General features: G+C 40.3%; 3 protein-coding genes and 2 long non-coding RNA genes across 9 annotated transcripts; 3 read left to right on the top strand and 2 right to left on the bottom strand.

Moving 5' to 3' along the window:
* Window positions 1-659: 659 nt before the first annotated feature.
* Window positions 660-2,833, top strand: LOC131244642 (disease resistance RPP13-like protein 4). Its single transcript, XM_058244143.1, has one exon. It carries the CDS (start codon window positions 683-685, stop codon window positions 2,831-2,833), a length of 2,151 nt encoding a protein of 716 aa, XP_058100126.1. The 5' UTR covers window positions 660-682.
* Window positions 2,834-4,471: 1,638 nt separating this feature from the next.
* LOC131242302 (uncharacterized) lies at window positions 4,472-8,390 on the top strand. The gene is made up of 2 exons (XR_009169584.1): window positions 4,472-5,210; window positions 8,047-8,390. It is a non-coding gene; the product is annotated as an uncharacterized LOC131242302 (long non-coding RNA).
* A 23,459-nt stretch (window positions 8,391-31,849) lies between these two features.
* On the bottom strand, window positions 31,850-51,438 carry LOC131244630 (uncharacterized). The gene is made up of 3 exons (XM_058244135.1): window positions 51,380-51,438; window positions 50,309-51,302; window positions 31,850-32,186 (listed from the first exon to the last, which is right to left on the bottom strand). Exons 1-3 carry the CDS (start codon window positions 51,426-51,428, stop codon window positions 31,856-31,858), a joined length of 1,374 nt encoding a protein of 457 aa, XP_058100118.1. The 5' UTR covers window positions 51,429-51,438; the 3' UTR covers window positions 31,850-31,855.
* LOC131242262 (disease resistance RPP13-like protein 4) lies at window positions 48,695-127,560 on the top strand. Of its 5 annotated transcripts, none has more exons than XM_058240803.1 (3): window positions 48,695-48,765; window positions 119,161-121,763; window positions 125,939-126,234. In XM_058240803.1, the coding sequence occupies exons 2-3, from the start codon at window positions 119,165-119,167 to the stop codon at window positions 126,103-126,105; spliced, it is 2,766 nt and encodes a 921-aa protein (XP_058096786.1). In that variant the 5' UTR covers window positions 48,695-48,765; window positions 119,161-119,164; the 3' UTR covers window positions 126,106-126,234. The 5 variants fall into 5 exon arrangements, with proteins under 5 accessions (XP_058096786.1, XP_058096792.1, XP_058096800.1 ...); XM_058240809.1 differs by lacking the exon at window positions 48,695-48,765 and adding an exon at window positions 91,777-91,816; XM_058240817.1 differs by lacking the exon at window positions 48,695-48,765 and adding an exon at window positions 127,083-127,560 and having other exon boundaries at window positions 119,019-121,763; window positions 125,939-126,040.
* LOC131242291 (uncharacterized) lies at window positions 56,661-58,457 on the bottom strand. Its single transcript, XR_009169581.1, has 2 exons — window positions 58,011-58,457; window positions 56,661-57,691 (listed from the first exon to the last, which is right to left on the bottom strand). It is a non-coding gene; the product is annotated as an uncharacterized LOC131242291 (long non-coding RNA).
* Window positions 127,561-144,179: the final 16,619 nt, after the last annotated feature.

Raw genomic sequence — 144,179 nt, 5'->3', positions numbered from 1 at the left:
GGGCCACTGTGATGTCTGGGTTTATCCACACGGTTCATCCATTTGGCCATTTCATTTAAAGTTATAAGCCCAAAAAATGAGCAGATCCAAGGCTCAAAAGAGATGCAATTACTTTCTTGTAGCCAATTTAATTGCAATATTTTCTTCCTAGTCTTTAGTTTTTCCTCATTTTGAATTCCATTTTCATAAAGGTATGATTCTATTTCACAGGAAAATGGCAGATCCTGTTGTCAGTGTTCTTCTGGATAATTTGTTGTCAATACTCATAAGTGAAGGTCGTCAGCTACTTGAGTTTGATGATCAGTTTGAGGAAACAAAGGAGGAGCTTCAATACATGCAGAGCTATCTCAAGGAAGCTGATCAGGTGAAGAGAAGAGATAGGAATGAGATACTCAAGAGGGTAACGAGCAATTTAAGAGAGTTGGTATACGATGCTGAAGATGTAATAGCAGATTGTCAACTTCTTTTCCAGAAAAAACATGAAGGGTGTGCACCAAATTTTACAAGTTATTGCTTTCCTACTCATTTGAAATCCCATCATCAGTTGGGAAAGCAGCTGAGGAATATAAATCAAGGGGTAAGGAAGGTGAAGGAGAATATGAAGTCCTACTTGCAAACAGCTCCTCGCCAACCTGGCAAAGATGAAGACGGCAGGAATATGCGAATTAACTATCCAATCCTAATGCATGAAGCTGAAATGGTAGGATTAGAGGATGAGTCAGCGAAGATTAGAAAGTGGATCTTAGAAGTAGATGGACCCTCAACGGTGATTGGAATAGTTGGAATGGGGGGAATCGGTAAAACCACACTTGCTCAAAAGATATGTCAAAGTGAGAGTGTGAAAAATTGTTTTAATCACTTGGTCTTCGTTACTGTTTCTCAAAGTTTCAAATTGAATGAATTGCTGAAGAAGATGCTTAAAAAGCTAGATGTAGAAGAGGAATCTCTGAGGGGAATGGATGTTGAGGAGCTATTGGAAAGTCTTAACAGGAAATTAGATGCAAAATACTTGGTAGTTTTGGACGATGTTTGGGAAACAAATGAAGCGATGTGGTGGGATAGCTTGAAGTCCGGTTTGCCCCGAGTGGAGGGTAGTTGTGTTATTGTTACAACTAGGAATGACAAGGTTGCTAAATCAATGGGAGCTGCCAGGAGATGCATACACTATCCCCAAACTCTTTCAAATGAAGATAGTTGGTCTTTATTCAGTAAAGTAGCTTTTGCAAGAACTGGAGGTAAGTGCACAAATCCAGACTTGGAGGGCTTGGGAAAGGAGATTGTTGTGAGGTGCGAGGGGCTACCATTAACAATCAAGGTTGTGGGTGGAATGATGTTGGGGAAGAGTGATTCTATCCATGAATGGAGGCGAATATCAGAGCACTTGAAGGAGGAGTTGGGAATCAATAAGAAAGATGAGCTGATCATTTCAAGACTAGAGTTAAGCTATGAAGAGCTCCCAACACACTTAAAACCTTGCTTCTTGTGCTTTGCCATGTTTCCAGAAGATTTTGAAATTTATGTTCCCGACATGGTTAACTGGTGGATTGGAGAGGGTTTTGTTCGGGGAAAAAATGGGAAAACAGCATTTGAGATGGGAGAAGAATGTTTTTCAGAATTATTCAATCGTTTTTTGATACTTGGAGTGCATAAAGATTTGTTTGAAAGAAGCTTTCATCTTTGCAAAATGCATGATATGGTTCGAGATATGGTTATAAGAATTGCAAGAGAAGAGAGCATTTTTGTGGGGTTGGACTGTGGAGGTAGTTCCGCATTCAGTGAGCAGTCTCGTCGTTTGGGAATTGTGGGGAATACAACTGTAGATAGCATCGCAAACAGTCCCACCAAGCTGCGGACGTTGGTTGGGATGGACATTCAGAGCATAGAGATGATTGTAAGTCTAAAAGCAAATTTATGTAAAGTAAGGTGGTTGAGGGTGTTATCTCTTTCATTGTCAGAAAGGAAACTCGATGCAGATGTGGTGTGCAGTGATTGGTTGAGTGGGATAGAGTCATTACATCACCTCCTTTATCTTAATATAGAGAGAAGTTCTGCCGTAAGATCACTGCCCGATTCAATTGGAAATCTTCGTAATCTCCGGATTCTATGTTTATTGTACAGCCCCAATTTGAAAAGTCTTCCCGTGTCAATCACAACATTAGAGAAGCTAACAGTTATCCAAATCTTTGACCCTCATTCTTTAGAATGCATGCCGGAAGGGCTTGGAAAGCTTTCAAATCTCGAAAGGTTAGGATGGTTTAGTCCTGTGAATAAAAATGGATCCGGTATTTCGGAGTTGAAGAGCTTAACAAAACTTAGAGAACTTTGGATGGACATTAAGTCAGTTGAAGAAATAGAAGAAGGGGAATGGAATGTGTTATCAATGCTCCAGCATTTGCAAATTTTAAAGTTAGCTTTTGGGAGAATTTCTGTTGAAAGAGATGGAGTTGTAAGGAAGATCGAAAGTGAGCTTTCTCCTCCTCTTAAATTCCTGAGAGAGTTGTTTATTTGGAACTGGCCAGGAGAAAGGACACCTGCGTGGCTCAGTCCTACTTCCCTTCCCAATCTTCAGTTTCTTTACATTAGTGGTCGGGAGGGAAGGATAAGGGAGATGGGTCCCAGATTTTGGGACAGCGAGAGTGGGGTATGGAAAGTGGAGGTCCTGGTGCTACAATTTTTGTACGAATTGGAAGAAGAGTGGCAGAGGATGCGAAGGGCGATGCCGTCTTTAAGACTCCTCGAGGTTTACAAGTGTCCGAAGCTCAAGTCATTCCCATTCGATGTTACAGATCGTTCGGAGGTGAAGATATGGAGGAGAGGAGAAGAAGGTAATTAAAGGGTAACCCAAACTTTATTACTTTCGTATATTCAAAACCATTTGTGAACCCTGCGTTCGAGGCATTGAAGAGGCGATTCGCGAGTACGGCAGTATGCCACGCCATACCCTTTTTCTTTCTCATACATGTGCCGTGCTGGATTGCGTCCAGAGTATAGCCTACCGAGTTAACTCTGTGGGGCCCACTGTGGATGTATGTCTTTTATCCACACCGTTCATCTGTTTTTCCAGATCACTTTAGTGCACGAGCCTAATATCCAAAGTTCAAGTGGACCACACCCCAGGAAACAATGTGATAGTGACGTTTATCTACTGTTGAAACCTTCCCAGGGCTCACAATGATGTTTGTTTCTCATCCAACCCACAAAATTTTCAATGGTAGGCATTCAATTCCCACTGTTTCCTGTGGTGTGGTTCCCTTGAGCTTTAGATAGCGTTCAGTTATAGGCTCATACCCTAAAATGAGCCGGTAATTAAACAGACGGATGGTGTGGATAAGACACTAACATCACAGTGGCCCCACGGAGTTATTTAGATTTTCTCTAAATCAGAGAAAATCACTCTTCAGGCCACGCAATACAAAGTAAATTGTTGGTTTTTTTTTTTTTCCTGACCATTCATTTGTATTTATATATTGGCCCATCGGGTTGGGAAAGCTGGCCTGACTTTTGTGTGACGCCATCTAGATCAAAACACAATATCACACCTGTGATACACGCCCACACGTGTAAATTAGCCGCACACCTCCATGGTCAGACTATCACTTTCGACAGACCTGACATATGACTGATATGCTACTGGTCAGGTTGTTTAATACTCTGGCCACATAGGACACTTGATACATAGGCATTTAGAAATGATACACATGGCATCAACTCAAATTAAACCAATTAACTTATGGAATCACTGTCTCTATGTCATAGCCCAGAAGATAAATTGGTCCAAGAATCCTAAACTCTAATTGGGGACACTTTTTTGTTGAAATAAAAACATTTTGAATATTTTTTAGTTTTAATCATCCAATAAATGTCCACCAATCCAATAGACAAATAATTAAATAAGTTAAGTGCTTGATTATCATTGTGACATTTAAAGAGTTCTAATTTTTATTTTTTTTTCAAATTATTGTCCTTTGAAATTAAAATTTTATTCTAGAGCTAATTTTCACTTTTGACAATTTGGAATTTGGCCAAAGTTTAATTTCTAATTTTAAGCCATTTACAATTCTTTCTAAAAAGCTACTTTTCATATTCTTAGAGATTATTTAAATTTCAAGGTGTTAAACACAACTTGACACACTGAAATTCTCAAGAATCCAATTACTATAGATGTAGATTCTTCAAATTTCAAGTGTCAAAACCAACTATAAATTCCTTTGAAGACATTTCTAACCTTCCATCTTTTTCTACCTTTTTTATACCTTTTTAGGCTTGCTTCTTAAAGGTGCCGTGGAAGAAAAAGAAGAAGAGGAAGAAAAAGAAGATGAAGCAGGTATGTATGTGTATGGACCCAGTAATGATTCGATAAATACCCCCATCAGTTGTGCTTTTAGTCATATAATAATTCTAATAGAAAGAAGAAATTATTGCAAAGCTGGTGGAACCGGTGTAGGATTACAGAGACCTTTCCATATTAATTGCCCCTGTTGTTGATGAAACATGATTAAAAATATATAAATTGGATGATCCTAGCCATCTGGTTGGCAGATTCCAAACCAACAGTCCAAAGAAATTTAGGCTAGTTTTACATAACCCAAAAAAAAATAAAAATGAAGGGAACATGATTTAAGATGGGTCCTACTAGATGGACGGTCTCAATTGACACATGACCATAACCCCATGTGCAGTAAAGGGATGGCTCTACTTTATTAACTTTCTTGTTTTATTGCCATTTCCTTTTGTAGTGGTATGCCCACAAGGACCTCCCTTGTTACAGATGATCAATCCATCTGATGCTTCTAAGCATAAATGATCATAACAAAAACAGGTAGGGCAACTCATCAAGTGGGCCACACATTTATAAAAAAATTAAAAATTAAAAATGATTTAGAAAAGTATAGCAATTGCTCGCATGCTCTACTTGTCGGCGGTTTCTTCTAGTTAATCGCTATCTTTGGAGTGTTCAAATTTGAGAAATGATCCATTTAGCTAAGTGTATAGAAACCAACACATGTACATTGTTGCATTTGGCATCCAAAGTCCCCCTATCTAGATAATTATTTGCTTCACTTTCGAGTTTCATCCAACTATTTTCTTTGTGAAGGACCATCGGAATGGGAGATTACTGAGGCATGACTTGAAGAAAGGCGATTTCTACCATCTAATGGCAACTCCAAATTCCTTGCACTTATCATCTAAGTCTTGTCATCCAACAATATGTACAGTTCATTGTGTGCTTTCTCACTTTTGACTTCCTTTCTCCTTTAAATATGTGAACTCTAGTTTAGCCAATAAACCTTTGGAATTTGTACTTTCTATATCTAGTAACAAGCTCTGTTTCCCTATTAGATACATTTCATTGATGATGTTAGTAGATTTTCTTGGGAAAGCACTTTTTCAATGGGAAAGCATTTCATTGATGATGTTAGTAGATTTACATGGTGTTTTTCCTTGGTATGCATTAGTGTTTTTTCAAATTAAGATTTAAATTGAACATTGAGAATATGTTTTGCATAATCAAATGTATTCAAACCAATGACGGCAGTTAATACATGAAATTGAAAACCTTTCTCAAAACATATGGCATTATTCTCTGTTTCTCTTGTCCATGTACCCCTAAGCAAACGGTCTCATTAATTCTCTATGGTGGCTAACGCCCCCATCCCAACTGTTATGCCATTCAATGCTGTTGTTTTTCTCTATAACCGGGTGTTTTCTCAAACACAGTAAATCTTTTCAATTCTCTTTTTTATTATCAATTTCTTAAGGTTTTGGCTATGAATGTTTTAATTCAATTATGGCTATGTACTGACTCATTTCACATGTGGCACTAATGGACATTTAGACTACCCAAATTGTGGGGTCCCATTATGGATGAAGCATATCTCTAAAATGACAATAATTACCAATTAATGGCTATTAAATGGATGGTTAAAAGTAAAATACCAAGTGGTCCAAATTCAAAGGGAAAAAGTAATGCAGGGGCATTTTTCGAGTGGGCCGAGTGACCTCTGAAATGCAGGAGCACACTCAGGGTGGGCAGCCCGTTTGAGGCAGGTGGCTTGTATGAGTCAGGCCCCACCCGTGTGAGGTGGGTGCCATATTACTATGCAATGCATACAATTGAAGATTCACCACCATTTGTTAAATGTAAGAACTAAGACTCATGAAACCCTCCCATTTGATCAGACTATAGATAATAATCGGATTCAGATTCAGGTCACCTATCTCTACCAACCAACATGAATGTGATGGGGATTGTTGCTTGGTGGACACACTCTCATAAAGGACTTAAAGGAGGAAGAGTTCTCAAATGGAATAAAAACCGGCAAGTGACTTTGGCTCCCTATGTTTTCTAGTATACATCCCTCTACTCCCATCAAGGTTTTTGGTTCCGATATAAATGAGCCTACATCCATTGTTGCCCAAAATTGATGGCACATTAGATCGGCCCACAGACAGGGCAAACAGGATTGTCCAATTGCTGTAAAAACAAGAGGTATTATACACCATACAATGTCCAGCTTATTGTCCATTTTACACTGAGCGTATCACTTGGGATTGAACTGGCTTATTTTGCTAGGCCATCTGATGGATGGATAATGATACAATATCTCATTAATCAGGCAACACGTCTAAGCTGAGTAGACAACCAATCTATAGTAAGGTCCAGTGTACAGGGATTTTCAATGACCATTGATGGACAACAGACATCAAACTTCGAATGGTCCACCAGTTTAAACTATCAAAGAATCTGACTCTCCTGACAGGAAAACCCTTTTGCCAAAGGAGATTTTATGGCTAACAACAGTGCTAGTTTTCTCTCCCATGCGTTACCACCACGCACGTTATCTGATGATCTAGATTGTATATGATCCTTGGAAAGAATAGTGCATGACAGCCTCAGTTTGTCAATTTGTACAAGTAGGGTCAATGGCAGGGTGATTCCAACTGTATTCAAACCTTCCATCTGCTTTTCTTTTAACATCCCACGCTGAAATTAATCTCTTTGATCAATCCGTTTGGCTATGAGCATCCACATTGAGGCTGCTGGAAAAGCTGTCTGGATCTGGTCATGTTTCCACCCGTCTCATAGAGGTGCATGTGACAATCATGCATGATATAAGAATTCCTTGGACCTAGATTCAATGGAAAGCAATTGCAAGGTGGCAAGTGAATTGTTATTGCATCATGCATGAACATGATTGAACTATGTCAAAAACATTCATGTACTTTAATTTGATGTGTGTTACGGATGCAGATGAAAAAATACAGGATCAAAGAATAACTGCGCTGAAGAGGGAGGTGAAACTTCATTTCCTTTTCTTAGGCTAGAAAAACATATGATTGAAATCTCAATTGGCTACATTTTCATAACATTCTCAAACCAGATCTCCTATTCATTCAAACAAAAAGGCAAACAATTTGATACTAGATGTGGCTGCTTGGCTTAACTTCTATTGATTGGTCAACGCAGGGGGCAGTTGGAACTTGTTTGATTGATTGCAACTCTCATTGACTCATGTGACTTCTATCATTCTCTCTGTGTGTGTGTGTAAAATGAACAAAATAAATGTTTCTTTTGGAACATGATCTGAGATGGGTCCTACTAGATGGACAATCTCAATTGATGGTCTCGGTTGACACATGATCATGGCCAATGAAAATACAGTAGAGGGATGGCGCTACCACATTCCAGTTCTAATGGCTCTACATTCCTTTGGTAGTGGTATGCCCACAAGGACCTCCTCACTTTATGTATGGTACAGATGAGTGATCCATCTGATGGTTCCACTGCATTCCTGACCATAACAAAAAGAAAAATAAAAAATAAATGATTTAGAAAAGCATAGCAATGGCTCACATGCCCTACTTGTCCGCGGTTTCTTCTAGTTGATCACTATCTCTGGAGTGTTCAAATTTGAGAAACGATCGAGGTGGCTAAGTGTATAGAAACCATCACAGGCACACATGCATTTGGCATCCAGGTCACCCTATCTAGCTAATTGGTATTTGCTTTACTTTGAGTTTCATCCAACTGTTTTCTTTGTGAAGGAACATCGGTAGGGGAGATTACTGCTGCATGACTCGAAGGAAGGTGATTTCTATCATCTAGAGGCAACCCCAAATTTCTTGCATTTATCATCAAAGTCTTGTCATCCAACAATGTGTACGGTTCATCATGTGCTGCCTCACTTTTAATTTCCTGTCTCCATTAAATCTATGGACTCTAGTTCCTTTTTATGTTATATTTGTACCCAATAAACCTTTGGAATTTGTACTTTCTATATCTAGTGACGAACTCTGTTTTACTATTGGATATAATGAATGATGTTAGTAGATTTTTATTGGGAAAGCTTGGAGCATTTCATTAATGATGTTAGTAAATTTACATGGTATTTTTCCTCGGTGTGCGCTTAGTTTTTTTTTTTCAAATATTTAAATTGAACATTGAGAATGTTTTAGTGCATAATCAAAAGTATTGAAACTAATTGTACATGATGGGGATTGTCGCTCCGTGAAAACACTCTCACATAAAGGAAGAGTTCTCAAATAGAATAAAAATAGGGAAGCGGCATTGGCTCCCTATGTTTTCTAAGCATTCTTTCCTCTACTTTTGGTCCAGGTTTTTGGTTCCAATGTAAACCAGCTTATATGTCGTTGGCCAAAACCGATGGCCCATTACATCAGATGACACATGGGCAAACAGGATTGTCCAACTGCTTTAGAAACAAGAGGGGATTGTTGCTCCGTCAAAACACTCTCATAAAAAATTGTAATTCATAAATCGTGCAGATAATCATACAATCAATGAGTTTTCAGTCACTTTATTTGTATTTCAAGTTTGTAATACTCACAAAAACATTCAAATTTTTGTTCAAGTTACTGAGTTTCAAGCTCCTGAGAATGTGAACCTTGGAACCCAACTAAAAACCCATCTCAGGGGTTGCTTGGCTACCTGGGCAAGTATCTATAAATGGAATCTGTAAGTAGGGGTAAATTTCTACTTTGGGACCATGGGAAAACTTAGAAACAGTTTCCAGTCAGAAACAGATTTTATCTTTTGTGTTTTGTTTCTTGTAGGATGTTGGCCTACAAATTCCAAGGAAATGGATTCCTTCCCAATAGTCACATTTTTTATTATAAATATTAACTAGTAGAATTCATACCAATTTTTTCCCAAAACACAAACAATTTCTAGATTCCAAAAAATTACATTCCCAATACTGAACCATGAGAAACAAAACACTTTCTCAAGAATTTTATTTCATAGAAACATATTATTTGGTGATCATTTGACAAACTGGAAAAGTACACTAGGAAGAAAAACAACGATTTAAGTTCCTAGCAAACCCAGACAATACTCCCTCCCTCCCTCCCTCCCTCCCATCGATCACATTCGAATCGTGATTTAGGCCCTCAGATCAAATGTCAGTCAGATTTGCAGCTTGGGAATAAGATAGTCCAAAATGAACCCAACCTGTAATTAGGTTCCTCCCACCAAGATGAAGGGACATACCAAATATTTTGATGATTGAAAACTTAGGTGGGCCACAACACTCAATTTTAAGTGGTTAACCCATGATTTTACATTATATTTTCTTATTGTATGGCCCAACTGAGTTTTTTAGTGAGTTAATATTTTGTTTGTAAAGTAATTATGAGGGGAGAATCCTGATGGACAAAGTGGATTCCACTCCGATAGCTTGATAGGTCCCACAGAGCTCCTAGTGTTTTCACGGAGAAAATAAGACCTAGAGATGCTTCAACAAACAACAAACAAGCTTGTTTTTGCTACAATAGATAGGTTCCAACAAACAGCATACCGGCCTGGCCAGACAAGACCAGGACAGGCCTGACTAGACGGCTATCCAGGCTTAACTTTTGGTGCAAATGGACCCTTTAGGGGCAAATTCCAATATTTAAGGCCCTAGCAAAAGGTTAGTTTGCAAATATCAGGGAAATCAATTCTCTGCCAACAGTCACTCTTTTAGCTTTTTTTAAAAAAACAAAAATTAAATTAAATTAAATGGACCACAGCCCACATTAATTCCCACTACACAAATGCAGTTTCTGAATTCCACATAATTACATTCCCAGTACCCAACCATGACTAACAGAATCTCTTTCTCAAAGTTGCCAAAGGACCACTTAGGCCCTTTTGATTCCAGGGAGACAAACAACCCTTTAAAATTTCGCAAAACCCAACTAAATAATCATCCAGATAGTCATGAAAATGTTGAGCTTCTACTCGAGTCATTTGCATTTCAACATTTCTTGAATCACATAAACAAGTTTCTTGTTCAAATTAGTCGAATTTAGGGCCCACACAAATATGCAAAAGAAAGTAGTCCCAGAAACCCACCTCAGCATCCGCATAAATAAACAAAAAATCACCAGAATTCATATAAATAATCCCTACAAAATCATCAAATTACCATCTTAATCACCACAATAAAATAATTCCAACAGAAACTCAAGATCCCGAAACAAACATATTCACAGAATTACCGATGATCTTGCACTTCCCAATATTAGGGAGGAAGCCCCCGTAGTGGGGGAACTTATATGCGTTGCTGATGAGCTTCATGTCGTCTGCATTCAAGCAAGCGTCGAGCACTTCCCAGTCCCTATTTGGCCACTGTAGCTGCGACAGACCGGCGCTGCTGCCGCCATCGAGAGAGGATTGGAGGGGAAGGGATTTGACGGATTTCAAGAAACGAAGTGTTTGGGCGAGGTCCTTGTCTTTAACGGCTTCTTTGTATTATTGACAGCCTGTGAGAGCTCTTGTGGTGGGACTCTTTCTTGTGGGGGATTGAGAGAGAGGACGATGGAGGTGTTGAAGAAGGGGGAGTTTTGGGGAGAGATGAATGGAGATGGAGATGAGGTGGTGCTAGAGGAAGAGATAATGGACGGCGGAGAGAATAGAAGGAGAGGAACATTTGAGGATATCGTCGTGATGAGAGGAATCTGCTGAGAATTAAGGGCCTGTTTGTAACTTTTCTACGATGTAACGAAATATAATGGCCTGTTTGGATGCTCGTAACTTCTTTAAGTTGCAAGAAAGTTATGTATAACTTACTTAATTAGGTAATCCTGTTTAGATATAAGTTGTAACTTACTTGTAATTAAGTTATTTTTTGTGTTTGGATAACTTGTAACTTTATTACAGGTAATAAGTTGCGTATTCACACTAAGTAGAGCTTAAAATAGAGAATCGTTGAAAAATCAGATTTACACATAAAAAAGATTGGATAAAATTATTCCATTTTATCAAGCCCATATAAATGAATAGTTTGGTTGATTCTTAGGCTAAATAAATCAACAAGTGGGCCATAAAAGTGAGCTCACATTTTCAAAATACTTGTAATATAGGAAAAAAAAAAAAAAAACCTTGAGAGAAGATATCCAAGCAAAAATTTCCCACATGAGTGACTCTTGTTGGCAAGGATCAGTTAAAGAGAAATCACAAGCACAAGAAGCTGCTTCCACCAAATTCTGCATTAGCAGTTAAAATCTCAAAGTGAGACATTATTAAAAAGGAACAATATCAAGGGATTGTTTAAAACTAGATATCTTAACACTTCGATGTACCCTCGATTTCTCACCATTTGACAACAAGCAAGAATCCAAATGCAAATGGAACTTGAGACTGTTTGAAAATGGATATGTTAACAATGCAGTGGGCACTCAATTTCAAAACACCTGAGGATGTGAGGAATCTCAATGCAAATAGAAATTGGGAGTGTTTAAAAAACCATATGTTAAAACAGATTTGGGACCTACACAGGGACAAGTTGCACTGACCAACAAGCCCCACTTATACAAAATGAATAATGGAATGTGGGCCCCACTATGATGTATTTGTTTTATCCACACCATCTATCCATTATTTTAGATCATTTTAAGAAATCAACCCAAAAATAAGGTACATCAAAATCCCAGGTGGACCAAATCACTAGAAACAATGTTGATTGAATGCCCACCATTAAATACTTTTGGTAGGCCACTAATGTTTTGGATCAAACTGATATTTGTTTTGTTCCCTTCATCTAGGTCTTTCTGACCTAATCAACAGGTTGGATGTGAAACAAACATTACAGTGGCCCAAGGAGTTTTAACGGTGGACTTTCAATCATTACTATTTTGTGTAGTGTGGTCCATCTGAGATTTAGATATGCCTCATTTTTGGAATCAAGCCCTAAAACCATCCAAAATAATGAATGGACAGCATGGATAAAACAAATACAGGATGGTGGACCCCACAGACCATCGGACGTTACCCACGCCTCTAGCCAAACTGCCTCTGTCAACCCCGATGAAAAAAAAAGAGGAAAGAAAGAAAGGGGTTTTCTAACCTTGCTGAAGCTGGATCGGAGAGGGAGAAGGAGACTGGGAGAGGGAGAATGAGACTGAGAGAGGGAAATGGAGGCCTTCACTCCGTTTGAGAAGGTAGGGATGCTTCTTCAATGCAGGTGCGATTCTTCCCAATGATTTTCATTTCAAAAATTTCAACCGGTACCTGTAACTTAGTTACAGGTAACTTGAAAAATGACTCCAGCGCCTATAAGATTTTCGGCTCTCTCCTGTAACTTAGTTACAGGTTGAGAGAAAGTCACCTGTGACTTTCCTCCCTCAAACGCCAACTGTAACAAAGTCACCTGTAACTTACTTACATTTTAGAAAAGTTACAGGCATCCAAACAGGCCCTAAAGGTGATTTTGTTATAATTGGTGTTTGGGGGAGGAAAGTCACTGGTAACTTTCTCTCAACCTATGCCTTTCTTACAGGAGAAAGAGGCAAAATCGATACAGGTACTTGAATTGTTTTTCAAGTTATCTGTATCTTTGATACAAGTAACAGTTGAAAATTTTGAAATAAAATTTTTTGGAAAGAATCACAATTTGCATTGAAGAGTCCTACCTACATTCAAATTTTTTGAAAATAATCACGGCTTCCCTCTCTAATGTCTCCATCTCCCTCTCTCAGCCTCTGTTTCCTTCTCTCAGTCTCTTTCTCTCTCTCCCTCTCTGATCTAGCTCTTAGATCCGACCCCCTTTTTTGTTTTGTTTTGTTCCATCAGGGTTGACGGAGGCAGTTTGGGTAAAGGTGTGGGTAATGTCCGATGGTATGTGGAGTCTAACATCAAGTATTTGTTTTATCCGTGCCGTCCATTCATTATTTTGGATCGTTTTAGGGCTTGATTTAAAAAATGAGGCATATCCAAATCTCAAGTGGACCACACCACACAAAATAGTAATGATTGAAAGTCCACCATTAAAAAACTCCTTGGGCCAATGTAATGTTTGTTTTACATCCAACCTGTTAATTAGGTCAGAAAGACCTGGATTAAGGGAGCAAAACAAATATCAGTTTGATCCAAAACATCAGTGGCCCACCAAAAGTGTTTAATGGTGGGCGTTCAATCAACATTATTTCTAGTGATTTGGTCCATCTGAGATTTTGATGTACATTTTTTTTAGGATGATGATTTAAAATGATCTAGAATAATGGATAGACGGTGTGGATAAAACAAATACATCATAGTGGGGCCCACATAACATGTAAGCAACCCCTGGACAGTAGTCAACTAAAAGCGACTACTACTGATGGTGCTATGTAGGGGTGTACACGAACTGAGCTAGCTCGGTTAGCTTGCTCAACTCGACTCGAAAAAGCTCTATTTGACTCGGTTCGAAGTTGAGTTCGAGCCGAGTCGAGCTGATTTTTTGAGCTCAAAAATGAGTTCGAGCAGGCCCCAGCTCGACTCGACTCGAATCGAATCCAACTCGAATCCAACTTGGATCGAACCAGTTTGGTGACTCGGTTACTTTGCCATTGATGTTGCTCACCAAGTGTTTAATAAAATGACTCAACAAAGTGTATCACCCATTGTCCAAGCCAGGGCGAGTTCCCGAGTTCAATGAAGTGGTGTGGTTCCGGGTTCCCCCCTCATTTACGATATCTGTCGAGCAACTTAGACCTCGTCCTAGGATGCAGGAGCTATTCATGAGTTGCCTTTGGTCAGAGACCAGTAAGCCCTTGACAACAAAACGACAAGTGGCACAGATAAGAGCAATATAGGTTGGGATCCCTCTCTTTGATAAGAGTGCTTGCGGCTTCTACTGGTGTCTTTTCTACCTAACCGTCGCCGTTGTTCTCGTATACTGCTCAAGTCGTAGATGGGACTGAACCAAAACATTACAGTAAACAGTAATGGTTTCCGAAGCCAAGGATGGTATGTACATGAAACAAATACCCTTTTTTTTCCGTGTTTTTCATGGTTTTTATGTTGTTTAGAAGGTGTTTAACAAAAATACCTGTAAAACATTGCTTTTGTTTCACATACTGAGGGATTTTGAAGGTGCAATACAGGTGTTTGTGAAAATGCCTCAATGGCAAACTTGGCTCGATCTTGGCTCAAACTCGGCTTGAGCTGGCCCGAGCTGAGCTAGCCAATCAGGCTCGAGGACTGAGCCAAGCTGAGTTCAAGCTGAGGTTAGCCAATGGCCGAGCCAAGTCGAGCTGAGGCCAGCTCGACTTGGTTCGACTCGATATACACCCCTAGCGCTATGTAGGCCCCAGTACCATGATTTATGTGTTATATCCATGACTTTTATCCATTTCTAATTATTATTTTAGGGAACATTCAACTCTCATGTGGACCATACCACGTGAAACAGTGGTGACATAATGTATAAAATTTATATCAATGCCATTCCATTGTTCATTTTGTATAAGTGGGGGTTGCCGGTTAGTGCAACTTGTCCACGTGTAGGTCCCAAATTTGTTTTAACATCTGGTATTTTAAACACTCCCAATTTCTATTTGCATTGAGATTCCTACACGTCCTCAGGTGCTTTGAAATTGAGTGCCCACTGCATTGTTAACATATCCATTTTCAAACAGTCCCAAGTTCCTTTTGCATCTGGATTCTTGCCTGTTGTCAAATGGTGAGAAATCGAGGGTACATCGAAGTGTTAAGATATCTAGTTTTAAACAGTCCCTTGATATTGGTTTAAAATGTCCCACTTTGAGATTTTAACTGCTAATGTAGAATTTGGTAGAAGCAGCTTCCTATGCTTGTGATTTCTCTTTAATTGATCCTTGCCAACAAGAGTCACTCCCGTGGGAATTTTTGCCTGGATATTATGAAAATCCAAACAACCTGCAACTGCAAAATGAGTGGGATTTATAAGCGGAGATGACAGACTAGGATTGCCTAGGTAGCACACAGCAGCACCTTTTTCAATCCTGTGTGCAACTGGAAAAGTTGTGGGCCCACCATGATGCATATATTTCATTCACGCCATCCATCGATCTTGAAAGCTCATGCCCAGAAATGAGGCAGATCCGAATTTCAAGTGTACCACGTCGATCACCACCATTTCCTCCCGTGTGGTTCACTTGATATTTGGATCTGTCTCATCTTTGGGCCCATGCCCTTAAAAGGAGCTAGCAAAATGGATGGACTGCGGAGTTAAAACACATGCATCATGGTGGGGCCATAGACCATTTCCAGTAGGTGTCGTCTGCTACACTAGGCAATCCGAGTCAATGCCAAATGGGCTGGACTTGGGTTTCTTTAAACCCATAATTTGCCTAGCTATAACTGTTGAAACAGCCCTAATCAAAATTTTAATTCAACACAGCCCATCCCATCATATTTTTCACATTTACCTAGATATATTATCTATATAGGGGTGCAAATGTATTGAATGGACTCAAGGGTCATTGGACCCAAGTGGGTCTATGTCAAAATTTGGACCCATGAGGTGGCTCTAGGTCTAAAAGTTTGATCCAAGTTACTTAATGAGCCTAGGCCTTCTCAAAATCAACTTGTTCCAACATGGTTGGTAAGCAGTTATTAAATCAACCTGATTTTGAGTTAAAAGACTAAACTAAACCTGACCAACCCCACCCAAATTCAAGGAAAAGCTATCAATGAGCATCTATGGCTTTTTTCTTTTGGACTAGACTACAACAATGGTCCACAAGCTTTTTCTAAATGAAGAATTCTAATTCACTAGTTGTGACAATATGAACTACAAATCATTGTCGATCCATCCAAAATACACGGAAATCATATTAATTGGACCGCCTCAATCACTAGAGTTATTAAAGGGCTTGGCTGGTCCATAAGCTTTTAGTGTGGCCAGGTATTTGGGCCATGTGCACTCTTGCCATATGTTCATAATAAACGTGTGTGATGGGGTGTAGAGCACATAGGAAGATCTAACCCAAGTTTCTTGAAATGAAATTTTGGCCTTTTTGGTCCATATGTATTAATGTATGTGATATAAGATGAGAATGAATAATATAAGTCCCCTGATTGACTTAAGTTGGAATTGCATCTTTAAAAAAAAAAATTGGGCTGAAAGAATTCGAGATTCTCATTTGAGTTCAGATTAGTTCAGCAATCCCAGCCCTCTGCTTTGGGACACTTGTTTATTGAAATAGAACCGATGTACGGCTGGATTATTTTTTTTTTTCCTGATGGGATGATCCCTCTAGTGGTTCCAATACTACCATAGGCTTATAGTGGTACGGGGCAGATGTGGGGCCATGTAGTGTATGTATTCCATCTCATTGATCCATTTGATGTATCCTCACATATTACCCACGAGCCTGAAAATTTACTCAATCGGAAACTCTGGTGGGCCAGAGCTCATTGAACAGTGGAGGAGGGATGCTTGCCCTTGATTCTAACCAGGGCCCGAGGCCCGTACAAATCAAGAATGGTTCAATAACTCAACCTCCTATATTTGTATATACATGACATTGTCTATGGGACCTGATCTAGTGCCATTGTTGTCCCCATGGCATACATGGACTAAATCACAATCGTCCATTTACTTGGTCAAGTACTTAATCTTCCATGGTCTAAAACTTACTTACATTTCTTGGGCAATCATAACCCTTCAGTTGTTGGATCAGGAAAGAACATTAATGGCCCATTTGGATGCAGTCAGATAAGTAGCTTCCAGCTCACTTTATGGTACCACCCAAAATTGTATTGACTCCCGTCTTAAGTGGAGCCGCACAATGAATGATCCACAACAAAGGTTGGCCCCACACGATGAACCAATGTAAGGAGTATCAAGCATACTTGAAGGATAAATACTTGTAATATTGTTGAAAACCAAACATACACTTTTATACATTTTTACTTTTCGGCCGATAAATATTTTGTTTACCAAACATATTTATCTACTTAATACATAAAAACCAAGATAAGTAGTTTATCTTATAAGTAACATATCTTAAGTAACTTACAATCCGAACAAGGCCTAGGAGACTAATGTCTAATGTCCCTGATGGCGGCATTAATCAAGAGAAGTTATTTTTAGATGGTTATTTTTTATTAGTAGCCAATCAATGGTAGAGCCCTCACGATGCCTATTTCAGATCACCATAAACATGTGCCACGTGTATGGTATTTGAGGCGCAAAAATGCCATGCACTCCATAGAGGCACGGAATCACATTCAAAATATTGTATGGTGAAAATTTAGATGTTGGTCCAAATTAAAATTTAAACTCAGACAAATTCTTTGGTCTTGAATGCTGACTTTTTTCTTCTTTTTTTTTTTTACACACGCTCACGCCTACACACACCACAATGGACACTTGAACCCATGACCTCAGTGATGAATCTCACAGAGACATTTAGGGAAAAAGTATACTAACAAGAAAAGTTGGAGCTTAGGGAAGACTTCGGGCTTGAGAGATATCATGGCTAGAATCCCCGAGAAAATCAGGGACAACTTGTATCTCTGTTTTAGAATTAGACAGGTCCTCCTTGTCTCTACGCGAGTAGTTTAGGTTCCTAGCAAACCCAGACAACATTCTCTCCCTTTCTTTATTTCTCTCCCTTTATCTGCCCATGTGTGGTGACATCTCAATCATCAATCACATTCAAATGATGATTTTAGGCCCTCGAATCAAATATCAGCCCGATTCACAACTTGAGAGGGTCACATGACATGCAACAATGGGCATGGAGATACACCAAACATTGTGCTTGGGGCCCATAAGATTGCCTAAAATGAACCAAACTCACGGTTAGGTTCTTCCCACCAAGATGAAGTGACATACCAAATATTTTGATGATTGAAAATTTAGGTGGGCCACAACACTCGATTTTAAGGGATTACCGTTTTTTAAAAGGTTGCAGCAATATTATTAGAGCCAAACAGCCAAAAAGAAAACAGAACAACAACAAAGAAAACAAAGAAAAAAGTGAGAAGTAAAAGGAAACAAATAGGAAATCAACCAAAACCCTGCACAAGTACCCAAAAATATGGACTCAACCTACCTATTTTGAAATACACAAAAGATCCTAATTGAGGACCCTGCCGAAAGAACACCCCCGGTTATGGAAGCAACGATTGTTTCTTTCCAACCAGACCACAATAGTGCAAGCAGAGCCAGCATCCATTTTCTACAGCCAAGTGAATATCCCCCTCCCTCATGCCAAGATCTAAAATGACAATTTGCTTTCCAACCAGACCACAATAGTGCAAGCAGAGCCAGCATCCATTTTCTACAGCCAAGTGAATATCTCCCTCCCTCATGCCAAGATCTAAAATGACAATTTATAGAACTAGGCATCACTCAACTAACTCCCGTCAATCGAAGAATACTGATTAAACCACTCTAGAGGAGCAGTGGATATAAAGATGATTGACAGATTCCTCAATACTCAAACATAATAAACACACATTAGGGAAAATCATTAAACGCTCTGAAGGTTGTTCGTAGTGAGAATTTTGTTTCTTCTTATGAGATAGGCAAACAATGAAACTTTAGGAGGAGACCCATATGGCCAGACATTCGAAGTGCAATGCTAGTGATCCCTTTGGATAGGATGAGAAAGAAGTTGATGCAGGGACCGGACGAAGAATCTACCAGAGCTTTCAGTGCAACAAACAAGCGAGTCTTCAGTAAGAGCACTTTATCCGTAACGGTAATGGTGGCCATACGGCCACCACCGTCACCTTTACGATACGAGTAGTACGGCTGTTATGGTCCACATAATGGTTGTTATGGTCTCCTATTTTTTTTTATTGAAAGAAAAAAAAGAAAACACCATAAACCTGTATTCGTCCCATAATATTGTAGTAAAAAAATAATAAATTAAAATACCCCATAATAAACCATCATGGGGCTGTTGCGATTTACAGGTCTTTATATATATATATATATATAGAGAGAGAGAGAGAGAGAGAGAGAGAGAGAGATGCTCATAGTTGGACCATTCAGATTGGCGCAACTAGATGGGTCATTAAATGAGTAGTTAATTTTAAAACTCTTTCCATGTAATTGACAAAAGGAAATGGGTTTTTTTTTTTTTTTTATATGTGGCTCATTGTAGAATTAATGTGAAAACCACCCAATCATTAGGTGCGTCACTATATGTTAGACCCCGTGCAAAAAGATCAGCCCCATCCCTGATTCACGTGAACCACACAATTAGAGAAAGTGTAGATAGAAAGCTTACCCTCCAAATTCTCTACCTTGGTGTGGGCCACTTGAATTAATTATGGGCCTGATTTTTGGGTCAAAGGACTAACATTTCGTGCAGAAGCTAATGTTGGAGTGAATCTTACATGCTCATCAAGGTGGGCCACGTGAAACTGAAGGTTGGACGTCTCTCCTAGCTGTTTTAATTGGCATGACCCACTTTAAATCATTGCATGGCCTGATTTTTTTGGATCTGAGCCCAACATAGCTTTACACATCCAATGATCCAAGTGGATCTCATGAACACATCATGGTGACCCTTTTAAAAAATTGAAAAGTGTATGTCCGTCCAACGATTGTTGGTTAAGTAAAATTTTTAATCACGAGCACATAGGAAGTAGATTAGGGGTTAACCGAGCAACATGGGCAGCTAGTGTTTCTCTAACCATAGGACCCAACATGATATATGTGCTGTATATCTAGGTCGTTTGTCAGTTTTTACAAATCATTCTAGTGCAACTTCCTAAATTGAGGCAGATCCAAATCTAAAGTGGACCACACCACAAGAAACAGTGGACAGTGAATGCCTACCATTGAAACAGCCCATAATGATGTTTATTTTCCATCCAACCTGTTCATAAGGTCACACAGACCTGGATGAAGGGAAGACAGAAATATAAGCTTGATCCAAAACTTCTATGGCCCTCGAGAAGCTTTCAATGGTAAGCACCTCCACACTAATTTCTATGGTGTGGTCTACTTGAGCATTGACTGTGTCTTATTTTTGGGTTCATAATTCAAAATTATCTGTAAAAATGGATGAACGGTGTGAATATATCACATACATCATGTTGGGGGCTACAAAAATGTCCCACGCTTCGTCAGTGGATTAGGTGCGGCTGGCCTCACCTTATATGGCACCGAGGGGCCCACGTTGATGCATGTATTGTATATCCACACCGTCCATCCGTTTTACCAGGTACTTTAGGCCATGAAGGAAAAAATCAATCAGATTAAATTCTCAGACTGGGCCCTAAGAGGGTTTAAACGGCGAGTGTCATTATCCCCACTGCTTCCATTGGCGTGTTCCACTTGAGCCTTGGATTTGGCATATTTTTTGGTATTTACCTCAAATTAATATGAAAAAAAATAAATGGACGGTGTGGATAAAAATCATAGATTACGGTGGGCCCTTAGAGCCCATGCCTGTTTCTAGCCAGGGATGGGTAGGGTTAGTACCTAATCCTCGTTCCTGGACAGCGATGGCCGATGGAGGCATCAGTAGCCAAAAGGCTACTGATGTGATGTGGCAAAACGCCATTGGTTAAATACCAATGGCATGCTCCCTGGGAATAAATGCTACTATCCGTTAACGGAATTTTCTCCGTTACCGCCGTGCACCCACTCGGCCAAGAAATCGGATTGTCACGTTGAGTAAATTCAGTTGAGCCAACTGTGAATTTATGTGATTTATCCAATGCCTTCCATCTGTTTTTCCATCTAATTTTAGATGTTGAGCCCAAAATTGAAGCTTATAAAAATCTCAAGTGGGCCATACCACGGGAAACAGTGGAAATAATGATTTCTACCGTTGAAACCTTTCCAGACCCCACAGTGATGTTTATTTTTCATCCAAACTGTTTAAAGGATCAAAAAACATTGATGAAGGTAAAAAAACAAATATAATCTTGATCCAAAACTTTTGTGGCCCCCAAGAATTTTTCAACGGTATAAATTCAATTCACACTGTGGCGTCTAAACTGTGCAGCAAATGACTGCTGCCAGGAAAATGGGACACGCACAAATTGCCTCGTCCATAAGTCGAAGTGAGGACACCACGAGGAGATCCTGACTGTGGGGCCCACCTTGATCACAAACTTACTGGGTTGAAGACCCTTCTACATTGCCACAAGGCTTCAGTGGGATCCTGACTGTGGGGCCCACCTTGATGTATATTCATTACACCCATGCCTTCTATCAGTTTTGAAAGGTCATTTTAGGTATTGATCCCAAAAATGAAGCAGATACAAATCTAGGGTGGACCCCCCAGAGTTTACTCAGTACGCAATCTGCTTCCCTTGGCCACATACCGGTAAACTCCATTTCAGGGTTTATTTTTGTTCTTCACTCTCTCTTGATATTCTTACCACCCACCTTGCATCCTAATCTCCATCCACGGATCACTGTATTGCTTTTATTTCTTTCGATTGAGGCTCTCGACGACAACCACCTACCATTTCGTGCGTGTGATACATGAGAGGGGACCCCATTTATGTTGATGATTCAACCCTTGCCAACCATTGATGGGACACATTATATTACATTACCTTGGCTATGCAATGTCTGCACGTAGACTAAAAAACATTGTTCCTCCTAAGTGGGATCCATTCATTTACAATGTGGTTTTTTCTTTTCTTTTCTTTTCTTTTCTTTTTTGGCCCTTTTCTTAATGTAGATATAGGTTAAAGGTAAGCCAATGGAAGCTTTGAAACTACCGAAATACCTGCGGTGCAACCTGCACAATAGAAAAGGGAGCAATTTCAGCCCTTTCAAACACGTCAATGGCACAAAAATACACCGCAAAATCTAAGTGCAACCTACACAATAGACAAGAGAGCAATTTCAGCCCTTCCGGCCTGCACAATAGAGAACGGAGCAATTTCAACACTTTCAAACACGTCAATGGCACAAGAACACATCGCAAAAGTGCAAATAAAAGCAGTTGTTCTTTCTTCTGTTAGACTTAGTTTTCTTTTAGCTTACATTAGTTATAAGCTATTGTTTATATTTAGGAAATAATGCCCCTAAATTGTTTTTACTAACTTTCATCGACAACCTCATGAAAAAATGTTCCTTATACTCTCTCTCTCTCTCTCTCTCTCTCTCTCTCTCTCCTGTTTAGGTATGTTGCAAGTGAAATTGTCTCATTTAAGCTATTCTCATCAAGTAAATGAGACTAGGATGACTCTATTTTCACTGCCCGAATAATCAAGACTGTCTATATTTTTTTCAGGGACTGTGATACCCAACATATAACAAGGCATAGACAAGGCCTATATGAGAAAAAACTTAATTGTGCGCTCAACTTTTGTTGATACCAATGAAAAATGAGAAATCAAAGATCAATGCAATCTGAGAGCTCTAATAGTATATTTTTCATGATGGCCTATGCAAAAGTAATTTTAATACCATCTGGATGGTTAATTTGATTGTCCACATTTTTCAAAGCACCAGAGTGGACAATCTCTCCATCTGCCTAATGGCTAGAGAGAAATCCACATGCAAGTAACTGCCATATGGGCTTATGGATACTTGTTTGTTCATGCCATTTTAACATGTGGACCCACCAAATAATATAATTGGACTGTCCATCAGGTTCGCCCTATTTGTAATAAACCTGGAAAAAAAAAGTGGAAAAAAGAGGCAAGGCGAAGGATGGAAGGATTGACTGTTAAAACAAGAAATGATCCATCTTGAATCAAATACCAAACTAGTGGCATTTTCATAAATATGCTGCTATCGAGAATCAAGATACCACCTGTTGATGCAAAAATCTGGTTCGTCCTCTTAGACCTTCGTATACCTGCACGGAAAGAGGACAAAGGAGACCCTGGCTTGAGCAGGGGACCCTCCGATGCCAAAGTCAGGCCTGGATTCTGGGTCTAAATGTATTGAGGGGTTTTGAGAAAGAATTTTTTGCCTCCCTCACAAGACGATGGAGGTTCCTCTTTTATAGCTGCTGGAGCATTTAATCATACGAGGATTCTCCTCCTGATATCGTGTGCGGGATCCTCTCCTGGTATCACGGAGATAGGATCGTGCCCATCTTCAGTCTTCATCCGATCCCGTGAGTTTCGGCGTCGGGGATCTTATCCCAAGATATTCGGGATGAGGCTTTATCTTGCGCTGGCCGATCTGATAAGAAGATCGGCCCGATGCATGCCCGGATCGCTGATGTGTCGTCCGAACCGACTTAACTTCTGTCTCGGTTTAGTGAACCATGCCTCGGATCTGACACATCCTTTGGCGACCCGAGGCATTAAGTCCGAGTCTCCGAACTCTGTATCTTTTGTCCCCAACAGTAAGCCCCCTTACTCCGTGTGTTTCATATGACATTTAGGAGTAGCGAGTTTTGAGTCGGTTCATAACTTAGTCCGAGACAATAAGTAGTCATTTAATGCATTCTGTGTCACCTTTGACGGGAGACTGTTCAATTTCTGACATCGCATGCGCCGACAGCCGTCAAATCGCTCACCCCGCCAATGAGGGTTGGACACGTAGCAAGGGTATTATTGTCGTCAGTCGATGTGCGCCACGTGTCGAGTGGGGGAGTCGATGCAGGCGTCGAATCATTTCCCCATTAATTACTTCCGCCACATGGCAATCTTATAAAATGGTGGGGGTCCCGCATTTCAAACTTCTACTGCCATTCCCACTTTGCATTTCCTTTGGAGCTTTTTCGGTCTTTCGTCTACTTCCTTTCCTCTTTCTTAACTGTCAGCGGCTCCTTTCGCCATTTCCGTTTTCCTTCCTCCCTCCGGTGAGTCTCCCCTTCCTCTTTATTTAGTGATAATGGCGGCTAGAGGTTCTCGAAGTCCCGAGGAGGGAGTTTCCGGAGATGAAGGCGAAGCGCAATGTTTTTGGAATATTGCGGAATCGCCTTCCTTACTGACAGAGATAACAGTTGATGTGAACGCTGCTTTTCTTTTTGAGAGGGTCACTGAAGCTCCGGCGGAGCGCCCTGCTTCCGTTGATCCTTCTCGTGGTGGGTCGTCTTTAATAACCCGCCCGGGAAGGCCTAATTTTCCAAGGGCCATGGAGGAAGAAGAGGAGGAGGAAGAGAAAATATTGATTGCCGAGGGAACCTCTAGGCCGGTTCCTGTTGATAAGTCGGCACACGCCGAGTCTGAAGGAGAAGGATCGGGGGATGATCTAAGCGGCCCGGTTCCTTCAGTTTTAACTGAGGCGGATTTAGACAGAATCCGAATCGGGTATCACATCCCCGAATCGGTTATCACTTATCTCCCCCGTCCGAATGACTTGCCGGATCATTCTCCTGCTGGGGCGGTCGCGATCTACCAAGTCTCGATGCAATGCGGCTTGCGTCTGCCCCTTCAGGCTATTGTCCGAGGAGTTTTATCTCGTATTCAGATTGCCCCGGGGCAAATAGTTCCGAATGGGTGGAGGAACTTATTCGGGTGTGCGATGTTGTGGGCTGAGATGGAACAGCCACCGCTAACAATCGACGAATTTCTCCACTTATACCAAGTGCGCGTGAACCCGAACTACCCCGGCTTTTATGTCTTCGCTGCTTGGCGGGGCGGAGGCGGCTCCCTAATAACTGACCCTCCCACTTCCAACAAACATTGGAGAGAACTTTGGTTTTGGGCCTGCGGTCGCTGGGAGACGGCTGAGTCCGGGTCCTACAAGGCTCGTGTTCCTCGGGCGTTCCAGAGAGCAGGTGACTTGGGTCTTCTCTCTTGTCCTTCTTTGGTGGCCTATCTATAATCATAAGCTCGGACTTAGGCTGACTAAGTTTTCTCGCATGATTCCTTCGAGCATTGTTTGAGTCGCCCCCACCTCGCGGACTGCCGATAATTGTCCGGATTTCTTCCATAGGCTGACTCTCGGTCGGACGTCCCTCAGCTACCCCAGCTTTAACCACATGTTCTTTGAGTCGGCCGTCCTTTATGAGTCGTTCGATCTCTTCCTTTAGGTGACGGCAATCACTTGTGTTATGCCCGTGATCACGGTGATAATGGCAGTATTTATCCTTGTCCCGCCAATTAGGATTACTCCTGAGCTTACTGGGCCAGTTGACAAAGCCTTCGCTTTTGATTTCCATCAATACCTGTTCCTGAGTCTTGTTCAGGGGGGTATATGTGGAAAATCTTCGATCTGGTCGTTTGACTGACCTTCGCACATCATGCGCTTGATCATCCTTGCGTTTCCTTCCTCCGGCCGAGTCGGCTTCCTTTTTGGCCGACTCTTTAACCAAAGTTTTAGTTTCACGCAGAATTCGCATTTCTTCGGCGTTTGCATACTTATCCGACCGTGCCATAAATTCTGCCAGAGTATCGGGCAGAGTTTTGTCTAGAGATGCCAAGAATGGCTTATCTCTAACTCCTTGCATGAGCGTATTGAGAGCCGTTTCTTCTGAATGTTTTCGAACCTAAAGGGATTCGAAATTGAAACGCTTGATATAATCTTTCAATAGCTCTCCCTGCTTTTGAACTATGTTGTTCAGATGTGCAGGGGGCTTCAATTTCTTTTTCCCACCGATGAAGTTGGTGAGGAAGGCGTCGCTCAGCTCAACGAATGAGCTGATGGACTTTGGTTTCAACTGTTTGAACCACAGTCGAGCTACATCGGTCAATGTAAGAGAAAAGGCCCGACACATTACTGCATCCGAGGCATTGTGGAGCTCCATATAGGTTCATAAGCATTCGATATACTCCGTCGGGTCGGTCTTGCCGGTGAAAGGAGTGATTTGAGGTAATCGAAACCTCTCGGGCAATCGAGCCTTCATTACCGAGTCCACAAAGGGGGACGCCTTTGCTTCGGATCTGGTCGAATACATATTCTGGCCATGCTTCATGTCCGCCATCTCTTTCGCCATTTCTTCCCGCACTTCTCTTTTAAAATTTTGAATATCGGCTTTCCAAGGTTCACTGCTCTCTGTCGTGCCTTCCATGGAAGGGCGGTTGCGCCTTCTTCGCTCTATCTCGTGTCGAAAATCGGTCGGGGGCAGGGAAGCGTTGGCCGACTGCGCTAGAGATGGTTCTGATTCGCCTTAGGGTTAGCTCGACCGAAAAGACTGCAGCGCGGAAGGTTGAGGATCAACCGCCGCAGTCGGTACGTGCGCTGTCTCCCCTTGAGGATGCGGGAGTGGCTGCATTTGCTGCTGATACATTCGTTCCAGCATCTGCTTCATCATATTCATATCAGACCGGATTTCTTGAACCTCCTGGTCCAACCGCCCATCGTTGCGACCCCGCTGATTGTTGCTTGTTTTGGTCGCTCCTCGTTGGCGGTTGTGGGGACCGCGACTGGACCCGCTGGCCCTGTAATCGCAATCTCATTCAAATCTTCTTCTGAGATCGTCCTTCTAGTCATCACCATGGAATTCAATATAGAAATATGAGATGGCTTTTTTGTACGGTTCCCACAGACGGCGCCAAACTGTTGGTGCAAAAATCTGGTTCGTCCTCTTAGACCTTCGTATACCTGCACGGAAAAAGGACAAAGGAGACCCTGACTTGAGCAAGGGACCCTCCGATGCCAAAGTCAGGCCTGGATTCTGGGTCTAAATGTATTGAGGGGTTTTCAGAAAGAATTTTTGCCTACCTTACAAGACGATGGAGGTTCCTCTTTTATAGCTGCTGGAGCATTTAATCGTACGAGGATTCTCCTCCTAATATCGTGTGTGGGATCCTCTCCTGGTATCATGGAGATAGGATCGTGCCCATCTTCAGTCTTCATTCGATCCCGTGAGCTTCGGGGTCGGGGATCTTATCCCAAGATATTCGGGATGAGGCTTTATCTTGCGCTGGCCGGTCTGATAAGAAGATCGGCCCGATGCATGCCCGGATCGCTGATGTGTCGTCCGAACCGACTTAACTTCTGTCTCGGTTTCTTCGCTCTATCTCGTGTCGAAGATTGGTCGGGGGCAGGGAAGCGTTGGCCGACTGCGCCGGAGATGGTTTTGATTCGCCTTGGGGTTGGCTCGGCCGGAAAGACTGCGGCGCGGAAGGTTGAGGATCAACCGCCACAGTTACGTGCGCTGTCTCCCCTTGAGGATGCGGGAGTGGCTGCATTTGCTGCTGATACATTCGTCCAGCATCTGCTTCATCATATTCATATCGAACGGATTTCTTGAACCTCCTGGTCCAACCGCCCATCGTTGCGACCCCGCTGATTGTGCTTGTTCTGGTCGCTCCTCGTTGGCGGTTGTTAGGTGGGTTCTGGGATGCGCTGGCCATGTAATCGCAATCTCATTCAAATCTTCTTCAGGACCATCCTTCTAGTCATCACCATGGAATTCAATATAGAAATATGAGATGGCTTTTGTGTACGGTAATGAAAGCTGTTGATGCAAAAATCTGGTTCGTCCTCTTAGACCTTCGTATACCTGCACAGAAAGAGGACAAAGGAGACCCTGGCTTGAGCAGGGGACCCTCCGATGCCAAAGTCAGGCCTGGATTCTGGGTCTAAATGTATTGAAGGGTTTTGAGAAAGAATTTTTTGCCTCCCTCACAAGACGATGGAGGTTCCTCTTTTATAGCTGTTGGAGCATTTAATCGTACGAGGATTCTCCTCCTGATATCGTATGCGGGATCCTCTCCTGGTATCACGGAGATAGGATCGTGCCCATCTTCAGTCTTCATCCGATCCCGTGAGCTTCGGGGTCGGGGATCTTATCCCAAGATATTCGGGATGAGGCTTTATCTTGCGCTGGCCGATCTGATAAGAAGATCGGCCCGATGCATGCCCGGATCGCTGATGTGTCGTCCGAACCGACTTAACTTCCGTCTCGGTTTAGTGAACCATGCCTCGGATCTGACACATCCTTTGGCGACCCGAGGCATTAAGTCTGAGTCTCCGAACTCTGTATCTTTTGTCCCCAACACCACCTACAAGGGTCATTTGGTAACTTATATTATAGTACCTTATTATAGAAAAAAAAGATTCTTTGTTGCATCCCACTCAGATACATAAATAATCTACATTCTTCTACATTAAATCCACATGTACAAAAAATTCACTTCCATTCCACAATTGACACATAGGAAAAAAAATTGAAGAATAATAGTAATAATAATCCATGTTCTTTCCACACTAGTCTATCTATATATAATAACAACCATTCGAGGCGGACATTAAAAAAAAAAAAAAAAAACCCCGAGGCCACGCCTTTTATCTAGCGAAAGAAAATGCAGAAAAAAAAAAGAACAATCTATCCAACCATTTAGACGGGTATAAAAAAGAAAAAAGGAGGAGGCATCATACCTATCATTTATATCCGATTGAAGAAATTACCAAAAAAAAAAAAAACAATCGGAGCCACACCTATCATATATATCCAACGAAAAAAACTGCACAAAAAGAGCCATCCATCCAACGATTTTGATGCGCGCCAATAAAAAAATTGGGGCCACGGAAGTTCCATATAAATATTGCTCATAAATTAATGTCATTGTCCTGCATAACAAATTCACACTTAAATGAATAAGATATCTTGCAATATCTAAATTGATAAGGTCTATTCAATATCACGGAAGTTAGAAATTTTCAATTTTACCTAGCTAACTATGATGTTTCCTTGAGATGAGTCTTGACATAAATGTAATAATTGCGGGTTGCTTGAGTAAATTTGTTGGTATAATTTGATGTTTGGTTGGTAGCCAGACGTAACCAAAGGAACATTCATAAATCCACTAGGGCCACTCTCAGGTATTTTGAATCCGGTAACATTTAAACTCTAGTAAAGTAAAAACATAACAATGGAAATTCCAATAAGCATAAGTGATATGAATGTTAAATGTAATATAGCAAGTCAACTACATTAAAACTCATATTTACTTGATTCCCAATTGTAAAAGGGTTATGTTGAAACATGCTAACATGAGGTAGTTAGTACCCACATTGAGTGTAGCCCACCACCGTATTATGACCATGTCCTACATGGGATCCACTTGGTAATTCAAAAGGACTCGCCATTGTAACATGTGATCCCTAAGAAAGAAAAAAAATAAGAAATTTAAACAATAATAACATATGATATAACAAGCTATAGTAAATATAATTTCTATAATACCTGATTGAAATAATGTAATTGAAGGATTGTAAATGTATAATGTGAAGGTTGAAATGAAAAATGGTGCATGATGTTTGGTGCTTGGGCCATTTCCCATCTCTCTCGATTTTCTCGTAGTTGCATAGATTCATGTCGGGATCTTTTTTTCTTTAATTTATCTAGCGGATTTTTATACACACGAGAGTTGCCCCCAACTTTAAGCTTTACTTTAATTCCACGTACGGTTTGTGAACTCAGACTATCAACAAAAGTAATCTCTTTTTCCATCGGCTCATGGCATGCATGCTTATTATGTAAAGATTCAGTCGGCTAAAGGCATGCACAATTCAGTATCTACACTTTCATCAATAAATTGAGATAACCTTAGTGGAGGTTCCTTGATTCCTTTCATACATTCTATCACTACATCATGAAATTTATCTGCATGTCTATCAGCCACTTTGAAAACCTCGTCATGTTCTCCAACTATTGCCGCAATTTTAAGAAGCTTGCGAGATAAATATTGATACCGCTTACCTAAAGTAACATTGGGCTCGACTTGTATTCTTGAACCATTATGATCTCTAGGAACACCTACTTTTGCATCTCTTTACCATCTCTTCAAAACATAACAAGGATGAAGCACCTTTATATTATAATAATCTAAAACTTTCAATACATAACTACACAAGATTTCCACGAACTCGAACTTCTTACAAGTACATGTTACTGAACTGTCTAATGAATCAAATCTAACAGTCCGTCCTACATCTCTGTTGTTATAAATAACTTGAAACTCTGTAACTGTGTCAAACTCACCACATTTAAAAATTGCAGCATTAAGAATTTTCTTATACTCATTTTGAAATATCTCAAATACTTCTGGGGTGTACACTTTTGTCGCTTCCTTTAACATATTTGCATCAACAAACATTACAAGGGTACTTTGCCTCATTCTGAAATCAACCATGGATTCCTAGTATCGTCAATCAGCCACCACCCGTTCATATTGAGTAAAGAAACGGAAGAGATTGTGTTTAGATTTCAAATATTTTTTTTAATAAACCATTTATACTCTCACTTCGTTGAGTGCTCTTCATATCAGTACAAAATGTATTCCGTCCATAAACCAAAGTCCATTTTTCTCTCACTTTAAACAAATCATGCAGCCACTTATTTTGCACTAAATCATACTTCTCAAGCATAGCATTCCATGTAGTCATAAAATCTTCCTCCCTTTCACAATCATATACACACTTACTGAAATCAATTTCAAAACCTTTTGAACCTTTAAATAGATGATTAAGGTGTTTGGCAGCATTTTGGTAAATATGTCATATACACAAATGATGATATGATTCTGGCATCATTGAAGCTATTGCATTAGCCATTGCAACATCTTGATCTGTTAGAATTGTTATTGGTTGTTTTCCAGACATCGCACTTAAAAATATTTGAAACAACCATTTGAAAGATTCAATCGTTTCATCGTATAGTAAGGCCGCGCCAAATATTATAGTTTACTTATGATAATTTATCCCAATAAATGGGGCAAATGGCCGTCTATAAGTATTTACTCTATATGTGGAATCAAAGCAAACAACATCCCCAAAAATGCTATAGTCAATTATTTACTTTGCATCTGCCCAGAACATATTCATAATCTGATCATCTTCATCTACTTGTATTGCGTAAAAGAAAGATGAATCCTCTACTTGTATTTTCTGAAAGTATTCTAAAACAGCTTCTGCATCACCCTTTTTCCATTGTTTTCATCCGCTTTTTCCGTAAGTAATTTTTATGATCAATGGGTAGAAAACCCAGATTTTCCCGACCACTATATTGTTTACTTAGATAATCTATAGTTACTTTAGGTGTTATTCCTGAATCATCCGTCATATCAGCTTCAGCTTTTTGAACGTCAGTCAAGTCTCTTTGTGATCTTAACATATGTACATTTGATGGTGAAACAACCTTATGGTTATGCTCCACCACAAAGCTGGTCACACAATATTTTTCATTTGCTTGAAGCTTCAAACTCATGCTTGTTTGACATTCAGTTCTTGTAATTGGACAATTAAACTTCGGTTAATTGATTTGTTTCTTTTTATATTTTCGACCTTCTTTAGAACAACAAAATCTTCTTTGAAGTATGACCCCATCATCTGATTTTCTTATCCAATCTTTTTGAACAATGAATCCTATCTTCCTAGCATAATTATTGTAATACTCATATGCACTCTCATCAGAAACGAACTTTATTCCTACTTTTGGTTCTTCATCAAACTTTTCATATGCATTGGCTGGTACATCTTCTCCTGCTTCTTGATCCTCTATTTGCTTGCTTGCTTATTGATTATATATTTCAACATCAAATTCTAACCTCCGACATGGTTGAAAAAATGATTGACTTTTAAAAGTGTTATCATCCATTTCACTACCTACAAAAGTAAAAATCACAAAATAGAATAGAGTTAGAATTATTCAAATGCTAACCCAAATAAATAGAAATCATATTTTTTTAGATTTATTGAACCTTAAGTTAGTTAAATTTCAAGAGATGAATATCTGTCTCTTGAAATTTAAATATAGTTGGAGTTTCTCATTTGCAGGTGCATGGGTCATAGGTGCAGTTAGATCTGCATTTGCAGCCTCCATTCTCGGACCCATCATTCATCTCAAACCCTTCAAAGTATCCCTTTTGAGGAGTGACCCTAACAATCATAGTTTCAGTGGTGGTGGTTTCTCCAGAGAAAGAGAAAGAGAAATCAGGATACATCTTGCATCCTCCACAACCAGAGCCGCACTTGCAGGCAGATCCACATCCGCAATTTCTGACTAATGCAGGTTTATGATTGTTGGTGTCTAGGCCTAAGTCAGCAGTGAATTGTCCATTCCAACCATCAAGGGACCAGTGCAATTGGGGCTTGGCCCTACTTTAAAAAAACAAAAATAAAAAATAAAAAAAATTGTAATTTCTTTGAGGTTATGTTTGGTTGCACCAACTATCATGAAATCTCATGATATTTTGAACCAAAATTAACATATTAATCGCAAAATATCCAAAATTTCATGACAGCTTGAAGACAGATTAATGGCTTGAGTGATTTCATCTTTTCTTTTCTTTTCTTTTAAATTTAAATTCTTTTAGTTTCATTGCATTTTTGAATGGTTGGTGTAAAGCATGTCATCAGTCCATCACTGTAGATTGAATGGAGATAACATCTTAAGATGAATATTGACATACTAATTAAGCACTTGCAATTGATATGTTATCTTTACTAACCTTTCATGTTTCATGAAAATAACAGGGCAACAATTTAAATGGTCCGAAGTATCCTAATATTGCAAATTTGTGGACATAATTCACTTATAACAGAGCTTAAATATGTTGCAAATAAACTAAAATATCAAGAAAAATATATGAGGATAAGACATATACATGATCCACCTCCATCCATTGCACTTCACACCGCTTCTTCTACAGTAGATGAAGAGGCGAGCTTTGCTAGACCCACACGCGTGTACAAGTCATACGCCACCATGAATGCCAATGTGTCATGCAGATGAGATATCCAAGCCATCCATCATGTGGACCTCATAGTGCAAATGATACTTATGAAAGATAAGGGTCCTCGCTGCATTCAGTAGGTGTTTCTGGATATTAGAGAATTGGACGGCTTAAAATACTCTACGAATTTTAAAACCTGGCATTTTCTGTTAATTGCGATCCACATGAATAGTGCAAGGACCTGATTTTTGGTGTGGGGTATCTTAAAAATTCTGATGGATGGCTTAGATGCCGCACCTGTCTGCCACACTGGCATATGTGGTCGCGTGTGTAGTAGGGGATTTGTATAGTCGCGTGGACCTTGCAAAGTCTATAATCTTCTTCTTCTCCTCTCCTTCAAAACCCAAATACCCTTCCAACGATTCTTCTTAGTAATCATCATAACTGAAATCTGAAATTCAGTTCCCTCTCAGACCAAGCACACACAAGTACCTGATTTGAACGCACAGCAGAGGTGAGTGGGTGGTGATTAGGATGCAAGGCGGGTTTGCGTTGTCAGGAGACTGGATCCAGGGGAAGATAATGAGGATGTGATGTAGAGTGGGTCGCAGAAAATTACATGGCCAAGATGGATCAGAAAAGGCCCGGTCGACGACAGAAGTAATCCAGACCATCGAACCTTAAATCGGGCGTATCTTGCAATCCGGAATGAGTTATCTGACGTAAAATATATGATTTTGGGGTAGAACGAGCTACTGAAGCCAACCAACCCCGCTACGCCGGGTTGCGCAGCCCGGAATTGCGAAAAACCCCTGGATTGACGGTCGTTTCCCTGTTTTAATTTCGTTTTTACTATAAATAGTAAGTTTTAGTTCGATTATAACTCTTCATCCGTCGGGCTTTAGGAGTTGCGCCCAACGTGAAAAGAGCTTAGAATAATTAGGAGAACGGTTTGGTGAAGCCAAATAGGACACTTACTATTTTTGGCCGAAAACCTTGCGCACTAGTAGACATCACGACCGTCTATAAATAGTAAGTTTACTATTTATAGTAAGTCGCGGATTCTAAGAGTTTGAGTTGTAGTTTGCTTCTAATTTCTTTCCCATTGCTTGGTAACCCTATTTAAAGGGTTGTGAACTCGTTTTTATTCATCAATTAATCAATTTCGAATTTATTAGAATTTATTTCTATTTTCTGCTTTCTTTCGTCGTGGATTCGAGAAGTCTCTGTGAGGAGTCCAGAGAAGCTCCGTGGATTCGGAGTAGTTATCCTCATCACGTTCATCCCTGCGTCAGGATGTTATGAAGTGGGTAATGCTGATGGCAAGAAATAGAGAGAGAGAGAGAGAGAGAGAGAGGTTGATGGCAAGAAACAGAAAGAAAGAAGAAAAAAAAAAACATGAAAAATGAAGCTCACCTGTGCGTGGCCGAGTGCGTTCATGGCCTAAACGGAAAAACACCTGCTAACGGCCGATTGGTATCACCAATTCCATTGGAAGAGCATTTATTGGAGGACGAAACAGCCGATTGGTATCACCAATTCCATTTTTCCATGTCACTTCAGTAGCCTTTTGGCTAGTAAAGCGTTCAGTATCCAATCCGCTCCCGTCCATTGGTATCACCAATTCCATTGGAAGAGCATTTATTGGAGGACGAAACAGCCGATTGGTATCACCAATTCCATTTTTCCATGTCACTTCAGTAGCCTTTTGGCTAGTAAAGCGTTCAGTATCCAATCCGCTCCCGTCCATTCCAAATGAACGTGGATGCGGCAAAAGCTATTGGCAGGAACCTCCTTACACGCGAAGTTAGGTGGTGCACACCATGATGTTTATGATAAATCCACCCGTTCATCCATTTTTCCGGATCATCTTAGAATGTGTACCAAAAATGATGCAGATCCAAAACTCATGTGGACCGCACGTCTGGAAAAAGTAGGTAAGGGAATCACTGCCGTTGAAACCTCCCTGTGTCCACCATGATGTATATATGCCATCCATACCGTTCATGAGGTCATTTCTACTGGGATGAACTGAAATTATAAAACATTAGCATGATCCAAAACTTTTGTGGCCGCATTTAAACAACTTTTGTAGACGCTTGAATGTTTTAATGGTGGAAGTTCAATTCTCACCTTTTTCCTGTGTGTGTCCCTCTCGAGGTTTGGATCTATATCATTGTTGGGTCCATGTCATAACATGACCTATCAAAGCTGATGAACGGTCTAAATTTATCAAAAACATCACGGAGTGCCCCAACTAGCTTCAGTTGCAGCCGAAGGCTGTAGGCTTCCGTTTCCAATAACACAGGGGAGAGAGTGTCGACAAATAGGAATTAAATGAAGAGAAAGAGAGGGGAGCACAAGAAGTTTGTTTTAAAAGAAAATGGAATATTTAGGGAAGTTGAACTCTTGTGATTTATCCAGGAAATGTACCATTTGCGTAACAATTTCGGTCCGTTAAATATTTATGGTCCTTTATAAGCATATGAAGCATATAAAATTATTATTTTACTGTAATTAATAGTATAATCTTCTTTTATAAGAAAAGTGGGTTGATAGAAATTCATTCCATCAGTCCAGATTTAACTTGCATGTGTGGATTAAGCAATTCGCATCATTTAATATTTTTTTGAGATAAAATTAAATTAGTATGCCTTATTAGATAAACTGACTAGATATGCGACACTATTTTATTATACCTATATAAAACTTGATGTCATGTACCATCTCATAAGTAAGCATTACATATAAATAAAGAGACTTATTTTTTCTATTTAATGCTAGCTCAGTTGGACCAATTTTAATTGTCCAACTAGTTTTATGTGAGCATCTCTCTCTCTCTCTCTCTCTCTCTCTCTCTCTCTCTCTCTCTATATATATATATATATATAAAAGTTTCAAGACAGGAAAAATATCCAGACCGTTCATCTGTTGGGCATTAGTTTGTTTGGTCCGTACTCCAACACAATAAATCCACCTGTCCTCTATGCTAAGTGATCTTCGTAACAGGGCCAACCTTTTCCACAACTCAGATGTACTGCACATGAGACATTGGATTAAAGTTGATTTCCAATCCAGGATGCCAAACATAACGGGAGTATTTCAAATCCACGCTCCCAAACAGGCCCTTGATCCTAACAGGTCCTTAGCTACACCCATCCCAGGTGGGTGTCGGCCTAGGCTCTAGGTGCAGGTCGCATTCCTATATTCTTGACAGTTTTATGTGGTAAAGCCTGTTTGATTCTCCAAATTCACTGTAAATGCTCCGGAAATAACCACTTATTACAATTTCACTTAATTTGTTTGGAAATAGACGTGTATTTTCACTTGGGGAAACTGTCCAAAAGGACTAACTTAAATTTGTTGGCCCCACCGCGATGTATATGATATATCCGTGTCGTCCATCCGTTTTACCATAACATTTTGAGGCATAAGCCGAAAAATGAGATAGATCCAATAATCAAGTGGCCCACACTGAAGCAAAAAGTGGCCCTAAGAAGTTTTTAATGGTGGGTGTTCGATTTCCTTTTTCCTATGGTGTAGTTCACTTGAAGTTTGAATCTGGCTCAATTTTTTATTTTTTTTTATTTTTATAGCTCATGCTCTAAATTCTGTTGGCACAACAGATGGACGGTGTTGATAATCCACATATATGATGTTGGGCCCACAAATATTTAGCAGCATTCTCAATTTTATTGTTAAAAAAGTAAGATTGAAATCAATCCTCCCAAAATGTAGTAATTACCAAAAGAAATAATTATTACCCATTTGTAGCACATTTACATTTACTTTAGAAAATAAAACAGACCGGCACATGTGCGGATGCAATTATAGGTTGTCCTTTTGCCACAATTTCAAGCTTTTGTAATTTCTGTGGGCCAGCCAGCATGTGAAGCCTTTCATTAATCTTTTCTCCTGGAGCGTCCAAAAGCTGGCATGCATATGCAGTCCTTTCATTGCCCTTTTCTTTTGGGCTCCACTCTTCCACTCTTCCTTTGAGGCCTTTACTTTTCTGTCCAAAAGCTAAATTCGCTAGGCCACCCAGCTTTTTGGTTCTTGTTTTTTTTTTTTTTTTTTTTTTCACACGCAATCACACACTCCGAGTTGTGCGAACCGTTCAAAGGAGATCAAAGTTACATGGCCCTACAGTGATGTATTTATTATATCTACACCGTTCATCTATTTTTAGAGATCATTTTAGAGCATTATCCCAAAAAATGAATCATATCCAAATATCATATGGACCACACCACAAATAACAGCAGAGATAATGATTTTCACCATTAAACAATTCATAGGGCCCACCATAACGTTTACTTTCCATCCAATCTGTTCATCCAATCTGTTCATAAGGTCACAAAGACATGAATCAAGAGGAAAAACAAATTTTATATTGATCCAAAACTTCTATAGCCCCAAAAAGAGTTTCAGTGGTAGACGTTCAATCCCCCACCACTTTTTTCCAGTGTGGTCCACTTGATAGTTAGATCTGTCATAGCCCAGCCCGTACGGATTATCGTCCCAGCGGGGGTAGGACGCAATCTGGGTCCCTGAAGCACGACCACAGGACCTAACTTCTCAGCACAAGAACTCCCCGTCATATGCCATTTGCGTCAGGCCCCCTCTTAAAAAAGCAAATACGACCAAACGGGGTGCATCCGTCCGTTTGTTTTAGCCGTCCACAGCTCAAGGAAACCATGCAAAAATTACACTGATGGGATGATCCAATCCATCTTTACTTGCCTTATTTTTAATATCCATCCCTCGTGGATCGGCTTTTTAAGATTTTCTAACCAATGTGATTCTTTAGAAACACACAATCCATGATGGGCCTAACAAATAGATGGATCATATTGTTTAAAGTCAATGGATCAAATGGCTAATAGTTGTCACATTGGTGTGAAGATTGCATGATAGCCCATGAAATGTGTGTTGAACTAATGAACAGTTAAGAATTAATTATTATTTCACAGGAAATTGATAGGAAGCGATTTCCTGCTAAATCCTTTAGCAATAAGTTCCTGCATTGGAAACCTAAGTGAGGGTCAATGTGGTGTTTGTGAGAAATCTATCCCGTCCATCCGTTTTTTAAAGATCATTTTTTAAAGATCATTTTAGGACTTGAGGCAAAGATCAAACAGGATCCAAGACTCAAGTGGGCCGCACAAATGGAAAAGGTGGTTAGGGAAATTTCAACCGTTGAAACCTCATTGGACTCGACAGTGATGTTTACAGGCAATCCATACAGTTCATAACGTCATTCCTACTGGTATGAACTGAAAAAACAAATATTATCCTGATTCAAAACGTATTTGACCCCACGAATATTTCAACTGTGGACGTTCAAACCTCACGTTTTCGGATCACTTGAGTCTTGGATCAGATTCATTTTTGGCTCCATGTACTGAAACGAGCTTAAAAAATGACTGGACGAGTTAGATTTATCACAAACATCATGGTGGTCCCACCTAAGTTTCCAGTGCAGGAAAGGCTTTCTCAGTAAATCCGCGTCAAATTGATAGATTCACTGCAGTTACACCGCTGATAGGTAAATTACCTGCGTTCACCTCATATAGATAAATTTCCAGCGCTGAGCATCTCTCCTTTTAAAAAAGGTGCTTTACCTTCTTTTTTCTTTTCTTTTTTTGCTTTTTATGTCATCTCTTCTTTAAAAAAAGGTACTTTACCTGCCTTTTTATTTATTTATTACGTTAAAAGTTCTTTCTGATTGTAGAAGTCATCTTCCTTCTTCCTCTTTTCACAACCTCTGCATTCGTTTTGGTATGCTTCTATCAACCGTTTTATCATGACTTATAAGGAGCTGATGATTGCCTGCTAGCATCGTCTCACCATAGTGATTGTTTTTACAACAGATTGCAGAAGTCTATCTTCCCAAAGTGCTTGTTTTTTCGACTGATTGCAGAGAATCTATCTTCCTTCCGTCTTTTTTTTTTTTACCAGCTCTCCATTCATTCTGGTATGCTTCTTTCTACTGCTTTATGATCATTACTTATAAGGAGAGGGATCCTATCCCTTTGAATGCTGGAATTTTTTTAAGAATATATATATATATTGATGCAATCTCTCTCTTTCGGATCACCTTATCATGCTCTCCATTCAATCTCTCTCTTTCGGATCACCTTATCATGCTCCCCTGCGCACCTACGCACGTGCGCACCTTTGCACACGTGTTATGGGTGTCTAATCTGAACGGTCCATGTGATGCGGAATCCCATGAAACCACATGTGACAAATTTTCACCCTGATCTAAAATTCTGGTGGGCCATAGCAAAGAGAAATGCAAATCAAGGGAGGAAACTGTTTTCATTTTTCACGGGCGATCAAAGTTTTAGATCAAAGTAAAAGTTGGGCCAGGGGGTTTCACGAGGTGCTGCTTCACATGAACGGTTCAGATTTTGTATCCACATCACCTAAGATGGGTTCTCAAAAAAGTTCGTACGTAGTATGTACGAACTGGTTCGCAGGTGAGCGTTTCCGTGTGTGTGTGTATATATATATATATATATATATATATATATATATATATATATAATAACCGTCCATTTCACAATTCATACGTTGATTGGCCAGCATCGTCTGACCAAAGTGGTTTTTTATAAACATAAACAATCCTAGGCAGCTCCCGTTTAGTAGATGCATCGAGTTTATCATTGAATCTGTTTTTCTCTGCTCGATCTTGACCTTTCAATCTTGCATGCTATTGATCAGAAGGTTCAATCATTCGATTGATGTGATTCTTGCATCTTTAACTGGGAAGCGGATTGGCTGGTGTAACCCACACCACCAATCTGGCTGGTGCGGGTATATGTCGTACGAAGACGATCGCTGCCGTTCCACGAACTCCTGATTAGCTCAAAGGAGATCAAAGTCACATGGCCCCCCCAAAATGATGTATTTATTATATCCACACCGATTCATCCATTCTGCGAGATCATTTTAGAGCATGAACCCAAAAATTATTCAGATCAAAAGCTTACCACACCACAAATAGCAGTAGGTACATGATTCTCACTGTAAAAACATTCGTAGGGTCTACCATTACGTTTAATTTCCATCCAATCTGTTCATAAGGCCACACAGACCTGGATGAAGAGGAAAAACAAATATCATATTGATCCAAAACTTTTGTGACCCCGGAAGGATTTTAATGGTAGACATTCATTCCCCGACTGCTTTTTGCAGTATAATCCGCTTGGTCTTTGGATCTGTCTTTTTTTTTTCGTTTTTTTTGCTCAAACCTTACCACAAAGCTATCTAAATGGAAAGACGGTTGGGATATAACACATACCTTATGATGGGACCCATAAAACTTGGTGACGTCAACACAGCAGCCAGTCCGCTTCCCTTTTTAACTGAAAGCGGATTAGCTGAGTGTACCAAAAACCACCGACGTGCGTATGTGTCGTGAGACGAGTGACGCTCCTCGAGCTCGTGCAATAAGCAACGGATCAAAAGAGATCAAAGTTATATGGGCTCACAATAAAGTATTTAGTATATCCAAACCGTTCACCTATTTGGTGAGACTATTTTAGAGTAAAGCCCAAAAATAAGTCATATCCAAAGTTCGAGTGGATCACACCATAATTAGAAGTGGGGACAATGATTCTCACCGTTAAAATATCTGTAGGGCCCACCATGACCTTTATTTCCCATCCAATCTGTTCATGAGGTCACACAGACCTGGATAAAGAGGAAAACAAAATATTATATTGATGCAAAACTTATGTGACCCCAAAAGGGTTTCAATGGTAGATGTTCAATCACCCATTGTTTTTTGCAATGTGGTCCACTTGATCTTTGGATCAGTCTTATTTTTATGCTAAAGTATTACAACTAAATCACGAAATGGACGGACCACACCATGGTGGATTTGTGAACCACTCCATGGTGGGCCCAACAAATGATTACATAATGTTTTAATGGGAGGATAACCCCTCTCAACTTTTGTATGCGGTGTAGCCCACATAAGTCATGGATTGACTTGATATTTAATCACGGGGCCCACCATAGAATTTTGTATCTGACTGATAGGGTAGATGTTCGGCATGCATCATGATGGGGCCCACACAACTTGACATCATGGAAAGTTCCTATGTTCTATGGCGTCGAGCTCAAGGGAACTTCCCATAAGGTCGAGCTGTGTGGGCCCCACCATGATGTGTGTCGAACATCAACACTATGCATTTGATGGGTCCCTTTTAAATTATGAGATCTCCCAAAAATAAGTCGTATGCGGAACTCAGTAGGTCATACCATTTAAGATCATGTGAAGATATGTCTAAAACATATAAAAGCACTTGGTGGGGGCCCACTTGAAATTTGGATACGTCTGAAAGTTGGTCTGACCCTTCATCCAAGTGGGACAAACATAATGGATGGGCTGGATTTGTAAATCACAACTCGGTGGGCCTAAAAAATGATTATGAATGTTTTAATGGAGGGTAACCCCTCTCAACTTTGTATGTGGTGTGGCCCACAAAAGTCACAGATTGACTTGATTTTTAAGTCCTAGGCCCACCATGGAATTGTGCATCTGACTGATGGGGGTAGATGTTCGACACGCATCATAGTGGGGTCCACACAGCTCGACCTCCAGTGTGTGTGTGTGTGTGTGTGTGTGTAGTAGGATGCTCAGCTGTGCACCAGTCCACACGGAACTCGTGCAATAAGTGATATGACTCCAAAATCTGAACAGTCCATGTGAAGAAGCACCTCATGAAACCTCCCGGCCCAATTTTAACTTTGATCCAAAACTTTGGTGGGCCATGAACATTGAAAACAGTTTCCTTCCTTGATTTGCATTTTTCTTTGCTATGGCCCCACCAAAATTTTAGATCAGGGTGAAATTTCTTTCGTTGAGGTTTTATGGGATTCCACATCACATGGACTGTTCGGATTAGACACCAATGACACGTGCAAAGGTACGCATGTGCGAAGATGTGCAGGCGAGCATGGCTATATATATATATATATATATATATATATATATATAGACACACACACAAACACACATATATAGGGATCCTTACTCTTGCTCAGGTGGTGGACTCTCAGGAGTTTCAACACCCGGTCAAGGGTTCGAGTATCCATAGGTGGTGAGTGTGTGTGGAGTGTGTGCGCGTGTGTAAAAAAAAAAAAAAAACCTTGAGAGAATTACCTTCAAGGAATGAATTCGTTTACATCTAATACAAAGAGACCAAAGCATGAGTATTGGCTTAAGGTGAAGGACCTCCCACCAAACAGATGAACTTCTCTTTTTGCCTTATCTCTCTCTCTCTTTTTATTTTTATTTTTTCTTTTCTAATTAACAATTTTAATTTCATCATAACTTTCTTGAGACTGTTTAACAAATTGTTTTTAAAGCATTGTTGATAGAAGAGTTTTAAGCAGTTAGAATCTGAAGTAAAGATATTACAATTAAAGAGAGTACAATGAAGCACTACGAGGGAGCAACTTACAACAGGCATCGAGGCTAAGTTAGATGGGTTGGTAAGGATTGGGAATGTTATTAATGATATGGACTACCCAACTTTATAATTATAAAATCTTTTCATGGAGGAGATGGGTTCAGTCACCAATTAGGATCTATGGGCATTTCCACGAATCGACATACTAGATGACAAATTGGGTGGATACGACATATTAAAAATGTTTTTAGCAGACCAAATACAAGAGTTCTCTTGCAGCCAATAACCATTTATATAAGAAGTAATTTGATACTATGGTATTTGTGAGTGGTGAAGAATAAATGATTGAGGAGCTCATGATGCTCAATGAAATACCAAGATGAATATTGTAAATCACTTTTAGGCCTATAAACCACTTGATTATATTGTGATTTTTCAATGAACAATAATAAATTTATTTTTCTTGTGCTTTTAAACTTGCAATGGCCCTAATTTATGTAATGACTTCTCATTTAACAATTCGAACCTTCGCCTTACACGGTGGGAGAGACAATTCACTAGCTATTCATATATTTCATCTACACACCTGCTTAACCTGTTGTCATACTTATCCAATGCGATAACTATAAGTTAGTAAAAATGAAATGGGAAAAGAGTCTATATTAATCACACAAGTACATATGTTAATATCTACCATTTAGCTAGTATGACTAACAATCACGAATATAACTTAAGGTTTGCTCTCAATTAGAATCTAAGTAGGTTTTTTAAGTATTTGGATCTTAAGTTACTTAAGCTACTTATGCCTAAGTAACTTATCTTGGTTTGTAATTATTTAGAAAATAAGTATATTTGGTAAGCAACATACTTATAAATCAAACGATAGAAAAGTATATATATGTTTGGCTTCCAACATCACATAAGTACTTGTTTCTCAAGTTTGTTTGGTTCACCCTTAATATCCATCGGCCGTCATGTGGACTTTCATTATATTGGGCCTACCTTGGCCTTGTCTTTAATGTGAATCATCCATTGTGTGGGGCCTACCTTCAATGTGGATCATCTACCTTATGAGGCCACCTTTGATGTGGGCTATTCATCATGTGACGCCCACCTTCAATGTGGTCATACATCATGTGGGCCTACCTTTAACGTGGACCATCCATCATGCAAGAAACAACTTCAAAGTAGGTTGTCCATCAAGGGGAATCCGCATTGGATGTGGGTCATTCATCATTAGGACCAACCTTTGATGTGGACCTTCATCATGTGGAGCGCACATTGATAAGGTTCATCTATCATGTGGGGCCCACCATCAATGTGATTGTCCATCATATTGGGGCCACCTTTAATATTCACCACCCATAGTGTGGAGCCCACCTCTGATGTCGACCGTCCATCATGTGGGCCCCACCTTCAATGTGGGTCATCCATTAGTGCGACCCACCTTGGATGTGGGCCATTCATCATATCACCTTTGATGTGGACCATCCATTGTGTGGGGACCACCTTGATGTGGGTCATGCATCGTGTGGGGCCCACCATCAAAATACATTATCTATCATGTGGGGCCTACCTTCAATGTCCACTGCTCATCATGTGGAACCCACCTTTGATGTGGATCATTCATCATGCGGGCCACACCATTAATGTTAGCCATCCATCATGCGGGCCCGCCTTGGATATGGGCCATTTATCATTATGTGGAGCCCACCTTGATATGGATATCCCATCACAATAAACTATAGGCACAAATATCATCCTAATACAAAACTTCTGTACCACCAGGTGTTCAATCTCCACTGTTTCATGTGGGTATGGTTCAGATGAGTTTTTCATCTATTTAATTATTAGACTCGACTCGCAAAACAAATGGATGGAGTGGATTTGTCATGGACATCTTTGTGAGCCCCACGGCCTAATAATATGGTCATACAAGCAATCTGCTCCCACAATTATATGGTTTTCATCCAAGCCATGTGAATGGTCCATATAGATGTAATGGTAGATAGCCACACATGGTAGGGAACTAGATTAGGTGTGACCCACCTTAATGTATTTATTCTATATCCATGTTGTCCATCTGTTTCTCTATATCATTTTAGGGCATCGCCCAAAAATGAAGAAGATCCAAGTATAAGGCCTTGTTGGGCACCGTGGATTTGAGATCCTCCGGATTTGAAATACTCTAGATTTGAAATCCTCAAGTTGTGTATGGCATCCTAAATTTGTAATCCCCTATAATCCAAAAGTAGTTGTATATAGAATATTTATAGGGGTTTGAATTTAATTACTAAATCGACTTTAATATTATTAATTAGTGTATGTAATGTTTGACACAATGATTGTAATAAGCCCCTTGAAATACATACTTTAGCCGAAAATGATGAATTTCCAAGTCTCGGATGGGCCACAAGCATAGGATCACATCTAAGCAACTAACCAACGATTTTTAACTGTTGTTCTACATGGACAATGTTTGGATTGTGTAGATCATCTTGTTGAAGTAACTTTAGTGTAGTTGATAATCTGATTGTTTTGTGATATCATTAGTGGGTCCCGTACCCAATAGATTAGTAGCCTAATAACACATGCGACTCCTGGGAAGATTTTAAGATGTAAACTTAGCTTCCACCTTGGATTTCAAATCCTCTTTTAGAGAGGATTTCAAATCCCTAGTTGCTTTATGGTACCAAGCAAATGGGTGATATGAAATCCCCTCAAATCCCCCCGAATTCATGGTGCCAAACTACCCCTAAGGTGGACCGTACTATAGGAAACATTGGTGATTGAACGTCTTACCATTAAAAACTTCCTAGGCCTACCGATGTAATGTTTCCCTAATGTATATTTTCCACCCAACTTGTTGATAAAGGTCACATAAACTTGGATGAAGATGGAAAAATATCATCTTGATCCAAAACTTTTGTGGCTCATTAATGGTTAGTCACGATTGTTTCCTATAGTATGGTCCACTTGAGAATTGGACCTACTTCATTTTTTTGGCTCATGCCCTAAAATGACTTGGAAAGACGGATGTATGGTGTGAATTTAGAATGCATGCATCAAGGCAGGCCCCACAGTAAGGGCCACGCTTGTCTTAGGTGAAGCCGGCCCGCTCAATCTACTTGTAGAGATGCAGACAACCTGTTAACCGCCAAGTTGAATGGTAAAGGGAGACGTTGCTCGAAACGGAGGGCTGTGCCAAGTGTGTTGACGTCAACAGGTTCTGTGGGCCCCACCATGATATATATATATATATATATATATAGGGAAAAGGTACTATGTGCTCGACCTCATGATAAGCTCCCGTGAGGTCGAGCTGTGTGGGCCGTATATGGAACTCAAGTGGGCCATACCATCTAAAATCATGTGAAGACACCGTTAAAACATATAAAAGCACTTGGTGGGGCCCACCTGAGTTTTGAATGCTGTTGAAACTTGGTTTGAACCCTCATCCAAGTGGGACACACATAATGGATGGGCTGGATTTGCAAACCACACTCGGTGGGCCCAAAAAATGATTATGAATGTTTTAATGGTGCACGGCCCCTCCCCACTTCTGTATGTGGTGTGGCCTACACAAGTCACGGATTGACTTGATTTTTGAGACCTAGGCCCACGATGGAATGGTGCATCTAACTGATGGGGTAGATATTCGAAACGCATCACAGTGAGGCCCACACAGCTCGACCTCATGGGACGGACTCGTGAGGTCGAGCGCATAGTACCTTTTCCCATATATATATATATATATATATATATATATATATATATATATCTATATATATATATATATATATCCACACCATTCATCCATTTTACGAGATCATTTTACAACATGAGAAAAAAAATGAGGCAGATCTAAAACTTAAGTGAACCACACCACATAAAAGTACTGAGGACAATGATGCCTACCATTCAAAACTTCCTAAGGCCCACCATGATATTTATATGCCATTAAACCTTTTCATAAGGTCACCCAAACTAGATGAAGGGAAACATAAATATCAACTTGATCCAAAACTCCTATAGTTCCTAAGAAGTTTTCAACGATAGGCATTTAATCCGATCTTTGGACCGGTCTCATTTTTGGGCCTATGCCTGAACATGATCCAAAAAATTAATGGATGGTGCGAATATAACACATACATAATGGTGGGGCCCATAGAATCTAGTGAGGTCAACACACTGTCGAGGCAATCTGTTTCGGAGGCGGATTGAGTGGTGGAGCGCCACACACCTCTAACCCTCGTGGTGTGTGGACATTGCCAACTTTTGTGGCCCGACTATGATGTATGTGTTATATCCCTACTATCTATCCATTTTTCCAAATCATTTTTGCAAATGGGCAAAAAAGTAAGGTAAATCTAAAACTCAAGTGGACCACACCACAAAAAGTAGTGGAGATAATGATGGTCACTGTTAAAACCTTTCTCAGACCCACCATGAAGTTTATTTGCCATCCAAAGCTCAAGCGAGCCATACCACATGAAATAGTGTGAATTGAATGAATGTCTTCTGTTTGTAAATTTTTTAAAGGCCACCAAAATTTTAAATCAAGCCGAAATTTGTGTTTTCCCTTCATCCATGTACATGTGACCATGTGAACATGTGAACAGATTGAATGACAAATAAATATCACTGTAGGCCCCGGGAAGGTCTCAACAGTGGCATCATTATCCCACCCACATCACTATGGGCCTATAAAGGTTTCAATGGTGGATGTCATTATCGCTATTGTTTCCTATGGTGTGGGTCACTTGAGCTAACTGGTAAAACAGATTTACAGCGTGATAACACAGACATCATGTTGGGCCTTCAGAATTTCTAAGCTAGTTGAGTTACTCGGTAGGCAATCCGTGTCCCAAACCTGGGACTAGCTGTATATGAAAAAACTGTACAACTAGCTGCCTGTGGGTGCATGCCTCTATAATCGGCCGTTCCACTCATCAGGTGGTCCACACGCTACATTAAAGAAAACAATGAACACCCACTTATAAATCTCCAAATTCTCATAGTAAGGATGATTTTAGGGCTTTAATTCCCATTTTAACGGTGGGGAAAATCTGATGAACTGGTTAAATGCTGTAAACATACCTTTTTCTAGGGCCCACCATGATGTTTATTTGTCATCCAACCCATTCATAAAGTTACATAGACCTGGATGAAGAGAAAACACAAATATCAGCTCCATCCAAAACTTCTGTGGCCCCAAGAAGTTTTCAACGGTAAGAGTTTAATCCCCATTGTGCAGTCCACTTGAGCCTTAGATCTATCTCATTTTTGGGCTTATACCCTAATTAAATTATATGAAAATAAAATAAAATAAAAAATATATGGACAGTGTGGATAAGACCCATACATCACTGTGGCCACTTAAAGCTCATGCCCGTTCCCTACTGGAGACAGGCAGGGTAGGACGCAATCTGCCTGTTGCGATCAGATCATCTTACCCCTCGAAAGTGGGGAGTATCTTTTGTAATAACCGTCCATTTCACAATTCATATACTTAGCGGCTTGTATGGTCTGACCAAAGAGTTTTTTTTTTTTTTTTAGTATAAATAATCAAAGCAGCTTCTTTTATCACATGTGACAAGGGACTTATTTTTCTCTAGTTGTTCTCGACCCTCCAATCTTGCGTGCTATTGATTGGATGGTATAATCGTTTGATTGATATGATTCTTGCCTATTTAGCTGATGTCGTTTGATATTTCTACCGTCCAATATGTCTAAAGTCATTAGTTCCATTAGATTTAGGCTAATCTTTCTTTCATCACTACTCTACAAACTAGAGCAATCAGGTGGTCCTAAACATCCATTACTCAACTCATCTTTAATGAACAATCTTGTCCATCAAATTCTACAAGCCACTGAATGGACTGTTTAAATTATGCCATCCAATCTGTTCATAAGCTCACACATACCTGGATGAAGCGAAAACGTACACAAATATTAGCTTCATCAAAAACTTTTATGGTCCTCATGTTGTTGTCAATGGTAGGTGTTTAATCTCCTCTGCTTTATTTTTCAACTCATGCTATAAAATGATCTCACAAAATGTATGGACAGTGGATATAACACATATACCATGGTGGACCAACACACTTGCCACACCACACAATCAGTGTCCCACCCACTATTTCTGTTTCTTTTTCCTTTTTCAAAAGTAAATAGTGTTCTGTATGACTTTCTTTTCTAAACTTTTAGAAGTAAGAAGTGTTTTATGATACTTTTTTTTTCTCTCCTTTCATAAGTTTTTTTTTTTTTTTTTTTAAAATGGTCTATATGATTGCTATTTTATTTTATTTTAAGTAAGAAGTACATTATATGCTGCTTTGACCATGTACAATTTCTCCAAGTCTCCAACTGATTGCAGAATCCATTTTCCATCTTCCTCTTTTGAGAAGCTCTCCCTTCGTTAGGGTATACTTCTTTCTACCGTTTTATCATGACTTATAAGGGACTGATAATTGAGTGGCTAGGATCATCTGACCAAAGCGCTTCTTTCTCCTATTGATTGCAGAAGCCATCTTCCTTCTTTCTCTTTTTACAAGCTCTCCATTCATTCCGGTATGCTTCTTTCTACTGCTTTATCATGACTTATAAGAGAACGGATCCTGACCCTTTGAATGCTGGAATCTTTTTTTTTTTTTTTAATAACTTTCCATTTTACAATTCATAGATTGAGCGGCCAGCATCAAACAACCCACCTTATCATTTCTCCATTAGTATTTAAATAATGAAAGGTGTTGTAATAGAATCTGTGGTTCTACTACCTTCACCTAGCTCACTTCCCACTTATCACAACCTTAGATTTAAGTGCCCAATGGTTCTGAATTGGGTTGGTTTGGACCTATAATTTGACTAGCTAGGCCTGTTGAGCATACCCTGTTCAAAATTTTGATTCAGCCCAGCCTCAGAATATTTTCTACATTACCTAAATAGATGGAGGGGTGTAAGTGTATCCAATCAACCCTAGGGTTATTGGACCTTAGTGGGCCAAAAGTCACTTTTGCTGGACAATCATAATTATCCATCCATTGCTCAGGGAAAGGATGGCTACAAGAATAGGGACAAATTACGGATAGGTTGGATCATCTAATCAATGTGATTTTTGAGCCAATAAAAATGTCATCTGGACTTTATAGGCAGTTTAGATTGATTTTTGAACCTGCTTTGTTGCAGATAGTGTGGCCCACACCCCACTTAGAAGCAGTCAGCATGATTAGCTTTTGGGTGCATTCATTTGACTTTTTGACACCCTTAGCCAGTGTTCGAAATATCGGTATCGCACAATGTATCGCACCCTTGGGATACAGATACGTATCGGTTATCGCATAGGATATATCATTTGTATCGCATAGCTTATCGCACTTTTTGGGAAACATGGGGAAACATTGGGAAAATGGTTGAATTTTTTAATGAAACTTTGGGGATTGTTAAAAAGGCCCTTAATGCACACTTTTAAATCATAACATCTCAAAAAAAAGATACACATAATAAATTTCCTTTGTACAGGATCCTAAGTTATGCGATGTTTAACTGAACTAATGCAACTATATTTAAATTGAATGCATGATATTTATAAATATATCATAGTCATGTATGAAAACACAACCAATTCATTGAAAAGCAAAACAAGAACTGAAGAAGTAAAATTTGATAAATATACATATCAATGATGGGGACTAGTTGTGGTCTAGACCCACATAGAGTTGCGTGGTGGCTCGTAATCATCATCTCCATCTCGACGGGGCTGGGCATAATACTGCTGCTCCACAAATCGACAATATTGTGCCCAAGTCATAGTAGAGCGGTACCAGTTAAGATAGTCCCTGACATAACGCTAGTACTCATCCTCTCCGAACTGAATCAATACGCTCATCCGTGGGTACTGCGTAATCGTCACAGTCTGTAACTGATATGGATCTGGGAAGGGCACATATGAAGCTCCTTGGTATCCATATTGTTGGTCATTTCCATACTGCTACTCATATCCTTGCCCATATGCAGAAGTGAACTCCTAACCAGGATTGAAAAATGATGTGCCGTAACTGCTGGAGTCACTCGTCGCATATCCACTAGGTCCATATTCATGCCCATACTGCAGCACAGAACTCGGGCTACTCTCCAGTGTTTGTGATGCATATTCATGTTGTGGCCTATAACTCGAGCTCCCCTCGTCCGTGATCCAAATCTAGAGCCACCTCGCCTGCCACGAACACTTGTGTCCCTCATGCATTTTGCCAGCAGCTCCTCTTCAAAATCTGAAAGTTTATGAGTCTTCTTTTTCTGCAGTAGCTTTTGACGTGTGTATGTCTTATTGTAAACAAGACGAGGTCGTGGTTCTCCTGGACGAGAACCATGGTCAGGGTCCTGCGTGGAATGATCAAAATTCTCCTTCCCGGTAAAAGGGCTAAGAGGCCTCTTATCCTGACTCCCACCCACGTCACCACCATCCCCGTCGCCACCACCATCATCATCATCATCATCCTTACTATCATCAGAGTCATTGTCACCCTTATCGCCGCCATCATCATCACCGAACTCATTTCCCGCATCACTCTCTGATTCAGTCTCGGTGTCAGACAATGTTTCCCCGCCACATGTCTCGCGTGATAGTGACTGTCGTGGGCTGCCCTTTGGACTCCTCGTTAATAGGTCGAATGCCTCATAAGGAGACCTCTGTTGCTCCACATGTTTGTCAACATCAATCCCTTGTATCTCTACTTCTACCGCAATATGTGGCTCTGGTCGCCCATCCGAGGTATCTAAGTCATCCGACCTAACCCACTGGTAAACTAGGTCATCCTCCGCATCCTCAGCATATGCATGTTGTCCGACAGTCATCAGGTCCAATAGGTCTTCCTGTGCTTTTCTTCTTCCTTCCGAGAGGAGCAACCTCTCTCGTAACTTCATATTGTAGTGACAATACACTAGCTTCTGAAGCCTCTCATACCCTATTCTATTACGTTTATTTGTATGTATGAGGGAGAATGTACTCCAATTCCTTTCACAGGGTGACGAGGACACCGTCTGTGCAAGCACACGGACAGCTAGTCGTTGTAAAACCTCACAGTCAGTCCCATACATGGACCACCATTCGCCTGCATATCATAAGATTCTTTCATTATCCTAGATTTTTCAAAATAATATAAAAGTTAAGTTTACTACAGTGACTCACATGGCATCATGGCGTTCCTTGACTTCACCGCAGGGTGACACCCAAACATCCCAACCGCGTCGTGGTGTGTAGCAACCAAAATAAGTATTTAATGATTGAGATGAAGATAAGGAAAATGTAAGTGCGGAACATATTTACCTCACTACCAAAGGTGCCTTTCCCCGGACAGTCGAGGAATAAGTGATCGTACACCTCATGCACAGCCCTCTTTAATGAATTATCTTCGAAGAGGTTCCGGCTATAGTGGTATTTGGGATTTAGGAAATACGCTAAAAACCAACATATACACATCAGTACAACCCTCGTTTATTACTGCATATGGAAAAAAAAAATCCATATAGGTACTTACCAGCCTGATGTAGTGGGTGAGAAAACGTCATTTCCCAACGGTCGTCTATTATTGCATGCACCCAGTTATATGCATTAGGAGCTTTAACCATGATGGCCTTTTTCATCAGCTGTATAGACGGATACAGCGACCCCATCGACGGATTTGTCTCATTGTCCACCATCCTCAACACCACATAAATAGGCTCTAGAATACCCACAACACCAAAATTTTGCTATAAATTTTTCTACTTTTTTCCTCACATCCTCTCCACTAAACATCTCCTTTATTTTCTTTTATGTCCCTTCCGCCTCTTTGTACATCCTCGGATCTGAAGGTAGATCCGGCACCCGCATGCTACCACTCCTGCCCATGCCCCATATTCCTCCCCGTCTACTACCCTCCCCTGATCCACCCTTAACACTCTCCCCTGCTCCACTCCCTCCACCACGCTCATGGATAGACCCCTCAAATCTAGACCTACTTGTGTCCCATCTCCTATTCTGATCCCTCTCCCACTGATCTCGTATGGACTCTTGAATTGCACGTCTTTATTCGGGATCATCATCATTATCGAGATCCACTACATCATCCTCACCTGCATATGGTGGCCACCCCAACTCCTCCCTAATCTCCCTCTCCTGCGCATGTCGTTCATCTTTTGACTTCACTTTTTTTTTTCAATATGGTCTTCATCTGTTCTCGCACATCCTGTGGGCAATTAGGGCAATCCACAACATTGTGATACCCTCCTACTAAATGCTCCTTTAGGCGGGTTACCCAACCACTCCTCGATACATGGCCACATAAATCACAAATACTCCCGAATCGATTATCAGGAATAGGCCGACCGTACGTCCACCCTATATCAGGTTGTCTCCCTCCTCTTCCTCCCGAAATATTTTATCTGTAAAATAATATTTTATCTATCCATTGAGATTGGATAGAGTCAAAATCAGATAGATCCACCACTCAGATGGGCCACACCACATGGAACAATGAGATTTGATGCCAACAATAAGTTAGTAATTAGGGGCCACCATGATGTGGACCTTCAATCAAAGCCGTTAATCAAGTGTAACTCATTAAAATAAAGAGAATGTACAAAATTCATCCTGATAAAGGAAACTAAGGTGGGCCTCACAACGTATTGTTTTTTCACTTTAAAATTCACGACGAAACTCATTAAAATATGAAATTTGTTTTTTCACTTTATTCATGTATTTTTAACATTATTAATTTATTAACGGATTAGATGGAAAATAAACGTTATAGTGGGCCATGTAAGTTTGATCTCATTTGAACCGTTCGTACAACTCAGAGCTCAGAGCTCGAAGCGCGTATGCGCTTGTCCTTGCACGACACGTATGTACAGCGGCTTTCACAGGTTGCGTGTGGGAGGCGGATTAGCTACTGACAGGTTGAGACGTAGCTAGACTCCCTGGCCCCTACAGAAGTGACGTGAACAAGTTCTGTGGGACCCGCCATGATATATTTGTTGTATCCGCACCGTTCATTCATTTGAAGATATCAATTTAGGGCAGGAGCCAAAGAATGAGTCAAATCCAAGGCTCGAATGGACCCCACCATAGAACACAATGGAGAGAGTGACGCCTACCATTAAAATTTTCTAAGGCCCAGAAAATAGTGGATCTGACTCATTCTTTGTCTCATGCCTTAAAATGATATACCCAAATGTATGGACGGTGTAGATACAACACATACATCATGGTGGGCCCCACAGAACTTGGTGTGTCACTTTAGTAGGCAATCTGGCTACGCAACCCGTCAGTACCGTGCGTGGGGAGATGGATTGGCTACTCCCCCTGAAACCGGCCTCATGGCTGGTGGTCGGTGCTTTGTGGGCCCCACCATAATGTATTTGTTTCATCCATTCCGTTCATCCATTTCTACGGATCATTTTAGGGATTGATACAATAAACCATAGGGATGTAAATCGAAGGTGGACCACACCAAAGGAAAACAATAATGATTGGATATCCACCATTAAAATCCTCCTAAGGCCCATTGTACTGTTTATTTAACATCTAATCTGTTGATTGGGTCCTAAAGACCCAGATGAAGGGAAAAAATAATATCAGGTTATTCCAAAGCTTTTATGGCTCCCACAACGTTGTTAATGGTCAACATTCATTCAACACTGTTTCCCGTAATGTGGTCCACTTGAGTTGTGGATATGGTTCAATTTAGGGCTCAACGCCTAAAATGATTAGTAAAAACGGATGGACAGTGTGGATAAACCACGTGTAATCACGGTAGGCCCAACAGAGTTTACTCAGTAAGATAAGAGCGTACTGAGTACGCAATCTAACGTGAATGCCCGTCAGTGATGGGGGCACGATACGTCACCAAGTTACGTGGGTCCCACCATGATGTATTTTTTTCTATCTACACCGTCCATACATTTGAAGAGATCATTTTATATCATGAGCCAAAAAATGGGTCAGATCCAGAGCTCGAGTGGACCCCACCATAGAAATCAGTGGAGAAAGGTTTCAACGATGGAAAGCATTTACCCATCGGCGGGGAAGCAGATTGCGTACTGAGTAACTCAGTATGCTAACGTGCTGAGTAAACTCTTTGGGATCCACTGTGATTTATCTATTTGATCCACACCATCCATCCATTTTAAAAGTTAATTTCAGTTCCATATAACAAAAAAAAAAAAATTATATCCAAAGATCAAATAGACCACACCACAGGAAATAGTGCGAAATGAGTGTCTACCATTGAAAATTTCTAGGGGCCACCGAAGTTTTGGATCAAGCTGATATTTTTTATTTCACTTCATCCAAGTCTTTTTTATCTTATGAACATGGTGGATGAGAAATAAATATCACTTTGGGCACTAGAAAGATTTCAACGTTCGAAATCACTATTCCCACTGTTTCCAGTGGTATGGTTCACTTGGGCTTTGTATATGCTTCAATTTTAGGCTCAACGTATAAAATCATGTGAAAAAACGTATGGACGGATTGGATAAACTGCATACATTCAAGGTGGACCCAACTGAGTTTACTCAGTACGATAAAAGCGTACTGAGTAACTAGTACACAATCCTATTTCCATCCGCCGAAGCGGATTGCGCACTGTGTACTAAGTAAACTCTATGGGGCCCACTGTCATTCATGCATTTTATCAAATCCGTCCATCCATTTTATCATATAATTTCAGGGCTTTTGAAAGAAAAATTATCATATCCAAAGCTCAAGTGGACCACACCACCTGAAACAGTTTGAATTGAAGTCTACCATTGAAAAGTTCTTGGGGGACCACAGAAGTTTTAGATCAAGATGATATTTGTTTTTTCCATTCATCCATGTCTTTGTGATATTATGAACAGTTTGGATGACAAATAAGCATCATTGGGGGCCTTATAAATATTTCAACGATGGAAATCAATACTTCCACTGTTTCCTTTAGTATGGTTTACTTGAGATTTTGATATACTTTATTTTTGGGCTCCACCCCTAAAATGATCTAGAAAAACGGATGGACAGCGTGGATGAAGTATATACTAAACAATGGGGCCTACAGAGTTTACTCAGTACGATAAGAGCTACTGAGTAACTCAATACGCGACCCGATTTCCCCATCCGCCCCTCTTTTCACTTTCCCTCTTCATTTTCACCTCCATGGCTCCATCCACGCAATCCGATCCAGTTCGTCCCCTCAAATCTCGTTCCGAAAGGAACGGTGAGTCGATCCAGCCTGATTCCTCGCCGGAATCTCCGAGAAAGAGGGAAGATGAAGAAAATGGGAAGAAAATCGCACTTACCTGTCAAATGGCCCACCTCCGATCACCACTACAGCCAGGTACCCTTCGATTTCTTTCTTCTTTTTTTCTCTAATTCAATTTTTTTTTTTTTTTGATTCTCCATTACTCAGATCCGATTTTTATGGTGTGGGTGGGTGGTTAGCTACAGTGGGACTCGTGAGTCCCATGCAATCCACCCGTGACTGTCCGTGCGTTGATGTCCGACCATAATGGAGAGAAAATGGAGCGATATCATCGATATATCGTCCGATATCGCCAATAATATCGGCCGATATCTGGATTTGGGTTTTTTTGATATCTTCCGGAGGTTATCACGAGTATATCGTCTCGCAGTGGTGCGATACCGATAATATCGGCCGATAATATCAATATTTCGAACACTGCCCTTAACTAGGTTTTCTGTTGTGATTACATGTAAAATATGCTATACTATGGTGTTTCTCACCATCTTTATGAGATCCAAACCAATCATGAGGTAGCCTATAGGTTAAATGGGCCATAACTCATATATATATATATATATATATATATATATATTTCACACTGATTTAACAATCCTAACCATTCTATTAGAGAACTTTTATGGAAAGAAATTATATGGTTACAAGAAGTGTTAAACAAAGTTAATTTGACCATTTCAAATTTTCCAAGCCAAGGGTTGGAATTGTCCAATCGGTCTGAATTTAGAGATATGAACCATCTAAGGTAGGGCCAGCCTACCTGATGAGAGTTCGGATCTTATAAAGGTTTGCCACATACTATACAAAACATGCAGATCACTGATAAGGGAAACGAAAGAAAGTGAAAGAATTTTGAGATATTTTCATAAAAAAAAAACTGTAGAATATAAGGCAATTTGCTATATTGGGTTCAAATGTACACCTAGCAAATATTGATGCCTACGCCCACCGATAGCATTTGCAGAATTCCCTTCTATTATGAGTGAGCCAATCCAATGCTCTATTTTAATCTTCATGCATTGAAGTATAGGTTCTGCCTCAGTGAAATTTGTATCCTGATGATCACCTGGCCTAAGGATGAAATAATATGGGTACCCTGATGGTTTATAAAAATCCTGCTCACACCAGCCAGCCCCAGGTTCCCAAGGAACTATTGAAATTCATCTTGAACTACCCTTTATGGGGCACATGCCATCTTTCTTTCTTTCTTTTTTTCTCCTTTTCATTTTCTTTTCTTCTTCTTGTTGGCTTCACTCCAATTTTGAGCATGTGCTTCGATATCCCATGCAGCTTCCTGTTGGCTTTATTCCGATCCATTGTACAAGTAAACATTCTGTCAGATACCTCTTCTACATTTATAGCTTTCCCATGAAAAATTATCCTACTTCTTTCCAACCATAAACTCCATAAAGTTGTTTGAATTGTGATTTTCTGAAGGGGAGGTCAATAGGAGAAATTGATATTCCACCAACTGGAGAAAAACACCTGCATTGATCCTGGAATAATCCATGCAAGGCCAAAACGTTACAAAACTGCCACTCAAATGTCCCCTGCAAATCCGCAGGGCAGTAATCGGTGAAATTCGTTCTCTTCTTGTGCTAGGCACATCAAGCACCCGTGAAGCAGTTACTACATTAAATTGCATATTCCAATTCTATACCTGATATACCTGCCCCTCAACTGGCCATATAGCCCTCCAGATGGCAGATCCCATTCTATAGTTACTAAATTAAACTGACAAGCCATTCTCTGTCGCCCATATTTCTCTATGAGAATAATCTACCATAATGCACTTTATTTGTCCCCCAATCCTCCACTACCACTTAAAAGAGCCCGATTGACCTGTTTAATTGACCTATTCTGAGGACCACCATTCTTCTTGGATTTACACCCTCTTTCTAACAAAGTGAATGTTATTTATGACAGACTAACTTATCATTTCAAAAAAATTCCTTTTGAAATTAACCCAACTTGGCCACAATCAAATATCGGTGTTTAAATGATGCATTAGGTACGTTTCCAAAAAAAAAAAAATGACCTCATGTACACAAGTACATTTGCAAGGATTGCCTTCACCAACTCACCCCATTCATGGTGTTCTGTTGTTCCACATGGCTAGCTTTGCCTTGAATCTTTCTATCAGGTCGTCCCAAATGGCCTTAGGCATTCTTCCAATACATAGTTGAATGCCCGAATGTCAGAGTGCTCTGTTGACCTGAATTCCTCTGCATTATTTACTTGGATATATTGAAATCTTAACTATGCCAGTCAATGAAATTCAACCTATTGGTTGCCTAGTAGCTAAAGACATATTTAAAAATATCGTTCTAAGCCGTTTCACATAATTAAGAAAAATATGCGAGAAAATGAGTTAATGAAAATCAGAAATCAATTTCAGTACAAAGAGCTTAACTTAATAAGGATAAATGCAACTTCCAAACACAAATCCCTAATTTCATTCAATTAGGAAAAAAAAAAAAGATTAAAAAAATCCTCAATCCACGAAAATCACAACAGAAATCAAGCCTACAAAGTCGAATTTACCTGAACGACACAGGCAACAGAGGAACGATCGCCATCAACATCACCACCCAATCCGTGTTATAGAGCGCCAGTGCCAGCCCAAGTATCGAGATGACCTTCACCTGCTCCGAAGTAATGAACTGGAAGAAATCCGACGGCCGGGACCCGATCTCGACATCCTCAGGCGAGAACAAAGAATCAATCAAGATAGATCGAGCTGCGGTTTGAGAAACCCTAAGAGAAGATGAAAGAAGGAGATCCGAGGCTTGCATTCGAAGACAGTTACTATAGAAGCACGATGGATGGAGAGGCGTTGAGCATTTTCCATTTGAAGATTTGCATAAATGAAAGGAGAATCCAGCAATCCGAGACTGGTTTTTACTCTGCTAGGGTTTTCGAAAATGTACTGGGATGAGAGCCGAAGCGCTTGATCGAGTGAGGGAACCCATGCATTTAATCTTATGTAGGCCCAGCAGCTTGGAGTGTGTGAGGGGCGCAGAATGGGGAAACGAATTGGCTACTCCCCCTGCCGCCAACCCTGTGGCTGGTGGTCGGTCCTCTGTGGGTCCACCATCATGTATATGTTTCATCCATTCCGTTAATCCATTTTTACAGATCATTTTAGGGGTTGATCCTAAAAATGAGATGGATAGAAGTCTCATGTGGACCACACCACAGGAAAACAATAGCTATTAGATATCTACCATTAAAATCCTCCTAAGGCCCACTGTACTATTTATTTGACATCCAATCTGTTTGATTAGGTCATGCAGGCCCAGATATATATATATATATATAATCAGCTTGATTCAAAACTTTTATGCCCCCAAAAGTTTTTAATGGTTGGCACTTATTCAACACTGTTTCATGTAATGTGGTACAATTGAGATTGGGATATACCTCATTTTTTGGTTCTTCTCATAAAATGGTCTGAAAAAATAGATGGATGGCATGGATGAAACACACATCATTTTGGGGCCCACAAAGCACCGACCACGTGGCCAATCCGTTCCCTTGGTTACCAAGGCCGGACCGGTCGGAAGCGGATTGGCTGTAGATACGTGTCGTGCGAAGACCAGCGCAGACGCTCCCCGAGCTGCGAGTTGTACGAACGGTTCAAATGAGGGCAAAGTTGCATCGCCCCGCAATGATGAATTTATTATATCCATGCCCTTCATCCATTGCTCGAGATCATTCCATAGCATTAAAAAAATCCATAGATTAGAAGGAAAAACAAATTTCATATTGATCCGAAACTTCTGTGACCCAAAAGAGTTTAATGGTACATTATCAATCACCCACCGTTTTTTTTCAGTGTGGTCCACTTTATCTTTATATATGTATTATTTTTCATCTCAAGTCTTAAGACGAGTTGGCCAAATGGATAGATGAATATTATATAACACATAAGGACCCGTGCAACTTACTTACGTCAATACACGAGCAATACAGCTAGTGTGTGGTACACCAGACCATCCGCTTCCGGACCGGACCTAGCTAGAAACGGACATCCTATCAGGGGCTCTATAAGGCTCACTATGATGTATATGCTCTATCCACGCCGTCTATCCACTTTATAGAATTAATTTAGGGCAAGAACTCATGTGGAGGCATCCTAAAGGCTTAAGTGGACCACACCACAGGAAGTGGTGGGGGCAACTATAATGTATGTGTTGCATCCATACTGTTCATCCATTTTGAGACATCATTTTAGGAAACGAGCCAAAAAATGAGACGTATACAAATCTCAAGTGGACCACACCACATGAAACAATGTATTAAATGTCTACGGTTAGAAACTTCAGGAGGACTACCGACCACACTGATTTTCCCTTTGTCTATGTCGACATGACGATGTGAACCTATGAATACGGCTGATCTCAAATAAACATCATGCAGGCCCCGGGAATGTTTCAAATGGGAGAGTGACGGTGTTTTATGTGGGAGGGGAGAGTCCACTTGAGCTTTGGACCTGGTAGGGCTCTTTGGGGCTCACCATGGCGCATGTGTTTTATTCACGCCATCCATCCATTCTAATAATCTATTTTAGAGCACAAGCTTACGAGGGAGGCAGATTGAAGGATTGAGTTGACCACACCACAAGAAGTAGTGGTGACAATGATGCCCACCGTTGAAACCTTCTCATGGCCCACCGTGATTGCCATCCAACCTATTCATGAGGTTACATAGACTTAGATGAAGGGAAAAAATAAATATCACCTTGATTCAACAATTTTGTGGCCCATAACAGGTTTTCAACTATAGTAGCTCCATCCCCACCATATCCTATGGTGGGGTCCACTCAAAGCTTAGAGATGCCTCATTTATGGGCTCAGGACTTTAACTTTGATTCCTCGGCAAGTGAAAATGATGACTTTCTTAGTTACCTACCAACCAGGGTAAAATAGCAAGTTGTTGGCCTCCGTTCGTAGTAATTGAGGCAAAATAATGGATTTTTAACCTCGGTTCCATAGCAATTGAGGCAAAATAACGGATTTTTAACCTCGGTTCCATAGCAACTAAAGTGAAAATATAGACTTTTAGCTTCCGTTACTTAGATGCAAAATAACGGACTTTTAGCCTCAGTTCATTTACAACAGAGGCAAAAAAGTGGAGTTTTAATTTCAGTTCCTTAGCAATTGGGGTGAAAAAGAAGACTTTTACCCTCAGTTCCTTAACAACTGAGGCAAAAAAGAAAATTTTTTGCTTTAATTTTTTAGCAATCGAAGTGAAAAAGTAAACTTTTAGCTCGGTTTCTGTACAACTAAGATAAAATAGTTGACTTTTAGCCTCAGTTTCTTAACAACCAAGGTAATTAATTATGGGCGTTTAATCACCATTGTATTTGTGGTATAGACAACCTAAGATTTGGATCTGCCACACTTTTGGGCTCATGCACATGAGCGGGCAAAATGGATGGACAGTATGGATAAGACACATACATCATGGTGGGCCAGAGCACCAAAGAAGAACGACATCCATAAGAGGGTCAGGAAATTCCAAGGCTCGAGTAGACCATGTGATGGGAATAAAAAACTTTCCCTTGAAGGGCCGCGAAAGTTTTGAACGAAGCTGATGTTTGTGTTTTCTCTTCATCCATGTCTATGTCACCTCATGATCCGGTTGAATTGAAATTAACCATCACATGGGCCTTAGGCCCTTGGAAGGTTTCATTGGTAGGAGTCACTATCATCACTACTTGATCATACGGTGTGGTTCACTTGAGCCTTGGATTTGCCTCATTTTTGGAGTTATAACTTAAAATGAATATGGCCATGTAGATGAAACCCATCACGATGGCCCCTCATAGCCCTTGTAGTTCCTAGACAAGGACAGGCAGGGTAGCACCCAAACTGCTATCCATGGCGCAAGTAGACCACATAGTAAGGGTTAAACGCCTACAACTAAAAGCATCTTAAGGATTACAAAAGTTTTGGATCAAGCTGATATGTGTGTTTTCCATTCATCCAGGTTCATGTGGCCTTATGAACAGGTTGGATGGGAATTAACCATCATGGTGGGGCCTAGGAGGGTTTCAAGGGTGGTTGTCACTATCGTCGCTTCCTGTGGTGTGGTCCACTTGAGCCTTGGATATGCCTCATTTTTGAGCTAGTGCCCTAAAATGATTTGGAAAAATGGATGAATGGTGTGGATAAAAGTCGTGCATCATGGTCACCCCTCAAAGCCTGTACTTAGCTAAGGACGAGCATGGATTGAGTACTACCTCATGAGGACCTAATTAGAGATGAACAGTCCTATCAGTGGCTTTGTCGGGCCACCATGATATATTAGTTTTATCCAAGCCATCTATACATTTCAAAAGATTTTTTAAGGACATGAGCTGAAAAAGGAGGTAGGGTGAAGGGTCCAGTGGACCTCACCACACGAAGTAATAGTGACAATGACTCCTACCATTGAAACCTTTCTAGGGCCCACTTTGAAGTTTATTTTCCATCCAACCTGTTGATAAGGTCACATAGAAGTGGACTATGGAAAAATATAAATATTAATTTGATGCCCTCAAGCAATCTTCAGCAGTCGGCAATCAATCATCACATCACTATTTACTGTGGCTTAGTCCTCTTGATTGATCAGCCTCAGTTTTGGGCTAATAACCTAAAATGGATGGATGGCGTATATAAAATGTACACATATATCATAGTGGGCTCCATGGAGCTCCCGGCAGGACTTTCTATCTCTAGCTAGGCTCTATTAGAAGTAGTACCCAATCCCTGCACTAAGGCCCCGCATACTAGTAAACTTTATGGGCCACTATGATGTATATGTCTTACCCACACCATCCATCCTTTTACCCCTCATTGTAGGGCATGAACCCAAATTTGAAGCATAATCCAAAGTCAGTTGCACCATACCACATGAAATAATAGGAATTGAATGCTTACTGATGAAAACTTATCCAGGCCTATAGTCTTGGATCAAGCTGATATTCCCTTCATCCATGTCACTCCGTTACTACTGCAGCTTATACTTAGAGCATTCAAGCTGGTATCCCCATCTTCCGATCAGTAAACATCATTGTGGACCCTATGAAGGTTTTAATGGTGGATATCATTATCCCACTGTTTCCTATGGTGAGGTCCACTTGATCTTTTGATATGCCTCTATTTTGGTCTCATGCCCTAAAATGAGTTGATAGAACAGATTTTTATCATAGATAAGATATGTACATCATGGTGAGCCCTTTAGAGTTTACTTCCAATGCTAGCTTAGTGACCCAACAGGCAATCCGTGTCACACACTTGCAACTAGCTGTACATGAGAAAACCGTACCACTAACTGCAGTAGATGTGTCTAGTTTCTGGTTGAACCATCTTACTCTGATTGTTCTTGACCCTTCAATCTTGCATGCTATTGATTGGATGGTTCAATCATTTAATTGATGTGATTCTTGCATATTTTGCTGATGTCATACGTTTGCTGTTTCAACCGTCCAACATATCCAAAGACATTAATTTCATTAGATCTAGGTTAATAGTTTTTTCATTTTTTCATCACTATACAAAAACTACAGCAATCATGTGGTCCCAAACATCCGCGTGGACTTGAGACCACTTATTTAAAAGGTTCAGTATTGTTAGATAAGTAAGTGTTTCTTGTACACAACGGAGGATATAAGAAAATGATAACGAAATGATCAGATCTATTAGGTTCAAGGCTCGACTTGAATAGTCAATTTCTCAAGACAGATTTGCTGCCCTTTTTCTAGAAGTTCCAGCAAGTGCAAACAAAGGAAATCTACAAATTGTCTTCAGGATACAATGAACTCTCAATCCGATTTTCAACACGAAAATTTGCACATTTAAGTGTTGAACAGATCTCTAGTTTTGACACCGATATGCCTTAAAAGGTTCAGGAAAAAACTCAGCAAGAGATTAGATCGAGAGTAATTGCATAGGAGATGATATAAACTCAAGGATTAAGAGTATGTTCTTCTAGATTATAGTATCTAGGATTTATATCAATTGAAAGGTTATGGATTTCTTCCTGAAGAGGTGCTAAAGTGCCCCTTCAAGAAATCCATACCCATTCACAGCAAACAATTGCTTTTTCATGAAAGGACATGAGTCTTGTCCTATAGCAATTATTTCTGTACCTATTTAGACAGGAGCAGTTATTCAACAAGAAAAATTGTATCCACATAAGCGACACATGACATAGGTGCCACATGTACAATTATGTCACAATTACTCTTAATCAACAAAAAAAAGGCAATAAAACATCAGGGTATCATGGCCCAAAAATATGAACCGAGTGCCAAAAATACTAAGGCTCTCTTAGCTCCTCGCGACGATGCGCACGTGCTAAGTGCGCCTAATAAAGCGCCCAAGCAGCCCTACAACCCACGCTGCGCGCGCGCAGACGGTGCTTTGCACCGTCCTCGAGAAGATTTGAACTCTGGTTGCATAAGCAAAAATCCCTTCTCTTACCGACTGGCTATACACACTATTTATGGAAAGTTTAAATAATTAATATATTTATTTACTTTCTAAAAATAACTTTTATTTTTGAAATTTTTTTTTATACTAAAAAACACAACAGGTATACCCGTTTGCTTGTATGGCTCAGCCCTGCTAAGCCCATTTATCTATATGTTGCATGGATCAGTCTGCTAGCATTTGTCAGCAATATCATATTCATACCGCTCTTATATGCAGATCGGGTTCCCTGGCCCAAAACTCAGGCTATTCTGGATACGCAACTGGTGGATTCCCGAATCCACTAGGTCGGTGGATCCTTGATTGTGTGGCCAACCGTGATGTACTTTTCTTATATCCATGCCATCGATTTGTTTCAAGTACATGTCATTTTAAGCATGATCCAAAAAATGCAGCGGATTGAAATCTCAGGTGGACCACACCACGGAAACAGTGGTGATTGATCCTTAAAAACTTCTTGTACGCTGCAAAAGTTTTGGATGAACCTAATATTTCTGTGGTCCCTTCATCCATACTTTTTTAACTTTATCAATGGATGGCTAATAAACATTAGGGTGGTTTCCCGAGAAGTTTTTAATATTCTTGTGGTGTGCATGCCCAAGATTTGGATTTGCTGCAATTTTTAAATTTTTTTTCAGCTCATACCCTAAAATGGAAGAAATGGATGGATGAGGTGGATATAAGACAAAGACATCACGGTGGGCCCTATAGTTAGGGGTCAACCGAGGCCCGTCCCTATTTTGCTAGTCAAGTTGGCCACTGTGGCCTAAACAAATGAAACCAAATAGACAGTGTATAGCCGTCCATTTGTTTCATTTTAGCCTTCCATCTACCCCATTAGTTGTTGTTGTTTTAGCTGTCCACATTTTTGTACACCACAGCTACATGATTGAGGAGACCAGGATGCATCCAGACCAAGGTTTGTAACAGGAAACCACAAAAAATAGGATTGATGAGATGATCCAATTCATTACTTGGCCTTATCTTCTATATCTATTGTTGGAGTATTAAGTCCCTTGATATACATTGATATAGTTAAATTATTTTAGAGAAATTAGTTATTTAACATGGTATCCGAACGGAAATTTTTGTGTTGGAATCCCTATGTCTATATAATATATTGTCTCACGCGAGGCTGTTTATAGTGTGAGTTGTATATTCCCAATGTTAATTCCTAGTATGGATCAGATTATTGATTTGATTTTATTTTTTTTGTGTAAACAATATTGACTACCCACACTAAAGGTCATGGATCGAATGGCTAATATTTGTTAATAAATTGGTGTCACGATTTCATGGTAGCCTATGAAATGTGTTTGGAATTTATTATTCTTTCATGAAAGATTGACATATTCATTGCGTTTCAGCGCAGATGTGTACATTCCTTGCGTGCACCTGAGATGGATAGATTCTCAGCAAAGCATCTCACTCCCTCCTTGTATGCTCTTCTTCTTCAAAGTAAAAAGTGCTTTACATGCTACCTTGTCTATTAGCAATCTCTTTAAGCCTTTGACTGATTGCAGAAGCCATCTTCCATCTTCCTCTTTTTTACAAGCTGTCCATTCATTCATTTAGGTATGTTTCTTTCTACCGCTTTATCATATATAAGGGATTGACGATTGAGCGTGTAGCATCATCTGACTAAAGTGCCTCCTAATTCGATTGATTGCAGAAGCCATCTTCCTTCTCTTTTTACAAGCTATCCATTCATTACGGTACGCATCCTTCTATCATTTTATCATGACTTGTAAGAGAAGTGGCGTTATATAATATTAAAGTTTCGCCTGCAACTGTCTGTATATGTGAAAACCATACAAGTAGCTGTCCATTCATCAGGTAGTTCGCACTCTACATTAATTAAAAAACAAAAACAATGGACAAACACCCATAAACCTCGGTATATACGTGGTACGTGGCCCGCCCGATGGTGGGATGAGGATGATTTTTAGGCATATACATACCACGCTACGGAAAGGGATTAAGTGTAGCCCTGGGAACGGAGATGTCTCTGTTCTTGGGACTGTGTGGGTCCACAGAGGTGTTCCTGGGACTGTGTGGGCTGAAGTATAAAAATCAGGAAGATCCAAAATTCAGGTGGGCCATACCACATGAAACAGTGGAGATTGAACGTCTGACAGTGACGAAAGTTTTGTATCAGGATGATATTTGTTCCTACGGTTATTTGAGTGGTAATAACCCTATGATCGGTTTGGATGACATATAAACATCATGGTCAGCTCCAGGAAGGTTTCAGTTTCTGTTCCCACTGTTTCATGTGATAGGGCACACCTGACCTTTGGATCTTCTTGGTTACTAATTTTTAGGATCCTGTCCTATTGTGATCTTTTAAAAGAGATGGACGGACTGGATTTTTCAAGAACATCTATGCGAGTGCTTGAATCCATGACCTTAGCGGTGAAACTCTTGTCAGTCGACCGTTAAGCCAAAAGTAGCTGATGTTGTTTGATGTTTGGACTGTTCATGCGCGTCCACAGTCGTTAATTCCATTATATGTTATCAATCTTCTTTCTTTCATCAGTATGCAAAAACTGCAACAAACAATCCCGTGGTCATCCGTTGCTCGACTCATCTTTATTGAACAATCTTGCCCATCAATTTCTGGAAGCCACTAAATGGACAGTTTAAATAATCTGATATTATGATTTTTCAAGGCTGCCTGTGAAGAGCCAGCTGGACCTAATCAATGAAGGAGTGGATTAAATTTAAGTGAATTTTACAAAATAATACCTCATTAATATAGTATTTAGGTTGTTGTTATTATTATTAGTATTATTATTATTAACTTGTTCATTATGAAGGAGTGGATTAAATTTAAGTGAATTTTACAAAATAATACCTCATTAATATAGTATTTACATCCCAATCCTTTTTAAAATTAACTTTTCATTAAACTATATAATTGTCAAAGGCCTGCCTTCAGTTAGTTTTCTCTAATTTCTGACATGTTTTTTAATAAAATGTCAAAAATGCCTACCATACCATTAACTTAATTAATTGAATGTAAATACCTACTTACAGAGCATGCACCGACCTGGGAATGTGTTGACATGGCAAAGTTCTGTGGGCCTCAACAGGATTATATCCATACCATCCATCCATTTTGCCCGGTCATTGTAGGGCATGAGCTTAAAAATGAAGCAAATCCAAAGATCGAATAGACCGCACTCGGAAAATAGTGGGGACAATGACACCTGCCGTTGAAACCTTCTCAAGGCTACCATGATGTTAATTTGCCATCCAACAAGTTCATAATATCACACAGACGTGGATGATGGAAAACCACAAATATCCGCTTGATCCAAAACTTTTTGACTTTTGACCCTCAAGAAGTTTTCAATGGTAAACGCATTTTCAACTTGAATAACCTTGTGGCCCACTTAATGAAAGGTCTTTCTAATTTTTGGGCTTAGAACGGAGAGAGCTCGTGGACAAAGAGAGAGGGACAGGATATGGTGGGGAAAGAGGAAAAGATGGGCAGCAGATTAGGTGCGCCCCAGCTTCACCAAAAATGGTTTGCCCTTACTGTGGGGCCCACCTCAATGTATGTATGTATTGTATATCCACTCAGTCCATCCATTTTTCTGGATCATTATAGGGCATGAGCCCAAAAGTAATCGGATCCAAATCTCAGATGGACCAAACCATAGGAAACAATGGTGATTAACCATTAACACCTTCTCATGGGTCAATAGAGTTTTGTATCGATCTGATATTTGTTCTTTCCCTTCATCTAAGTTGTATGCTTTTATAAACAATTTGGATGGCAAAATAAATATTACAGCGGGATCTAGTATGTTTTTAATGATGGAGCATCTTAACTGCTACTATTTCTTGCAGTATGGCCCACCGAAAATTTTGATATGCTTTATTTTTGGGATCATGCCCAAAAATGAGTTCACAAAACAGATGAACGGAATGGATATATAATAAATACATTAAGGTAGCCCCACTGTCACGGCTGCACTGTGTTGGGTGAGACCAGGAAGCGGATTGGCTGGTGTACCATATACCACCGACCTTGCTGGTGTGGGTACGTGTCCTGGTAAGGCGAGCGCTGAGATCTCCGAGCCATATGGAACCGCTCAAAGGAGATCAAAGTTACATGGATGCAAAATGATGTATTTATTATATTCATACCGTTCATCCATTTGGCGAGATCATTTCAGAGCATGAGCTAAAAAATGAGACATATCCAAAGCTCAAGGTAGACCACACCACAAATAGAAGTGGAACAGTAATTCTCACCTTGAAACGTTCTTAAGGCCCACTGTAACGTTCGTTTTCCATTCAATCTGTTCATATCTTTGCACGGGATGAAGAGGAAAAACAAATATCATTTTGATCCAAAACATCCGTGACCTCAAAAGGGTTTCGATGGTAAATGTCCAATCCCTTGCTACTTTTTGCAAGGTGATCTTTTTGGATCTGTCTTATTTTTTTTTTTCTCAAGCCTTACCATGAGCTTTCCAAATAAATCAACAGTTTGGGCATAACACTTTTAAAAAAATAAAATAAATAAAAAATAAAAAAATAGAAAAATTATATTTAACCAGAAAACAAACTTTACATGGACTAGACAGATTTCGGGCTCCCACCCAAAAAAATAGGGAGCTATGGGAGGTGCTACCGTGCGGCGTTGTTAGTTGGCTTAATAGCTTGCTTGGTAAAGGGGCAACCTGCTCTCTAATGTAATGGGCTATGTTCCGGCTGCTACTAGTAGGCCTGCCCATCTAATTGGCAGTTCTCGGGATCAAGGTTTATTTAAGCAGGAAACTATCGGGGCCAGGAGCACGATCCCTCGAGAAGCCGAGCACCACGTTTCGGATTTCTTCATCAAATTGCTGCTCCAAGCTATCAGCCTCCTCCCCAATCCTCCGAAATTCCAGCTAGTCCAGCTTCGGTCTACACCAATTCTCAGCAGAAAACAAGAAATATGGATACCTACCCCAATGAACCCCTAGGTTTTTTTTTTTAATGACCCCTCATCTAGTTTTATCTGACAAGATTAACCCCCTAATATTAATAAGGAGATCAGACAAAACCCAGTAAGTAGACTTCCTTTGAGAGCTACTCCCAATACGAGCCAAACCATCTGCTGGGCCGTTTTCCTCCCTCGGGATATGGTGAAATGAGAAAGAGCCTCGATTCTCTTTAACCGGTGTTTCCAAGCCCAGCTTGGATTCGAGCTCCCACAAATTAGATCGATCACAAAATTGGAGTCTGATTCCACTTCAATTCTGGATAGACCTAGGCTGAGACAAATGAAAAGGCCGTTCCACACCGTGCGAAGCTCCACCTTGTTGCTGGAACCCTCACCGAACCCCATTGAAAATGCAAAAATGAGGTTGCTTTCAGCATTTCTGCAAATCCCTCAACCACCCGATGGCCCCGAGTTTCCACATGCCAAGCCATCCAAGTTCAGCTTAGTCCAACCATCCTTCGGCTTAGTCCACCTGACTACCTCATATCCCGCTCGTTGCGGGCATTGGGCTGCTCTAGAATAAAGAGTGTCCAACCACCATTTTACGCGGGCTATGATGGCGGCACTTGAGACTGCCTTGTCCCCCAACTTCATGGAGTTTGTAGCCCTCCAAATCTCCCAAAGAACCAGACTTGGAGTGATCTTCCTTCTAGCCACATTGCTGCCTCCCAAATCCACCAACCACCACTGCTTCAACCTCGCTTCAATCAAGTGGGCCCGTAAAGCAGGAAGCCCAAACATGTCCCCAAAATGCTTCCAAACCGAGGAAGCAAGCACCCCATGGAGGAAGAGATGATCAAGGGACTCGATCGCTGGGAAGTTGGAGGTCTCCTCCATGCAGTAGACGCACTTTGACGCCTCTGGCTTGGATTCTCACGTCAGCTGAGATGGCCCCTTGAATCAATCTCCACATGAAGATGGCTATCTTCGGCGGAAGCTTGCCATGCCAAACTTCCTTAGCCCAGCTCCTCTGCTACACCCTGGATCTACAAAGACCCCACTTACCTAACACTGATGGAATCCATCCTACTCAGCTTTATTTTCTATATTCATCCGTTTTCCCAGGCATGAATGGGCTTCTCCAATGTGGTTCTTTAGAAATACAGGCAATCCATGGTGGGCATGACAAGTAGATGGATCGGAGAATTATTTTTGTGTAAACAATATTGGCCGTCCACATTAAACGCCATGGATCAAATGGATAATAATTGCCAAATTAGTGTTATTACATGGTAGCTCACGAAATATGCGTTGGACCTGATGAATAGTTTGGATTTACTTTATATATATATAAGATTGATAGATTGCCTACTTCTACACTGCCGATGGGTAGATTACCGGTGTGCTGGTCGGATGGATAGATCCCCAGCCTGCTGCATCATCCTGCTCTCTTTAAAAAAGGACTTTAAGAAACTGTCTGGATACTACCCAATAAGTTACTCTTTTTTTTTTTCTTCTTCTTCTTCTTCTTTTCTTTTTTTTTTTTAAAATTTTTTTTTAAATTTTTGTTTGTTTTTCACTTATGTTAATTTATTTTATTTATTTTAATTTTTTCACTTTAGTTACTTTGGTAAACATCATTATAAAAATAACTTATTAGTTAAAAGCTACTTAATAAGATTTTTTTAAAGCTTTTCCATTCATGATTCTATACTTTTCTCTCTCTAAGGAGGCTCTCTCACAGGCCATGTAAAAGGAGGCCCCGCATAATGAACTGTCTACATTAGAAGTGGGGCTCACATGGTGGATGGTCCACATAAAAGGTGGGCTCCACATGATGGACAGCTGTGCTGTGCTAAGGATAGGGAGAGATCCTTTAAGGTTGAGATCACATTGGCCAACTGCTACACATGTGATCATTCATCGTGTAGGACCTTCCATGCTAACTGCTGCTATTAAAATTCTAAGTTTGGCCAAGCCAAGGTTGATGCCTCCACCAGTGTCACATTTGACCATGCGTTAGATGGGACCGATGTGATGAACTAGCCCCAAAATAGGGACGGGGATTGCGTCCTACCCCACCCTGACGGTAATCTGTCTGGGCAGGGCTCTGTGGGGCTCACCATGATGTAAGTGTTTTATCCACGCCGTTCATCGTTTTTCTCAGATCATTTTAAGTTACGAACCAAAACATGAGGTAGGTCCAGGGCTTAAGTGGTCCACAAAGTAGGGATCGAACATTCACCATTAAAAACTTCTTGGGAGCTGGAGAAGTTTCAGATCAAGCTGATATTTGTGTTTTCACTTCATCGAAGTCTCCATGACCTTATGAATAAGTTATATGGTAAAAAAGCATAATGGTGGCCCTTAGAAAGGTTTCAACTGTGGGTGTCATTATCAATGCAGCTTCCTTTGGTGTGGCCGACTAGAGTTGTGGACCTGCTTCATTTTTAGGTTTATACCTTAAAATGATATGAGAAAAGCAATGAACGTTGCGGATAAAACACTAATTACATCACAGCGGGCCTCACAGAGCACTGCCCGGACGGCGTCCCCAAAATAGGAATGTTTATTGGTTAGCTGGGCCACAAACGTATGTAAAAGAGGACGCATGCTGGACTCAGGGCACTGACAGCCACCCGATTCTGGGCCAGGCCATTTACATCTAATCACTTGTGCCTACACTTGAGAGGCCCATGTTTGTCCGCGCGGTTGGTTACAATTACAGGTTGATACTCACACAGGAACTGTACATGCCTTGTGCATTAATTGATCAAATTAGACCGTCCGTTTTTTGGGGCCTGTTCACACCCCAAGTGCAGGGTTGTGATGTAGTAATAAACTCGGTAAGACCGAGGTCGAATCCACAGGGACTGAAACCTGTACATTATCTGAAACCAAGTAGAAATAGAAATAGACTAAAATGTGATCTAAACCAAGTAGAATTTAAGAAATAATTGTGGAACAATTATCTAAAGCTTTAAAGAATTCAGAGGAAAGAAACTAGGGATTCAGAGGATCCACTTGTAGAGATCAGGGAGAAATTATGCCTGCTTCAGAAATCATGGAATTTAACTAGACTTCCTTTAATATAGTTTTCAAAAGGTGAAAGGTATATGAATTAGAATGGATTCCATCACCAAGCCATGCCCAGGAGACAAAGTAAACAACAGAATTAAACTAATTACCAACCAACCAACAATGTATGAGGATCAGGAAGGGTACTGTCATCCTACCATGCCCATGGGATAATGATGAACAATAGGGGTTCCTGACTTCATAAACATAAAAAGGGGAAAAGAAATACTCAAAGCCATTGCAAACCCATTGTAATTTCAGTCACAACAGACCATAAAAGACTAAGAAAAATATTCCTTTAATAATCAACTATATCAAATTCAGTTTATGAATTAAAGGCACACAGTAAAATCTCCCATCTCGCTACAGGCTTCACCTCTTAGCCCTAGCTAAGAGGTTCAGCCAAGAATGGACATGCTTAGGCTGAATCCAACATAAACAAGAGAAGAAGAAGAAAAGAAAAAGAGGAAACCCAGCCTGCCAATGTTGCTCATGTGCAGCTCTCCATACGTCAGACCAAGCTCCAACTCTCCTCTTTCCAATGCCTCTTTCCCTGCTCCGCGACCAGCCCTAAAGCTTCCTGTCTTGCTCCTCACAGCCGCCCAGATTCTTGCTCCCGTTCCAGCCTCTTGCTTCAGCCACGTCCAGCAGAAAAAACCACCCTTGTCTTCCCGTTTTTCTCCTAAAACTTCACGTCTCGGCCCAAAAAAACTCCCTATCCATGCTTTCTCTTCTCTATTTTATAGAAGACCCTCCTGAAAACTTCGGTCGAAGTTTCCCTTCCGCACCAGGAGAGCTTTTGCACTTTGTTTCCGCAACTGAGTTCGTCTGCGCAGTAAAAACGCAAAACGACTTGCGTTTGGAGTGTCTTTGCGGCGTGATATCGACCTACCTGACAATTTTGAAATCTTGGCTAGGGTATTGGACTCCCTGTGGACACATTGGACGGTCTGGATCACTCAAAGTATTGATGACCGTGGCCCACTATCTCCCGCAAATTCCAGTTTTTCCGAACGCGCGTAAGGCGTACGCAGAGGCTCTGACGTGTTCGGTGGGCCCCACAGAGGTATTTTCGGAGAAATCCACCCCGTCCATTAGATTCAGGATGAAATTTCAGTCAAGAATGGGTGGTTTTGAACGTCCATTGACGCGGCCCAGAGAAGAAATCACCTCAAAAATTGTTTTGAACGTCGCAGGACCGCCTATTTGTGGCCTCTATATCGCGCACGTGTGCTTGCATGGGTCCAAAAGTTCAGCAAGGTTTTATAGTAGTCGAGGCCCTCTACACGATGGACGGATTGAATCATCCGTACAGGCTATGGGTGGGGCCCACTAGCGTCCGTAAAAACGGACAGCGTCCGTCCGTGTTGCCGCGTGAAACGGCAGTTGCCGTGTTTGGGAAGGAGACGCGGGTCAGCGCTGCTGACCCACATTTGTTGGCTCGGTGCGGCTCGGGTCTACGTGTGCTGTGCACACACACATCACATACGGGCCCCACTGTGATGTGTTTCAACAATCTAATCCATCCATTCATTTTCCCATCTTATTTAAACCGTCGAGACCAAAGTTGGTTAGTTCCAGATATCAGGTGGGCCCAGAATCAACGGTTTATGGGCTGATCTATCAGTTGGGGTACTTCCATAGTGATCCGAGGGCTGAAATTTGATATGTACGGTTAATTTATGGCCCTCAGGCCATGTATGAAGTTTTGAGCCAATCAGATGGCGGGAACTATGTGATCTTGCATTCTTCACCAATTTTAGGCCTCTTTAACGTGAATGGCCTGATTTCCTCGGATCCCTGGTGTGTAATTCCATCGATCTTGGTCCCCTGGAGTCCGTCCCTTTCCTTGGGTGTCATCAGAGCGTTAAATCCATGGTTTAAGCACCCTTTTTCAGTTCATGCTTGTAATACACTCTGCATCACAAATACAATTAAATCAGGCCATTAAACGGTATCATGCTTGTAAATTCATGCAATAACTAAGTCTGATATGCAATATTTGACCCTCAACATAATCCTCAACCAGCATTTTGCTAGTCCTGAGCAAAATATGCGAAAAGTAAGTTGAGAATTACAGAACAATTTCTATAAACTCGCGTGATTTTTGTAGAATAATTCAGATATGAGAATTTCCAGATTCATGAATGTTGGATATTACTTCCTCCTAGACTCAAGCGCACGGTAAACTTCATAGTCAAGTTCAAATATTAATTCATTAATTAGAACAATTCTACACATCGAGTTCCATGGGTGTATAGTGTAATCACGGCTTATCATCATTAAGAGATTCAATTGTCAAATTTCTATGATACATTGATGTTCGAATGAGCATTCAAGACAACCAAAACCTAAACCAGAAATTGCCTTACAATTCTCTCTCTTTTTTTTTCTTTTTCTTTTCTTTTTTTTTTTTTGTCCAGCTTTTGATTTTTCCATCAAGGGGAAAGGGAATCACATCCACACCTATAAGGAGCAAACCTATGATGAAGATCGTACACCCAACCCTTTCCTGATGACAACTGTTTTTTTTTTTTTTAGCTGGTATTCTTTTTCTTTCTTTCATTCATTCATTCTTTTTTTTTTTTTTAATTCTTTGTATTGAACAAGATGAACAATTCCCCAGGTTGGTTCCTTCCATGCTTAATGATCACCAAGTCACAATTCAATATCAAACTGAAACTTTAATGTGTAAGCGAGATGTGACCTGTGAATCCATGACTCAATCAATGTTTACAACTTTTAATAATGGATTAACAATTCAAACTTAGCTGTGAAATTCAATAGATAACTGAATCCAAGAGTCATAAAGTACCAACATCACGCATCGTGAAATTCTAAGTGCCCTAGATGGCCGTCAAAATCACTTCGAATTCATCAGAAATCCTGAAAAATTTAAAAAAATTTCACAACTTTTGCTCAAGACCAAGAAAATACTGATTAGGAAACCTAATCTCCCACCCCCAACCAAAAATCTACATTGTCCTCAAGGTAAAAGAAATAAACATGTAATGCACATGAGACAACAGAAATATAGGAGGAGTGATGGAAAGATAGTACCTGGACGAAAAGAATCAAGAGGCTTTCCAAAGATATCTACGTAAGAGCGGGTCAGTACAAGAGAGAAACCAACAAAAATAAAATAAAATAAAAATAACAAAAATGAAATCCTACCTACACCACTTTCGCAAGTACGCTCGATTGCATTTAGCATATGCAACAAGCCTTTAAACCCCTAGGTTACCCCTAGTGGACAAGTTGTAGTCTCGTGAGGGTTTGCAGTAATGTTACCCACAAACATTGAACTAACTAATGATAAAAACGAAATGAAATGAAGAGCTGGGTTACCTCCCAGGAGCGCTAAGTTTACCGTCTTCAGCCAGACAAATAAAGCAACTACCCTAGTCCTAAGAAAGCAATGAAAAACTACTGAGTCAAGCCGCAGGGTTCCTCTTTCGGCCAGTATCTTGATAAGTTTCTCAGTAAGTTCCTCAACAGGATCATCCAAAAGCCCTTTTTGCAATAGGCTTGGACGCTTTGGAGCATGACCTTCCATAGAAACTTATGTACCTCATAAGAAATTTTCTGTTGAAGTGCTTGAGGTATCCATAGTATATACGATTCACCTGTGACAGAAGAAGTTTCAACGTTAGTATCCCATAGTGAATCAGAAACTCCAGGTAGATAAAGTTTAGAAAACTTCACAAGAAGTAATGTAGTCTCAACACATTCCGAAGTGTCAGACTTCGGTTCAATTTTCAGCTCCTCCTCCCTTAATGGTAAACATTCAGGATCTGTGGAAGAAGGGGCTTCAAAGTAAGGGTTCTCTCAGTCAGTGATGACTACCGAGATGTTGTCTTGCAAGGCATTCACTATGTCTCTTATCATGGGATCATTTGAATCTGTAAAGTGTGCCAAACAATCATCAAAAGAGTTGGGACATTCAGCTGAGGGTGACTCATTTTCCACATTAAAACTTGTGATGATCTGCCCAAGGAATCCATTGTCTTTAAAGGTAAACGAAAGTGTGCTCTCTTGCTCCAGCCCTGCACAGATAGATTGAAAATCAATAGGGGAAGCATCGATGTGATCACTTTGTTCATTGAAACTACTCAATCGAGGTGTTGAATTGTCAAACGTGTACAGCTCAGATGGTGGCCTCAACTTAGTGGTTTCAATTTCCAAAGTCGTAGCGAGCAACTCGTCCTTCTCCCGAATCACATCATCATTTAATTCAGAGGAGTGGTTCAAACATGTTTCACAAGAGTTAGAAGGGTCGATTGTAAGGGGCTCATCCTCCACCTTAAAATCAGACATGTCAGGTGAGGGGAGTGGCTCATTATGACTGACCACTTCATGTACGTCTTGATCATTGACCTAGACCAAACTTGAGATTGATTCTAGGGAACTTTGGGCTGTATATTCATGATCATCATCCCAATAAGCATCATCGTCTAATTTCGTACAGTACACACTTGGGATGGGGTCGCTCTCCTCACATTCTACACCTAAGTTCGGTTGAGGTTTGGAAAAACTAACCTCTACATCATCCTTGAGATCCTGTGTGTCATGTGAGGAAAGTGTGTCATCATCACTGTATTTGAAAGATACCCACGCATCTTGACCATTCCTTTGAACAGTCATTGAGATCAACTCATCGGGAAATTGAACCATATGCTCATTGATAGAATCCAACTCCTCATTTGTAATTCCAGAGTTCTTCCAAAGCGAGTTAGGATCACTTTTCTCGCATTGTATTTCTGGAATGAATTGTGGTTGAGATAACCGAGCCTCCTCTATCTTATCAAGGCGCGAATTAAGCGCTTCCAACGATTTTCTCATTTTCGTGAGATAGGTCAGGCTACGCTGAGCTAAATCCTCTTGGATTGTTTCTGGTTGGATATCAATGGTAGGGTATCCAAGAGGGTAATCATTATAACATATAGTTGGTTCATCTTCCAAATTTTGATGTTTCCCCTGGTAATAGTCATACTGATCATACATGGGAGAATATGATGGTTGATAATAATCCTCGTTTCCATAATTACGATCATATATGGCCCTATTAACAGATGGAACATAACGTTTTAGTCGGTTCTCAATGTCTGTTCTTGATGGAGAAAAATCTTGAGGTATACGTTGAATTCCACAACCCTCAGGCATTCCCCAATATCTCTTATCCATCTCGGCATATGCACGTACCCATGCTTCCATGGTAGAACCCTAACTCTGAGTCTAATCCTAGAAAAAAGAAGAATCCTACAGCAATACATAAAGTAAGAGGAGAAGTTAGAAAGATGTTACCAGACTAGAGATTCTTATATTAAGATCCTGCAAAAGAAAACAACAGAAATTAGTTTCTAAATTTAAAAATTCTAAAGTAATGTTAGTTTTTAAACAAAAAGTCTACAAGTAGGAAATTTCTAAAAATAAATTAGGAAACAAAGTTAGATTCTAAAAGAGTTAGAATTAGAAAGTTAATAAAAATAGAAAGTTAGTTTCTAAAAAGGAAAGTTCCAGAATTAGAAAATTTCTAAAAGTAAGGAAAGATGAGTTAGTTTCTAAAATTAGAAAGAAACTCTTAAAAAAAAAAAAAATAACTAACCAAGTTTCTAAAAACAAAAGAGGAAAGTTTCTAAAAATAAACTAGTTCCTAAAAATAGAAAAATACTAGAAAATAGAAAATTTCTAAAACTCAAATAATAATTCTAAAAATAGAAAAAGTAGAGGAATTAGAAAAGGATTACCAATTTAGAAGTTTATGTCAGGATCCTACAAAACAGGAAACAAGTTAGTTCTAAAAATCAAATAGAAATAAGAATCTAAAACTAAAGTTAGTAAAATCCTAATCTCAAACTAATTCTAAAACTAATTAATTTCAAAGAATCGTAACCGTCAGTCCCCGGCAACGGCGCCAAAAACTTGTTCACACCCCAAGTGCAGGGTTGTGATGTAGTAATAAACTCGGTAAGACCGAGGTCGAATCCACAGGGACTGAAACCTGTACGTTATCTGAAACCAAGTAGAAATAGAAATAGACTAAGATGTGATCTAAACCAAGTAGAATTTAAGAAATAATTGTGGAACAATTATCTAAAGCTTTAAAGAATTCAGAGGAAAGAAACTAGGGATTCAGAGGATCCACTTGTAGAGATCAGGGAGAAATTATGCCTACTTCAGAAATCATAGAATTTAACTAGACTTCCTTTAATATAGTTTTCAAAAAGTGAAAGGTATATGAATTAGAATGGATTCCATCACCAATCCATGCCCAGGAGGCAAAGTAAACAACAGAATTAAACTAATTACCAACCAACAAACAATGTATGAGGATCAGGAAGGGTACTGTCATCCTACCATGCCCATGGGATAATGATGAACAACAGGGGTTCCTGACTTCATAAACATAAAAAGGGAAAAAGAAATACTCAAAGCCATTGCAAACCCATTGTAATTTCAGTCACAACAGACCATAAAAGACTAAGAAAAATATTCCTTTGATAATCAACTATATCAAATTCAGTTTATGAATTAAAGGCACACAGTAAAATCTCCCATCTCGCTACAGGCTTCACCTCTTAGCCCTAGCTAAGAGGTTCAGCCGAGAATGGACATGCTTAGGCTGAATCCAACATAAACAAGAGAAGAAGAAGAAAAGAAAAAGAGGAAACCCAGCCTGCCAATGTTGCTCATGTGCAGCTCTCCATACGTCAGACCAAGCTCCAACTCTCCTCTTTCCAATGCCTCTTTCCCTGCTCCACGATCAGCCCTAAAGCTTCCTGTCTTGCTCCTCACAGCCGCCTAGATTCTTGCTCCCGTTCCAGCCTCTTGCTTCAGCCACGTCCAGCAGAAAAAACCACCCTTGTCTTCCCGTTTTTCTCCTAAAACTTCACGTCTCGGCCCAAAAAAACTCCCTATCCATGCTTTCTCTTCTCTGTTTTATAGAAGACCCTCCTGAAAACTTCGGTCGAAGTTTCCCTTCCGCACCAGGAGAGCTTTCGCACTTTGTTTCCGCAACTGAGTTCGTCTGCGCAGTAAAAACGCAAAACGACTTGCGTTTGGAGTGTCTTTGCGGCGTGATATCGACCTACCTGACAATTTTGAAATCTTGGCTAGGGTATTGGACTCCCTGTGGACACATTAGATGGTCTGGATCACTCAAAGTATTGATGACCGTGGCCCACTATCTCCCGCAAATTTCGATTTTCCCGAACGCACGTAAGGCGTACGCAGAGGCGCTGACGTGTTCGGTGGGCCCCACAGAGGTATTTTCAGAGAAATCCATCCCGTCCATTAGATTCAGGATGAAATTTCAGTCAAGAATGGGTGGTTTTGAACGTCCATTGACGCGGCCCAGAGAAGAAATCACCTCAAAATTTGTTTTGAACATCGCAGGACCGCTTGTTTGTGGCCTCTGTATCGCGTACGTGTGCTTGCATGGGTCCAAAAGTTCAGCAAGGTTTTATAGTAGTCGAGGCCCTCTACACGATGGACGGATTGGATCATCCGTACAAGCTATGGGTGGGGCCCACTAGCGTCCGTAAAAACGGACAGCGTCCGTCCGTGTTGCCGCGTGAAACGGTAGTTGCCGTGTTTGGGAAGGAGACGCGGGTCAGCGCTGCTGACCCGCGTTTGTTAGCTCGGTGCGGCTCGGGTCTACGTGTGCTGTGCACACACACATCACATACGGGCCCCACTGTGATGTGTTTCAACAATCTGATCCATCCATTCATTTTCCCATCTTATTTAAACCGTCGAGACCAAAGTTGGATAGTTCCAGATATCAGGTGGGCCCAGAATCAACGGTTTATGGGCTGATCTGTCAGTTGGGGCACTTCCATAGTGATCCGAGGGCTGAAATTTGATATGTACAGTTAATTTATGGCCCTCAGGCCATGTATGAAGTTTTGAGCCAATCAGATGGTGGGAACTATGTGATCTTGCATTCTTCACCAATTTCGGGCCTCTTTAACGTGAATGGCCTGATTTTCTCGGATCTCTGGTGTGTAATTCCATCGATCTTGGTCCCCTGGAGTCCGTCCCTTGCCTTGGGTGTCATCAGAGCTGTAAATCTATGGTTTAAGCACCCTTTTTCAGTTCATGCTTGTAAATACACTCTGCATCACAAATACAATTAAATCAGGCCATTGAACGGTGTCATGCTTGTAAATTCATGCAATAACTGGGTCTGATATGCAATATTTGACCCTCAACAGGGCCCACTACACATTGGCCATCATATAAAAATTCAGGTTCACTAAAAATATCTCATAGCTTTTAATTATTAGATGCAACCATTGGATAGTTTTTAACTTTTTATTTTCACACGTGTGATAGATGGTCCATATCAAAGTTGGGCTCCATATGATGGACAATTAATAATGGTGAGCATGGGATGATGGATGATCCACATCAATGTGGGCCTCATATGATGGATGGTCCACATCAAAAGGTCGACACTAATGATAAGTGGCCCATATCCAAGGTGGGCTCTGCATGATGGACGACCTGCATTAGAGGCCCATATGATGGACGGTACACATCAAAGGTGGGCTCCATATGATGGTTGGTGGATATTGAAGATGGGCTCCATATGATAGACAATAACATTGATTGTGGGCCCTACATGATGGATGACCAACATCAAAGATGAGCCGTACATAATGAACAGTGTTCAGCATTTCCTATGGTCTCAATCATGTTATTCTCGAATCCGATTCCAAATTTGTCATGGATGCTTTTATGGGATCCTCTAATCCGGCTTGGAAATGGAGGTATTGGTTAGCGAGGATTGAGGGAATTAAGAAAAGTGGTAATTTTATCATCTCTCTCGTTCCGAGAGAAGCAAATGGGCTAGCAGATGGACTTGCCAAATTAGGTTCCAAAAATCAGTCCAGGAGCCTCTTCAACCAAGTGAAGGAACTTCTCATTAATATTAGGGGATTATTCTTGTTAGATAAGGTGGGTCTAGGTGATATTAGGCCCCAGTTGCATGATGGACAACCCACATCAAAGGTGGGGTCCACACAGTGAATGGTCCACATCGAAGGTTGGCCCCAAATAATAGATGGTGGATGTAATGGGGACTAAACAAACTTGAGGGATAATTACTTATAACGTAACGAACATGTTGTTCACCAAACATATTTTGTCTCCTTAATAAGTAGAAATGAAGATAAGCTACTTAAGTAACTTGGGATCCAAACACCCCCTAAATAATTTAAAAAGCATTGGAGGGTTTAATCTTGGCAATGTTACCTTTTAAAAAATGCATTTAAAAAAAATAAAAGTTCCTATGTAATTAGTGCTTTATATGTTGCCTTGTCCATTTCTAATCTGGAGTGGCCAACTGATCATTGCAGAGGCCATCTTCCTTCTTCCTTGTTTTATGGGCTCTCAGTTTTTTCTAGCATTCTTCGACCACTTTATCATGACTTATTAGGGATGGGATGTATTCCTTTGAATGCTGAATTTCATTTTATTTTTTATTTTTAATAATTACCATCTATTTTACAATCATAGATGGAGTGACCGGCATTGTCTGACCAAAGTAGGTTTTTGGAAATATAAACAATCATAGGCAGATTCCCTTTAATAGATGCATCGAGTTTATGATCAAACCTGTTTTCTTTGATTGATCTTGACTTTCCAATATTGTATGCTATTGATCACAAGGTTCAATCATGTGATTGATGTGGTTCTTGCATCTTTAGCTGATGTTGTTTGATGTTTCATCTATCCAACATGTCCAAAGTCGTCAATGTATTAAATAGTGGTGATTGTGAGCCACGTAAGTTTTGAATCAAGGCAACATTTGTGTTTTCCCTTCATCCAAGCATGTTTGACCTTACCAACTGGTCGGATGGCTAATAAACCATATGGTGGGCACTTAAAAGTTTTTAATGATAGTTGTTCAACAACCATTTTTTCCTATGGTGTGGTCTACCTGAGATTTGGGTCTACTTCTTGGGCTTGGACATCCTAAAATAAGCTAAAAACTGGATGGCGTGGATGTTCTTTTCGCTTCCTCTATGTCTACATGACCCTGGGAAGGTTTCAAGGGTGGATGTCATTATCCCCATTATTTCATATGGTGTTGTCCGCTTGAGCTTTGGATACGGTACTCATGCCCTAAAATGAGCTTTAAAAAAAAAAAAAAAAAGAGTAGAAAGCTTGAAAAATCAGTAGGCAATCTGTATCCGCATCTCAAAAGTTGAATGGTAAATCGTGATGTTATTGTATGTGAAGAAATTAGTTTTTCTCAATATATCTTTTCTTGTATCATTGTGTAAGGTTATAACTGACGCAGGGATGAACGTGATGAGGTCGATCACCGTCTTGATCCTCAAGGATAACTATTCCGAATCCACGAAACTTCTCTGGACTCATCACAGGGACTTTTTGAATCCACGAGGAGAGAAAGAAAGAAAATAGAAATAAATTCTAATAAATTTGAAATTTAATTGATTGATGAATTAAACGAGTTCACAACCCTTTAAATAAGAATACCAAGCAATGGAAGAGAAACCAGAAGCAAACTAAAACTAAAACTCCCTAAAATTCATAACTTACTATAAATAGTAAATTTACTTTTATAGTAAGTGTCCTATGTGGTGTAACCACGTTATTCTCCTAATTATTCTAAGCACTTTTCATGTTGGACACAACTCCTAAAGCCCAACGGATGAAGAGTTATAATCAAACTAAAACTTACTATTTTTAGTAAAAACGGAATTAAATAAGGAATTCGGCCGTCAATATGATGAAATCTCGCAAATTCGGCGTGGGCAACCCGGAATGACCGGGTTGGTTGACTAAAGTAGCTCGTCCTACCCCAAAATCATATATGTTATATATGTCAAGTAACTCATTTCGGTTTGCGAGATATGCTTGTTTTAAGGTTCTGATAGTCTTGATGACTTCTGCCTCTGATCGGGCCTTCTCTGATCCATCTTGGATATGAAAGTATCCACGACCCGCTCTACATCAGTCCCCTTCACTTCAAAAGAACTCGTCCTTGAGCTCTCATGTTGCTTCGGTTCTTGATACTCAGTCTAGTGCGCCATAACGATACCCGGATCAAAAGTTATGATCAATTTACAGTCCACCTTCTTTTGGTCCAACCATGCTAGTAATGTATTTATGACACGTTCTACATTAGACCCCTCAACTTGAAAAAAACTCACCCTCGAGTTACTCAAGGAACTTGACTCATGATTATGAGATAACTTTTTACGCTGATGTTTATTAGCCATTTTCTTGTACTTGGCATTAGGCTCCTGAGCTGACACAATATATGTACTCATGCTTTCCTTAACTTAACTAGTATCGATCAGTTCTTTCACTCCTGCCTTCAATATCTAACATTCTTTCTGACTCACCAGACAGTGAGGGTGGTTGGGTAAGCTAGCTCCAAGGACAAAGCTTATGTGATGTTGGATGTCCCTCATGGGGGGCAATCAATCGATTAAATCTTTGCGCCAGACTTCTTTAAATTCGTTCAAGAAAGGCTTTAAACTTAGAGGAATGTTTAAGGGTTTCGATTCCTTGCCATTTACTACTACAACGTATACCTCACCGGCTTCCTTGGATTCCTCCACGAAATCCCAAATAATTAGGAGGGAACTCCCCTCCACTTTAAAGGCTTTAGGGTAGTTCTCTGGTGCCATAGGGGTAAGGATTATTTTTCGACTATCCTTGACGAATGTGTAGACATTGTCTCGTACTCGATGGGTCACATCACAGTTCGACTGTCAGGGTTGATTGAGTAACATATGGCATGATTCCATGTCGACCACGTCACAAAGCATCTGATCCTTATAATATTTAGCAATTGAAAATGAGACTGTGCATTGTTCAGTTACCTTAGTCTCGTTTGCCTTTTTTTATCCAGCCAATTGAGTACGGGGAAGGATGTTTTGTCGTTGGTAGTCGCAGCTTGTCTACCATTTCTCTTAAAACGATGTTCTCGCTACTTACACCATCTATGATCATGTCACAAACCTTTCCGTTGACAGTGCACCACGTACGGAATATATTGTGTTGCTGTGGATTTAATTCCTTCCGTGAGGTATACAGTAATCGCCTCACAACTAGAGATTCGCTACGATCCTGGACCGTCAACTCAACGCCATCTGCTCCTTCCTCAGTGGCTTGCTCATGTTTATTAAAGCCAGGGTTTTCTTCTACGGCCTCAACTTCAGTCCCCCATTCGTTTATGGTCAAGTGTGCTGCAGGATGTTGAGGATAGGTGTTTGATAAGTGGACTGGTTGACCACAACGGTAACAATTGTTCGACATTGGCCGAACGTAAGGATTTGGGATCCTACTCGGGCCCGCTGTCGTGGGTGCTACACGTTGAGGCTTAGATGAGCCACTTCCTATATCACGGTCTGCAGTTGCGGGAGGTTGAGGACATTCTCCTATTGGTTCTTTTCCTCATGCTAGCATTCGATTCTGCGTGGGACCCCTTATGGGGAGTCGAGTTAAAAGATAATGCCGATTAGAGACTCTTGCAAGCTGCATTTCTACTCTACCTGCCAACTGAACCGCTTCATTCATGGTCCTGACTAGGTGCATCTGAATTCAATCCTGAATTGTCGATCGTAACCCTCCTATAAATCGTGCCACCTTCTGTGACTCAGATTCTGACAAATCATTTCGTGTTGCCAATAGCTAGAATTCTTAAATGTAATCTGTGACAGTTCGATTTCCTTATCGGCAATTCTAGTATTGTTGGAATAATATATGCTCATAGTCATTGGAGAGGAATCGTGATCGAAGAAAGCGTCTCATCCGTGGCCATGATGAGATGGATGCCTTGTTCTGTCGAGCACGTGAGAGTTGTAATTGCTCCCACCATGTAGAAGCACCAAATTTTAATTTAGATGCCACCCATTTCACCTTTTTATGATCTGGCATGTTCATGTAATCAAAATATCTCTTTACTTCGGCTAGCCAATCGAGGAAATCTTCTATGAGTAACAAACCATTAAAACTAGGAAGTTTGGTCTTACCTCGATAGTCTCTTTCAGCACTATCTAGATGATCGCCTCTATAAATTGGTCGTCGGGTAAAACCTTCATTAAGGTCCTCATCACTAAAACTTGAATAATTTGGTATGGCATTACGGTTTACCACTGGTAGTGCTTTACGAAAATCGAGATTGTGCCGTACAGCAACCACGGGCAGTTGAGCATCACCTAGGGCTCGGGGAGGAATTAGCACATCCGCAAGACAGTCGAGGGTCGCCTGCAGCCCTTGCATAGTCAACTGACTCTCTCGGTGGAAAGCTTTCATTCTTTCTGAAAGATAATGAATCCCTGGATCACTATCCATAGGATTTTGGTACATACCTTCGTTGTTTACCATTGGCCCGAGGGGAGTCCTCGCTTTGATATCAATTGACGCAGGGATGAATGTGATGAGGTCGATCACCGTCTTCCTCAAGGATAACTACTCTGAATCCACGAAGCTTCTCTAGACTCCTCATAGAGACTTCTTGAATCCACGAGGAAAGAAAGTAAAAAAAATAGAAATAAATTCTAATAAATTCAAAATTTAATTGATCGATGAATTAAATGAGTTCACGACCCTCTAAATAGGGATACCAAGCAATGAAAGAGAAATCAGAAGCAAACTAAAACTAAAACTCCCTAAAATTCGTAACTTACTATAAATAGTAAATTTACTTTTATAGAAAGTGTCCTATGTGGTGTAACCACGTTATTCTCCTAATTATTTTAAGCACTTTTCATGTTGGAAACAACTCCTAAAGCCCAACGGATGAAGAGTAATATCAAACTAAAACTTGCTATTTATATTAAAAATGGAATTCAGCCGCCGATATGATGGAATCTCGCAAATTTGGCGTGGGAAACCTGGTATAGCCCGGTTGGTTGGCTAAACTAGCTCGTCCTACCCCAAAATCATATATATTACGTCGAGTAACTCATTCCGGTTTGCGAGATGTGTCTATTTTAAGGCTCTGACAGTCTTAATAACTTGTGTCTCTAATCAGGCTTTCTCTGATTCATCTTGGACATGAAAGTGTCCATGACCCGCGGTACATCAATAACCAATATATAAAGTACACATATTTGTTACAACTATTGATTTTGAGGATATTTATAAAAATATATATATATATATATTTACATTACTTGGCGTAATTAGTTGAGATTGTCTATAAGTTGGGGTGATTTTGAAGATTCAATCCTCCTAATTTGTGGTTGACTTTCGCTAGATCGAAGATCTCAAGTTCAATTGATTGGACTACAAGCTACAATCTATTAAGAAGATGTGACATCCAAACCTTCCAATAAGTCGGCCTTACTATCAGTACTTTTTTTTTCCTTGTCAACTTTTTAGTACACCCCACTGTCAATTCACACATCACTGTTAGCCACCGCCACTAGGGAATCGATGGCTTACTATCAGTACCTATATATATATATATATATATATATATATATATATATATAGAGAGAGAGAGAGAGAGAGAGAGAGAGAGAGAGAGAGAGAGAGTGAGAGAGAGAGAGAGATATGAGCCATTTAAATTGGTCCAACTAGCTGTGCATTAAATGTCAATGAGAAATTTAGTTGCCTCATTTAAGGAGAAATTAATGCCCGTAAATGTCCTAGTGAAAGTTATTTCAAGGAGAAAATTGAATCGTTGGCTTAGATGGGCCTACAATGGCATTAATGTGAAATCCACCCAACCATCACATGCATCACCCCATGGTAAACCTATGGCTTGAAAATCAGTCCTATCCATGGTTTAAGTGGACCACACAGTTGGAAATAGTATACAAAAAAAAAAAAAACCCCACCAAACTGTTTCCCTTGGTGTGGCCCAGTTGAATCATGTTTGGGCCTGATTTTTGGGTGTCAGGCCAATGTTTTGATGCATCATCTAATGGTTCAAATGGATTTCACATTATCATAATGATGGGCCACGTAAAAATCAAGGGTGGACGTCTCTCCCAATCATTTTCATTAGTATGACCCACTTCAACCGCATATCAGCATGATCTTTTAGCTCCGAACCCAACAAAAAATTACCCATCTATTGGTTACAGTGGATCTCACTCATATATTACACTAGGCCACTCATAAAATGAAAGGCAGACCATGGAATAGCAGATGTTAGTTCCTGTGAAAGTGTCACCTTCCCGAGGAGTTTCAACACCCGGTCAAGGCTTCGAGTATCCATAGGTGGTGAAATCCCACTACGGCGTGAGTGTGTAGGGGTGTGTATAGGGTTGTACATTGAGCCGAGTCGAGTCGAGGTGGGCCAAGCTCGGCCTGACTCGTCCATGCTATACTCGAGTTCGAGCTCGAGCTCGCCCTCGGGCTCAACATCGAAGCTTGGCTTGTTTGCTAAAGGTTTCGAGTCGAGTTCGAGTCTAGCTAGTGGTTCGAGTCGAGTCGAGTTTACCTCGGTAGGGTAAGGGAAAGAAAAAGAGGGAATGAGGATGGGTAGAGTTGGGTAAGGTTTTTTAAGTTTTAACTTCTTTTTTAAAACTTATATATATATATATATATATATATATATATATATATATATATATATATATATATATATATATATATATATTATATTTCATATTAATATAATATATATAATATATATTATTAAAATATATTACTTGAGCCGAGTCGAGCTCGAGCTTTGAGTCAAGTCGAGTTGAGTTGAAATACACCATGGTCGAACTCAGCTTGAACTCAACTCGAGCTTTAGTAAACAAGCTTGCCTGGAGTCGGCCTTTCAAGCCGAGTCAATCCAAGCTGATTCGAGCCCAGTCGAGCGAGCTTTTTGAGCTAGCTTGACTCGTGTTCAGCCCTAGGTGTGTGTGCGTGTGTTGAAAAAAGAAAAAAAAAAAGAAAAAGAAAAAAAAAAAGGTTTTATTTAAGTAGCACCGTATTGAAAGTTTCTCTAATTGTGAGGCCCACCTTAATGTATGTGAAGCATATCCACTCTCTTAATCCATTCAATCTGTTCATAAGTTCACACTGCCGGGAATGAAGGGAAAACACAAATATCAGTTTGATTCAAAACTCCTATTGCACCCAAAATATTTCCAATAGTAAGCGTTCAATCCCCATTACTTTATTTGGTGTGGTCCATTTGAGCTTTGGATCTTTCTAGTTTTTGGGCTCGTGCCCTAAAATGATATTAACAAGTGGACAGGCTGCGTGGATGTAACACATATATTATAGTGGGGTTCACAACACTTATCCACGTTAACACGGGACTCCCTGCATCCCTGAGACTTTTTCTAGCACCAAACATGCTCAACAATCAAAGTCCCTGGGGATTTTATTCTCTGCAGAAGGAAGGCTCCTTTTATTTTTCACGAGGACTGTAATGTGGACGTGAGATCTACTCCGACCATTAAATGTGGAACCCTATACTTGTCCTAGTGGAAAAAAATCAGGTTGATCCGTTATTCAAGTGGGCCATACCAGTGAAAGCTGTGGAAAGAGAGACATCCACCATTGATTTCTACTAGGCCCAATGTAATGAACATATGAAATCCACTCTAACTATTAAATTCTAAACAAAAATCTATGCCTGAGGCCCAAAACGTAGGTCCATACATGATTTACGTGAGCCACATCATAAGAAACAATTTGAAGGGTGTGCTTTCTATGTGCACTGTGTTTTATATTGTAGTCTACCTGAACCATAGCCGGGGCTGATATTTGGATCCTACGGCTAAAATGTAGTTCCAGACTTGATGGTTGGGGTGGATTAAACATTCACCATAATGTGGGCTACTCAAGTGGAAAACTCATTTTCTTTTGAAATATCTATTATCTAGCCTTGAAATTGGACGCGGATTGCGTCCTACCCCCGTCGGGACTGTAATTCTGAGGCCCACCGTGATGTAAGTGTTTTATCCACGCCGTTTATCACTTTTCTCAGATAATTTTAAGGCAATATCTGAAAAAGAGGCAGGTCCAAGGCTCAAGTGGACCACAAAGTGGGGATTGAACGGCCACCATTAAAAACTTCTTGGGAGCTGGAGAAGTCTTGGATCAAACTTATATTTGTTTTTTCACTTCATCCTCGTTTAAATGACCTTATTAATAGGTTGTATGGTAGAAAAAACATTAAGGTAGCACTTGTAAAGGTTTTAACCGTGGGTGTCATTATAACTACAGCTTCCGTTGGTGTGGTCTACTAGAGCCGTGAACCTGCCTCATTTTTAATCTTATATCTTAAAATGATCTGAGAAAAATGATGAACGGATTGGATAAAACTCTTACATTACGGTGGGCCCCACAGAGCCCCACCCAGACGGATTACCGTCCGAGCGGGGTAGGACGCAATTGGCGTCGCTTGAAATTAGACTGCTAGTGGGACATCCAACTAGTTGTGTGTGAGTGAACTCTTAGAAATTCTTTTCAACATTCCATATTTAAATTACACGTGTGCATCTAATGCTAATTACCGTTTATTAATTTTTAGTATATTAAATTTTATTAGTGATTCTATTTTATGATTAAATTGAATTTATGATACATAATTCCCATCGTACTTATATAAGACTCAATGTCATGTATCTCACCTATGGTGCATTATACACGGATGAAAGAAGAAATCCTTGACATTTAACGCACAACTAGTTGGACTAATTTATGGTCTAACTAGTTGTGTGTGAGCATTTCTCATATATATATATATATATATTTTTTTTGAAAGTTGTCCACTGAGTGTGACAACTGAGTGTATCATAACTTACAATCCCACCAGACTTTTTATTTAAGAGGTTTGGTCTCCCCATTCGTGGCTTTCCCCATCCACGTGTATGGCTCAGCAGACTAGCCCATCTATCAACCGTTGTCAGGTACACGTGGCAATTGAGCATCCAGCTGCAAGATGTTATAGGCTTCTCATATCCAGATCAGGTTCCGAGGCCCAAAACCTGTACCATGCAAAAACCACGCTAATGGGATGATCCAATCCATCCTACTCTAGCTTTATTTTCTATATTCATCCGTTTTCTAAGGGATGGATGACTTCTCCAATGTGATTCTTTAGAAACCCAGGCAATCCATGGTGGGCCCTAACAAGTAGATGGATTGAAGAATTATTTTCGTGTGAACAATATTGACTGTCCACATTAAAGGCCATGGATCAAATGGATAACAATTGCAAAATTAGTATGACAACTTAGCTCACCAAAAATGTGTTGGACTTAATGAATAGTTTAGATTTATTATTATTATTATTTTTTTTTTTTTGCCGAAAGATTGATAGATTGCCGAAGTCTACCCTGCTGGTCGGATGGACCGATCCCCAGCCAGCTGAGCATCTTGCTCCCTTTAAAAAGTGCTTTTAAGAGCTTGTTTGAATAATACCATTTTTAGTTTTTTTATTCTTTTTATATACTTATGTTAAGTAATTAAGTAACCTTTTTAATTTTAGTTAGTTTGGTAAACACCGTTATAAAAGTAACTTACTAGTTAAAAGCTACTTAAAAAGTTTTTTCTTTTAGCTTTTGAATTCATGCCTTTTTAACTCTCTCTCACGGCCCATGTCTAAGGAGGCTTTTTCACAGGCCATATAAAAGGAGGTCCCACATGACGGACTATCTACATTAGAGGTTAGGCTCACATGGTGGATGGTCCACATAAAAGGTGGGCCCCACATGATGGACAGTTGTACTGTGCTAATTAAGGATGGGAAAATCCTTCGAGGTTGAGCACATTGACCAATTGCTACACATGAGATCATTCATCGTGTATGACCTTTGACGCGACTTAGGGCATGGACGGCGACCTGATTCTGGGCCAAGCCATTTACATGTAACCACTGGTGCCTATACTTGCAAGGCCCATGTTTGCCCGCATGGTTGCTTAATCTTGTGGGTCAATAATCACACAAGAACTGTACATGCCTCTGGCATTAACTCAAATTAGACTGTTCATTTTGTGGTGCCTACTACAAATTGGTCATCATCTAAAAAGCCAGGTTGACTAAAAAATCTCATAGCTTTTAATTATTAGATGCGACCATTGGATATTTTGTTACTTTATATTTTTTATTTTTACTCATGCATGCTGGATGATCTACATCAAAGTTGGGCTCCACATGATGGACAATTAATAATGGTGAGCCTTACACTATGGATGATCCATATCAACATGGCCCCCATATGATGGACAGTCCACATCAAAGGTCAACACTAATGATGACTAGCCCATATCCAAGGCACGCTTCGCATAATAGACAACCCACATTAGAGGTGGAACCCACATTAGAGGTGGAGCCCACATGATAGATGGTATACATCAAATATGGGCTCTATATGATGGTTGGTGGATATTGAAGGTGGACAATGACATTGATGGTGGGCTCACATGATGGATGACAAACATCAAAGATGGGGCCTACATAATGAACAATGTACGTAAAAGGTTAGTCCCAAATGATGAATGGACCACATCCAAATCAAAGGCGGAATCCACCCAATGAATGGTCCACATCAAAGTTGGCCCCAAATGATGGACGGTGGATGTGAGGGGGACCAAACAAACTAATTGAGGGATAATTACTTATAATCTTAGAAGTCAAGTATGATTTTTCTACTTTTTGGTTGATAAATCTGTTGTTTAACAAACATACTTTATTTACTTAATAAGTAGAAATAAATATAAGCTACTGAAGTAACTTGGGATCCCAACACCCCCTAAATAATTTAAAAAGCATTCCAGGGTTTAATCCTTGACAAGTAATTAGTTCTTTATATGCTGCCTCATCCATTTCTAATTCGACTAGCCAACTGATTGCATAAGCCATCTTCCTTCTTCTACGGTTTACAAGCTCTCCATTTATTCCGGTATTCCTCCATCGCTTTATCATGACTTATTAGGGATAGGATGTATTCTTTTGAATGCTAGATTTTATTTTATATATTTATTTTTTTAAAAAAATTTAATTACTATCAATTTTACAATTCATAGATTGAGTGATCAGCATTGTCTGACCAAAGTTGGGTTTTTTAAACATAAACAATTCTAGGCAGATTCCCTTTAATAGATGCATCAAGTTTATGGTCGGATTGAACCTGTTTTCTTTGATTGATCTTGACCTTCCAATCTTGTATGCTATTGATCACAAGGTTCAATCATTTGATTAGCTAATGTTGTTTGATGTTTCAACCATCCGATGTGTCCAAAGTGGTCAATGTATTAAATAGTGGTGATTTTGAGCCACAAAAGTTTTAAATCATGGAAACATTTGTGTTTTCCCTTCATCCAAGCATGTTTGACCTTACCAACTAGCCAGATGGCTAATAAACCATATGGTGGGCACTAAGAAGTTTTTAATGGTAGGTGTTCAATCACCATTTTATCCTATGGTGTGGTCCACCTGAGATTTGGATTTACTTCTTGGGCTGGACATCCTAAAATAAGCTAAAAACCGGATAGATGGTGTGGATGTATGTGTGTCTTAGGTAGGCTGTCCATCTGTTTTTCCAACTCATTTTAGGGCATTATCCCATAATTGGAGTATACCCAAAGCTAAGTGGACAACACCACAGGACTGTTGATATCTTCTTAGTGGCCACAAATGTTTTAGATAAGTTGATATTTGTAATTTCACATCATCCATATCCGTGTGACCTTATAAACAAGTTAGATGACAAATAAATGTCACCGTGGGTGTTTAAAAGGTTTCGATCATGGTTTTTATTATTATATCCCCAATGTTTCCTATGATGCGGTCTACTCCAACTTTGGATATGCTTCAATTTTGGGCTTATACTTTAAAATGAGCTCGTAAAATGAATGGACAATATAACAAGACACATAGATCACAATGGACCCCATAGAGCATATTGGGTTATTAAGTGTGCAATCTACATCCATGCAATACATACATCAACCTAGGTCCATTCACTCATGCCCTGATGAAATGGGGGCGGCTCTCCTTTAAGAAGTGCTTTATATGTCTTATTATTTATTTATTTATTTTATTATTTTTGTAAGAATTTCTTTATATACTCTCTCTCTCTCTCTCTCTCTCTCTTTCTCTAGTACAAAGTCTTTTCCATTTGTTACTTTTTTCTACTGAAAAGTTAAACTTGCTTTATATGCTCCCCCGACCATTTCTTATGGGAGCGAATTGCCTTATATATCTCTGGCCCAGAGTTATGTGGGGTTCATAAGATGTTTAATGCAAGGGCATTTTCACATCGAGCTTAAGTAGGATTGCTTGTGGGATGTAGGGTCACACTCGGGGTGGGCAGCCCGTGTGAGGCGGGCTCCACCCATGTGAGGTGGGTGGCTTGTGTGAGGTGGTACCCATGTGATTTGAAAGACCACAGTAGGGCAAATGCCATCAGAAGTTTTTTATTATCAGGATAATATGTATTCCTACAGTTTATCTGAGTGTTTATAATTAGGGTTATCAATGGGCTGGGTTAGGATTGAACCGAGCTCTATCAAAGCCCAGCCTGCAATTCTAAACCTAAGCCCAAATCCAGCCTGGACTTGTGACCGGCCGAAAATAGTCTAGCCTAAGTCCAACCTGAGACATTTACACAAAGCCTGACATGAGTCTGCCTAAGCTTGAGCCTTGAATATCTAAGTTGATAAATGATATTTTGGTGTGTCTCATGTCTGAGAGAAGGGGAGAGAATGCGTGAGAGAAGGGGAGAGAATGAAAGAAAAGGAGGTTTGGAGTGCTAAGCTTGAGTCCTGCCCGATTTAGAATCAGGGTTCTGATTTTAGCCCAAGCTCGACCGTCGGGCCTGATACACAACCCCAAACCCAGCCCAATCGGGCCAAGCCCGAAGGACCATTGGTACTACCCGGCCCATTGACAACCTTATTTATAATTCTAAGAACATTTTAGATGACATATAAACATCATGATCAGCTGCGGGAAGGTTACGATGGTGGATGTTGCTGTTCTCATTGTTTTGTTGGTGTAGCCTACTTGAGCCTTGGATCTGCCTGATTTTTAAAAACCTATGCTATTGTGGTCTTTAAAAATTGATAGATGGAGTGGATTTGTCACAGATATCTTTGTGGACCCCACCCAGCCTTGGCCCCGGTCACAGGCAATCCACTCCCATTTCTGATGGGAGTGGAGTAGGTGTGTCCCAAACTTGCCTTAAGATGGTGCAACCCTTACTATCATGATGTATGTATTGTATCCACACTGTTCATCCATTTGTAGAGATCATTTTAGGGCATGATCCAAAGAATGAGGCAGATCCAAAGCTATAATGGACCCCACCACAAAAAACAGTGGATAGAGTGACGCCCACCGTTGAAACCTTCTTAAGGTCCACCATGATGTTTATTTGAGATCCAATCCGTTCATAAGTTAACACAGACATTAAATAATGTAAAACACAAATATCAGCTTCATTGAAAACTCTTGTGGCACTTAAAAGATTTTAATGGTGTCCGGCACTCTCTCCACATTTTTCTGTGGTGGGGTCCACTTGAGCTTTGGATCTGAATTAGTTTTTGGCTTATGCCGTAAAATGGTCTCTCCAAATGGATGAACGATGTGGATACAAAACATACATCATGGTGGGACCCACAAAACTTAGTGACGTCACTTCGGTGGCGTGTCTGGCCACTCAACCTGTCAGCGGCGAATCCGCATCCCATGCTAACCGGGACGCGGATTTCCTGCGAAAGCCTTTTCCAGGAAGTTCCTGCACAAGAATGCTATGTGGGGCCCACCATCGTGTTTTTGAGAAATGTACTCCGTTCATCCGTTTGGTGAGCTCATTTTAGGAAAATCGACGAAAAACGAAGTGGATCCAAAACTAAAGTGGGCCACATGAGAGGGAAAAATGGGAAAAGAAATACCTACCGTTGAAACCTTCCTGGGCTCCTCCTTGATGTTTATATGCCATCCAAACGGTTTATAAGGTTATTAACACAAGGATGAAGTGAAAATACAAAAAATTTAGCCTGAAACAAAGCTTTTATGGTCATAAGAATGTTTCAACGGTTCTAACTGAATCCCTACTGTTTCCTCTCGTGTGGCCCACTTGAGTCTTGGATCCACCTCGTTTTTTTTACTTGTCCTAAAATTATCTTACAAAACGGATGAACGGAGTATATTTCCCAAAAACAATGGTGGTGGCCCCACCCAGCATCCTTGCGCAGGAACTTCCTGTGAAAGGCTTTCGCAGGAAATCCGCGTCCTGCTGACCGTGCAACAGCTAACCTCACCGCTGGTCAGTTCGATATAGGCCCACCAAAATGTATATGTTTATACACACCGTACATCTATTTTTCATAATATTTTAAATTATGAATTTAAAATTGAGGGCGATCAATATCTCACGTGGACCACCACATAGAAAAATAATGTTGAATTATAATACCTACCATTAAAAACTTCGTAGTGCCTACTGTAATGTTTAGTTTTCATCCAACTTGTTGAGTAGGCCACCCAGACTTAGGTAAAAGGAAAATACAAATATCAGCTTACCAACAATGTTGTGGCTCATAAGAAGTTTTTAATAGTAGCGTTAAATTACCACTGTTTCCTGTGGTGTGATTTTCCTGAGATTGGAGTCTATGCACTAAAATGAGATAACAAAACGGATCAACGGTGTGGATATGAAACACATATATAAAGGTCGGCCCAATAGTCATGGCCTGCTCCACCGACTCACCTAGTCCCGTTCTTGCTTATATGCGGATTTTGCTACTGCAGTGCAGCTCCCTCCAGCGTGGCGGAGACAGTAGGTGGCTGTGGCCTCTCCCAACACAGTGCGGCCCTGACTGTGGGCCTGCTTTGATGTACTCATTTTGGATCTATTACGTCCATCTATTTTTTCAGCTAATTTTAGTGCATGAACCAAAAAAAGAACCAGATCTACGTCTCATGTGAACCACATCATAAGAAACAATAGTGATTGACCATTAAAAACTTCTTGCCACGAAAGTTTTCAATCAAGTTGATATTTGTGTTTTCCCTTCATCTAGGTACGTGTGACCTTATTAACTGGTTGGATGGAGAATAAACATAACAGTGGGCCTGAGAAAGTTGAAAATTGTCTGTGCTCAAAAACCACTGTTTCTATAGTGTAGTCTACATGAGATCTGGATCGGCTTCATTTTTCCTCTTATCGACTAGAATAAGCTGAAAAATCAGAAGGACGGAATGGATATACAATACATACAACAAGTGGGCCCCACGTTTAGGCCCCACCGTGTTGATGAGGTCCGGGAGCTCGGTATACCCAATCCTCATCCCGTCTATCTAATGGACGCCGACAGGGTAACCATCCCCACCGGACGGAAGCCGATTGTGTCCTGCCCCCGCTGGATGGAAATCCGTCTAGGCAGGGGCTCTGTGGGGTCCACCCTGATGCAAGGGTTTTATCCATGCCATTCATCCATTTTTTAGACCATTTAATTATATTAAGTTCAAAATGAGGCAGATCCGATCCACAAATGGACCATACCACAGGAAGTAATGATTTCTACCGTTGAAACCTTTATAGGCTCACTGTGAAAACAAATATAAGCTTGATGCAAAACTTATTGACTTCTATGACTCCAAGAAGTTTTTAATGGTGAACGTTCAATCCCCACTTTATAGCCCACTTGAGCCTTTGATCTGCTTAATTTTAGAGTTCAAACTCTAAAATAAAATTTCAAAATAAATGAACCGATTGAAAAAATCCATACATCACAGTGAACCCCACAAAGCCCTGCCTGGTAGATTATAGTCCTGGCAGGGGCAGGATGTAATCTGCTTTCCACCCTAACTGGGAGCGGAATATTGGGTGTAGCCCTTACCATGGGTCCACATTGATGTATGTATTTTATATACAGCCATCCATTTATTTTTCTGGGTATGAACCCAAAAAATGAAGCAAACCCAAATTTCAAGGTGGACCATATTACATATTGGAAGAGAGATAAAATGCCTCACCTTAAAAACTTCCTAGGATATTGCTAATGTTTTCATGATGTTTATTTATCATGGAACCTTTTGACAAGGTCATAAAAATGTGAATTGAGGGATAAAATAAGTATATGTTTTATTTAAAACTTTTATAACCCATAAGAAGCTTTTAATGTTAAGTCACCACTGTTTTCTATGTCATGATCCACCTGAAATTTGGATTTTCTTTTATTTTTGGGCTCATGCCCTAAATTGATATGTCAAAATGCTACAGGGATGAACGTGATAAGGTCGATCACCATCTTCCTCAAGGATAACTATTCCGAATCCATGGAGCTTCTCTGGACTTCTCGAATCCATGAGAAAAAAAGAAGCAAAATAGAATTAAATTCTATAAAATTCATAATTTGATTGATTAACCGATATAAATGAGTCTACGACCCTTTAAGTAGGGATATCAAGCCTTGGAAGAAGTTACGAAATTAAACTACAATTAAAACTCCTTAAAATTCGTAACTTACTATAAATAGTAAATTTACTTTTTATAGTAAGTGTCCTATGTGGATTAACCACGTTATTCTCATAATTATTTTAAATACTTTTCATGTTGGACACAACTCCTAAAGCCCAACAGATGAAGAGTTATAATCAAACTAAAACTTACTAAAAATAATAAAAATTGAAATAAACATGGAATTCGACCATTGGTATGATGGAATCTCACAAATTCGGCATTGGTTACAAAAGTAGCTCGAGCTACTCCAAAATCATATATGGTACGTCGAGTAACTCATTCCGGTTTGCGAGATATGCCTGTTTTAAGGTTCTAACAGTCTTAATGACTTCCACCTCCGATCGGGCCTTCTATGGTCTATCTTGGTCATGAAAGTGTCCATGACCCGTTCTACATCACAAAATGGATGGATGATGTGGATATAGAATGCATACATCAAGGTGGGCTGCACGGTAAGGGCCACACCATCTTAAGTGAGGTGGCCACACCTAATCTACTCCCACGGAGACCTAGCTAGAGAGGGACCTCCCTGCCAGGGGCTAACCATGATGTATGTGTTTTATCAATGCTGCCTATCCATCTTGATTGATCACTTTTGGGGCATGAGACCAAAAAGTATACATATCAAAGGGTCAGGTGGACTACACTATAAGAAGTCATGGTTACACTGACACTGACTGTTGAAACCATTTTAGGGCCCGCCATGTTTGCATAATTCAATCAAACATGGAGCCACACATGTTTGAGTGTGCGATTATGATAGTGTAGGCATATGCCAGAGTCCTACTTGACTAGAATTTAATTGAACACTATTATCTCTGTACTAAGATAAACCGTTTAAGACTGAATTTAAGGATCCGGTTGCCCGCTCAACCACCAGTAGTAATAGTGATCAAGCGATTTATAAAACAGGAAAGGGTTAGTCATTTTGAATGGATTCATTTTCCCTTGTATCTAAAGATCTTGTTCTTTCACCAATAATTGTAACTAATATATTTCTCAATAGAAATAAGATTAATAGATTTGAAATAGAAAAAAGTTGTGCCAATTTTATTTATCAATAATTGATAGAGAAATAAATAAACTAGAGAAGATAAATTAAACGAGAGATAAATACTTAAACCGCTTGTGTGGATAAACAATCAAGGCAAATAGTCAGTAGGATGTGATAAGAGTGTTTGATCTTTTAAATACTGACTCGGTTGATTAGTACTTGATAACATAATGTTACAAATATTTATATTATACTAAGCATACTACAGCGATGGCACTAGCATCGAAGTGTGTCTGCTGCAGGGACGGAATCGAGTAGGACCCAGTCGAAGAGTCCTGTTCTCATCTCTTTCTAGACGAACAGCCAGCTAAATCAGTTTGGGGATATTTTGGAGTGCAGGCTGGGATTTCATCATGCAGGTGTTGATAGTGGAAGCAAGAATTATGCAATGGCTCAGACAGAAGAGGTCAGTGGGTAAGCTAGCTCTTAGCACCGGCATATATTCTTTGGGAGCTACGGAGATCCAGGAATGGGGTGATTTATGATGACATAACTACGAATTCCCAGTCGGTCATTGTGAGAGTTTCTTGGTGGCTGGCTAGCGCCAGAGATGATGCTATCAGTAAGAGGTATGTACAACTAAACCCAACCTCTGGCCGGTTGTTGAATGGTAGATCTCTTCGTCAAAAGCCAATGACGCAATCTGTCGTCTTATGGCAAAAACCCCTTGCCGATTGGGTAAAAGTTAATGTTGATGGGTCCTCGAGAGGAAACCTGGGGTTGGCAGGGGGCAGCGAAGTTTGTAGACATGACAAGGGAGAGTTTATATTTGGTTTTGCTTTTGGTTACGGAGTGATGTTAAACATCGGAGCCGAGATCCGGGCGGCTCATGATGGGCTTCTTCAGTGTTTGGAGAAAGGCTTTTCCCAAATTGTGGTGGAGTCAGATTCTGAATTGGTAATTAAGGTTTTCAAGGAAGGTGCCAACATCAGCTAGAGATGGAAAGGTTGGAGAGTACTAACGGACAGGCTCCGCGGTCTCGCCACGGTGGAGTTCATGCACGTTTTCAGGGAGGGCAACACATTGGCTGACGCTCTTGCTCGTGAGGGCAGGGTGTCCCAATCTTGTTTTTATAGTTCCAGTAGGGCTGATCTGCCTCAGCAGGCGAGGGGCCTCCTTTTCCTGGACAAGGTTGGTCTAGAAGCAATCAAGGAGAGGAAGATTTAAGGCTTGCCTTCTCTTTTGGGATTTTTTTTGGTTTTTTTTATTTCGGCCCAGATATCCCAGTTTTTCTTACGATAGGTCTTCTTTAGGTCCTTCTTTCCTAGGCAGACCCAAAAATTGTAATTTTTGTCCAGAAATGAAATATATTACACTCGTTTTTTTTTTTTTTTTTTTTTAAAAAAAAAAAAACAATGGCACTGGCCAATAGAGATTTAGGCTAACTTAAACTTCAGACATTCTTCAACATCACTAGCCAATAGAGATCAAAGCTAACCTAAACTTCAGACATTTTGTTGCGTGATTGGACGAAAGTAAAGAGACAAAAATTAAGCTAAGATAAAGAAAATATAAGAAATAAAAGCAGTGTTGCATTGTATAGACTTATTGGCGTGAGTGTAGAGCTCTTCATCACGTGCTTCCTTTTATAGCTTTTGGAGGCAACGAAACCCTATCGGAAGGAGAAGCTACTTTAACCAACCAACCCAGCTAGAGTTGCCCACACCAGATTTGAGATATTCCATCAAATTGATGGTCAAAAGTCATTTTTATTCTCATTTTTACTATAAGTAGTAAGTTTTAATTCGATCATAACAATTGATCCTTTGAGTTTTAAGATTGGTGCCCAACATGAAAAGGTTTTAGAAAAATTAGGAAAATAATGTGCTTAGGACAAATTGAATATTTACTATTTTTGGCCAAAAACTATGAAATCTAATAGGAATCATGAGTGTGTATAAATAATAAGTTTGTTATTTATAGTAAGTCATGTTTTTACGGAGTTTGATTTTAAAACTTCTAGGTTTGAGTTCACTATTTAAAGGATTGTAATTTTATTTTTTATTTTATCATCAATCAATTTATTTTAAATTATTAGAAATTATTTCTATTTTCTTTCCTCGTGGATTCGAGGAATATCTGCGAGGAGTCCAAAGAAGCTTCGTGGACTCAGAGTAGTTATCCCTGAGGAAGACAGTGATGGCGATCGACCTCATCACGTCCATCCCTACATCAAAACTCGTGCCCTTTATATCCTGTCATGACTATTTCAATCGGATGTGGATTAGGTGCTACCCCTGCCTGTCCCGAGCTTGGGCATAGGCTAGGGCTCCGAGGGGCCCACTATGATGTATGGGTTTATCCACACAGTTCATCCATTTGGCCATATCATTTTGAGGTATAAGCCAAAAAGTGATCAAAAGGTGGACCATAACATAGGAAGTAGCGGTGACAATGAAGCCCACTGTTCAAACCTTTAGTAAAAAATATGTCTTGAATCTTGTTATTCTCGACTAGTCAAAGAAAGTTCGACTCGAAGTCCAACAACAATGTATCTAAAATTTCCGATGTCTTCGACTAGTCGAGGGACGGGCTCGACCAGTCCAAGGGGTCCTTCAACCAGTCGAAGCCCTGGCTCGACTAGTCGAAGGTTACGTAGATTATGCGCAGACTGCGTAAATTTGAGGCGGTTTCCGGATTATTCTAAGTCAGTGCGAAAGGGATGTTTCCTAAATTATAAATAAGAGTCCCTGGGGCCTTTCTAAAACAATGCTAAGGTTTTCTAAAGTATTCTAAAGGGTTTCTAAAAGGGTTATGGGGTTATCAAAGGGTGTAGCAAGGGTGAGATTCGAGGTTGTTCGAATTAGGTAAGTCCTCTCTCTTTATAATTTCTATTTTCATAATGGATTTTTGTTGCTTTGTGTCGTGGTTTTTTCCCGAAAGGGTTTTCATGTTAAATCTTTGTGTTCTCTTGAGATTGTTTGGCATTATTGGATTGCTATCCTAGATCCAAATTTGTGTGATTCCACAATACAAATCCCAACAAGTAGTGGTATCAAAGGAATCGTTGGGGCACAGATCTAAATCTGAGGGATAAGCAATAATGGTAAGTACTAGGTATGATATTGAGAAGTACTCAGGAAAAAATAATTTTGAACTATAGAAAATCAAGATAATCAGTTCCTTAATCAAGTACAGTGAAAAGATGGTACTCTTGAGGAGCGAAAGTCTACTATGACTAATGATGATTAGAATACCCTTGATAAAAAGGCCTTATCCTTGATCCTTTTATGTCTCATGGATGAGGTTCTTTACAATGTCATGAGGGGGAAAACTGTGGCTAAGTTATGAGCGAAGTTAGAGGATGTCTATACAAAAAAATCCTCTGAAAATCACCTACACTTAAAGCGTCAGTGGTATAACTTCAAGATGGCAGAGGGTGAAGATCTGGAGGCTTACATCAGCAACTTTAATAAATTGGTTTGTAAATTGCTGGATATGGAGGAAGTGATGAAAGGTGAGGAACAAGCATGTATGTTGTTGAATTCTCTTTCGGCATCGTATGAGTCATTTAATGATATAATATGCACCACAAATAAAATCCTGAGTGTCGACACCATTATCTCAACCCTTCAAGGGAAGGCAATGAAAAAGCTAAACAGTGACATGAGAGCATCTTCTAATGCAATGTTTACGAGGGACAAAAATTCTGAATAAGGTACAGGATCTTCAAGTTCTAGATCCAAATCCAAGGGCAAGGGTAAAGGTAAGATAAAGTGTTGGAATTGTGGAATTGAAGGATACATGAAGAAGGATTGTACAAATCTAATTGTAAGAGAGAAGAATCTGAAGCTTCATATAGAGAGGCCAATGTTGCCACGTCAGATGGATTGAGTGGATGTATTGGTGATGTCTTGTCTATGTCTACAATCAGACGCTCGTACGATGATCGTACGTGAGTGGATTCTAGACACAAGGGCATCCTTTCACATGACTCCTCATTGGAGTTGTTTCGCCAGCTACAGGGAGTGCGATGGTGGATAGGTGTTTATGGGCAATGACATTGCCTGTAATGTTGTGGCTATTGGTACAGTGCGCATCAAGATGTTTAATGGGGTGGAGCGTACCTTGATTGATGTCAGGCACGTTCCTGATTTAAAGACGAATTTGATTTCACTTAGTGTAGTTGAGACAATGGGCTGTAAGTTTACAAGTATTGATGGTGCCCTTAATGTATATAAGGGGGCACGGGTAATCATGAAAACGCAATGACTCGATAATCTTTACAGGTTGATGGGGAGTACTTCAACAGATGGAGCTACAGTGGATGTGTTCACACCCCAAGTGCAGGGTTGTGATGTAGTAATAAACTCGGTAAGACCGAGGTCGAATCTACAGGGACTGAAACTTGTACATTATTTGGAAATAACCAGATCTAAAACTAGGCTAAGATGAAATCTAAACCGATTGTGATTTGAGGAATAATGGTGAAATATTAATCTAAACTTAAAAAATTCAGAGAAAGGGAACTAGGGATTCAGAGGATCCACTTGTAGAGATCAGGGAGATCTTATACCTGCTTCATGGATATTATACTGAACTTACTTGATATAGTTTTCAAGAGATGAAAGGTATAAGAATTAGGTACGATTTCATCACAAATTCATGCCTAAGAGACAAGGTAAACAACAGAACTTAGACCAATCCATAACCAACTAAAAGGTGTATGAGTGTTAGGAAGGATTCCATCATCCAACCATGTCTATGAGACGATGGCGAACAACAGGGTTTCCGAACATCAAAATAAAAGGAAAGGAATTATTCAAGCCATCACAGATCTACTGTAATTTAAATCACAACAAACCATTAATGACTAAAAGAATTTCTTAAATCAAACTAGAGTCAATCAGTTCAGTTTAAATCATACCTGTAGAAGCTCTCATCACGCCACAAGCTTCACCTCTTAGCCCTAGCTAAGAGATTTTAGCCTAACATAATCATAGAAAAAAGAAGAAAAATAAAGAAAAAATATATAAAAATTCCAAACACTTCTCTCTCCGCCTCTCTTTCTCTATCTGACGTCCCCTGTTCAAGCACACCCTCTTCTCCACGTTTGGAACTCTTTTTATAGCTTTTGGAGTGGTGGAAATCGGATTTGGGAAGCTATCGCACGTGCAGTGAAAGCCTTTTCGCAGCCAAGTTTGGGGCTTCATAACTCTCGCGTTCCTTGCGTTATTCCTGTAAAATCAACGTCTCTTGGAAGTATTTTGGCTGGCCTACACGATGGACAGTTCAGATCTGCCATATGATCAAAGATGGTGGGCCACAACTGCTTGGAAGATCAGATTTTGCGGACGTGCATAGCCTTTCACACGTCCGGCGCTGACGTGATCGGTGGGCCCTACAAAGGTGTTTTCGAAGAAATCCACCCTGTCCATTAGATTGCCCTTGAAATTTCGGTAAGAAACGGATGGTTTTTCATGTCCATTGACTTAGAATCAGAGAAGAAATCATCCAAACATCAATTTGAACGTTGCAGGGCAGTCCACTTATGACCTCTGTATCGCGCACGTGTGCTTGCATGGGTCCAAAAGTTCAGCATAGGTTTAAAGAATTCATGGCCCTCTACAAGATGGACGGCTTGGATCATCCATATGTACGTTATGTGGGGCCCACTAGCGTCCGCAAAAACGGACGCCGTCCGTCCGTTTCAACAGCATTATACGGCAGTTGCCGTTTTAGGAAGAAGGTGCGGGTCAGCGCTGCTGACCCGCCTTACTTGGTTCGGTGCGCAGCGGCACGTGTGTACCTCATGTACACACGCTGTATATACGAGGCCCACTGTAATGTATATGTAAGATCCAATCCATCCATTTGTTTCCTCATCTTATTTAAACCGCCGAGACCAAAGTTGAGACAGTTCCAGATATCAGGTGGGCCCAGAATCAACGATTTATGGGCTGATCCGTCAGTTGGGGTACTTTTTTAGTGATCCAAGGGCTGAAATTTGATATGTACGGTTAATTTATGGCCCTCAGGCCATGTATAAAGTTTTGAGCCAATCAGATGGCGAGAACTATGTGATCTTGCATTTTTCACCATTTTCGAGCCTCTTTAACGTGAATGGCTTGATTTCCTCAGATCCCTGATGTGTAATTTCATCGATCTTGGTCCCCTGGAGTCCGTCCCTTGCCTTGGGTGTCATCAAAGCTTTAAATTCATGGTTTAAGCACCCTTTTTCAGTTCATACTTGTAAATACACTCTGCATCACACGATTAAATCAGGCTATTAAACGATATCATGCTTGTAAATCCATGCAATAACTGGGTCTGATATACAATATTTGACCCTCAACAGGGTGTAGTTAATTCCACCTCTGCACGTATGTGGCACGCTGGACATGGCTACATGAGTTGGCAGGGCATGAAGGCTGAGACACGTGGACAAAGATACAAAGCAGGTGGAGTATCCACCTGTGAGAAGAATCACACAGCGTAATCACAGGATATCGACGAGGTACATAGATGACTTTAACATAGCATATACTCTCATTAAAGACGAGGGGGATCCATCTACTATTCAGATGACTCTAGATGAGCCTGATGCTGAGAAGTGGAAGGTGACTATGGGCGATGTGATGGACTCATTGTACTAGATCGACACATGAGAGCTGGTGGAGCTTCTAGTGGGCCGAGAAGCGGTTAGATGCAGGTGGATCTTCAAAAGGATACAACATAAATACAAAGCGAGGCTGGTAGCGAAGAGTTATACTCAGAGAGAATGGATCAACTTCTCAAAAATATTCGCACCGATGGTATAACAAGTATTTATCAGATTCGTGACAATGTTGGTTGCCCAATAGATTTCGAGCTGAGAGGATGGATGAGGAGACTGCGCTTCTACATGGGAAATTGAAAGAGCGGTTCTTCATGAAGCAACCAGAGCGGTTCTAAGTTAAAGGAGCTGAGAAAAAGTTTGCACGAGCTCCTGATACGACCTGTCGCCTAGGTAGAGGTGTAAAATTTGATTCATCCATGATGAGTCAGGAATTATATGTTGATGACATGTAAATCGCCAATCATGTCATATCTGAAATCAACGTACTAAAGACTCGGTTAAGTGGGACATTCGAGATTAAGGATCGGTGTTGGGGGGGGGGGGCAAAGATGGTTCTTGGCATTGATATTCATAGAGACTAGAAGAGGAGCAAACTTTAGTAATCACTGATACAATACCTTGAGTAGGTATGCGATAGATAAGGCAAAGCCGGTGAGCGTTCTATACGTTGCTCACTTCAAGTTTTTCTCAGGACATGTCCCAAAACAGATGAGGAAAAGCAGGATATTTCTCATGAGACTTATTTGAATGTGATTGGCAGTATATGCCATGGTCTGTATATTTCACAAGCAATTAGTGTTGCGAGAAAATACCCCGGTAAAGATGGTTCTTGGCATTGATATTCATAGAGACTAGAAGAGAAGCAGGCTTTGGTAATCACAGATACAATACCTTGAGTAGGTATGCGATAGACAAGGCAAAGCCGGTGAGCGTTCCATACGTCGCTCACTTCAAGTTTTCCTCAGGACATATCCCAAAACAGATGAGGAAAAGTAAGATATTTCTTATGAGACTTATTTGAATGTGATTGACAGTATATGCCATGGTCTGTATATTTTACAGGCAATTGGTGTTGCGAGCAAATACCTCGGCAAAGATGGGTCTTGACATTGATATTTATAGAGACTAGAAGAGGAGCAGGCTTTGATAATCATAGATACAATACCTTAAGTAGGTATGCGATAGACAAGGCAAAGCCAGTGAGCGTTCCATACGTCGCTCACTTTAAGTTTTCCTTAGGACATGTCCCAAAACAGATGAGAAAAAGCAGGATATTTCTCATGAGATTTATTTGAATGTGATTGGCAGTATATGCCATGGTCTGTATATTTCACAGGCAATTGGTGTTGCGAGCAAATACCCCGGTAAGTAACATTGGATGGCGGTGAGATGGTTACTTCGATACATTCGAGGTACAAAAGACTACGTCTTACTTTTGGGAACACATGAGCAAAGGTGGTTGGGTATGTGGATTCAAATCCGGCAGACATGCTTATCAAGGTTGTTCCTACAGAGAAGTTCATGTTATATGCAACTCCTCTGGACTTGGCAATGGCGTCAAAGAAGAACGGAGTGTGCACAAGAAGCTATGATGTGATGCAGAGATAAGAGAAGAGGACGAGAAGCTACATGATTGAATATTAAAGACATGATGGAGATTGTTGTCAAAAAGATGTCTAAATCTTGTTATCCTCAACTAGTTGAAGAAAGTTCGACTCGAAGTCTAGGAACAATGTATCTGAAATTCCTGAGGTCTTCGATCAGTCAAGGGACAGGCTCAACCAGTCGAAGGGGTCCTTCAACCAGTCGAAGCTCTGGCTCGACTAGTCGAAGGTTACGCAGACTGCGTACGAACTGCGTAAAATTTAAGGTGGTTTCTGGATTATTCCAAGTCGGTGCGAAAGGAGTGTTTCCTAAACTATAAATAGGAGTCCTTAGGGCCTTTCTAAAATAATGCTAAGGCTTTCTAAAGTATTCTAAAGGGTTTCTAAAAGGGTTTTAGGGTTATTAAAGGGTGTAGCAATGGTGAAATTCAAGGTTATTCGAATCGGGCAAGTCCTCTCTCTTTGTAATTTCTATTTTCATTATGCATTTTTGTCGCTTTGTGCTGTGTTTTTTTTCCAAAAAGGGTTTTCCACGTTAAATCTTTGTGTTCTCTTGAGATTGTTTGGCGTTATTGGATTGTTATCGTAGATCCAAATATGTGTAATTCCGCAGCACAAATCCCAACAAAACCTTCTTAGGGCCCATCATGATGTTAATTTGCCATCCAATGTATTTATAAAGTCACATAGGATTGAACACCCATGTACCCAATCCATGTCATTTCCAATCTCTGAGTATTGTATGACTCCATTAACTCCGATCCACTTCTTTTGGTTTTAATCCACTTGTCCATCTATTTTTCTAGCTTAGGACTTGAGCCCAAAAATGAGGCAAAACCAAATCTCAGGTGGACTACACTTCAGGAAAATAGTAGTGATTGAATACACATCATTAAAAGCTTCTTAGGACCCAACATAATGTTTATCTGCCGTCCAATATCAGCTTGATCCAAAACTTTTATGGCTCTTAAGAGTGGGCATTCAATCACTACTGTTTCTGCGGTGTGGTCAAGTTGAGATTTGGATCTGCCTCACTTTTGGGCTCATGCACTAAAATGGATGGACAACATGGATAAAACACATACCATCATGGCGGGACCCATAGCACTTAGGAGCAGCAACCCTATGTACTACCCTCGCCTATCCAACATATGATCGGACAAGGGCTTTAAGGGCTTATTATGAGATATGGATTTTATCCACACCATTCATCCATTTTACCATATCATTTTAGAGTAAAAAGTCTAATAATGAGGCAATTCCAATGCTCAAGTGAACCGCCCAATGGGATCAAACCCTTACCATTGAAAGTTTCTTAGGTGCTTTGGAAGTTTTTGGGGGTCAAGCTGATATTTGTGTTTTCCCTTCATCCAGGTCTACTTTGAACCTTATAATCAGGTTGGATGGAAATTTCCCATCACGGTGGGCCTTAAGAAAGCTTTAATGGTGGGTGTCATTATCACGCCGCCTTCATGTGGAGTGGTCCCATTGAGACTTAGATGTGCCGTAGTTTTGGAACTAAACCCTAAATGATGAATCCGGATCCTCTGCTAGTTGCAAAATGGAAAATCATGCTTGTTGTAATCTAATTGGACCACATCATCACACACTGCATTTAATGCGTCAATGCTAAAGAAATGCAACCAGCACAGAAGTGTTATCACATGCCTCTAAAATCAGCCGCTCCATTCATCAGGTGGTCCACACACTACCCCCAAAGGAAACAATGGACAACCACCTATAAACCTCCAAATTCTCATGGTAATTAAGGATGATTTTTGGGCTTTCTCATTTTAACGGTGGGGAAAATCTGATGAACTGGTTAAATGCTGGCCCCCACATTCAAATATATAGTTACGAGGTTTCTTCTTGTGGCAACTAGCTGCAGGGGAGACATTCCCTGCAGGTGCTATTTGTTGTATTGGAGGCTCATGGCGCAACTAGTTGCTTTGTACACATGGAGCGATCAGATCATCCTACCACTTGAAACCTGGGAGTATAATATGTAATAACAGTCCATTTTACAATATTATATATATACTTAGTGGCTTGCATTGTTTGACCAAAGTGTTTTTTTTAAAGCATAAATAATCTAAGTTTTTTTAAAGCATAAATAATCTAAGTACCTTCTTTTAGTACATGTGTCAAGGGAACTATTTTTCTCCAGTTGTTTTCCACCCTCCAATCTTCCATGCTGTTGATACGATAGTTCAATCGTTTGATTGATGTGATTCTTGCCTATTTAGCTGATATCGTTTGATATTTCTACCATCCAATAGTCATTAGTTAAATTAGATTTAGGCTAATTTTTCTTTCGTCACTCTACAAAAACTACAGAAATCAGGTGGTCCTAAACATCTATTACTCAACTCATCTTTAACTAACAATCTTGTCCATCAATCTCTACAAGCCATTGAATGGACTGTTTAAATTAAGCCATCCAATCTGTTCATAAAGTCACAAAGACCTGGATAAAGGGAAAAGACAAATATTATAGCTTCGAAAACTCTTTATGATTCCCAAGTAATTTTCAATAGTAGGTGTTTAATCTCTACTGCTTTTTGTGATACGGTCCAATTGATATCGGCTTCAATTTTCTGCTCATGCCCTAAAACGACTTAATCTATATGATTGTATTTTTGTTTTTAAAGTAGAAAGTTCTTTATATGCTGCCTTGGCCGTCTCCAATCTATATAAAACTCTCTGATGGATTACAGAATCCATCTTCCATCTTCCATCTTCCTCTTTTGAGAAGCTCTCCCTTCTTTCCGGTATACTTCTTTCTACTTTTTTATATATCATGACTTATAAGGGACTGATAATTGAGTGGCTAGGATCGTCTGACCAAAGCGCTTCTTTCTCCCATTGATTGCAGAAGCTATCTTCCTTCTTTCTCTTTTTACAAGTTCTCCATTCATTCTGGGATTCTTCACTCTACTGCTTTATCATGACTTATAAGGGAAGGGATCCTGACCCTTTGAATGCCGGAATTTTTTTATTTTTTATTTTAAAAAAAATTTTAATAACTATTCATTTTACAATTTATAGATTGAGTGGCTAGCATCATCTAACCAAAGTGATTTTTTAAAAACATAAACAACCCTAGGCAGCTCCCCATTAGTAAATGCATGGAGTCTTTTCTCTGCTTGATCTTGACCTTCCAATCTTCCATGCTATTGATCAGAAGGTTCACTCATCTGATTAATGTCATTCTTGCATCTTTAGCTTATTTTGTTTCATGTATGGACTGTCCAACATGTCCAAATTCGTTAAGTCCATTAGATCTAGTCTAATACTCTTTCTTTAGTGTACGAAAACTACAACAACATTCAAGTGGTCCTAAACATCCTTTACTTGACTCATCTTTAATGAACAATCTTGTCCGTCAATGGTGTAGAGCGGGTCGCGGATAGTTTCATGGCCAAGATGGATCAGAAAAGGCCCAATCGTAAGCGGAGGTGATTTGGACCATCAAAACTTAAAACAGACGTATCTCGCAAACTGGAATGAGCCATCGGACGTACCATATATGATTTTGGGGTAGGACGAGCTACTTTAGCCACCCAACACCGCTATGCTGGGTTGCGCATGCCGAATTTGCGAAATACCACCAGATCAACCGCATCCCTGTTTTAATTTCGTTTTTACTATTTATAGTAAGTTTTTGTTTAAGTATAACTCTTCATCCATTGGCTTTAGGAGTTGCGCCCAACATAAAAAGTGCTTAGAATAATTAGGAGAACATCATGGTGCGGCCAAATAGGACACTTACTATTTTTGGTCGAAAACCATGCACACTAGTAGACATCATGACTGTCTATAAATAGTAAGTTTACTATTTATAGTAAGTCGCAATTTCTAGGAGTTTTAGTTGTAGTTTGATTCCAAAATTTCTTCCATGGCTTAACATCCCCTATTTAAAGGGGTGTAAACTCGTTTATTCATATATCAATCAAATCACAAATTTCTTTTGAATTTATTTATATTTTTCTTGTTTTTCGTCGTGGATTTAAGAAGTCTCTGTGAGGAGTCCAGAGAAGCTTCATGGATTCGAAGTAGTTATCCTTGAGGAATACGGTGATCAACCTCATCATGTTGATCTCTGCGTCAATTGGTATTATAATGAGGATTTCCCTCGGGCTAATGGCAAACAACGAAGGTATGAATCAAAATCCTGTGGACGGTGATTCAAGGATTCATTATCTTTTGGAAAGAATGGAAGCTTTTCACTAGGAGAGTCAGTTGACCATAAAAGGGCTGCAGACAACCCTCAATCGTCTTACAGATGCGTTACTTCTGCCCCGAGCCCTAGGCGATGATCCACCGCCTGTGGTTGTTGTATGACACTACTCTGATTTCCGTAGAGCACTACCAGTGGTAAATCGTAGTTCTACAACACATGATTTGAGCTCTAGCGGCGAGGACCTTAATGAAAGGTTTTCCTGATGACCAATCCATGGAGGTGATCATCTAGATCGTGCTGAAAGAAATTATTGAGGTAAGGCCGAACTTCATAGTTTTAACAGTTTATTACATGTAAAAAATTTCATTGACTGGCCGAAGTAAAAATATATTTTGATTACATGGACGAGCCAGAGCTTAAAAATGTGAAATTAATAGCGTTTAAATTAAAATCTAGTGCTGCTGCATGGTGGGAGCAATTACAACTCTCATGTGCCCGACAGAACAAGGCAGCCATATCATAATAGGCACGGATGAGACGCATTCTTCGATCATGATTCCTCCATAGTGATTACGAGTATGTATTATTATTCCAGCAATACTAAAATTACAGACAAGAAAATCGAAGCGTCACTGATTACACCGAAGAATTCTAGTGGTGGGCAAAACGAAATGATCTGTCATAATCTGAATCGCAAAAGGTATCACAATTTATAGGTGGGTTACAATCAAAAATTTATGATCGAGTTCAGATGCACCCAGTCAGGACCGTGGATAAAGCAGTGCAGTTAGCAGGAAGGGCAGAAACGCAGCTTGTAAGAGTCTCTATCGGTCGTATCCTTCAACTTGACCCCCCATGATGAGTCCCACACAGGATCCAGTACTGGCATAAAGAAAAGAACTAGTAGGAGAACATCCTCAACCTCCCGCAATTACAAACCGTGATACGAGGAGCAACTCATCTACGCTTCAATGTGTAGCACCCACAACAGCGAGCCCGAGGAGGATTCTAAATCATTATGTTCGTCCAAGGTCGAACAATTGTTACCATTGTGGCCAACCGAGCCACTTATCAAACACCTGTCCTCAACGCCTTGCAACCCACTTGACTATAAACGAAGGGGGCATTGAAAGTAATGCCATAGAAGAAGACCATGCCTTTAATGAACATGAATAAGCCACCGAGGAAAGAGCAGGTGGCGATGAATGGATTGGCGATGATTGTGGCGAATCTCTAGTTGTGAGGAGATTACTGTACATCCCACGGAAGAAACTACATCCACGACAACACAATATATTCCGTACGGGGTACACCGTTAACGGCAAAGTCTATGATGTAATCATAAACAGCGACAATAGCGAGAACATCGTCTTAAGAGTAATGGTGGACAAGTTACAACTACCAACGACAAAACGTTCTTCCTCGTACTTAATTGGCTAGAAAAAAAAGTGAACGAGACCAAAGTAACTGAACAATGCACTGTCTCATTTTCAATTAGAAAAACATATAAGGATCAAATACTTTATGACGTGGTCGATATGGAAGCATGTCATATGTTACTCGGTCGACCATAGCAGTCAAATCGTGATGTGACCCACCAAGGATGAGACAATGTCTACGTCTTCGTCAATGATAGTCGAAAAATAATCATTGCCCCTATATCACCAGAGAACCACCCTGAAACTTCTAAAGTAGAGGGGAGTTCCCTCCTGACTATTTGGGATTTCATGAGGAATTCAAGGAAACCGGCGAGGTATATGCCGTATTGGTGAAGGGCGAGGAATCAGATCCCTCAAACATTCCTCCAAGTTTAAGACTATTGTTAAACGAATTCAAAGAAGTCTGGCCTGAAGATTTATCCATGGATTGCCCCCCATGAGGGACATCCAACATCACATAGACCTCATCCTTAGGGCTAGCCTGACCAACCGCCCTCATTATTGGATGAGTCTGAAGGAGTGTGAGATCCTTCAGGGGCATGTGGAGGAATTGATTTGTAAGGATCTTTTGAGAGAGCATGAGCTCATGTTCCGTACTAGCGTTATTAATGCCAAAAAAGATGGGAGATGGCACGTATGTGTCGATAGCCGGGCAATCAAAAAAATTACCATCAAATATCGGTTCCCAATACTGCGGTGGGAGGACATGCTCGATATGCTGAAAGGGGCCAAGGTGTTCTCTAAGCAGGATCTGAGGAGAGGGTACCATCAGATTTGTATCCGACATTCAAGACCAAGGAAGGGTTGTGTGAGTAACTGGTCATGCCCTTGGTCTATCGAACGCACCAAGCACTTTTATGCGTTTGATGAATCAAGCGTTAAAACCGTTTACTAGTCGATTTGTGCTAGTATATTTAATGACATCCCGATATGTAGCCAGGATGAGACATAGCACAGGGAACATCTCAGGCAGGTGTTGCAGGTCCTACAAGTTAACAAATTGTACCTCAACTTGAAGAAGTGTAACTTTTTCATGGACAACCTATTGTTCATAGGATTTATTGTAATGTCCATGAGCAGCTTGTGGACGATGAAAAGGTGCAAGCCATTAGGGAATGGCCGATCCGAACAAATATTCATGAAGTGAAGAGTTTCCATGGGATGATGACCTTTTATCGTCGATTCGTGCAAAATTTTAGCATGATAGTCGCACCTATTACAGATTGCATGAAAAAAAGAACCGTTTCGGTGGACCGATGAGGTTGACGAGAGCTTTCATGAGATCAAGCATCGGTTGTCCACACACTGGTCTTGGTTCTTCCTAATTTCGACAAGCTATTTGAGGTTGAGTGTGACAACGCTTGTTTACACCCCAACTCCTGAAGGGGCTTTTATTGTTTGTGTCAAATCATCCCCTTATTGCTCAATTGCGGCGTGATACAGCTCCTTCCTTATCGACCGTTGCCAAATCCTCTCCCTCTAGCGTGGAACCTAAATGTATATTACTAATTTCATTAGAATTCAGGGTATTCCCGTTGAAAAGCAAAAAACATCGGAATTAGAGTATTATTACAGGAAGGCAAGCTAGTAGCCTTCTATAGTGAGAAGCTCAGCGAAGCTCAAAAGAAATGTTTGACGTATGAGTTTGAGTTGAACGCAATTATTCAGGCATTGAGACATTGGTGGCATTATCTGATTCAAAGAGAGTTTGTTTTGTACATTGACCAAGCATTAAAATTTATTAATAATCAGACTAACGTGAATCGTGTGCATGCTAGATGGGTTACATTTTTACTAGAATTCAGGTTCATTCTGAAGCACAAGTCAGGGTAGCAAAATAAGGTAGCTAATGCACTTAGCTGTCATGCATCACTACTTGTTACAATGAGCAATGAGATAGTCGGCTTCGACTGTCTCAAGGAGCTATATGCCAAGGACGATGACTTCAAAGATTCTTAAATAAAGTGCCGAGAAGGTAAACCCAATGACCTACATATACAAGATGATTTCCTCTTCAAAGGGAATCAATTGTGCATCCCCCAAAGTTTTATGAGGGAGGAGATTATTCAGGAGCTACATAGAGGTGGCCTTGGTGGATACCTTGGGTGAGATAAGACACGATCTCTTGTGGAGGAGTGATATTACTGGTTGTAATTAGTATGTCATGTAAAAAATGCAGTACAACGTTGTCATGTTTGTCAGATTTCCAAGGGGCAATCACAAAATATGGGCCTCTACACCCTATTACATGTGCCTGACGGCCCTTGAGAAGATTTATCTGTGGACTTCATGCTTGGCCTCCCATGGACACAACGTGGCATGGATTCAGTGTTCGTGGCGGTTGTTTATTTCTCTAAGATGACGTACTTTATCCCATGCGAGAAGACCTTCGATGAAACACACGTGGCTAATTTATTCTTTAGAGAGGTAGTGTGGCTACACGAGATTCCCAAGACCATTAGTTCTGACTGTGACACAAAGTTTATTAGCTACTTTTAGTGGTCTTTGTAAACTCAATTTGATATACGACTTCAGTTCATCAGCGCCTACCACCCACAAACTGATGGTCCCTCTGTCTAAGTTCCCAGTCATGAGCATTGCAGCAAAACATATGACAGACATGATCATGGGTATTCATGCGAAAGTGCAAACTAAGGTACATACCTCGAACGAGAAGTATAAGGAGCAAGCGGACAAGCATCGGCAACAAAAAGTGTTTGAGGTGGGCGACCACATTATAATCCATCTACGCAAAGAGATATTTCTGACCAGGACGTACAAAAAATTGAAGAATAAGAAGATTGTACTGGTATCAATCATCTGAAAGATCAATGACAACACTTACGTCATTGATCTTTTAAATGACATGGCGATCTCATGGACTTTCGACGTCGCGGACCTAACTGAGTATCATGAACCAAAGCAGGAAGAGTTCTTTTGAAGTGGAGGGGACTGATGTAGAGTGGGTTGTGAATAGTTTCATGGCCAAGATGGATCAGAAAAGCCCCGATTAGAAGCGAAGGTGATCCAGACCGCTAGAATTTAAAACGGACGTATCTCATAAACCGGAATGAGCTATCGGACGTACCGTTTATGATTTTGGGGTAGGAAGGCCTACTTTAGACACCCAACCCTGTTATGCCGGGTTGTGCTTGACGAATTTATGAAATACCACCAAATCAATAGTCAAATCCCTATTTTAATTTCGTTTTTACTATTTATAGTAAGTTTTAGTTTGAGTATAACTATTCATCCGTTGGGCTTTAGGAGTTGCGCCCAACATGAAAAGTGCTTAGAATAATTAGGAGAATGCCATGGTGGAGCCAAATAAGACACTTACTATTTTTGGCTGAAAATCATGCACACTAGTAAACATCACGACCGTCTATAAATAGTAAAATTACTATTTATAGTAAGTCACGATTTCTAGGATTTTTAGTTGTAGTTTGATTCCGAAACTTATTCAATGGCTTAGTATCCCCATTTAAAAGGGTGTAAAATCGTTTATTCAAATATCCATCAAATTTCTTTAGAATTTATTTCTATTTTTCTTGCTTTTCCTATAAGTAGTCCAGAGAAGCTTCGTGGATTTGAATTAGTTATCCCTGAGGAAGACGGTGATCAACCTCATCATGTTCATCCCTGTGTCAATCAATCTCTTCAAGCCAGTGAATGGATGGTTTAAATCATCTGATCCTTATAATATTTCTTAAGGTTGTCTATGAAGAGCGGGTTGTAGCTAATGGACAGTCTGGATTATTCATGTGGATGTCAACGATTCCTAGTACAACTATGTCCATGGCAAGGTTTCCATTCATACAACCCACCTTATCATTTACACCCAAATCCATAGCTCAACTGGCAGACTGAGTGGAGATACCTCGTTTCAACACTTGGATGTCTTGGTATCGATCCCTAGCGGGGGTGGCTAACATGGAGTGTGTGCAATGACATGGGTGTGTACTAACAAGCTAACCCAAAAAAAAAAAACCACCTTATCATTTCTCCATAATGAAAGGTGTTGTGATAGAATGTGTGGTTCTACGACCTTCACCTAGCCCACTTCCAACTCATCACAACAATGGATTTAAGTGCCCAATGGTTTCAGAATTGGGTTAGTTTAGACACATAATTTGACTAGGTAGGCTTGTTGGGCAGGCGGCCTATTCAGAATTTTGATTCAACCTGGCCCAGAATATTTTCTACCTTACCTAAATAGAAGTAGGGGTGCAAATGTATCGAATCGATGAGGGTCATTGGACCTGAGTGGGTCTATGTCCAAATATTTGAACCATGGTGCAGCTCCAGGCCTAAATGTTCCTAATTAATAAGTCAAGTCTAGGTCCTCTCAAAATCAACTTGATCCAACCCAGTTTGGACCCTAGTTTTAAATGGGCCTGATTTTTATTTTGGTTTATAATAAAATGGAACCAAGCTAAATCCAACCCAGATTCAAGAAAAAAAATTTAAAAAAAAAAACAGTAATTGAGCATATTGGTCATTGAACACTCACCGTTAAAAACTTCCTTATGATCCACCATAATGTTTATTCACCATTCAACCAGTTGATAAGATCACATAAATCTAGATGAAAAGAAAATAATAATAATAATGCTAATAATAACAAATATCACCTTGATCTAAAACTTTTGTCACCCACAAAAGATTTTTACTTGTCAATAACTAATGTTTCCTGCGATGTGGTCCATTTGAAATTTGTATATGTTTCATTTTTTGGACCATGCCCTATTATAATCAGCTGGAAAAGCATATGGATGGCCTGTATATATACAATGTACAACATACATAGTTGGTTCTAGGGTCGCAGCCAACTCGCGCTCAACACAAGGGAGTGGATTAGGTGTGGTCCGGGCTCAACCATGTCATCCTTACCATTGGGCCCACCTTGATTTATGAATTCTTTATCCAATTTTTCCATCCATTTTTCCATATCATTTAAGCACATGAGCCCAAAAATGAAGAAGATCCAATTCTCGGGTGGACCATACTATAGGAAATAGTGGTGATTGATTATTAGTGTGCCACAAAAGTTTTGGATCAAACCATATTTGCTTTTCTCCCTTCATCTAGGCTTGTGTCACCTTTAGGGGTGTACACGAACCGAGCTAGCTCAGTTAGCTCGCTCGACTCGACTCGGTTCGAAGCTGAGTTCGAGCAGAGTCGAGCTAATTTTTTTAGCTCAAAAATGAGTTCGAGCCGAGTTCGAGCAAGCCCCAGCTCAACTCGACTCGGATTGAATCCAACTCGAATCGAACTCGGATCGAACCAATTCGGTGACTCGGTTACTTTGCCATTGATGTTGCTCACCAAGTGTTTAATAAAATGACTCAACGAAGTGAGGCTGGTGACAAGGAAGGTATCTACTTTTTCTATTTTTGGTTTGTCTTTTTTATCTCCCATGTCACTTCCCTGTGTCCTTTGCTTTCTCTAGGTTTCTAGGCTTATCCTTCTTAAATTTGAAAGTAAAAAAATCATCTATTGTGTCTGAAATCTCTCTATGTACCTGTTATAATCTCATTTTCTGCAGTGAAATATTAGTGGAGAAGTTGAGTATTGTTGTTTTTTGTTGTGTTCAAGAGCTCTACTATAGCAACTCTCTTTTTTGCATTGGTTAGAAGGTGCAGTCCAGGTATTTTGAAGGTGTAGTCCAGGTGTTTGTGGAAATGCCTCAATGGAGAACTCAGCTCGATCTTGGCTCAAACTCGGTCGAGCTAGCCCAAGCTGTTGACCGAACCGAGCCGAGCTAGCCAGTCAAGCTTGAGGAACGAGCCGAGCCAAGTTCAAGCTGAGGTCAGCCAGTGGCCGAGCCGAGTCGAGCTGAGGCCAGGTCGACTCGGTTCGACTTGATGTACACCCCTAGTCACCTTATTAATAGGTTGGATGGCAAACAAACATTATGGGAACATTACAGTGGGCCCTAGGAAAGTTTTAATGGTAGGGGGTTCAATCACCACCATTTCCTATAGTATAGTCCACCTGAGAATTGGATGTTCTTCATTTTCCTGCTCGTGCCCTAAAATGATCTAGCAAAATGAATGGAAAGCATGGATATTAATTAAATACATCAAGGTGGGCCCCACAATAAGGACTACGCCTTCTTGGATGAGGCGGGAGCCACACCGAATCTACTCCCTCAGCACATAAGAAACAGTAGTAATAGACCATGTTGTGGGCCCCTTAGAGACCATCATAAGAAATGGTAGTAATAGATAATAAAAAAAAGTTCGTGTAGGCTACAAAAGTTTTGGATCAAATTATGGTAGTAATAGATAATAAAAAAAGTTCGTGTAGGCTACAAAAGTTTTGGATAAGTTCGTGTAGGCTACAAAAGTTTTGGATCAAATTGATATTTGTTTTTCTCCCTTCATCTAGGTCCGTGTGACCTTATCCATAAGTTGAATGGCAAATAAACATTATCATAAATCGTATGAAGTTTTTAATGGTGGGCGTTCAATGATCACTGTTTCCTACAGTGTAATTTACCAGAGATTTGGATATGATTCAATTTTGCAACCATGTTCTAAAATGAGTTAGCAAAACAGATGGATGGCATAGATATATGACACATATATCGAGGTGGTTCCAGCGGTTGGGACTGACTGAAACATGACTAAACTCATGCCCTTCGTATGCTGTTGTGACCATTTCCAAAATGGGATGCAGATTGGGTACAACTCCTCCTTGTCCCGAGCCTAACACGGTCTGGGGCCACTGTGATGTCTGGGTTTATCCACACGGTTCATCCATTTGGCCATTTCATTTAGAGTTATAAGCCCAAAAAATGAGTAAATCCAAGGCTCATAAAGAGATGCAATTACTTTCTTGTAGCCAATTTAATTGCAATATTTTTTTCCTAGTCTTTAGTTTTTCCTGGTTTTGAATTCCATTTTCATGAAGGTATGATTCTATTTCACAGGAAAATGGCAGATGCTGTTGCCAGTGTTCTTCTGAATAATTTGTTGTCAATACTCATAAGCGAAGGTCGTCAGCTACTTGAGTTTGATGATCAGTTTGAGGAAACAAAGGAGGAGCTTCAGTACATGCAGAGCTATCTCAAGGTAGCTGATCAGGTGAAGAGAAGAGATAGGAATGATATTCTCAAGACGGTAATGAGCAATTTAAGAGAGTTGGTATACGACGCTGAAGATGTACTAGCAGATTATCAACTTCTATTCCAGAAAAAACACGAAGGGTGTGCACCTAATTTTACAAGTTATTGCTTTCCTACTCATTTGAAATCCCGTCATCAGTTTGGAAAGCGGCTGAGGAAAATAAATCAAGGGGTAAGGAAGGTGAAGGAGAACATGAAGTCCTACGTGCAAACAGCTCCTCACCAACCTGGCAAAGATGAAGACGGTGGGAATATGGGAATGACCTACCCAATCCTAATGCATGAAGCTGAAATGGTAGGATTAGAAGATGACTCAGCGAAGATTAGAAAGTGGATCTTAGGAGTAGATGGACCCTCAACGGTGATTGGAATAGTTGGAATGGGGGGAATCGGTAAAACCACACTCGCTCAAAAGATATGTCACAGTGAGAGCGTGAAAAACTCTTTTAATCACTTGGTCTTTGTTACTGTTTCTCAAAGTTTCAAATTGAATGAATTGCTGAAGAAGATGCTAAAAAAGCTAGATATAGAAGAGGAATCTCTTGGGGGAAATGATGTTGTGGAGCTATTGGAAAGTCTTAACAGGAAATTAGATGCGAAATACTTGGTAGTTTTGGACGATGTTTGGGAAACGAACGAAGGGATGTGGTGGGATAGCTTGAAGTCTGGTTTGCCCCAAGTGGAGGGCAGTTGTGTTATTGTTACAACTAGGAATGAGGAGGTTGCTAAATCAATGGGAGCACGCATACACTATCTCCAATGTCTTTCAAATGAAGATAGTTGGTCCTTCTTTAGCAAAGTAGCTTTTGCAAGAACTGGAGGTAAGTGCACAAATCCAGACTTAGAGGGCTTGGGAAAGGAGATTGTTGCAAGGTGCGGGGGACTGCCATTAGCAATCAAGGTTGTGGCTGGAATGATGTTGGGGAAGAGTGATTCTATCCATGAATGGAGGCGAATATCAGAGCACCTAAAAGACGAATTGAAAATCAGTGGGAAAGATGAGCCTGTCATTTCAAGTTTAGAGTTAAGTTACGAGGAGCTCCCAGCACACTTAAAACCTTGTTTTTTGTGCTTTGCCATGTTTCCTGAAGATTTTGAAATTGATGTTGAGGACATGGTTAACTGGTGGATTGGTGAGGGTTTTGTTTGTGGAAAAAATGGGAAAACGGCAGTTGAGATAGGAGAAGAATGTCTTTCAGAATTATTTAATCGATTTTTGATACTTGGAATTGATAAAGATGATTTCGAGAGAAGCTATGTTAGATGCAAAATGCATGATATGGTTCGAGATATGGTAATAAGAATTGCAAGAGAAGAGAGCTTTTTTGTGAGGTTGGACTGTGGAGGTAGTCCCGCATTCAGTGAGCAGTCTCGTCGTTTGGGAATTGTGGGGAATACAGCTGTAGAGAGCATCGGAAACAGTTCCACCAAGCTGCGGACGTTGGTTGGGAAGGACATTCAGAGCAAAGAGATGATTGCAAGTCTAAAAGCAAAACTATGCAAAGTAAGGTGGTTGAGGGTGTTATCTCTTTCATTGCCAGACTGGAATCTCGATGGAGATGTGGTGTGCAGCGATTGGTTGAGTGGGATAGGGTCATTACAGCACCTCGTTTATCTTAACATAGAGAGTTCTGCCTTAAAATCACTGCCCGATTCAATCGGAAAACTTCGTAATCTTCGGATTCTAAGTTTATGGAACTGCCCGAATTTGAAAAGGCTTCCTGTGTCAATCACAACATTAGAGAAGCTAACAGCTATCCAAATTTTTGGGTGTGGGTCTTTAGAATGCATGCCGGAAGGGATTGGAAAGCTTTCAAATCTCGAATGGTTAGGATGGTTTAATCCTGTGAATAAAAATGGATCCAGGATTTCAGATTTGAAGAACTTGACAAAACTTAGGGAACTTTGTATGGAGATAAAGTCAGTTGAAGAAATAGAAGAAGGGGAATGGAATGTGTTATCAATGCTCCAGCATCTGCAAATTCTAAAGTTAGATTTTGGGAGAATTTCTGTTGAAAGAGATGCAGTTGTAAGGAAGATGGAAGGTGAGCTTTCTCCTCCTCTTAAATCCCTGAGAGAGTTGTATCTTTGGAAGTGGCCAGGAGAAAGGACACCTGCGTGGCTCAGTCCTACTTCCCTTCCCAATCTTCAGTTTCTTTACATTGAAAGCGGAGGGATTAGGGAGATGGGTCCCAGATTTTGGGACAGCGAGAGTGGGGTATGGAAAGTGGAGGTATTGGTGCTAGGTTGGATAAAAGAGATGGATGAGGAGTGGCAGAGGATGCGAAAGGCAATGCCGTCTTTAAGACTCCTCAAGGTTCGGAACTGTCCGAAGCTCAAGTCATTCCCATTCGATGTTACAGATGGTGGGGATGAGAAGAAATGGAGGAAAGAAGAAGAAGATTCTGGTAATTAAAGGGTAACCCAAACTTTATTACTTTTGTATATACAAAACCATTTGTGAAGCCTGCGTTAGAGGCATTGAAGAGGCGATTCGCGAGCACTGCACTCTGCCACGCCATAATTTTATGATCATCAGGTCAACAGAGAATTCCTGATACCCTAATTCCCATTGGTCCACGTCACCAGTCATTAAAAAAATAAAAAAATAAAAAACAGCTTCGGACGCCAAACCATTAGGGTATCAGGAATTCTCTGTTGACCTGATAACAGAGGATCCCGACTCTTTTTTTATTACTCTCGTACGTGTGCCGTGCTTGCAAGTGTGCTGCGAATTACCCATTCAATCTCCGGAAGCGGATTGCGTCCACACCGTTCAATCTGCAGAGTAAACTCTGCGGGACCCACTATAGATGTATGTATTCTATGAGTCCCGATTCGTATTCTATTCACACCGTTAAATTGTTTTTCCAGATAACTTTCGCGCAGGAGCCAAAATTGAATCATATCTAAAGTCTAGAAGTTGAGTGTGGGCTGTTAAAAAAAAAAAAAAAAAGGTGGACCACAGTGGGGATAATGACATCCACAGTTGAAAACTTCACAGGGCCCACGAAGGATGTTTATTTCGGATACGGATTAGATACAGGTTGAGTAGAGAGACTTAAGTGACGTCACCAACTTCTGTGGCCCCACCACAGGAAACAATGGGATAGTGACGTTTCTCTACTGTTGAAACCTTCCCAGGGCTCACAATGATGTTTATTTCTCATCCAATCTGTTAACGAGGTCACGAAGACAGAGATCAAGGGAAAACACAAATATCAGCTTGATTTAAAACTTCCGTAGCCCTCACAAAATTTCCAATAGTAGGCTTTCAATTCCCTACTGTTTCCTGTGGTGTGGTTCGCTTGAACTTCAGATAGGGTTCAGTTATAGGCTCATACCCTAAAATGAGCCGGTAATTAAACGGGCGGATAGTGTGGATAAGACACTAACATCACAGTGGCCCCATGGAGTTATTTAGATTTTCTCTAAATCAGAGAAAATCACTCTTCTGGCCACGCAATACATGGTAAATTGTTGGTTTTTTTTTTTTTTGTTTTTTTTTTCTAATCATTCATTTGTATTTTTATATATTGTACATGTAGCCCAATCGAGTTGGGAAAGCTGGCCTGACTTTTGTGTGAGGCCATCTAGATCAAAACACAATATCACACCTGTGATACACGCCTACACGTGTAAATTAGCAAACCTCCGTGGTCAGACTATCACTTTCGACAGACCTGACATATGACTGATATGCTACTGGTCAGGTTATTTATTACTCTAGCCACATGGGACACTTGATACACAGACATTTAGAAAGGGCACACATGGCATCAACGCCAATTAAACCAATTAATTAACTTATGGAATCACTGTCTCTATGTCATAGCCCAGAAGTTAGATTGGTCCAAGAATCCGAAACTCTAATTGGGTCCTACTAGATGGACAGTCTCAATTGACACATGACCATAACCCATGTGCAGTAAGTAAAGGGATGGCTGTACCTTATAAACTTTCTTGTTTTGTTGCCATTTCCTTTTCTAGTGGTGTGCCCATAAGGACCTCCCCTGTTACAAATGATCAATCCATCTGATGCTTCTTAAGCATACATGGTCATAACAAAAACAGGTAGGGCAACTCATCAAGTGGGCCACACATTTATAAAAATAAAAAATAATAATAATTTAGAAAATTATAGCAATGGCTCGCGTGCTCTACTTGTTGGTGGTTTATTCTAATTAATCACTCTCTTTGGAGTGTTCAAATTTGAGAAACGATATATTTAGCTGAGTGTATAGAAACCAAGAGATGTTTGGCATCAATGTATAGAATATATATATATATATATATACACACACACACGGGAAAAAGTACTATGTGCTCGACCTCACAATAAGCTCCCGTGAGGTCGAGCTGTGTGAGCCCTACCGTGATGCGTGTTGACCATCAACACCGTGCATTTGATGGGTCCCCTCTAAATTATGAGATATCCCAAAAATCAGCCGTATACGGAACTCAGCTGGGCCATACCATCTAAAATCATGTGAAGACACTGTTAAAACATATAAAAGTACTTGTTGGGGCCCACTTGAGTTTTGAATGCTGCTGAAACTTGGTATGAACCCTCATGCAAGTGGGACACACATAATGGATGGGCTTGATTTGCAAACCACATCTCGGTGGGCCTAAAAAATGATTATGAATGTTTTAATGGTGCACGGCCCCTCCTCACTTCTGTATGTGGTGTGGCCCACAAAAGTCACGGATTGACTTGATTTTTGAGACCTAGGTCCACGATGGAATGGTGCATCTGACTGATGGGGTAGATGTTCGGATTAAATGGTGTAGATTTTTCTGTTCCCAAAAAAATGTGAGTGTGTGTGTGTGTGTGTGTGTATATATATATATATATATATATATATATATATATATGGAAAAGGTACTATGCACTCAACCTCACAATAAGCTCCCATGAGGTCAAGCTGTGTGGGCCCCACCGTGATACGTGTCAACCATCAACACCGTGCATTTGATGGGTCCCCTCTAAATTATGGGATATCCCAAAAATCAGCCGTATACGAAACTCAGGTGGGCCATACCATCTAAAATCATGTGAAGACACCGTTAAAACATATCAAAGCACTTGGTAGGGCCCACCTGAGTTTTTAATGCTACTGAAACTTGGTCTGAACCCTCATCCAAGTGGGACACACATAATGGATGGGTTGGATTTGCAAACCACATCTCGGTGGGCCCAAAAAATGATTATGAATGTTTTAATGGTGCATGGCCCCTCCCCACTTCTGTATGTAGTGTGGCCCACACAAGTCACGGATTGACTTGATTTTTGAGACCTAGGCCCACGATAGAATGGTGCATCTGACTGATAGGGTAGATGTTCGAAACGCATCATGGTTGGGCCCACACAGCTCCACCTTATGGGACGGACTCGTGAGGTCGAGCGCATAGTACCTTTTCCCATATATATATATATATGTATATATATATATATATATATATATATATATATATATATATATATATATCAATATTTTTTTTTATCACCAAGCCTGTTGATTAGGTCACATTGACATAGATGAAGGGAAAACACAAATATCAGCTTGATCCAAAACTTTTGTGCCCCCAAGAAGTTTTCAAGGGTAAGCATTCAATCCCTACTATTTCCTAGGGCGTGGTCCACTTAAGCTTTAGATTTTCTTCAATTTTGAGCTTGTGCTCTAAAATTAGCTAAAAATTTGATTGAATGGTGGGGATAAAATACATGCATCACGCTGTGCCCATTGTGCTTTAACACCAACTACCTGGCTTGTGCTGGGATCACCAGCCAACTGTTGATACGTTGCACATCTGAGTTGAGGAAACTGACCTGACTTTTATGCGAGGCGATCTAGATCTAAACACAGTATCACAGCTAATGGAAAGCTCAGATGCCACACGGGTATCATGTTGTAATACATGCCCACATGTAAATTAGCAAACCTCCATTGTGAGACTATCACTTCTGACGGACGGAGCTGATATGTTACTGGTAAAGCTATTTGATGCTCTAGCTATGTTTGACACTTGATACACAGGCATTTAGAAATGGTACACGTGGCATCAACTCAAGTTAGAACCACTGTCTCTGAGTTATAGCCCAATAGTTAGTTTGGTCCAATAATCCTAAACGCCATTTCTAAGACACTTGTTGTTGAAATAGAAATATTAGATTTTTTTTTTAAGTGACTGATCATGAGTCCGGATTCTCTGTTGCTGGGAAACAGGGATTACTTACTTCCCAATGAAAATGCAGTAATTAGGAAATCCCTGTTTCCCAACAGCAGAGGATCCAGATTCTTTTAGAGCTAATTTTCACTTTTTGCAACTTGGAATTTGGCCGGAATTCAATTTCCTAGTCGATTTACAATTCTTTCTAAACGCAGATTTCAAATTCTCAGAGATTGGATTCAAATTTCCAGTCATCAAAAACAACTTGATACACTGAAATTCTTAAGAATCCAATTGCTAGATGTGGGTTCTTCAAAATTTTAATTGCCAAGCCACACCTAAATTCCTATGAAGACATCTCCAACCTCTTTTCCACCTCCCTCTAACTCTTTATGCTCACTCTCTGAAGCTACGGGTGCTGTTGAAGAAGAAGAAAAAGGCGACAAGTTTTATTCTTTTGCCAGAGAAGAAGAAGGTAACAAGTTTTATTCTTTTCCCAGAGAAGAAGAAGGTGATAAGATTTTTTCCATTTCCTTTATCAATCATCCGTTACATGCTATTCTCACAACATCATAGATCCCATGTTTCATACGTCACACGTGTAGGGAATAACCATTTTTGTATGCACTCTCTGAATTTATAATCCCCCCATTCGTTCTGCTTTTGGTTATATAATAATTCTAATGGAAAGGATACATGATGGGCGTATTTTTATGGGGTTGGCAATAGCCAAGGTACTTTCTTAGATTGATTTGAACTGTTTATGTTCTTACCACTACCATATAGACATGTTACTTTCTTGTAATCTGCATTATTAATTATTTGAATCTGAATCTTGAATTTGAGTATGAGTCATTACAAATTTTACTTTTCAATATTCCATGTTCATTTTGGCAGGGGTGACTTGTCAACTCAGTACGTTCATTTAATTGCCATGTTGTTGATGGAAAATAAATAGAAATAAATAAATTAGATGATCCTAGCCATCTGGTTGACAAATTCCAAACCAACGGTCCAAAAAATGGTTAATAGCTCGCATTTGGTGAGAGGAGAAGAAATTTAAGCTTGGATTGCCTAACAAAATATTTTTATTGGGGAGCATGATCTGAGATGGGTCCTACTAGATGGACTCAATTGACCCATGTATAGTAAAGGGGTTCTAATGGCTCTGCTTTGTCAACTTTCTTGTATTGATACCATTTCTTTTTGTAGTGGTATGACTACAAGGACCTTCCCACTTTATGTACGGTACAGATGAGCAATCCATCTGATGGTTCTAATGCATATATGGCCATAACAAAAACAAGTAGGACAATTCATTAGGTGGGCCACTCATTAATAAAATAAAATAACTGATTTAGAAATGTATAGCAATGGCTCATATGCATAGCAATCACAATCTTTGGAGTGTTCAGATTTGAGAAATGATTTGGTTGGCTAGGTGTACAGAAACCACCTTCATATGCATACAGATGCATTTCACATCCAGATGCATTTCACATCCAAGTCAAGATCTGGCTAATTGGTATTCACTTTATGCTTTCTTTCCAAAGGTACATCAATACAGGAGATTTCTTCTGAGTAGCTCGAGGAAAGGACATTTATATCTAGAGGCAACTGCAAATTTCTGGCGCTTATCATCCAATGTTCATCATCAGCTTTCTCACTTTCAACTTCCCGTCTCCATTGATAAATCTGTGAACTCTTGTTCCTCCTCTTAGATGGCAGAAGTTTTAAACTTCTTTTTTATAATGTATTGTTAGGGAATAAACTTTTGGAATTAATAGTTTCTGATACCTGGGGATGTACTTGGTTTCGCTATTAGATACATTTCATTGATATTAGTAGATTTACATGGTATTTTTCCATGGTATGCACTTTTGTTTTTTTAAATACTTAAATTGAATATTGAGAATATCTTCGAGTGTGTATAATCAAAAGTATTCAAGCCACTGGTGGTGGTGAATACAGGAAATTCAAAACCTTTCTTGAAATATGTGGTAATACTCACAGTTTCTCTTGTACTGTCTCCATGATTCTCTATGGTGTCTGATGGCCACATCCCACCAATTATGCCATTCAATGTTGTAATTTTTCTCATTAACCATCTACTTTTTCCAAACATAGAAACTCTTTTTATTTCTCTTTTTTATTATCAATTTCTTGGGGTTTTGGCTATGAATGTTTTTATTAGGCTACAGCTATGTATTGACTGATCCTCCTCGCATGTGATACTAACATACATCTAGACCATCCAAAATGTGGATGGAGCATATCTCTAAAATCACAATAATCACCACTAAATGGCCATCAAATGGATGGCTATAAGTAGGGAGTGGTCCAAATTTGAAGGGAAAAGTCAAATGGTTAATATTATCTTACAAGTGCAAAATTTTCATTTATGCTCATATTGACAGTTGGGTCAGTGATTTGGATAGTCCAGACTGCTATACAATTATGCAATGCGTGCATTTAAAGAGTCACCACCATTTGTTAAATGTAAGGAACTAAGACTGATGAGACCCACCCATTTGATCGGACTGTATAGATAGAGATCACCTGACCAATGAGATTTGGGGTCGGCCATCCCTACGAACCAACATGATCCCCATGCAAGACTTGGCAAGCATATGATAGGGATTATTGCTCAGTAGAAACACTCTCATGAAAGAAATACAAGAGGAAGAGTTCTCAAATGAAATAAAAACAGGGAATTGACTTAGGATCCCTCTGTATTCAAAGCATACATTCCTCTACTTTTGGTCAAGGTTTTTGGTTCCGATATACACCAGCCTATATCGGTTTGGGAGTGGACTGGCTTATGCAGCTGGGCCACCTAGAGCAAGTTCTCAAAAGTCTAATGGTTGGAAAGTTAAGGCTGACTACTAGATGAGATTTTCAATGATCAAAGAATCTTTCGACTGGGCTTAGTTATCTCTCCTATGCATTACTGAAATTGGAACAAGCGTATAACAGAAATTGGAACAAGCTGTTCTAGTCAACAATTTCATCCCACACCACATTGCCTACTTTTGTGGACCCTACCTGATTTTGGCAGTTTATTTAAATAGATTAGTGATTTTCACTTATATATTTATTCTTCTCTTTATAGGGCTTTACCGTGGATAAGGGGGACGCTGATTGGGTACTACCCCTGGCCGTCCCTAGCTAGGAATGGACAGGGACTCTGTTTTGATTTTGGTTTGCCTATCTAGGTGACGGTTGGCATTCTGATTCTTCTGACCACCGTGATTATTTTGCCTAACTGGTCAGTCCGTGACCCTTGGATGTCGAAAGCATCTTTGGGGTAATCTCCGTAATTCCTATGGAGCCGTTCCGCGCTAGCGCCTTTGACATAATAATCATTTTGAAGCTGAAAAACACTAATTAAATAAAAAAAATTTAAAAAAGAAAAAGGCCACTTATTTATTAAGGGCCCATTAAAAGAACAATGCTTCTTTTGAATAAGCAAATTCATTTGGGACCTTGTAGATCCATTCTTTTTCCTACTAAAAAATCAGCCCTTTAACATTGTGTTTTCACGTTAGAACAATAGTCATAAGGTCTGATGTGGGTTGAACGAGATTAACTTTGGTGTTTATGCTTTGACCTTGCTCACATGTCAAGGCTAAATCTTAACTCCTTATGTCTAGGAAAGATCGATGTGCTTTCTGATATATTGGACTAAGGTCACCTTTGAAAAACACGATCGCCTGCTAGTGGAAGGCTTTCTGCATTCAGTCAATTTATGTAGAGTGAATTGGTCTTCAATGCTTCTTACCGGTGAGGTGGGTTTGAAAGACAGTTGATGAGGAGGCCAGCTAGGTATGGTTCTTTCAATTCTGCATCCGAGTAAGGCATGATGCATCTAGCTACCTTACTACACCAAATCACTCGATGATTGATTAATTGAACTCGTTCCCAAATCTGAATTGAGATTATGCTCCCCATTCTCATGTAGCACAAGAAAGAAAGGGGAAGCCTTTGAGAGAGGTGCATGCTAGCATGCCTAGTAGTTTTTCAGCTGGCTGCATGCTTGCTTATATGTGCCCTGTAGTTTAATTCGCTTCATCCCAAATGCTCCCATTCATCCATCAATTTGCCTGACAACATAGGGCCTTTGCGGAAGAGTGTTACCAAAAAGTGGCATCAGCAGTGACAACAACAACTGCCGCAGCGAGGGTGGATAGAGGAGAGCTCCGATCCTTCTACTAAACACGTGACTCAACTACTAACCATGGAGGATTTTGATATAGAGCAGGTCCGGACACTTTCATGTTCAAGGTGTACCAGAGAAGGCCCAATCGAATGTGGAAGTAATCAGGACCATCTGAACACTAAAACAGGTATATCTCGCAAACCGGAATAAGTTATCCAACGTACCCCATATATGCTTCTATTAAAAACTTCAAAAATTGTGATGAGGATAAATGAAGTGTGGCTTCCAAGACAGAAAATTGATGTGAAAGGCATAAGGTTCCAATCCTCTTTGCATTAAGGGATGAGATGGGTCAGACAGCTTGCTAGCCCCATGAGCCTGGCCCAGCTCTGGACACGGTTTGAACCTATTAGCTGGGCCCATGGGCCTGCCTCAGGCTTAGAAGGCGTGGTCCAATTAATTTTCAAGCCAGGCATGGGCAAGAGGCATTTTAGCTCGACACGGCTCGGACAAGCCCTGCCCAACCCCTCTTATATGCATCTCATGTTGCATGTAGATCATTGACTTCGTTCTTTTTAGTGCCTGCTTCTTTGTGCATGTGTGGCCCACTTTGTCAATAGATAGATTACGAATATCAGCAGAGGAAATTTAGGACAGGTCAAGCTCAGGCCAGGCTCAGGGTTGGGCTGCTGTGCTAGTCTTATGCTAGGCATGGTTGGACTTAAGTGTGGAGACTGAGCCGAACTTAGCCTGGCCAGGTTTCAGTGCCAACCTTAGAATAAATAAATAAATAATAAAAACAAAAAATCTAATGGCAAGTTGTCCACCTCCCTTGGTGCAGAGACTAATGAGCTTTTATAAGTCACACGTGTGCACAAGGCAGGTCATGTACATGCCATGTATGCACATTGTTACTCTATATGTAGATGCACTTTTCCTAAGAATCAGGTCCATCCATGTCATTATGTGTGCCACAGTTTTATAAAATAAATTATTTAGTTATAGAAAAACTCTGGCTGAAGGTTTTTAAACTGTTGTGTTGTTTATGACATCATGGTCCACCTGCTTAATCGACCAGATCTATTTTTCGATGAGAACATGTACAAGGTCAGGTCTACTTCATAGACAGTTTTTGTGTTGGAATCCCTATGTCTATATAATATATTCTCTCACACGAGGCCATTTATGTCCCTAATATTCCTAGTATGGTATCAGAATATTGATTTGAATTATTTTTATATAAACAATATTGACCACCCACACTAAAGGCCATGGATCGAATGGCTAATATTTGTTAAATTAGTGTCACCAGTTCATGGTAGCCTATGAAATGTGTTTGGAATTTATTACTCTTTCACGAAAGATTGACATATTCCTTGCTTTTCAGCGCAGATGTGTACATTCCTTGCGTGCACCTGAGATGGATAGATTCTCATCAAAGCATCTCACTCCCTCTTTATGCTCTTCTTCTTCAAAGTAAAAAGTGCTTTATATCCTACCTTGTCTATTACCAATCTCTTCAAGCCTTTGACTGATTGCAGAAGCCATCTTCCATCTTCCTCTTTTTTACAAGCTCTCCAATTCATTCATTCAGGTATGTTTCTTTCTACTGCTTTATCATAACTTATAAAGGATTGACGATTGAGTGTGTAGCATCGTCTGACTAAAGTGTCTCCTTCTAATTCGATTGATTGCAGAAGCCGTCTTCCTTCTTTCTTTTTTTACGAGATATCCATTTTCATTCCGGTACGCTTCCTTCTATCAATTTATCATGAATTGTAAGAGAAGTGGCGTTATATAATGTTAAAGTTTCGCCTGCAACCAACTGTATATGAGAAAACCATACAACTATATAGCTGTCTGTATTCAAGAAAATCCACCTGCATCGAAGAAAAAGAGATGCCTCTAAAATCAGCCAGTCCATTCATCAGGTGGTTCGCACTCTACATTAATTATTAAAAAAAAAAAAAGGACAAACACCCATAAACCTCTGTATACACGTGGTACGTGGCCCGCCTGATGGTGGGATGAGGATGATTTTTAGGCATATACATACCACTCTACGGAAAGGGATTAGGTGTAACCCTGGGAACAGAGATGTCTCTGTGCCTGGGACTGTGTGGGTCCACAGGTGTTCTTGACAATAGGGCTGAAGCTTAAAAATCAGGAAGTCCAAAATTCAGGTGGGCCATACCATATGAAACAGTGGGGATTGAACGTCTGACAGTGACAAAAGTTTTGTAATAGGATGATATCTGAATGGTAATAACCCTATGATCGGTTTGGATGACATATAAACATCATGGTCAGCTCCAGGAAGGTTTCAGTTTCTGTTCCCACTGTTTCATGTGATTTGGCTAGATCATTTCACAGCATGAGCTAAAAAAATGAAACATATACAAAGCTCAAGTAGACCACACCACAAATAGAAGGGGAACAGTAATTCTCACGTTGAAACATTCTTAAGGCCCATCGTAGCATTTGTTTTCCATCCAATCTGTTCATGAGGTTGCAAAGACCTAGATGAAGAGGAAAAACAAATATCATAATGATCCAAAACTTCTGTGAACCCAAAAGGGTTTCAGTGGTTGATGTTCAATCACCCACTACTTTTTGCAATGTGGTCTTTTTGGATCTGTCTTATTTTTTTAGCTCAAGCTTTACTACGAGCGGTTTGGAGCTAACGCATACCTAACACTGATGGAATCCATCCTACTCAGTTTTATTTTCTATATTCATCCGTTTTCCAAGGCACGAATGGGCTTCTCCAATGTGGTTCTTTAGCAGCACAGGCAATCCATAGTGGGCCTTAACAAGTAGATTGATTGGAGAATTATTTTTGTGTAAACAATGTTAGCCTGTCCACATTAAAGGCCATGGATCAAATGGATAATAATTGCCAAATTAGTGTAATTAACAAGGTAGCTCACGAAATATGCGTTGGACCTGATGAATTGTTTGGATATATATATATATATATATATTTTTTGATAGATTGCCTACGTCTACACTGCCGATGGGAAGATTACCGGCCCGTGTGCTGGTGGGATGGATAGATCCCCAGCCAGCTGACCATCTTGCTTTCTTTTAAAAAAGGACTTTAAGAACTTGTCTGGATACTACCCAATGAGTTACTTTTTTTTCACTTTAGTTACTTTGTTAAACATTGTTATAAAGGTAACTTATTAGTTAAAAGCTACTTAATAAGTTATTTTTTTTAAGCTTTTCCATTCATGACTAAAGAGGCTCTCTCACACCTTTCATGTCTACTTTTCTCATCGGCCATACAATTGTCCTCATCACAATTGTTCTACTTTTCTCTCTCTCACCTTTCATGTCAACTTTTCTCATCGGCTATACAATTGTCCTCATCACAATATTGTTCTACTTTTCTCTCTCTCACCTTTCATGTCTATAGAGGCTCTCTCACAGGCCATAAAAAAGGAGGCCCCACATAATGAACTGTCTTGAATGGTCCACATAAAAGCTGGGCCCCACATGATGGACAGCTATGCTGTGCTAAGGATAGGGAGAGATCCTTTAAGGTTGAGTGCACATTGGCCAACTGCTACACGTGTGATCATTCATCGTGTAGGACCTTCCACGCTAACTGCTGCTATTAAAAATCTAAGTTTGGCCAAGCCGAGGTTGATGTCTCCGCCGGTGTCACACTTGAACATGTGTTAGATGGGCCCAATGTGATGAACTAGCCCCAAAATAGAAATGTTTATTAGTTAGCTGGGACACAAACGTATGTAAAAGAGGACACATGCTGGACTCAGGGCACAGCCACCCGATTCTGGGTCAGGCCATTTACATGTAATCACTTGTGCCTACACTTGCGAGGCCCATGTCTGTCCGCACGGTTGGTTACTCTTCCAAGTTGATACTCACACAGGAACTGTACATGCCTTGGGCATTAATTCAAATTAGACTGTTCATTTTGTGCGGCCCACTACAAATTGGCCATCATCTAAAAATTCAGGTTCAATAAAAAAATCTCATAGCTTTTAATTATTAGATGCAACCATTGGATATTTTTAACTTTTTATTTTTTATTTTTACACATGTGTGATGGATAGTCCACATCAAAGTTGGGCTCCATATGATGGACAATTAATAATGGTGAGCATGGGATGATGGATGATCCACATCAATGTGGGCCTCATATGATGGACAGTCCACATCAAAGGTCGGCACTAATGATGAGTGGCCCATATCCAAGGTGGGCTCTGTATGATGGAGGCCCACATTAGAGGCCCATATGATGGATGGTGCACATCAAAGGTGGGCTCCATATGATGGTTGGTGGATATTGAAGATGGCCCCATATGATAGACAATAACATTGATGGTGGGCCCCACATGATGGATAACCAACGTCAAAGATGAACCCTACATAATGACAGTGGACATAAAAGATTGGTCCTTAATGATGAATGGCCTACATCCAAGGTGGGCCCTGCATGATGGACAGCCCACATCAAAGGTGGGGCCCACACAATTAATGGTCCACATCGTAGGTTGGCCCTAAATGATGGATGGTGGATGTAATGGGGACTAAACAAAATTGAGGGATAATTACTTATAATGTTATGAACATGTTGTTTACCAAACATACTTTATCTAATTAATAAGTAGAAATGAAGATAAGCTACTTAAGTAACTTGGGATCCAAACACCCCCTAAATAATTTAAAAAGCATTCGAGTCTAATCTTGGCAATGTTACCTTTCAAAAATGCATTTAAAAAATAAAAATAAAATTCTTATGTAATTAGTGCTTTATATGCTGCCTTGTCCATTTCTAATCTCTAGTGGCTAACTGATCATTGCAGAAGCCATCTTCCTTCTTCCTTGTTTTACGAGCTCTCAGTTTTTTCTGGTATTCTTCGACCACTTTATCATGACTTAATAGGGATGGGATGTACTCCTTTGAATGCTGGATTTCTTTTTTTTCTTTTTTTCTTTTTTTTTTTGTAATTAATTACCATCTATTTTACAATTCATAGATTGAGCAACCAGCATTGTCTGACCAAAGTAGGTTTTTAGAAACATAAACAATCCTAGGCAGATTCCCTTTAATAGATGCATCAAGTTTATGATCAGACCTGTTTTCTTTGATTAATCTTGGCCTTCCAATATTGTATGCTATTGATCACAAGGTTCAATCATGTGATTGATGTGGTTCTTGCATCTTTAGCTGATGTTGTTTGATGTTTGAACTATCCAACAAGCCCAAAGTCATTAATGTATTAAATAGTGGTGATTTTGAGCCACCAAAGTTTTGAATTAAGGTAAAATTTGTGTTTTCCCTTCATCCAAGCATGTTTGACCTTACCAACTAGTCAGATGGCTAATAAACCATATGGTGGGCACTAAGAAGTTTTTAATAATCGGTGTTCAATAACCATTTTTTCCTATGGTGTGGGCCACCTGAGATTTGGATCTACTTCTTGGTCTGGACATCCTAAAATAAGCTAAAAACTGAATGGCGTGGATGTATGTGTCTTAGCTAGGCCGTCCATCCATTTTTCCAACTCATTTTAGGGCATTATCCCATAATTGAAGTATCCCAAAGCTAAGTGGACAACATGTTAAAACCATTGATATCTTCTTAGGGGCCACAAAAGTCTTGGATAAGTTTATATTTGTAATTTCCCATCGTTCATATCTATGTGACCTTATAAACAAGCTAGATGACAAATAAGTGTCATTGTGGGTGTTGAGAAGGTTCCGATCATGATTTTTTTTTTTATCCCCAATATTTCCTATGATGCTGTCCACTATATCTTTGGATATGCTTCAATTTTGGGCTTCTGCTTTAAAATGAGCTCATAAAATTATTAAACAACATGACAAGATACATACATCACAATGGATCATGTAGAGCATATTGGATTACCGAGTGTGCAATCTACATCCATGCAACATATACATCAACCTGGGCCCATTCGCTCACGACCAATGAAATGTGTCGTGTTCACACCCTAAGTATAGGGTTGTGATGTAGTAATAAACTCGGTAAGACCGAGGTCGAATCCACAGGGACTTAAACCTGTACGTAATCTGAAACTAACTAGAACTAGAACTAGAATGAGATGAAATCTAAATCGAGTGAATATGAGGGAATAATAGTGAAATATTACTTTAAAACTTGTGGAAATCAAAGGTAGGAAACTAGGGTGCCAAGGATCCACTTGTAGAGATTGGGAAGCTACCTTGCATGATTCAAGGACACAACTGGAATCAGAGTCATATCCTATCTAATTAGTAAGAAGAGATTTGTCAGATCTATGAACTTCTCACGGATCTAATTATCAATAGATGATAATGGTGAAGATTTGGAAGTGATTCCGTCACCAAACCATGCTCAGGAGACAAGGCAAACAACAACAATTTACCAAACTTAAAACCAATCATAAGAGAATTGAGAAGATTAAGAGGATTCCATCACCCAACCATGCCCATGAGACGATAATGAACAACGGGGTTGCCTAATTTCACAATCTCAATATAGGAAAATAAGATATCTCAAGCTATTACAGATATATTGTAATTTGAGTTACAACAAACCATTAAAAACTAAAAATATTCCTTCATAATCAAACTAGAATCCCAGAGAGTTCAATAAAACATGAATCAAAACAAAGAAAACATCTTAATTTTGCTACAAGCTTCATCTCTTAGCTCTATCTAAGAGATTTAGCCTATCATAATCCTAATTAACTGAAGTTTCTTAAGAAGATTAAAAGAAAGAAAAACCAAAGAAGGAGGAAAAAGAACTTGATGTCGGCCACACTCTGATGCTCTCTACGGCTGCCTGGATCCAAAGATAGAATGCCCCACATCCAAGCCTAGCTCCCTTTTATAACCAGCCAAGCAGTGGCTGAGTCGGTTGAAGGATCGACTCCAAGATACTCACAGCGTGCATATCGTTTTACGCACTCACATGACTAAGAAACCGCCTTCTTTGATAGGTTGGAAAAGCATTCTTCTCATGATCTTTCTTCAAAAAGATGACCCTCTTTTGGATGCCTACAAGATGAACGGGTCAGATCTTCCCATTGGCCAGGCATGGTGGCCCACCTGGATTGACAGATCCGGTCGTAGAATAGAGCTTAAGCAGCTCTGTTTGCACTGGTGAGATGGTGGGGCCCAAGATCAACAACGGACAGGAAATCCAGTCTAACCAGTGTGTTTGCCTCGAAAAACCGTTTGGGTATGGTGATTTTTGGATTGAATTCGGTGTGGCCCACAATGTTTTCTACTCTGTCGTCTGTCTTACGTTTGAAACTTCATGTATGTGCAATGTTTACATGGGACAAAACGGACACCTAGCTGAGGGTCTTGGCCTCCTCCCAGGATGAATGAAAGGTTCAGATCATTGAAATATGAGATGGGTGGGGCCCACTATCACGAACCGGCAGATCGGTTCCGTCCGCTATCTCTGCATAGGAGATGGCTCGAGTCAAATGCAATTTGATGGAGCCTGGCGTCCGGTGCGACGCGCGTGGACTCTCTATGGTGTACATGCATCTTGCATGTGGGGTCCACTGAGGTAGTCCATCATTGGATACAGCCTAGATAGTCTTTCGTCTACATGAGCTTCAAGCACAACCCTACGGCTACCAAACTGACCATGTTGGAAGCCCAATGGTAGAACTCCCTCGAGTGAGAGTTGGGGATCAAGATCCCGCTTCGACCTTCGCTCTTGGGCGACGCTTGTGCTAGCTCCCGCGCCTGCCTTCTTCCTTAGACAGGTGGGGTGGCTAGGCTCGGCTTCATCGGTAGGAGCTCTCTTCTTCCCCATGAGAGAAAGAATTGTGGAAATAGAGAAAATCAACGTCACAAGCTCGAAAAGAGCCATTTGAGCAAAATAAGATGGAATGATTTGAATAGGTTATTAAACTTTAAGGTTTTTGAGACACAAAGGGGGGGATTGTGCACTCAAATGAGAGAGGGATTAAGAGAAATAGGTGGTTGTAGAAGATGGGTTTGAGAATGTGGTGAAGGTGGTACAAGAAGAAGGAAGAAGATGAGATTGGAGGGATGATTTGAGAGGGGAAAATGGAAGTTTTTGAGAGATAGGAAAGCTTGGAGGTGTGTAAGGGAGGAAAAGGGAGTAAATGGGGGTGTTATAGGGGTCCCCACACATTTTTGTGGGCCCCACTACATTGTATGGGCGTCGGCCCGTGCCGGCCCGACAGGCTTAGATGGACCCGACCGGGGTACGCCCCGGTCGGCGCAGCGCCGCCGTGGGTACGCGGTGGCCACCCCCCTCCCTGGGTGCCAAACATGTACGGGGGACCCCCTGTGTCCCACCGATTTGCAGGGTTTAGGCCCCCTCTATTGCTTGAGTCGTTTCGGGCCCCCCTTTCGCATGTATTCACGCTTTTCAGTTTTGTTTGAGTGTGGAATACGCCGAATCATGGTCTAAACCCGTCGATCGACGGCTTGGAATAGGATTGGGATCATCTCGCATGGGCACAGGTGCCTACGGGTCCAATCTCTACGGTCAGTTTTGCTTTGATGGTCATATGATCACCGACGGACGAAACTTGGAATCCTACAACTGTTTCTAGGTTTCATTGCTCCCTCCTGGATCAAAGTACGTTAGTGTGCATTGTGTTACCAGAACCCAGGTCCAGTTTAATCCAAATCATGCTCTGATAGTAACTTGTAACGCCCTAAAAATTGGGGGTCGAGTAGGAGTTCAACTCTCGAGCTCCAATGCATCACTTATGCAACATAGATAATGATGATTTAATGTCGTCTGTATTAGTATATTAAACATGAGTGAGATTATACCAAAATAGCAGATCATACTCCAGTGACAATTAAATTTAAGCAAGCGGAAGACTGCAATAAATATATGAAGCATATAAACTGTTTTAGGTCTTCAGAGTGTGAATATGTTACTAGGTTAAATATATGTATGTATACTCCCAAAATAGACAAAATGAATATACATGTATGTTCCAAAATACAAAATAACAAGTATAATGGTATCTAGTCAGCATCCATGTAACCCCGTTGATCAGAATATGGTCTACATAGACCCGCCTGATAGCTGCATATAGGAGAACTCCTCCTCGTCATCATAGAAGTCAGGATCCGTTATGTAAGCCTCGTCATCATCTGCAACTACAATAGGGTCTGGTTGGTATTTTAAAACACCGTCCCAGAGTGGGAGTGAGTGATCAACTCAGTGGAGCTATAAGGCAAAGGTTAACATGTTATCAATTCAATCAAGTAGTAATGATAAAACAGTACAACAAGCATAACCTGAGTACTCTTATTAATGCAGGAATTGTATGCGATAATGATGTATGCCCTCGCCTACACTCCTTCAGCAAAATCATCTCACGATCGCGGCATGCACCACTTCTGACACATGCACTTCCTCGCCAAAGTACATGCAATGCATGTATGATCGTGTTAGCCCAATTCTTAGTTAGGTTTATTCAAACAGCAGGTTAGGAAGCTAAGGTACATCCTTTTTTATCACTTACCTAAACAATGATCCATCTAAGGTCGTCAATCCTAGTTAGTCACATACGATAGATAGTTCCAGGTCACTACGGAGAGGCTCGTCACCTCAGCGCAGGCCTAGTTTATACTAGAGGTTACTATGGAAAAGCTCGTCACCTTAACGTAGACCAAGTATATGCTCGAGGTCACTACGAGTGGCCCGTCACCTAATCGTAGGCCGATAGCTCGAATACAGTGTCCCATACCACCGTATTCGGCTCACAAGTCTAGGTTGCTCACTGGACACTATGGGGAGGCTCGTCACCCTAGCGTAAGTCGACAGCTCTACCACGGTGTCCCATACCACCATGCCCGGCTCATGAGTCTTAGCGGATCGTGATACTAAGGTTAAACGGATTTTCATTGGTAATGATACCTTAAGTTCAAACAGTTGCGTCCATACATGGTAAACACACATTTAAGCCAATCGAGCTACTTGACAAGCTCGATTAGTACGAGCGCACGCTAATCTAATCGACATGGAGCGCATACGCACTCCGTGTGGCCTAACCACTGTCAATAGTCACCGCACGACTCGGATTCATTGAACGTGTCCGTGTGGCGAAGCTAAGTCAACCACTCAGTCAGAACCTGTTACCGATTACTTGGACTACGTCATAGTCCCAATCACACTTCAATGCAGTAATATTCACATATGGTAGCTATAACAGTATTGAGCAAACAATTCAAGCATCGCAATCATTTGAGCAATTTGCAAGGCACATAGTAAACATGACATCTTCAACATGCATTTCATACATAAATCACGTAGTTGGATTTAAGATACATGAAGGAATTTATACACGTAGCTAAGGTAGTTGAGAATCTTATCTCAACGCCTTTATAAAGTACAATTTATCAAATACTTACTCATTCAGACATTTTACCAAACACTTAGGCTACACATTTCAACACACATGTAATATGTTAGTTATAACATATATTATGGCGAGTCCTTTTACAAAGGAGTTGCCACACACACAACGGTCATGTATTCTCAAGTAACAAGCATGGCAAGTGCAAATCATAATTCCATAGTCATTCAGACATTTTAACAAACACATAGAATGCATTAATTCAACATAGTTTATATATATATATATATATATATATATATATATATATATATATAAAATATGAAAAACGTCGTATCTAAGCATATGTGACGCAATCAAGTCAGTCATAAATCATTAATGACATTGAAGGCCTTGAAAACCATAACCTAAACATTTATAGTCCGCACCTTTCGCCGGTAGACACGTATCGAACTCAGTTTGAATACTATGTCTTTGTCTACGGCACGACGGCTACCTGAACTACGAAATAGGTTAGCTATTCCATCGATTCACCTATTTGGATACCTAAACAGATTAAGGTTAGGATTTCTTACCAAAGAACGGAACCGGAATCGCTAGAATAGCGACACGGAAGTGGCAATTCAACGAGTGGAGTGGTGGGATCGAAGGCCAGCAATGATCTCCCACTTTCTCTCTCACTTTCTCTTTCTTTCCTTCTCTCTTTGCTCTCTTCTCTCTCCTAGGGTTTGAAATTCGTATGAAATGAGAGAGGGTGGGTTAAGGTCCTTATATAGGCCCAGAACTGCTGCAAATGGTCCCAGGGCCATAATATACTTAGGTTATAGCCAAAGAGTGACTGCTTCGGTCCAACGGAGCACATATGGAGGCCCCTTTTCTACATATTGTCCAGAGAAAGTTCTCTAACATTGGATCTAGGTCAGGCTAAGTTTTCGGTCCAATCAGATTTGGAGATTGACCGCAGAGGACCAGTTTCAGTTCAACGGTCATCGACACTCGATCAGGGCCACAAGTACGCTGACATGTATTGAAAATTTTTCCTGATCTGAGGGTATAGTTGGGTCAGAATCTGATGGTCTGAAACCTTAGATTTGGCCTGTAAGCGAACGGCCCAATTCACTTAAGTTTGAGTTCATTTTCTAAAGATTGTTTCTCACACACTTCGCTCCGGGCTCAAGTTGTGCATTTCTGGATACTACTAGGACTTGATTTCCGAGATGGTTGTCAAGCCCAGTAAGGCAGTCATAACCATATAGTTTCGTGGTTATCGGACTTTCAACGCACGGTCCAGGTCCGATATAGAGTTCAATGTGCTCCCGAGAGCAACTGGGTTTTGAGATGGATCCTAAGTTTTTAGGCAGTGTAGCGTTAGCGATTCTGCTAGTTTTGGGTCTTGCAATTCGTATTGAAAGCTGTTCACGCTAATTTTACTAGTGATTGAGTTTAGTACTTAATTAATTTTCGTCTAATTTCTAAAGGATTTGGTCCTTAGTAATTTCTGCCTGAGGTGGTACTCGGATTTTTGTACGGATTTTTTCGAGACATTACACGCTGGGTTGCGCAACCCGGAATCGCAAAATACTCCTGGATCGACAGTCGTTTCCTTGTTTTAATTTCATTTTTACTATAAATAGTAAGTTTTAATTTGATTATAACTCTTCATCCGTCGAGCTTTAGGACTTGCACCCAACGTGAAAAGAGCTTAGAATAATTAGGAGAACAGTTTGGTGAGGCCAAATAGAACACTTACTATTTTTGGCCGAAAAACCTTACGCACTAGTAGACATCACGACCGTCTGTAAATAGTAAGTTTACTATTTATAGTAAGTTGCGAATTCTAGGAGTTTTAGTTGTAGTTTGCTTCTGATTTCTCTCTCATTGCTTGGTATCCCTATTTAAAGGGTTGTGAACTCGTTTATTTGGGAATTAATTAATTTCAAATTTTATTAGAATTTATTTTTATTTTCTTGCTTTCTTTCCTCGTGGGCTCAAGAAGTCTCTGTGAGGGGTCCATAGAAGCTTCATGGATTCGGAGTAGTTATCCTTGAGGAAGACGGTGATCGACCTCATCACGTTCATCCCTGCATCAGCTTGGCACATGCAAGGGCTTCGAGGGGCCCACTATGATGTATGGGTTTATCCACACACTTCATCCGTTTGGCTATATCATTTTGAGGTATAGGCCAAAAAATGAGTAGAAGGTGGACCACACCATAGGAAGCAGCGGTGACAATGAAGCCACCACTCAAACCTTCGTGAGGCCCATCATGATGTTAATTTGCCATCCAATCAATTCATAAAGTCTTATAGCATTGAACGCCCATGTACCCGATCCATGTCCTTTCCAATCCCAGAGAATCCGCTGATTGCAGAAGCTATCATCCTTCTCTCTGCATTAACTATGATCCGCTTCTTTTCGGAGGCTAGTTGCAATAAGACCCTTCTATATATATATGTCTATTGGTTAGTGCATTATGCGCTCCACCATGATGTATGTTTTTAATTCACCTCTCCATCTATTTTTCCAGCTCACCACATAAGCCCAACAATATATAAGGCAGACCCGAATCTCAGGTGGACCACACTTCTTGAGTATAGTAGTGATTAAATGCCCATCATTAAAAGCTTCTTAGGTCTACTATAATGCTTATTTGCCATCCTATACCAGCTTGATCCAAAACTTTTATGGCTCTGGAAAGTGGCATTCAATTACTACCGATTTCTAATGAAGTTGAGATTTGGATATGCCTCAGTTTTGGGCCCATGTACTAAAATGAGCTGGAAAAATGGATGTACATCATGCATAAAACACATACATCATGGTAGGACCCATAGCGTCTGCTTATATCTGCCATCTTGTCATTCAACTATCTCGGACGTGGTTGGGTACAACCCTCGCCTGTTCCAATATAGGAGCAGACAAGGGCTTTAAAGGGTCATTACGAAGTATGCGTTTTATCCGCACCGTTTATCCATTTTACCACATCATTTTACAGTAAAAAGGCTAAAAATGAGGCAAATCCAATGCTCAAGTGAACCACACAATAGGGATTAAACCATTACCATTGAAAACTTCTTAAGTGCTTTAAAAGTTTTGGGTCAAGCTGATATTTGTGTTTTCCCTTCATCCAGGTCTACTTGGCCTTATAATCAAGTTTGATGGAAATTGCCCATCACTGCGGGCCTTAAGAAAGCTTTACCGGTGGATGTTATTATTGTCACGCATTCATGTGGAGTGGTCCCCTTGAGACTTAAATGTGCCTCAGTTTGGAACTAAATCCTAAAATGATGAATCCGGATCCTCTACCTGTCATAAGCAGGAAAATCCTACTTGTTGCAGCCTAATTGGAACACATCATCACAAACAGCGTTTAATGTAGCAACCGGCAATGATGACATGCCAATCGTGATGCAGGAAAGCAGGGATTCTAAAATGATACGTCAAAATGAATGGACAATGCAGATGTTCGTTCCTAGTTAGCTAGGGACAACAGTAGTACTCAATCCTCTTGTTACTAATGACTCAGATCTAAGGCTTAAGTGGACTGCAGCGGATATTGAACGCCTATTGTTGGAAACATTTTGAGGGCCATTTAATTAAGTTTTGGATCAGGTTGATATTTGTGTTTTCCCTTCATCCTGGTCTATGAGACCTTATGAACAGGTTGGATGAAAAATAACCATCATGGTGGCCCTAGGATGATTTCAAGGGTGGGTAAAACCCATACATTAGGGTGGCCCCTAAGAGAGGCCGGTCCTAGCTAAGGACTAGTGGGGTAGTACTGAATCCACATTCATTTTACCAGCTCAAATTTTGGGAAGCTAATTGGCGTCTTCCCACGACTGCTCAAGCTTATTGAGCTCTGAGTTGTACAAGGGTAAGGAGATCAAAGTTACATGGGCCCTACAATGATGTATTTATTATATCCACACCATTCATTAATTTGGTGAGATCATTTTAGTGTATGAGCCCAAAAATGAGTCATATCCAAAGCTTAAGTGGACCACACTAAGAATAGCAGTGGGGACAATAATTCTCTCTGTTAAAACATTCATAGGGCCCATAATAACGTTTATTTTCCATCCAATCTATTCATAAGGTTACACAGACCTGGATGAAGAGTAAAAACGAATATCTTATTGAT

The sequence above is a fragment of the Magnolia sinica genome, chromosome 1 (genome assembly GCF_029962835.1).
Source record: "Magnolia sinica isolate HGM2019 chromosome 1, MsV1, whole genome shotgun sequence".
NCBI classification, from domain to species: domain Eukaryota; kingdom Viridiplantae; phylum Streptophyta; class Magnoliopsida; order Magnoliales; family Magnoliaceae; genus Magnolia; species Magnolia sinica.
The sequence above is the reverse complement of the archived record's forward strand: the minus strand, read 5'-3'. Positions and strand labels throughout refer to the sequence as shown.

Bases quoted from the DNA above. Each gene is read 5' to 3' on its own strand.
- LOC131244630 (XM_058244135.1), bottom strand. From the start codon at position 51,428: ATGTTTGGGTGTCACCCTGCGGTGAAGTCAAGGAACGCCATGATGCCA. The intron at 51,303-51,379 runs GTGAGTCACTGT...TATGATATGCAG, and splicing joins AAGGAACGCCATGATGCCAT to GCGAATGGTGGTCCATGTAT. The intron at 32,187-50,308 runs GTGCTGCAGTAT...TTTTTAAAGTAG, and splicing joins TGGAGAGTAGCCCGAGTTCT to GGCCAAGCCCCAATTGCACT.
- LOC131244642 (XM_058244143.1), top strand. From the start codon at position 683: ATGCATGAAGCTGAAATGGTAGGATTAGAGGATGAGTCAGCGAAGATT.
- LOC131242262 (XM_058240794.1), top strand. From the start codon at position 119,144: ATGATTCTATTTCACAGGAAAATGGCAGATGCTGTTGCCAGTGTTCTT. The intron at 121,764-125,938 runs GTAATTAAAGGG...CACTCTCTGAAG, and splicing joins GAAAGAAGAAGAAGATTCTG to CTACGGGTGCTGTTGAAGAA.